Source organism: Hirundo rustica, chromosome 21 (genome assembly GCF_015227805.2).
Source record: "Hirundo rustica isolate bHirRus1 chromosome 21, bHirRus1.pri.v3, whole genome shotgun sequence".
NCBI classification, from domain to species: Eukaryota; Metazoa; Chordata; class Aves; order Passeriformes; family Hirundinidae; genus Hirundo; species Hirundo rustica.
The window spans coordinates 2,833,255-2,975,715 of NC_053470.1; the positions used below are offsets into that span (position 1 = coordinate 2,833,255).

Below are 142,461 nucleotides of genomic sequence, written 5' to 3' on the forward strand. Positions count from 1 at the left end.
GAAATTCAAAGAGCGCTTGATTTGTGGGGAAGAAACAGCAGCTCTTTGCAGGGAATATTCCAGTTCCAGCTCTTTCCCCTCTCCTTTTCCTCACTGCACATCCTGAGTGCTCAGTAACCTCTGGACTAGTTGTGCCGAAGGAAAGATCTGATAAGCTCAGAGCAGCACAGCAGAAACTCTCTCCCAAATTAAAAGCAGGTGTGTTCAGTGGGCACTAATCCTGACACGTGCCTGTTGGGACTATTCTCATGTCCACATCCAGTTTTACAGAGCGCTCCCCGCCACATCCGATGACCAGGGACGCCGCAGTCTCTCCCCAGGACGAGGCACACTGAGGTCTCACCATGCACCTGAGAGAAACCCGGTGGCTTCTTGGCCACAAAGCAGCCCAGAGAACGCTGTGTGTGAAGCCAGATGGTGCTCCCAGAGGAGAGGCTGCCTGCCACAGCACCCACAGCTCACATCAGTGCCTAACAAAGGTGAATAATATCCCCAGCCGGCAGCAAGGCACCTGGGCTTGGGAAGGACGAGAAGAATGGGGCTTTTACAGCAGTATTTGGGTCTAAAATTAAAGCCACCGACTTTCACTGCCGTGGTAGGCTGGCATGGGAGGGAGCACCAGAGGCAGGGTTGATTCACTCGTGGCAACACTGGTCAACCTGCCAAGATGACCTCCAGTCTGTAAAGGGACTTGGAGAGCTGAGAAGGGTTGAAAGCTGACTTGACAATGCTGGAACACCAGTTTGTGTGTGATGCTCCTTCACCAGAGCCCTCCTGGCTAATTTGAAGTGCCTCCTCAATAGGGAAGGCCTTGGCAAAACTCAGCAGGACCTTGCATTTTGCCCAGGCTCATCCCAGGGCAGGGACCTCTTTGGCATCAGCTCCCCGAGATGCTGGGGACTGAAAAAAAAGCATTAAAATCCAACATTCAGCTCTTCCCTGGCTGCAGGGAGCAGAACCTTCCAGGGCAGAGCAGCAGCTGCTCCTCCCACTGCTCAGAAGGGCCAGGTAATGTGAGCATTACAATTACCGAGCACAATTAATTCATCCTTGAGTCAGTCTTTCATTTCAGTGTTCTCCAAGGGGAATCTTTCTGAGACTCAAGACTCGAAAGCACAATGCAGGCAAAGGAGAACATGTTCGATATAACTAATGGTGCAGACGTCTCCCTCCCACAGAAGTGATATTGTGTATGGGAGATCATTCCATCTCTCACTCTGCATTTTTACATTCTGTTTACTAGAGCATCCTGAGACAAAACCCGTGTGTTTCCTAACGTGGAGGAACCCTCGCATTTTTCACAGCTCTGCTTCACCAGCTCACTTCCCTGTGTGTTTTTAGTAGTACCACAGTGAGAGTAAGGAGAGCAAGAAGTGCTGGACTCCAGAAAGACCCAATATAAACTTGCCTCAGTGGGGAAAAAAAAAAAAATTATCATCTCGCCTCATTTTATTTCCAATACAGAACTAAATGAATCATATAAGAGGAATCACAGGCTGAAGGAGGCAGTGATTTGCAGGAAGATTTGTTTCCACTCCTTTTGAGCAGCATGGAAAAAATGGATCAGATCAAAAACATGAGCCCAGAAAGGACCAGGATAGATCTGAGTCTTTAGGATTAATTTTTTTTAAGCTGCCCATTGTAGGAAACGTGATTGTGTAAAAGATGACACAGTTAGAGATTAGGAATGATGGGCTGAGGAAATAGCAGATAAAAGAAAAAAAGAATAAAAGCAAAAGCTGAAATGGGTCAATTAATGATCTTTAAAAATTTTTCTTTCTTTTTTTTTTTTTTGAGGAAATCATACTTTTCTGAAATGGTGCCAACCTTTGGTCACAGCTCCCTGGCTGTACTGAAAGCATCCTCTAATGCGTGCTAAGGAAGTTCAGGTGGGAGTGTGTCTGTGTGTCTCACTCCTCTCCCCAAATTCAGCTCCCACCCCTGCACTGGCTCAGCTGCTTCCGTGGAGAGAGTGACAAAAATCGTCCCTGCAAGTTACCTTTGACCTGGGCTGGGGGAAGCCTTGAAAAGACAGAAGGGTTTTGCTTTCTCTTGTTGTTCCAGGGGTGGCTGGTGGCTGACAGCACCGGAGCAAGCTCTGTGCTCAAAGGCTGAGCTCAGGCTGAGTGTGGCTCGTGGGTTAAAGTGAGAGCCCCTTCCCTGAAGCTCTCCCCTACAGCTCCCAGCATGGCTGGAAACACTTCCCAGGCAGCAGGATTGGTCCTGGTTCCCTGCAGGAGCTCCAGGGCCACCAAGCACTTCTGGTACTCTAGGACGGAGAAGGTTTGATGTGCCCAGGATGGTTAAAAGCTGTCTTTTCTTTCTCTTTTCCTTCTGCACCAACAATTTGCCCCAAAAAGCAATAAAACCAGCAAAACCATCCCAGTCAGGCACATGACTTTGTTTGCCACAGGGAAACTGGCTCAGTCTGAGGGTCTCTGGGATTGGTGGGAGCCCCGAGCATGTTCCCCACCTTTGGCAGGAATAAAGATCCAAGATTTCCCTGAGGGGGTCCTCAGGAGCTTATCCTCACTCGGCTTTTTTTGGGGACCATCCACTTGGATGCTACACTGAGTTTCTCTCTGGGCACAGAGTTGTCTGGAAGGTATTTAAAACACTGGCATTACAGAATCACTGCTTCTAATTGTATTTTCAGCTGAAATTAGTTTCCTACCACAGGAGGTGGGAGAGTCTGTGCTGGCAGGGAGAGCTGGTGCTGATCTGCAGGAAAGGGTCTCATCTCCACGCATTCCTCACGTTCATCTTTCAGACAAGTGGCTACGGGGTAAGACCCCACAGAGAACACATCTGCAGAGAAAAATGGTTACAGCAGCAGCTTCCTGAAAGCTCTCTGCACGGACCGAGGCAAACGGAGGCAAATAAATCACGGGGAGAAGGGAGATGGGGACGTGCGCTCTCTCCAGGGTTCACAAGCAGCAGGAATTCATCCAGCTTGTTTTTATAACATTATCTTCACTTGGGTTGACAGAACTGGTCGTGCTGCACACACGAGATGTGTTTGCTGCGGCAGGAGTCACTGCTGGTGCTCCACCAGAGTGTGTTTTGTGCTGACAGGTGCCATGGGACACTCTCCATCCTGAGGCCAGGCTGGGGCTGCAGAAGACAGACCTGAACTGCTCTGTGCCTGTAAACACTAAAAAATCTAAGCACACACTGATGGAGAGACATATCTGAGCTGGTGGAAAGGCTGGGATGAAAAAACAGGGTGTCTTCACAAGGTTTGCTCAGGTCTCATCCCACCCGTGCACTCCCAAAGTCCTTTAGATATGGGAAGGCACTGTAAGAATAGGAAAGAGTTGAAAATGCCTGTTAGGCACAGCATAGAGACGTTTTAGAAGATTTAAGGATTTGTGCTCCTCAGGAGCTCTCTGCAGACAGCCAGGGTCTCACCATCTCCTGGGTTATTAGAGCAGCTCTGTCAATACTGGCCAAACTAGGCTAAACTGTCTCCTTGTTTCCATAGTGACATTTCTGCCTGTGTGAGTAATTTTGGGCTCTTCCTCGTTGCACTCAAAAACACGAAGCAAAACAGAGGCTTAGCAGGCAGTGTGACTGTTGTGCACGCAGGGGATGTCCCCGTGGAGCTGCCTCCACAGGGACAGCACAGATGTGCCTTCCCAGGGCGGGGCAGCCAGACTGCTCTCCCCAATTTTTCTGGTGTATAAATACCCAAAAAAGCAGTTTGTCTTCAGCTTTGTCTCCCAGTTGGCGAGGGTGTCTGCCCGAGGACTGGCTGTGCCCTGTTTTGAGAGCATCACATATCCAGAATAACCTTAGAGTGCAGCGCCTGGTGGCTGGCACCAGCATGAGGACAGTGATGGTGCTCTCCTGTTCATTCAGATGTGATTCAGCCTCAATTCCCAAACCTTTAAATGGGAAAAGTCTACCCTCCAGAGAGAACCAACGACTCTTCTATCTCTGCTGGTTACGTAGGCCCTAACCCTGAACTAATTAACTAATAACCCTAATTTGGGGTTACCAGTGGGGGTGGTTCAGTCTCCAGCACCGGTCTTTGCGGTGTCCAGCATCCCCAGTGTGGTCAGTGCTGTGCTCCAACGCTCTTCCCAGCTCAGAGGGAGCCGAAGCCACGTCACTCTTCCAACCTTGTGCGAGCCAGTGGGAAAAAACCCACCCGTGTTTCCACGTGTTTTACCAAAATCACACTCCCTAATTGCAAAAGAGACGCCCCAGTCTGGAGAGCAAATGGCCAGGCTCTGGTGATCAACATGATGAATTTGGCCATGTGTGCTGTGTTTGTTCAGTGAAGTACAGTTGTCAAATAATATGCTTCCAGGCTCTGTGAAGCAAATTAATTTTGTATCCTTTAATCAAAAAACCCTTATATTTTTCAAAACAATACCCTCTTTGCCTCCCCTGAGGGCCCTGCGGAGCATAAAGCAATGCACAGAAAGGAGAGAAATAGATGGAGAAAATAAACGTAGTGACAACATGACAAATCTTTATAATCTGGGAGAAATTTCTGTCGTTTTTTATTGCTGCGTGGATCTGAGCCCGGAGTTCTGTTATCTGCTGTGGTAAATAAGGATGAATTAATGTGAAAAAAAAAAAAAAAGAAAAAAAAAAAGTATTTATAGCATGAATATACTGCTGAGTAATATAGTGGGGTTTTTGCTGCTTGGGAACACAGAGACCAAGCCTTATTCCAATGGAATTCTTCTGCAACCCTGGCAAGCACATCCTACTGACACATCCTAAGGCCAGGAGCATCCAGGGTCATGGGATTGCCTGTGGGGAGTCAATCAAGACTCCAGGAATGGAAGACAACAAGCAGAAAAATCAGTTAAAAAAACAAGAGTTTTTTAAGAGGATATGTGAATTAGTATTGGAACTGCTTGCCACAGGATGCTGTGGGCGCTGGAAGATTGCAAAGCTCAAAAACAAGCAGGGGAAAGTTATAGAGGAGAACATCACTGAGGGATCTCAAACACCAGGACAGAATCTCTGGGCTGGGAGGTGCCAGGGCTGCATGTGGGAGTCTGGGAGCATTTCCTAGGGAAGAGGTGCTGGCTGCTTCTCCCCTTTGCAGTCTCTCCTGGCTGCCTCCAGCACGACCCTGCCAACTTCTGAGTGAAGGGTTTGTCCCCAGCCCCTCTCACTGGTGCTGCACATAACCAGTATGGACATAAACCAGCAAGAAATTACGGGATTCACGGTCTCTAAGTGTTTGGGTCCTTCTGTTTTGGGGACAAAAAGCACAAGGGAATTTGGGTTAAGCTGATAAGACCCCTGATGGAGATAAGGCACTAATACCCTCAGTATGATGCCACAGAAGCCAGGTGTGAGCAGGATTTGACTACAAGCGCTGGGGCCTTGAAATGATACAAACCCAGCACCTCGGTGTTTCTTAACACAGATGAGTTCAGTTTTTAGCCAAAAAATCTTCCCCCATACCAGTTTTCCACACAAGCTGTACTGTGGGTGTATTTATGTTCATTGTCTGTGATGAAGATTTCCGAGGGCTCAGCCTGGTAAAATTTTGGGGTTTTATGGCCCTGCTGTCCCAGCAATCTCATCTGGATGAATTAGAAAACTGACCATATCCATTATTGTGGAGTGTCAGAAGAGAATGAAAACGGGCTGAATGGCCTCTCCACCTGTTCCAAACAAATTCCTGCTCTCTCATGTGAGCGTGGCTGAAAGAAGCTGCTCTTCAGACCAGTGCCTACCCCAAAGAACAAGCTAATAGGTAAGGTTAAGAGGGGGAAAATGGTTACATTTCCAAATCACCAGTTTTGTACATTGCAAATTCATCACTGAGGCAGGGGAATCTCCCCTTGCCCCAGTGGGAGCAGTGTCATCACTCCTGTCTGTGTCACGAGCCTTCCCAGACACTTTTATCTCATGGCACAAACAGAGTTCCCATCCTCAAGGGACAATCAGCAGCATTTTGGCTTCCCTGCTCCCTCAGACCCGATCCCTGCTGCAGATTAGGGGATGCACTTCAGCAAACACCTGGTTCTCAGCAAGTGCAGTAACTCCAGTGGGACTTTTCCTGTGCCAAGCCTCACCTGAGCACGTCAGCGACTGGAACTCCGCTACTCCGTGCAGCAACGTGCACCCAGGGATGTGCCGTCGCCGTGGTCCAGAATTTCCCACGCACCTGAACTGGCCACTGGCATTTTCCCAGGAATGATGCCATCCCTGCACGGTCCTGAAAGGGATGTATTTACCAACACAGCTTGTGAGCCCACATTTCAAGCATTCAGCAAACCTCATCTGCTGCCACTTAAGGAACAGGCAGTAAGGAGCAGCCGCAATAATCCTGGCAGAAGCAGCAGCCTTGGCTGTGGATGTTTGAGGATGCATCTCTCGGCCTTTGCCAAAGGAAAGGTCAGGCTCTGCTGGCTCAGATCCCTCTGCCCGGGCCATTGGGTCAGATCTGCCACCAACAAATGGGGTGGGGAGCAGGTCTGGGAGCACCAGCCCATTTCCTGCTGACAAAATCACCTCAGCACAGAGAGAGTCTCGTTTTGAGAGCAGCGAGGGAAGGACTTGCTACTAGAGAGCAAGGGAGATGTTGGAGCACCACGTTATCGCTCACTGCAGTTACACTTATGTTTAAAATTATGGATTAAAACCTAACCACGGAGTCTACAAAGAGTAACAGATAAATTCAGCCTATGCTCTGCTTTAATTTTTTTTCAGATGGATGTTTCTTTTTATACCAAGCATATGGTGCACTAGATTTCAAGTCTCATTGATAAAGGCTCTAATCTCTGTCCTGTCTTTATTATATTTTTCCGTTTTCTGCTGAGTAGGAAAATGGCATTGCGTACCATCTGTCAGCACGATCACAGTGCGATTTGCAAAGGTTTCAGGCCAGTATGCTGCTGGTGGCAGCTCCCTCCTCTCCTCTAGACTTGGGTCCTCATGGAACCAATACAGCCCCATTAAACAGTTCCTTCCCAAACATTAAACTCCTTTGTGCAGCATGCTAATGATAATAATGCAAACGAATCTGTCATGTTTTGTAGCTCCTATCCCTAACCACCCTATTCATGAATATATGGTAATTAAGCTATAGCTATTGCTGCAAGTGTAACTGTGTCAGCACTACTAAATTAAGGGCTGTACTGTAAATAAAAATGGGGTCATAAAAAGGAAAGAAGGCAGTAAAATATGATGGGTAGGAATACTAAGAGCAAAGTAGTAGAGGCTTTGCAGAAGCAAAGGAAATTACTTTAAAAGGCTCCTGCTAAAGGACCTGTTTTGATACCGTGCTTTGAAATTGCAGATAGATGCTGATTCCTAACAGAAATAGTTCCTCTTGTCCTCAAATGCAATTTTAAATCCCATGACACCTGCAGCTTTGCAATTAAATCAATAAAGGATCATTAGTCTATTACCTCTCTACTGTGTCTCCATCCCTGAGCTCATTAATAACTGAGCAGGGTGTGACAACACGACTGAATGGACTCCTTTTGGAAATGTTTGCCACAGGAAAATAAGTGGTTCCTATTCCCAAAGAGGAATTTGTAGCCTGGACTATGCAAAGTCATGAGGTTTTTTTACTTGGTAAACTCAGTCTCCAGTGCAGCCAGGTTTAAAAGCCAAGCAGAATTATTCCCACGTGAAGAACTGTATTTCCATTAAATTGCAGAGAAAATGGATATTTGTAGCAGAAACAATTTTGCTACACAAATGCAAATCGTGAGGAACACCACAGAAATCAATATTTTGCTTAGGTTCAATGCATAAATGATATCAGAGTCTGGCTGTAGGAGAGAACTGCAGGGGCACAACAGGTTTACTGCTGAGACCTGGACAACCATGATGCTGCTTCAGTGTGAGAGACTTGAGGGTCGAAGAGATGAAAAGACAAAATCCTGAATTAAAATAGATGTCCTTGCTGAGGGGGAGAGAGAAAAGATGGGAATGATTCAGTTTGGGGAGGTGAAACAGATTCACAGAAAGAAGGATGGACTCTCATGAGGCATTTATTGCATATTCTGCATTTGCAGACTTCTCCTGGGTCTCTGAATTTCGTGGCACAAAAAAACCAAGAGCACAATGCTCAAAACTGCAGGACACTGCACACAAAGAAAGCCACTGCCTGTAATTAGCCTGGGAGATGCGTAGAGGATAAACAGCTCTGAAGATGGCACACAGGGAGATTTATCTGTAAAGTGAGAGTTTTCTCCACCAAGTCAGATAGAAGAAGTTTATCTTTCTCTTAGGGGTCTAATCCCTTCTGCTCCAGCACAGAAGCTGATTGCCAGCAGAGACTGGAAGATTTTCTCCAGGATGTTTATTCACCTTGCATCCACAATCTGCTTTGCTGCCTATTTATTTATGTATTTATTTATTTATTTATTTATTTTCCTCTAGCTCACCAAAACAGAGCCCTGAGAAGGATAGGGCACAGGATTCGATATCCCCAATATGCAAACCCTAATTGAATACAGATGGGTGTAGGCTGCACCTCTTTGCAGCACAAATATATATATATAAATTATATTGGGGTGGGCACAGTATAGAGCTATGTGGTTCCACAGCATTTTCAGATATTGTCTGGGAAGTTCTGGCCAAACTCTCCAACGCACATCACCTGGCAGCCAGCCCCCCCAGCAGATCCCCTTCAAAAATACCTTTGCTTTGACAGTGCAGATACTTTGATAGATTATTTTGGTTCGATTCCGTTCTTTACTGCAAAATTGAGTGCAGTGACTGACACTCCCAGGACCTGTGACCTGCGCTAAAACATGAGGTGATGCCAGGACAGCTTATTTCCATGCCATGGTAGCTGCCAGTCATCCCAGAGAGCGGAGGTCACCTGTGCCCTCCTGGCTCCTGCAGGAGCCAGTGCCTGTGAGCTGGTGCAGCTCATCTGCCAGCAAACACCCTGCTTGGTGCGGGCAGCCCAAGAGCCCCGGGGTGTGACCGTCGGCAGGAGGGAGGCAGGGACGTGGACGCTCTGCTGGCAAAAGGGAAAAAGGACCTAACGAGGAAATGGAGACAAATCTCTTGGGCAGCAGGTCTGGAGCACCAGGAGAGGCTGAGGGAGCTCAGCCCGGAGAAGAGGAGGCTCGGGGGGGGATTGTGGCTCTGCACAACTCCCTGACAGGAGGGGACAGCTTGGGGGGCTTGGGCTCTGCTCCCAGTTAACAACTGACAGGACAAGAGGAAACGGCCTAAAGTTGCATCAGGAGAGGTTTAGATGGGGTATTCTGGAAAATTCCTTCATCAAAAGGGTGGTGAAGCACTCGAAGGGGCTGACCAGGGATGTGCTGGGATCACCGTCCCTGGAAGAGTTCACAGAGTGTGTGGATGTGGCACTTGGGGACGTGGTTTCGTGGTGAACATGGTGCTGGTTTAATGGCTGGACTCGATGGTCTTGGAGATCTTCTCCAACCTCGCTGATTCTATGACTCTGTGATCCATTGCAGGATGGAAGGAATGTTGTGACAGCAGGAATTACACTGATTTCCCCTGTTCAGTTCAGAGGGAGCAGCAGGTGTAAGTCCTGGAGCCTGATCTTCCCCTGACGTGAGCAGACGCTCTGCCACTGTCATGGGTCAAGCTGTCCCTCCTGCCACCAGCAGAGCCTGGGGTGTCTGCTCAGCGTGTGCTCAGTGGAGCAAAAACCACAGAATCTAAAATAATGCTAATAAAAGTAATCCGGAGAAAAATTGCAGCCACCGAAGAGGAGGTGTAGAATTCTCCTGCTCACGTCTGCACCGCCAGCTGTAGCTCCAAAGATCTTGTCAAGCTGTATTTCATCAAGCTGCACCACTTCTTGCAAACCCAAGGGGGATGGCAGCCCTGCAGGGATCACCCGCTGCCCAGCTAGCAGCAAAAAGGTTCTGAAAAGAAGCAGAAAGTTGAAAAGAAAAAGATTTCCAGTTTCTTGCTTTAATTTCCATGTTCGGGTGACCTGAAGTCATCCGAGGCAGCGATGATAAAAAAGAAAAAGAAAAAGAAAAAGAAATATCTATGGCATTTTCTTAAGGGATGGATTATTTTTAGCCATGGGCATTTAAAGTTCTCTCCAAGTTCCTGAACTTTCAGAACTTTTCTTCGCTAAGGAGCTTGACAGCAAAGCACGTTCTCTTTTCTCTCTTTTTTTTTTTCCCCCCAAGTTTCCAACTGATCTAATTAAAATATGCAAAAACTCCCTTTCTGCACAATGAAGGAAAACATTTTTTTCAGTGAGATAAAAGACATTTTTCCAGAGGTTTTATTTCTGAGGATAACTGCCTTCTCCCCTTTCCATTTTAGGGTTCAGCAACTGTCCACTTTCTGGAAAAGAAATGGGAAATAAACAACTTCCACCATTTTACTCGCGACTGTTCTTGAGATTACTGGCCCCAGACAGCTTTTGTGACACAAAATGGGCTGTCAGTGCCCCACTGGGTCCGATTCTGACTGACACCAGCGCCACCAGGCACTGCCAGGGCTTGGTGGACATGGAAATCTCGTCCTCGATGGTGAATTGGGCTCAGGTGGCTCCAGAGGAAGGAATTCCCAAATGGGATAGACATATACAGCCTTTTAAAATGGAGCTTGGGTTGGTATGGTGTTCCAAAAACGACACTGCTTTTTAATCACCTGCATTTGTGGGATTTTTTGGGGTCTTTTGCGTTGCTTTTTGAGTGCAGTTTCCCTGCTGCAGCTTTGCCCTGTTCCCCTGATAACATCTCTCAGAAAGGAAGGCTGCAGAAGCCCCTCCTATGTTTTCTCTACACAATAACCAAAGGCTTTTGCTTTAATTTTTTTGTCTCAGTAGAACTATTTTCTGTCTTGGCTGCTAGAGGGACTCTCTCCTTGGGCTCGAGGCTGTTCCCTGGCAGTAAATTCAGCTCATCCCACTGGAACAGGGACAAATGGATATCATTTACAAAGCCAAGTGCACCCACTCAGCACGTAGAGACAGTGCAGTGCAACCCCTGCAGCAGCCCCTCACGTGTCCCAGCCCTTGGAACTCAAACCCAAACCCTAAAACACAGGTTGAGTGGACCTGAACAGGGAGAACATAATTTTGTGTTCTGGGGTTGACACAAACCACAGGCAGAAGTTTTGAATAAATGATTCGCTGTGAATTATTTACTCAGCGCTGCTCAGAACCTCAGAGGACAGGGAGGGCAGCTCAACATTTGCGCCATAAAATATTGAGTTGACTCCAGCGCTGTTTGCAGGGGCAGAAGGGTTTGTCCCAATGCTGTGACAGATTTAGGTGGTGCCTCCCTGGCAGGGCTGCTGGGCTCTGGAACTTTGAGCCGTGGATCCTGGTGTTGTCTGTGCCGTGTTTTTGTGCCCCACTAAAGCTGTAGCTGCATTTCCCCCCACAGGTGGCTGCATCTCTGTCACACACAAAGTGGTCCCTGTGCACAGGCTGGAGCAAAAAAACTCTTCCCTCAAGGGAAGCACGAGCGAGGTACAGCAAATTCGGAGTGTGAGCACGTGTTATTCACCTTTTAACAATATCACAGCAAAATTTAAGGGAGTTTGGCAATGATTTTGGTCCTCAGAAGGGCAGGACATGGGGTTGATGTGTCTATAGGGCAAATTACAGCGTTAAGACCCAGAGCTTTAAGTGTGAGAAGGACTCATTGTAACAGTTACGGTGCTTACACCTGGAAAAGGATTTAATGCTGCGATGTTGTGCCCATGACAGAACCACAGGGGACAGAACTCGCACGTGGCTGTGTCCTGCCCATAATGGATCAGGCTGTGGGAGCGTCAGAGCGTGACAGTGGAGGCAGGATCAGTGTGACCTCTCTCCTGGCTAGCTCCTTTCAGAGGTCAGCTCCTCTCTCCTCATCTAAGCGAAGTCCTGCATGCAGCTTGAGGGGCAGAAAGGGGAGAAGGGAACCCCAGTATAACCTGGAGGGGTCACTGGGAAAGGGAAGGAGAAAAGGTTCCTTTGACCATGGGAAGCTATCCTGGCCAGGAGAAAGGTGAAAGCAGGAATTCACTGGATTCAGTCTCTTTAAAGGGGTTAGGAGCCTTGATCAGTTGTCTAACAGAGTTTGACATCCATGAGAGGAAGAGGCTGAGAAATGAGGAGGAGATGTGGACTCAGGGCCCTGAGATGGCTGCAGAGCTCAGGTCGAGAGCTGCTCCCTGGACAGGGTGTCACCCAGAGCTGTGCTGGGAGGCACTGGTGGCTCTGGGACACTCAGGTTCAACCTCCCTGTGAGAGGACCAGGCTCTGAGGGGTATGAGGGAACCCTGGGTGGGTGGGTGGGTGGATGTGTGTGGGTGTGCTGGTGCTGGGGTTTAAGCCCAGCCAGCCACAAAGCACAGCGCAGACCATTCGCTTCTACACACTCCACAAATGGGATGGGGTGGAAGATTGGAGAGAAGGCAAAACCCGCGGCTGAAATAAAAACAGCTTAATAACTGAAATAAAATACTATCATCATCATCATCATCCAACTGTACTGAAAGAGAGATAACCAAGGAGAGACAGGGATGAACTCTCAGAAGGACAAATGATGCACACACAATACAGACACAGACCACTTGCTGACAGATGTCCAGCCCATCCCCCTGCAGTGATCAATGACCCTGGCCAGCTCCACCAGTTCCCACACTGGGCAGGACCCTGTGTTATCCCTTTGGCCAGTTCAGGTTGGCTGTCCTGGCTGTGCTGTGTCCTGGCTGTGCTGTGCCCGAGCTCCCTGTGCAACTGCTCACTGGCAGAGCTTGGGACACTGTGCAGCCTTGGCCTGGGGTGAGCCCTGCAACAGCTCCAACATTGGGGTGTGAGCAACACCATCCTCACACTGACCCAGCAACAGCTCCAACAGTGGGGTGTGAGCAACACCATCCTCACACTGGCCACGGTAACAGTTCCAACACTGGGGTGTGAGCAACACCATCCTCACACTGACCAGGGTAACAGCTCCAACAGTGGGATGTGAGCAACACCATCCTCACACTGACCACGGTAACAGTTCCAACACTGGGGTGTGAGCAACACCATCCTTACACTGACCCCAACAACAGCTCCAACACTGGGGTGTGAACAACACCCTCCTCACACTGACCCCAGCCCACAACCCTACACCATATACAGGCAGAGAATTATCTCCATCCCCAGCCCAAACCAGCATGGGTGTGGCTGTGAGGGCGTGTTTGTGAACGGGAGAGTGTGTGTATGCGTGTGTGTGTATGCGAGGGGTGTCTGTACCCATGTGAGGCTGTGAATGGAGGAGGGATGTGGCTGAATGTGTGAGGTGTGGCTGTACCCACACTTGGGTGGGGGGTGTGTATTGGAGGGGTGTAAGTGTGTGCGGGGTGTCCTGGCTGTGTGCAGTGTGTGGTGCTGTGAGGGGTGTGTGTCAGTGTGTAGGGTGTGTGTTGGTGTGCGGGGTGTGTGTCAGTGTGTAGGGTGTGTGTTGGTGTGCAGGGTGTGTGTATCGGTGTGTGGGGTGTGTGTCTCTGTGTCCGGTGTGTGTGTGTCTCTGTGTAGTGTGTGTGTCGGTGTGTAGGGTGTGTATCTCTGTGCGGGGTGTGTGTGTCTCTGTGTAGGGTGTGTGTGTCTGTGTGCGGGGTGTGTGTGTCTCTGTGTAGGGTGTGTATCTCTGTGTAGGGTGTGTGTCTCTGTGTGCAGGATGTGTGTCTCTGTGTGCGGGGTGTGTGCCTCTGTGTGCGGGGTGTGTGTGTTGGTGTGTTGGGTGTGTGTCTCTGTGCGGGGTGTGTGTCCCTGTGTGCGGGGTGTGTGTGTCTCTGTGTGCGGGGTGTGTGTGTATCTCTGTGTAGGGTGTGTATCTCTGTGTGTAGGGTGTGTGTCTCTGTGTGCGGGGTGTGTGTGTATCTCTGTGTAGGGTGTGTGTCTCTGTGTGCGGGGTGTGTGTGTATCTCTGTGTAGGGTGTGTATCTCTGTGTGCGGGGTGTGTGTCTCTGTGTGCGGGGTGTGTGTGTATCTCTGTGTAGGGTGTGTATCTCTGTGTGTAGGGTGTGTGTCTCTGTGCGGGGTGTGTATCTCTGTGTGCGGGGTGTGTGTCTCTGTGTGCGGGGTGTGTGTGTATCTCTATGTAGGGTGTGTATCTCTGTGTGTAGGGTGTGTGCCTGTGTGTGCGGGGTGTGTGTGTCTCTGTGTGCGGGGTGTGTGTGTGTCTGTGTGCGGTGTGTGTGTCGCTGTGTGCGTGTGCGGGGCGGGTGTCTCCGTGCGAGGGGCGGCGTGCTCCCGAGAGCGGGTGCGGGGGGCGCGGCGTGTGCCCAGGCGCTCGTCTCCGCTCCTCTCCGCTCCTCTCCGCTCCGCTCTCCTGGGGCACGGCTGCCTCCAAGGGACGTGCGGAGGCGGCGGCAGCAGCTCCCGGCGGTGTTTTTGGGGAGGCGGCTCTCAGCCCTGCCCGCCGCGGGGCTCGGAGCGCGATGCGGCGGCCGCCCTGCCCTGCCCGCCGGCGGCGCGGAGCCGCGGGGCCGCGGGCAGCGGCGTAGGGACGGGCCGGGCAGCGGGCGGGCGGAATGGGGGAGCCCGGCGGATCGCGGATGAGCCCCGGGCCCGCGGGCACCCCGGCGGGTACCGCCTGACGGAGCGGAGCGGAGGTGAGCGGGGACGGGCCGGCAGCGGGCGGGGGAAAGGGGCCGAGAGCCCCGCGGTAGCTCTCGGAACTTGGAGCCCCGAGCCCTGGGGCGTCAGGAGCGGGTGGTCGGGGCCGCTCCGTGCCCGCATCCCCCGGGGCCACCGGCACCCGCCTGCCCCGGCGCGGAGCGCGGCTCCCGCTGAAGTTGCCGGCGGTGGGGCCGGGAGGGATGCGGGACCGGGAAGGATGCGGGACTGGACGGGATGCGGGACTGGACGGGATGCAGAACTGGGGGCGATGCGAGATCGGGAGGGATGCGGGACCAGGAGGGATGCGAGACCGGTCCGGAGGGATGCGGGACTGGACTGGATGCGTGGCCGCGCTCCCCCACGGGAGCTACCGACTCGCATCCCGAGGGACGGTGCTGGATTTTGGCTGCCCTTGCCCTAAATGACAGCACGCAGTCTGCACCCTCTCGGAGCAGGTTAAATGCCGGTTTAAATTGTTATTTATTCGGGCAGCTCTTGGCCTGGCTGTGAGTCGTCTGGGTGACCCACGTGCCCCCAGCATGGGAAAGGTGACAGTGATACCGGAGGGGTGTTCTCTGCTGTGGTGCTTGCAGGAGAAAAATGCCTTTTTTTTTTTATTTAATCGACCCCTCTTTGAACTACCAGGCATCTCGCAGTTCATAGTGCATCAAATTCCGCAGGGGAAAGAAAAAAAAAGAAAAAAAAAAAAAAAAAAAGCTGATTTTCAGGACTCTTCATAAGTTCATTTGTTTACTATGGAGCCGTGACTTCAGTGGTCTCTTTGGTATAAAAACATTCTGCTTGTGTGATATTTTTGGTGGCATTGACAACAGATTTGTTAGTCATGGTTATGAATATGGTAATGTGCGAGTCTCCCATTAAATTCTCCATGCTCTAAGGTAACATGGTTGAACAGGCGCGTACCAAGCCTTGCACTCTCGAGCGGCATCGCTTTGAATTCCCAGTCTGTCTCATCACTTCTTCTTAACTTTTCCACCGTATCTTGCACGATAAATGTTCGATCCTTCTGCCGGTCAGATGTAAACCCCAAGTTTCGGGGCCGGTGCCTCTCGGTGCAAGCGAGCTTACGTAATGCAGTGCCCTGTGCGGAATGCGAGAGGTGATCAAGGAACAAAGCACACCCCGAGCAGGAAAGGACCCACCGGGATTAAAGCTGGAAGGAGAGCTTTTTTGGGAAGGGGATTGTCTTTGTGGTCACGGCGTCTCTGTGTGTGTGTGCCTGTCCCCACGGCAGAGCTGAGCAGGTTTTTCTGCTCGGAGGACATCCTGCCTGCTCCTGGGCAAGGCTCTCAGTCTTCCTCGGTCTTGATTGCCTTCTCCTTAATGATGGCACATCCTGTGTCACTGCTTCCCAGGGCTCCGTGAAGCTGCTCAGAAGCCCTTGAGAACACTTTTCAGCCAGGCAGGTACTGTGTAAATGCAAATTGCTGTATTGCTGCTTTTAAAAAATGCTTTTCGGAAGTTAAAGAGCTATCTTTAGGCGGTTGTGGCCAAATGCCTGTTCAGGGAGCTCCAAAGCAGACTAAAGGAATTGGGATTTTAACTAATACTCCCTCGTAAGGAAATCTAGTGTCTCTAGTTTCTCGAGAAAAGGCAGAAAAGCACCCCCCACTTGGGTGTTATAGGATGTGTCACTCTTGTTCTGGCCATGAGCACTCGCTCTCAGTTTCCCTGCTGGTAACTCGTCAGTAATTACCAGCTGAAGAAATGCTTCATCCCCAGAGCCTTTCATGGATGAAGACATGAAGGCGCTTCCCTCGACCACGACACCCCTGGCTCGCTGTGAGCCCCCTGCTCTCTGTGGTGGGGCTTTGCTCTTCCACCTGGCTGTACTTTTATTCTCAGCAACAGCAGGGATCAATACGCTGTCAGCTAGGTGTAAGCCTTCCTAGGCAAGAACTGTACCTCAGACACTGCTGCGGATTACATTTCTGGAATTAAAAGTAAAGAAAGAGGTCGAGGTGCTGGTTTTGGTTTAGTTTTGTTTTTTTCTTGTAAGGAGGTGAGGAGAAACTGGGTGGAAAAGGACTTGAGCTTGAGACTAACCTCTGATCAGTCTTAATATAGCTTGCAAGTGCATAGAATATTAACAGAATCCCTTATTTTTATTACTGGGCTTCTGAAAGAATGATTTCTATTTTAATGTGCATCGCTTTCACTGTAGTGTATTGAAATCTCATTGGTTTTGTAATATGTTTTTTAAAAGGTGTTGTTACTTTTCATAACCTCTTTCTGCTTTAGTAGAATCTCTGAATAGCTCCTAGAATTGCATAAAAGGTAATGCAAAACTCAGAATTCTTTGATCAGCTTGTTTTCTGTAAAGATTTATTTCAGGCAGCCTTAAAAAAATCTTTAGAATGTCAATTCTGAGGTCTTTTCATGTTGTGGATTTAATAGACAAGGTACTGTCAGCTGAGCTATGAGTCTTGCTGAGAATATGATTACGTTGTTTTTTGAGAGATGTAGTTCTTGAAAACATACCTTGGAGAAGAAAATTCACAATAGCTATGCGCAAATAGTTTGGGTTTTTTTCCTGCAACAGATGGAAGAGCAGTCAAGGGTGGCTAAAATTAGTTTGAAACAGAATAGATTATTCCTACTAGTACAGTAGTATAATTTGCACTAAATGAGCCAAATCCTACTAATTGTTACACTGTAACTAGTGTAAATACAGAGTAATTTATTTGCCCGGATTCTCTCCTTCTTTATGAAGAAATGCGGAACACAGGGGCTTATGAGGCTGTTGGATTTTGACACGCTTGCAAAAGTCAGTTTCTCGCTGAAACCCAGTGGCAGAATATGGCCCCCCACTCTCATCCTGACAACAGCATAATATTCACTCCCTGAGACTCCAGTTCCAAATTTGCTGTAATGTGATTGTGGGTAGAGGGTTGCTGAATGACTCAGATGAATGTAGCTCAGAGTAAACAAACATGTAAATCATTTCTGGCTAGAGACAGAGAAAGGAAAACATGAGAAGAGCAGAAAAAGAGCCAACCTGCAGGATGAGACATTTATAAAGTCATGTTTAGCAAGGATCACCGAGTTCGGCACGGGGCACAACCATCAAAAACTGGGGTCTGGATTTGCCACGGGCTTTTATCTCTGGAATCGAGAGGCACCTGGATGGGGTGAGTGCCCAAGTGCAGGTATTGCACCCCAGCAGAGTTACCGAGACACACAAAGCAGTCACATGGAGAGAGAGGTTTTCCAGGGCAGAGGTTCCTCTGTTCTGACTCAGGGCTGAGTTCAGGCGGAGAGAGAGCCTCTTTGTTTATTTCTTACTTTTTATACATTTGTGGGTCTGGCCAAAGATTGGCTTTTTTTTGGGGTTTCCACCCCTCAGCCTCAGTGGCCAGGCTAGTTGTCAGTTACAATTGTTTTCAGGTTAGAAATATGCAAACAAAGGACAGAGAATGAAAAACAAAGGATTTGTTTATGTTACATATGTGGAAAAAAGGTAGAACTGCTTCTAATATTGTACAGTAACTAAAAGATCTGACTCCATTTTTATGAAAATTCAAAAGGCTTTAAAAAACTCAGAAAAACCAGGGTAACACAGCAGAGTTCTGCAGCTGCTTGGGCTGACAGCCTGGTACAAAAGTGGGCAGGTTCATCTCAGCACCTGCATTTGGCACATTTCAGAGGCTGGGAGCTGGAACCCGGTGTGCTGCCTGTCCCAGAGAGACATCATCCAGCCAGGGATGGATGTTAGTCTCTACAATGTCCCATTTGGGGGGGAAAAATAATAGCACAAGCTAGCAAATGATGCCTGAAAGTTTCTGAAGCTGAAATCCTGGGAGCAATGTGGAATTGGTACGAATAACTGCAGAAAGGTCCAGACCCAGTGTGTGGTTCAGATCGAGAAGTACCAGAGCAGGTCAGTGGCTTTTAGACAGCTCTGGGTTTCTTAGCTAGACAAGCACTAAATCAGAGCAAGGCAAAGGCTGCTCTCCGTTGATTTTCCTGCCAAGGGAGATGGCCAGTAAGCACAAATCACTGCAACACAGCACCTTGCCAGCCAGCTCCTCGTGGATGCCCAGGCCCAGAGCAGTGAGAACTCAGGGGAGGATGGAGCTGTGCCTGTGTGAGGGAGCTGCAGTGGCTCGAAGGCTGGGGCAGAGCTGTTATTCCTTTCAGCTCTCTGAGCGATTCCGCTTCAGTGTGTTTTCAGGGTAAGTTGGGTTAAGTTCCCTCTTGGGGAAGCAAGGAATGTGCTGGCATCCAGAGTTGAAATGAGGAGAGCTGGGGCTGCTCCCCTCACGCTGCTGCATGAGGATCAGTTCCCTGCAGCTCTGCCTCCCTGCTGGATAACCTTCCTCGTGTTCTGGCCGCTTCTATCATCACGGGAAAGAGGCTGCTGCCTTGTTGTGTGGAGCTCTCCAACGTAAAAAGTTGTGCCCCTCCTGAGATGTCTTGCCTTGGAAAGCAGTGAGCGGTCCCTGGTTGGAGCGTGGCTGTAGGCATGGCATCCCTGCAGTGTTTTCTGTGAGGTGATGGCTGGCAAGGGGAGCAACCAGAGACACAAGGAGTAATTCTCTCTGTGTCTGAGTAGCAGTGAGACTTGGGCCCTCATTTCCTCAGTTTTTTATTTTCTTTAGAGCACATCAGATTTTACATGGTGTTGGTCACGGTGGCCATGACAGGAGACTTGACTTGGGCAGCAGGATGGTCTCTGCTCATGGGAATGATGGGTGTTAGCTCATTAGACACATATTATTATTTATTCTCAGCTCAGCCTCTGGATTCAAGCCAGGAAAGCTGCTTTGTCCTTATTCCCTTCTCCATTCTCTCCCTCTCTCTCCCTCTTCACGTGCAGTGAACATGTTCCAGTGAGAACTGAAGCAATTTCCTGGCCCCTCTCACGTGTCCTGCATCCTTTTTTTCATCTTTAGAGAGAAATCTGATTCACTGTTTGGGCAAGACTGGCTTAAACACCTGAATAGAGTCAGATAGATTCCCTATCATGTCTGCTAATTAAATTGTAATGCTCATTACCACAGGATTCTGTGGAGGGCAAAAGCATAAGCAGGTCGAAAAACACGAGGCAAGTTCACAAGGCACGGAGAGAGGACAGGGAAGATGAAGGTCTGGGTGTAACCTCTGGCTCCCTGGAATTGCCAGATGCAGGGAGAGTGCAGAAGGGCACCAAGGCTGCTGCCCAAGACCAGAGATGACATCCTGGGATAGAAGGAGCATGGATTGAATCCACTCCTGTGTTCTCCCAGCTCTGACATGCACAGCTTGCTAAAACAGAGATTCACTTTCTGCTCAGTAAAATAGGGAGGGAAGGATAGAGCTTATGGAATAGTGTTTATTGGGCATTTTGGTTGCAGAATGATAACCAGGGTAGAGATTTCAGCCTGCTCTCACAGGTATTAATGGATTAACACAGGAAGCTGCAAGAATTTCATTGTGTGAAGCCTTGCTGACAAAAGCGGTGAGAGGATGAAGCCATTTGGGGCTCAGGGCTCTGGCTGGGACAACAAGATGAAATAATTCCTCTCTCTCCTTCAGTCTTTGTGTCCTGCTCATTCTGGTTTGTGCTGCGTTACGAAATGGAGGTGCTGATCTCTCCCTTGGCCTGGAGCTGCAGTTAATGGAAAACTCTGTATTATGTGCATTGGGGTATTCAAAAGTTTCCAGGTGGAAAGACCTCCAGGTTTATAAAATTGTCCTAATGCCCTAAAATTGTTCATAATAGGAATGAGAGGAATGGGGGTTGCTAGGATGTCAGTGCCTTGTGGCCCATTTCTGCTGAGAGGCCGGGTTGGAAGCAGGAATGTGGTCAGTGCCTGGATGGCCAGGGGGCTGTCCCCTGGGAAGGCTGATTCAAAGAGAGGTGTCTGCTGCAAGAGAGAGATTTTCTAACTGAAAAAAAAGAGGTTATGTGGACAAAGGAAGCAAAGATGTGATCTATGGAAGAGGGCAGGAGAGCACAGAGAATGTTTGAACAAAAAGATGCAAAGTCCCTGCAGGGGCTATAGTGAAAATCCTTTCCCCAGATCTTTCTGTCCTGCGTAATACCATCAGGGGATCCTCATCTGGGAAGAGCAGCCTGAGCCTCTGAAGAATCTTAAAACTTTGCTTCTGCTGCAATATCTCACTTATTCAGCAAGAAAACAAAGATTAACTTTCCTCTCAGGAGGGTCCCTGAGGGCCATACTGGAGCTGAAGGGGACAGGGCTGCCCAGACACAGCCCTGAGCTCCAGCAGCCTCCTGCTCCCTGGGCAGGGAGAGCAGCTCCTCGGAGGCCCTGGCTGATCCCCCGTGGCCAGCTGGATGCACAAGAGAGGTGCCACATCCCTGTTCCACACAGACCCTGAGTCCCTCCCCTGCGCCATGGATTTAAGGGGCACGAGCTGAACCCACACCAGAGCAGGGAGATGCTCTGTAGCTGGGAAAAGGGCCCCAGGCTTCTCGGATTTGAAGCCTAAACCGAGGTCTAAACTTCTGCCTTAAAATGCACATCTTTGTTGAAGCTCGGAGCTCTGTGTTTGTGCGGTGTTAGGGCAGATGTTCCCACATTTGTGTTTCTGTGGATGTTGGGCTGGGGCCAGGTTTGGATCCCAGCTCTCCTGACCTCTCCCCCAGCCGCAGGGTGCCCGGGAGCTCGGTGCTGGGATCGCCCTGGCGCTGGGAGAGGTTTGTTGTGGTCCTGCAAAGCCGCGCCTGCGCGCACCCGGAGCGTCTCCACTTCCACTTTATCTCCTGCAGCTTTCCCTGCACCCTGGCTGTAACCTAATCAAACAGGCTGAGCAGCTGGTGAGTGGGAGCCTTGCCTGTCAAAGACAGGAGTATGAATATCAGCAGTCAACAAGCCATCACTTCAGCTACAGGCACGGAGTGGAATCGGGGAGGGGTGGGCACCCCTCCCAAAAATAAACCCATTGCTGGCCACAGGAGCCACATGAACCCCTGGCTGACTGAAATAGTTTGGGAAAAGAAAAGGATGAAGAGTGGCTTGGCTGGAAAAGAAATGCAGGACGGCTGCAATGGCTGAAAGGAAGAGGTGTTTTAGAGGTGTTTTACGTACAAGGATTTCTGGACCATCTCCAGTCAAAAATGGTTCGTCTGCACTGGCCACACGCCTATGGAGTGGGTCAGGGAACACAGAGATGAGCAGATCTTTCTGGGTTGTCCTCTGATTTTGCCAAAGATTGGAATGTACCCATGAATGGAACAAAACTCAAAATAGGCGGTTTCGTCCTACTAAAATCTTACCGATTCCTGGTATGCGACTCCAGTCTTCAGGCATAACAGTCAGCAAGCTCCCAAAGTTTTTAATTATTTAGGCCAAGAGGGGCAGCTAGAGAATATCTGAGAGCCTGGCAGTTAAATCCCTCAGCAGAAAGCTGGGCAAAGGCAAGGAAAGGCTGGGATTCAGGCCACCAACTTTGGTCTTTCTGTAGGAAATAAAGATCAGATTTGTCAGAGTTCTTATCTCTGCCTGGTCCCTGCTCAGGGACGTTTCCAGTCCAAGGCTGAGGTAAATTCTCAGAATTTCCAGTTCTTGCCAGGGGTGAAGGTAATTGTGGTAATTAAATCAGTCTCTTCTCTCTCACCAGTCCTGGGGCTGGCTGTGGGTCGAATTGTTGGTGAAAACTGAAGGGCCTTTCTGTGAGCACAGGAGCAGCAGTGGGAAATGAAAAAATTCCCACTGACTTTAGCAAGATTTAGATCTGGGCATGGAGAACTATGTTTTATTTCAGATGTTCTCACTGTCCTCTGAAGAGCTTATCTTCATTCTTTCTTAGGGCACGCTGTGTGATAGCACCAAGATTCAGGGTGAAGCATTTGGGGTGTAACGAAAGAGTGATGTTGTTGCCATGACCTTCCTCTACATTTTGGGATCAATCTTTCTCTCCTACAAAAACCAGCTGGAAACAAGGCTTCCCCTCCTGTGTCAGTGTCCTGTGCAGAGCAGAGCAGACCAGTTCAGGGCTGTTCTGTGAGTTTGCTTTTTTAGCCATTTTTTGCTGCTTCTGCACACAGAGCTTCCCCTCGGTGACCAGAGGTGTGTGTGGAGCGGGGACCTCTGACTTGTGCCAGTGACCTCTTCCTTCTGTCCCTCCCAGAATGGGGGCTGAGTCAGCCCAGAAGTTTGGGCAGGAGTTGAGGCTCAGCCCCCAGAAGCAGGGAGTTACAGATGGGGGTAAAAGCCGTGTGTTGTTCTGCGCTGTGACAGGCTGAGCTGAAGGGGACCAAGAAGGTGCTCAGAGTCACAGAGGGGTGATTCCTGCAGTCCTGCTGCAGAGCCCCTCTCAGGGTCCTTTAATCTGGTTATTCTGCTTGGTTGAAGCCCTTGATCTGCCAAACTTGGAGCGCTGAGGCTGTGAGAGGATCCTGTGCCTGATTGTTCCAACGTTTAAATGGGATATGCCCACAAACACCTGTCCAATCTCTGCTGTCAGGTTATTCACAGCAACAGCACTGTTACACGGGGTGTTACCCTGGTTTTTCTGAGCCTTTTGATTTTCTTAAATGGAGTCAGATCTTTTTAGTTATTGTACAATATTAAGAGCAGTTTTCTACCTTTTCCCACAGATGTAGCATAAACAAATCCTTTGTTTTTCATTCTCTGTCCTTTGTTTGCATATTTCTAACCTGAAAACAATTGTAACTGACAACTGGCCTGGCCACTGAGGCTGAGGGGTGGAAGCCCCAAAAATCCAATCTTCTGCTAGACCCACAAATGTATAAAAAGTAAGAAATAAACAAAGGGGCTCTCTTCTCTCCGCTCTCTCAGCTGGGAGCTGGATCAGAAGAACCTCTGCGAAAATCTCTTGTCTGCGTGTGATTGCTTTGTGTGTCTCGGTGACACACGGGGTTTTTTTTTCCTTGCTAATGGCCATCTCAGACCAGGTTCTACAGATGCCTCTGATGTTCCTGGATGTTTGGCCAAACACGCTTTTGCCAGCTCGTAGGTTGGTCTCTCATTTTCCGTGATGCCTGTAGGAGATTTTGGGCAGCCCCAGGATGTGGTTCTGTTTGACCCAGACACTGATGCTTGAGCCTGAGAGCCTTTTCAAATGCCCTCTGGTCATGCTGGCAAGGTGAGAGCTGTTAAACACACGAAGGGTGGCTTTTCCTCCCTTCCCAAGGGACCGCCAGGCTTGGGTGGGAACAGCTGGGGCACGCAGAGAGTGCATCCACACAGCACTGAGTCCTGGTCCAGAGCACGTTCCTGTGCTTAAATATCGAAGCATTATGAAGAGAACGCAGAGCTCAAAAAAAAAGAAATCAAATTAGGCTTTCAGTTCTTGTTCACTTCCGGAAAATCTGAAGGATGTTAATGGCATTATTACTGTGCCCGTGCTGCAGCTTAAATCAGCTTTATGGATTGAGCCTCTTAGCATGGAGTTAGGATAGATTAGCAGCATTTTCCACCCATTCCACAGGCAAGGAAAGAGACACGCAGCAGCACACCCGTGATCAGGCAAGATTGAGAAGCCCCAGCCAGGTTTCTTCCTTCCTTGAGGCTGTGCCACACAGAGCTGTCACTGAGTTCAGTTTATTAGCTCAGAAGCAAATGAACAGCGTGCTGCTGAAAACGTGGATACATGAGGGGCACCGTCCTGCTGTGTGGATTTTGTGATGCATGGATTCCCATCTTATTCATCTTTGAAAATCTCAGCACACAGAATATGCCTTTGTGAGTACTAAATGGGGAATCGAGTCATAAAGAACTGAGGCTTCAGAAATGAAGAGTGAGGAGCATGGGCAGTTCTTCAGTGGAAGTGAAGTCTTTTTATAAAAAGATCATTTATCAGCATCGTGGGTAACTGATGCTGCTCAAAAGTACTGGTTTGTTTCCAAATGAACCAACACACAAGTAGACCTGCTCCTGCTTCATTTAAATTCTTTTTTTTATCTCGGTTTGGAACCAGAGGCCCAATCTAATGTTTTTCATCCAACATTCTTGTTTAATCCATGTGGATCAATTATCATGGTCAAGAGCTGTTGCTAAAGTGAACGTCCTGCACCTGAAAAATGAACTCTGCAAACGGCCTCCTCAGATGCAGGATTTTCCTGTCCCAGATGGATCTCCTCAGTGCAGTGGAGGTGCTGGAGACACGAGGGGTGTTCAAATACCAGAATTTTCAGTTGGGGCATTTCTGGTTTTGTAGCTGTTTGGAGCATGACTGCACTTTGCATGAGCGCTTGAATCCCTGAGAACTGATGGATGCTACAAAGTTCCTGGTGCTCCTGGTGGAACCCAGTCATCTGCTGGCATTAGACCAGCCAGGATGTGTTTGGGGCACTGCTGACACTGCCTTTCACGTCTGGGGAGACCTTTTGGGGCAGAAAAACACAGCTTTAGTTCAAAGGAAATATTAAAACCCAGCAGCATGTGGTTGTGGCAAGAGTGAATCCTGTTTGTGTTTGTTACAGCCCAGGAACGTTCCACGACCATTTTCCCTCTCCAGGGGGGGAAGAAATGGAAAAATTCCCACTGACTTTAGCAAGATTTAGATCTGGGCATGAAGAACAACGTTTCATTTGAGATGTTCTCTCTGTCCTCTGAAGAGGTTATTTTCATTCTTTCTTAGGGCATGGCTGTGTGATAGCACCAAAATTCAGAGTGAAGCATCCCTCCAGCATCTTCACTGTCAAAGCAGTCTTTGCAGAGCCCCCTCAATGTTTCCTGCTGCCCCACACCCTGTTTCTGCACAGAGGTGTGTAAGGCACCAGGAGTGGCCCTGTTTTGGTCCACATTTGTGCTGCACTGGGTTCTAAAACTCCCCCTAAAGCAGCACCAGTGATGCATGGATAGAGACATGCTCCTCATTGTTCTCTTTTCCTATTTTTTGGGGTGCTGAGGAGGGGGGATAGAGCACAAAAAGTGAGAGTGACGACAGGCTTAACTCAAAGCTCAGCAGGCTTTGGGGCTGAGAAGTGAAGCAGCTCAGTAGCAGCATGTGAGAGACCCACACTGGAGGGACATGGAATGGGCAGCAGCGCTCCGAGGTGCTTTGATGTGCTCCCAAAAGCTTTGCAACACCTTTCCTGCTGAGCTGGAGGAGAGTTTTAGCTTGGAGGGTCTAGTCAATGGCAGCACAAGTGCAACAAAGCAAGAAGGAGTCCAGGATGGTGAATTCTTTTCAGTTTTAGCCGTGCAGTTAGGAGTTCTGTCACTGGGGTCGGCAAGACAAGTGGATCTGCCTAAGCAGAGTGAAATTCAGAGTGCACAAAATGCATGTGAAACAATTTGGCTCTGTTCTGGCTGAAGCAAAGCGAAGGAAGAGCATAGTAAATTAATAACTAACATTAGAAAAGAAAACACAAATGGAAGTTAAAAGAATGGGTTGGTCTAAGTGCTCATGTGCTCCAGGATGACATATAAATATATACAGATTTAATTAGGAGAGGGTTATTTGAAATCTCAAAGCCAACTATCAGCCTCTCACTTTCTCACAATGTTTTGTTACAGCCTACTATTAAAAAAAAAAAAAAAAAGGCAGTTAATTAAAACAGATTTATTCATCCAATCATGCAGGTGTTACAATGAGACAGTGTTTCCAGAACATGGGTATTTTTGTTCAATTTAATGGAAAGTAATAATATCGTGTAGGAGGTGTCTCTAACAGGCAATATTCATCCCTCCTTCCTGGGGTGGGTTCAGTGCCTCTGCCCTGAGCCCAGCAGGCTGCAAACACTCCCCGGGATGTTGTCCTGCATCCCACGTGTGAGGAGGGAGGATTTTCCCTGTCATTTTCTTGGTTGCAGGGCTGCAGTTGCCGCTGTTGCTTGCCCAGGGTTCGCTCTCAGGATCTGCAGCCCGATGTTAATGCAACCCCTGGAGTGGAGTCACCTTGAGCTGGCATTTATCAGCTTATGCAAGTGCAGAGCTGCTGCTGCAGCGCAACGGAGATGGCACTGGTGCTCGGAGCCAGCCCCAGGGCCAGGGCCAGCTTTGGGAGCTGCGTGGCTCCGTGGTCAGCGCTGCGTCCAACGCTGCACAGAGCAGAGGGCACAACCTGGGTTTCCCCCAGGGAGGGCTGGGGGGTGTGCCTGTGTGCCTGTGTGCCTGTGTGTCTGTGTGTCTGTGTGTCTGTGTGTCTGTGTGTCTCTGTGTGTCTGTATGTGTCTGTGTCTGTGTGTCTGTGTGTGTCTGTGTGTCTGTCTGTCTGTGTGTCTGTGTGTGTGTGTCTGTCTGTGTGTGTGTGTCTGTCTGTCTGTCTGTGTGTCTGTGTGTGTGTGTCTGTCTGTGTGTGTCTGTGTCTGTGTGTGTGTGTGTCTGTGTCTGTCTGTCTGTCTGTGTGTCTGTGTCTGTCTGTCTGTGTCTGTATGTCTGTGTGTGTGTGTCTGTCTGTCTGTCTATGTGTGTCTATGTCTGTGTGTCTGTGTGTGTCTGTCTGTGTGTCTGTGTGTGTGTGTGTGTCTGTCTGTCTATGTGTGTCTATGTCTGTGTGTCTGTGTGTGTCTGTGTGTCTGTTTGTGTTTGTGTGTGTCTGTGTGCGTCTGTGTGTGTGTGTGTGTGTGTCTGTCTGTCTGTGTGTCTGTGTCTGTGTGTCTGTCTATGTGTCTGTGTGTGTGTGTCTGTCTGTCTGTCTATGTGTGTCTATGTCTGTGTGTCTGTGTGTGTCTGTGTGTCTGTGTGTCTCTGTGTCTATCTGTCTGTGTGTCTGTGTGTGTCTGTGTGCGTCTGTGTGTGTGTGTGTGTGTGTGTCTGTCTGTCTGTGTGTCTGTGTGTCTGTGTCTGTCTGTCTGTCTATGTGTGTCTATGTCTGTGTGTCTGTGTGTGTCTGTGTGTCTGTGTGTCTCTGTGTCTATCTGTCTGTGTGTCTGTCTGCCTGTTTAAGTGCTGTCACCTTTTCCAGGCTTTAAGGAGGGTGCTCTCGAGTAATGCTGAACACTTTGTGGCAGTTTTGCCCTCACTCTCGTGGCATTATCTGGCGCAGTGCTGGCGTGTGTTTGTGAGCAGATCCCGCTGTGGCACCTTTGGCACAAGCGCAGCATCCCCGGAGCTGTCGCTGCCCCTCGTTTCATTTCATAGAAAGCTGAAGTCCAGAAAGAAATGTGGGAAACATACAGATAGCATTTGATTGATTTTCCCACCTGAAATGTTAGCCAAGTGATATTTGTTGTCAGTCACAGTGTGACAGTCCAGACCGCCCTGCTCAGGGTTTGCAGGGCCCCTCGGGAGCTCTCCTGAAATACAGGGGAATTCTTGGAGGAGCCCAGCTTCCTTCACCCAGCCCCCTCACTCCTGCAGCTCCCCTGGAAGCTGATCCATGGTTTCTTGGCTAAGACAGCACAGGTTTGGGACTGGCAGGATGATTTGCTGAGCAGCTTTTTTTTTTTTTGGTTTCAGAGGGCATCTCACAAGTGGGGCACTGTTTGCTTCACCTGACCCAGCACATTCAGAGTGAGTTTGAGTGCCTGCTGTCATCAAAAGCACCATGGAAAACTCAAAGTACAGATAAAGGGAAACTGGCTAGTAACCCTCATATTGAAGAACAAACAAACAAACCCACCAAAACCTGTTTTGAGGCACAGAACATACCCTCAGCAAAACAGTTTGATTTTGCTAAGGAAAATAAATCATCCACCTCTGAGCGAGGGTGGACTGTTCTGAGACACCTCAGGGATGAAATAAAACCCAGAGTACCGGGAGGAAAAATAAAGACTTGAGGCAGAGAAGCATCTGCAACTTGGACTCCCTCCAAATTGCCCACTGTGGATAAATGGCCCTGGGAGCCTCCAGACCTGGCCTTGGGGATGAAATTCCCTCCAGACCTGGCCTTGGGGATGGGACAAGGACGGCAGTGCCATCCTCCCATGGCAGGAGCTGGAGACAGGCAGGACTGAGGGGACAAATCCTGCAGTGACAGCGCAGCGTGGGATGCACAGCACTTCCCAGGGCCGGGCAGGTCAGCAGCAAGCAGCACCTTTAATTTTTTTAATTTTTTAACTTTTTTAAGGCAGAGCTTGGAGCAAAGCAGGGGAGAGGGAAGAGCTCTAGTCACCGTGATCATATGGGTAGAGGCCACATGGCTTCTAGCCCTCCTCCTCCTCCTCCTCCTCCTCCTCCTCCTCGTCATGGAAATCCAGTGGGGGAAAAAAAACCCCAAACTGGTCCATTAAAGTAACAATTGACTAACAAACACAAAATGCTTGGATTCCTCCACGGGGGACCCTTGCTAAGCTGACATGGAAAGAGTTAATTGCAGGCGACTCTGAGGATGTCTTTTAGGAGAAATTCCTCAGTGCACAAGGGTTGAACTGAGACGTTTAAGAGCTGCACCAGTTCTCTCTCCAGCTGGAACACCCCCTCTTGTGAGGAGAAGGGCTGACAAAAGATGAGCTCCTTGCCCTGGGATCTGTGGGATGAGCAGTGGCAGCAGCACCCCTGGCTCACCGTGGGGAGAAAGAAAGGACTTGTGCTCACACAGACAGAGCCAGAGAGGTGAACAGCTGACTTAGCACTGCCTAAAATCCTGCAGTCCTGCAGAGCCGTGTTTGTGCCTGCCAGAGGTAAAATCCACTCCACCGCGTTTTGATCAGAAACCAGTAAAGGTGGAGCTGAGCTCTGGGAGGAAGGAGTCAGAGCTGGGCCAAAGGTGGGTGAGGAAAGCAAATAGAAAAATTGGCCTGATGAGTTTAAGACAGGATTGAAAAGAGTTCGTCACTGGCAGCGAGGTCTTGCTAAGAAAACAAAATGCAAGGGCTCCTCAGAGTGCTGGAGAGGACAGGAAAGGTGGTGCTGAATCTGGCTCCCCACTGGAGAGCTGTGCTGGCAAAGGTAATTAAAGAGCAGGGGATGGAAATCTCAGAGAAACAGGCTGAAGAAGCTGAGGAAATTCAGACAGGCTGCAAGTACTGCAACGCTAAACAAAAAACCAGGTCCCTGGTGGCACCTCAAAGCACAGGAGCCAGGGAATATAACCTCAGTGCACTGAGAAGAATTCAGCCTTAGTTCCTCAGAGTAAAACATTAGCACTGGTTTGGTTTTTTTCATGCATATAGAGGTAATTACCTACTAAATACAAACCCATTCCTTCAGTAAAGTTACAGAAAGAGACCTGAAAAACTAGGTTTTTGAGGAAATGGTGAACCTGAATGCTTTTGGTGAATCCAAATTAAGTCCTGTATGTAATTAAGCTAGCAGGGATGCAGGGTAATCCTAAAGAGTCAAAGAATTCATTTTAGATTTGTGACAGAAGCAAGATCAGACTCAGTATTTTAATCAATCACGCAGTCTGTCTAGGAACAGCTCAGAATTCCAGGAAAGTCCCAGTTTTCCCTCGTGGTGATCCATGTAACATGTCTTCCACGGATATTATTTCTGCAGTAATTTTTGCTGTTCTTCTATGAAAACTAGATTGCGGGTAATAGAATTTAATGGCCAACGTTCAAGAATGCTAACAGCTAATTACATGAACAAGGAAATGTGTAAAACCAACCGTAGAGCTTGAAATGATGGAGCTGTACGTGGTCATTTTGCCAATGCCCATTGAAAGAGTGAGGGGGAAAAAATCCCCAGGTCTGCATTTAATATCTCCGCCAGCTGCTCCTTATACAAGCTGGGTTTAGCCCTTTGTATCTGCTTTTTAATCAGACACTCCATCTGATTTTCTGTATCTGGAAAGAGGAGTGCTGACATCGAAGAAGAGAGCTGTGCAGTGAAATGCATTGAGAACAGGAGGAAGCAAAAAATGAATTCCAGGGACGGAATGGGTTCCTGTCACAGCAGCCAAGAGCAGGTTGTGCTTGCTCGCAGGCACCAGTGGTGCCACACAGCCTAAACCCAGACGAGAGCAGCAAACAGAAGTGCAGGCAGGAAAAGCTGCTTGCCCAGAAAGGCAGAGGAACAATCCCCAGTTTGCCGGGTCGCTGGGATGGGGCCGTGGGATGGATCAAATGGATCTCAGCTGCTGCTCAGAGTCCCACTGAGAGTCCTGAGTACTTTTCAACCCCAGAGAAGCTCTCAGGCGCCTCAGGGATGTCACCCAAGTTCATTTTGCCACACGTGATGGGGTGTGCTCCCTAACAGACCCCGTTCTGTGCAGGGGGGTGCGAAGGGCCCGGGGTTCACATCACTGGCATCAGAAACCAAAGTCAGGGCAGAGCTGGGCTCTAATCTCATTTCCTGCACATTAATTCTGCTTGTTTTGCCATGGGCCTAATGATCTGTGAGGAGCTGGGCTGATGTGGTTCTGGCTGCTTTCCCCAGCCCTCCTGGGAGCTGTGCAGGAGCGCAGAAAGCCTCAGGTGGCCGTGCAGGGGCATCTCAGCCTGGCACCCCTCCTCAGTCAGTGCCCAGAGCTGCAGACAGCCCTGGGAAGGGAGGATGACCATTTGAACACACTGCTCACAGTAGGACACGGCTCAGGGTCCAGTGGGGTCAGCCTGAGCCAGCAAAAGCTGAAAAAGTGACACATGCCAGGTGAAGCCACGTCCAAGTGATGTCTGACATTCCCTCCAGCAGAGTTCCTTGAAGCCTCTGCCTGTTTCCTGTGTTTCAGTGAGCCCCTGCATCACAGCTCACTTCTTGCACAAGTTTTATTTATGCAGCTCCTTTTAGGTGGGGCAAAACAGGTGGGGGTGTCTTCAAACAGCGCCCAGGCGCGGAAGTAAAAACGGTAATGAGGATGCTAAAAGGGGAAATAATGCAAACTGGTGACTTTCCATCTCCTCTCCTGTGTAAGGATTGGAATTGTCACTGGCACTGCTCGTGGCCCAGGATTAAACCCCTCACTGAGATGGATGGGACTGATCAAACCTCTGTAAGCCCTTTGTTCCTTTCCAGGCTCTCTGCTAACTCCTGTAGCTGTCTAAGCATCAGATGCCTGAATTTTCAGACATCAGATACCTGAATTTTCTAAGCCACAGAGGATGGAAGCTTTGAGGTGAAGAAGCAAGAGGAAACCAAAAGAAAACAAGGATTTGAAGGAACAGTGCTTGTCAGAAGAGACCAGCAGTGCATCATCACTGCACATCTGCTGCTCCAGTGCCTTGTTGGAGGGAAAACACCAGCAGGGAGGTCTCACTCTACACTGCAGTCTTCCACATGGGGGTTCAGCTGTCAGTCAGTGGTTAAAGTGTAGAACGGAGGTTCTTTACTGCCCTGGATATTCTCTCAAAAGTTCAAGTGTCACCTGCTTTGCTTTCCTTAGAAAATGAGGGTGATGGTGCTCACTGTGTCTCAGGGCTCCCTGACCAGGTGTGTCAGCAGGTGGGGATTTGCAGGAGGAGGGCCCTTCGAAAGTAGTGCCTGTCTGGTGATATCCACTGCTTTTTGCATTTCTGTCTGTAGCCACAGCATATTTTCTCAGCTGATTTGAAGCTCAGCGTGGCAGTAACAGAGGTGTCTTGCAGCAGAGCAGCTTCAGGAGGCCCTGGCTGTTAAGCAGGCCTGTGCAGAATTGCATTTCTCCTCTGCCAAAAGTGGTGTTAAATTGGTGGCTGCTTTATTGGATTGAGTCAGAGGGATCCTCTGTGGCTCCATGGGAACAAGGGGGGATGATGATATCTAGCTGGAATGATTTAATGGACTCACTAAACTGCCTTCGTGGAGAGCACCAGTGATGCCTCTGCACTGTGCTGGCTGAGTGATAACACCCTTTGAGCTTTATAAATAGCAGAGCAGGCAATCCCTGAAGTGTGTGGGCTTGAGTCAGTGCACAAAATGCCACTGTGGCCCTGACCTGCTACCGGAGCAGAGCACAGACACATCCCTCGCTGCGAGGATCACCATGGGGTTTTTTTCCAGGCAGGAAAAAGGAGGTGCAGTGGCCTGCAGAGGAGATCTGGCATCCCCAAATAAAGCAGCTCCCAGAAAATGGTCATGGCCCCAAGCCTGAGAGAGCCCCGGGGTGGGATTTTAGGGGTGTCTGTGCAGGGCCAGGGGTTGGACTGGTTGATCCTCGTGGATCCCTTCCAGCTCAGGATGTTCTATGACGGTGTTTCTGTGATTCCAGTGCTGCCAAGCCCGTGGGCTCCAAGGCCCGTTTCTCCCCTCTCTGTCCTGCACCTCAAACCTGCAAACTTTGTCATAAAGTTAGGAGATTTTTAAACCCAGAGAATTTGGGACACTTTCTGTCTGGTTTCTGCATCAATGAAGTTCACTCCGTGACTCACACTCTTTACTTCACACCCCAGAGGCTAGAAACTTTATATATATATATTTTTTTTTTCTCCCCCAGATGAACACATTCCCATGTAATTATTGAACTCCCAAAGCTGAGGGCTGAAAATAAACCCCAGCAAGTGTGGCTAGACTCCCGGGGAAGTGACAAGCATGGCATGACTGCAATCTCGTCTAGTCGTGCAGGATGTGAGCAGCTAGGGGAGCACACAGCCCTGGGGAAAGCTGCTCTCCTGGGGTGAAACAGCTCCTTGATGCTGCTGAGAGTGATGCTGCTTCCACGGCCCGCTCCTTGGTGGGGTTTATCCTCAAGCTCAGATTGAGGCTCCTTTCGGAGTCGCTTTAGAGCCACTTTGCAGACAGCGCAGCGCCGCTCCCTTGGCGGAGATCAGCATCTTGTGAGCCATCTGTCCTGCGAGAAACAACGCCGCCTTGTCGGGCCGATGGTGAGAACAATATCCTACACCGTGTAACCCGCGATGCAGCGGCTCCGCAGCGGCCTTCAGGAGAGGCTGGCAGCACAAAAAGCGCAGCTTTTTATCAGGAGAGCGCGGCTAAGGAAGGAACCCAGAGCAGCAGGGGCGTTCTGCAGGTAGTTTGGGGAAATGAAGCCATTAGCCGGCTTCCCTCTTTGCGGGTTCAGCGCTCACCCGTCCCTTTTTACCCGCAGTAAATCACAGTTCTGGTGCGGGGCTGCCGCGGTCTGAGCTGTGGTTCAGGAGGAAGCCAGGAAAGCGGGAACCAGGTGTGCAAACAACGCTCAGGGAGAGCAAAGGAGGCTTTGGTGAAGTTGTGCAAACAACGCTCAGGGAGAGCAAAGGAGGCTTTGGTGAAGTTGTGCAAACAACGTTCAGGGAGAGCAAAGGAGGCTTTGGTGAAGTTGTGCAAACAACGTTCAGGGAGAGCAAAGGAGGCTTTGGTGAAGTTGTGCAAACAACACTCAGGGAGAGCAAAGGAGGCTTTGGTGAAGTTGTGGGCGCACGAGGAGCAGAGCTCAGCCCCTGCCTTGCACACACCGTCTCCTGCCTCGTTCCTTTGCCAGAAGTGTGACTCTCCTGCCTGGCAGAGGGACACAGGAGGGGACAGAGCTCCATGGCACACCTGGAACCCCCAGCAGGTCCCAGACACTGCTTGTGAGGATGGCTGGAAGGGAGCAGGGCAAGGAGCATTTGCAGAGCCTTGGAAGGGAGAGATCAGCACCAAGAGAGGAAAAGAAAACTGGTGGGGACATCTGAGGTGATGACCACCTTGGGGGTGATTTTCGTTTATCTGCGAGATCTTCCTCCCAACAGAGGTCAGACAGGAAAGGAGAAAGTGAGGCTGGATCAGAAGAGACCTGAGAGGGAGGAGAAAGGAGAAAGGGAGGACAGGACATCTCCTCGAGAGAAAAAGTAATGCCTTGGACTGGTCTGTGAATCCAACAGTGAAGACAGACCCCGGGGCAAGGTATTTGTTAACTGTTTTCTTTTCAAGGTTTGCAAAACATTAATTTTTTAAGTAGTTTATTCTTCATTAGCATAATTAAGAATACATAAGCCTAAACTCGGTGAAAACAGAATTAACAAATTAGCAGGTGCAGGGATTTGGAAGCAAGAGGTTTGGGAAAACAGAGCTTGCAAATGTCGGCATTAAGCAGAGCAGGGAAGTCGTGCCAAGCCTTATTTATGGATTTGTGCATTTCCTCTGCCTGGGCCCACTCCTGCAGCCAAAGGAATGCAGCTCAATTTAAATATGAACCCCCTGCAGTTATACTGTAGCTGAGCCTGAACCCCAGAGCATATAAAATAAAATCCTCCTGAAGAGAAACTGATGAGCCTCACCTCAGATGTCTCTTGAAAGCTGAGGTGTCTTGAATCAACACTAAACAGGGAAGCAAACTGCAAAATTAAATCTACGAGAAAATGGGAGAAAACTTTAGAATAGTGTCTTGATGAAGGGAAATATAGAAAGAAAAACAGTTGTGACATTAAGGTATACTGCAGGCAAAGGCTTGGGAGGGGAATAAAAAGGCATCCTGTGCCCATGTGAGATGGAAGACCCTTAGGAAGGCCAAGAACTGATTTCCAAGATGATGTCCTGCAGACTTTTCAGTGTGTGACAGGGTAGCCCTGTGGGATATTTAAAATAAGGTTTTTCCCTGGTAATGTGGGACATTTTTAGTTTTTATCATCCCTTTCATGGGACAAAACTACTGCACTCCAGATGGCTCTGGTACTGGGCTTGTCTCAACAGGCACCAGAGAACTGTTACACCTATTAAGCTATTTAATATATATAGAGTAATATATAAAAATATAATAAATATAATCTATCTTAATACACATAATATAATATATATAATATTTAATATATACATATATATTTATATAAAGGTACTTAATATAACTGTGTCTGTATTTATGGGGTATCCTGCCCAGTTAGCACTTGCTGTCGCTAGGATGAAATGAATAACTTCTGTTTTGCTGCCGATTTCCAGCCCATAACAACAGGAGGATGAAGGCTGTCTGCCCTTTTAAAAGGACTTTCGGGTCTGTGGCTCAAAAGATCGGGGCGTTATTAGTGTTGGTAGCCAAAGGGCACAATGTAAGCACGGCAAAGATGAAGGAATAACGTGGTCACTCCTACAAATCTCTGACCCGAATCTCTGACTTTATTGGAATGATCTGGAGGTTGAATAAACAAGTTTTATACTTCAGTTGTTACTCAGGAACCTTTTAGGGCATCAGTGGAAGCAAAAAGCTCGTTCTTTGCACTCCTTCACTTAGAAATATAGCAGTGTTACTCCTCTCCCAAGCTGCTTTATGTCTGTGCAGCATTTTTTGGTGTCTTTTGGATTTGCCTGCTCAGTACTCCTGAGAACAACATTTTTCCACCTAAAATGAGTGTGTTTTCACTGCCTGCAGCCTTTCTGTGGGTCTTCAGAAACTGTCCAGTCTGCAGTTCTAGGCTCTTTCCTGAGCTATCCTAATGAACCAGGATTTGGCTTTGCTCCTTTATTTTATCTGCAGACTGTTCTGTTTATTCTCATTGTCAGGAGGAGCTCGCTCACACGTTCCTTCTGTGAAGATTTCTCTTTTCTGGATGGCATTTCCAGCTGCCCATAAAGCACCCTGCTTTACTGCCCAGCTGAGGCAGTTGTTTTGTCCTGGGGCTGTGAGGGGTGTGATGACCAGAGCTGACCTGTGACCAATCCTGGCTGCCCTGCAATCTGCGATGCTCGGTCTCCACCCTTCTAAAACCCATCCAGAGAGACCTTTGGCTTGTGGGAATGTTTCCCTTTCTCAGCTCTACAACCATCTGGGTGGCTCAGATTTGGGGGTGAGGTGTGCCTGAACTAGGCAGGGTCCAAGGTGATGAGGAAGCTGCAGGGAAAGGGGACTGCGAGCTGTTTTGTCTGCAGCTGCTGAAGGAGATGTAATGTCCCCACACCAAGCTGCGCCGTATTTAAATCAGTCACCTGCTCTTAACTACTTCAGAGACTTGGATTGTTCAGCTTTTTCTTCCTCTGTCTGGAAGCCCTTAAAAAAACAAAAAAACCCAAAAAACAACAACAAAAAAACACCAACTTTTTTTTCTCCCGTGAAGGTTTTAGAGCAGGGAAATGTCTGGAAGTTTGTTCCCTTTCCACAGAGTGCAGGCACACAGTGACTGCCAGGCACCAGCACCCTCATGGGAGCAGGGTGGCTGCTCCTCGCCCACCCAGTGCTCTCTGCTTGGCCCCATTTGTTCAGACAGCTGTGAAATGCCAGTGTGTGCTTGCAGGGGCACAGAGTCCTTGTTTTTGTGCTCTGCAGATGCAATGAATTTTGCTGTTAATCCCTCTGTATTTACTATGGTTTAGAATTTAACTCGGGGAAACAGAATTAATAGGTTTTGCACTTTTCCATACCCAAAAGGTGCTGCAGGTGAACACAGCATTGTCTGAATAAGCCCTGGGAAATATACATTTGAGAATTGAGCGCAGAAATTTACCTCTTCCTTCCAAGAACCTCCAGTCAGGTTTGAATGACAGAACTGGGAATGAACAAACCCAGAATGGAGCCAGAGGCAGAGTTCCTGCAGCACAGTATCCCTGGAGGCTCGGAGCTGGGGCTGCAGGTGATGGATGCTCCCCGTGCTGGGTCTGACTCTGTTTTTACTCAGGTGCCAATGAAAACAGCCCAGCAGAGCTGGCTCAGACATGGGAACTGATAGGCACTGATAAATCCACCCATTGCTGGATGAGGAAAAGCGCCCAAACTGTCGCTGCTGCTAGTTCAGAGCTTGTTTCCATTGCCTTTCCCTCTCCCTGTGCCATCATCTGGACTTTCCCTTCCCACCCAGGTGCTTCACTTGCACTTCCAGCTGGGCTGAGGCAGGTCTGACAGTCCATACAGCTCTCCCCGAGACGATGCTCCCACATTATCTTGCTGAGTGGAGAAATGATGAGCCAGAGCGGGAACAAGCAAAAAAAAAAAAATAATAATAAAAAAATTCTCTTGTTCAGTAGCTGCAGCAGCCAGAGATTACAAGCAGCAGGCACAGCAGCAGTGGACACAGAGCTGGAGATGATAATGATGCCATGCTACATTAGTGCTGCATTAGCAGATAAGACAACAGGGCAGCGTGCTTGACAGTATTTCTCAGTTCAGTTGACATCTCTTTTTTTGTGGGAAATGAATACACAGCCCGTCTCAAACAAGTAGGGGACAGAACAATGACGTCAGACAGACAAAATGAGCTTTCTGTTCTGCCTGCATTTGTAAAGATATGTACCATGAATATATTCCAGGGCTTTATTTATTGGGGTTTTTTTTTTTAATCTCCTCACAATGGTACATTTTTATTTATTACCACCTGCGTGATGGCTGTGTGGAAAGAAGTGGGAGAACTGCAGACTGTAAATACTTCATTATAGTAGTGGCCAAAAGCATGTTCTGCAGCCATTCCATCACTAAAAAGTAATTTTCACCATTTTAGTAGCCCAGACTGATTTCTGTTGAGGTAATACTGAAATATTCCATGGCTGGGTCAGCACTTCCCCCTCCTGCTGTCTCCCAAAGAGGAGTTTTGTGTTTGGCTCCTCACCAGAGGCTTTTGCTGTCATTCTTCCCAAAGCTGTGTCTTGCTTTACAGGTCCTGCACCTCTGCTCCATTCTCCCAGGTGTGGGGATAACTCCTCCGGCTGTGCCGCAGGGAAATCCGGCGTGCAGCTGGTTTTTATTGCAGAGCTGCTCTCCCCACTCCCAGCCCAGCGTGGCTGAGGAGCTCGGATGAAATTTTGGCCTCGTTAACACCCCACCAGTGCCGTGTGAAACTCGCCCTGGGCGAGCGTCCGTCTGCAGCCCATCCCTGGGGTGCATCAAAAGCACGCAGAACCCATCCCTGGACATGCAGGAGGCTTGAGGGAGCCCTAAGCATCTGAGACTTCTGCTCAGGCCTGGCTGTCTGCAGCCGAAATTCTCCATCCATGAATTATGCTCCGCCTGGCAGAGGAGACATAGAGGAGAACATCCCATTGCAAAGGGAGCTTGCTCGCCTTTGAACAGGATGAGCCAGGTGAACCCTCAGTGCTTTGCAAGAGGACACAAAGCTGAAGCCTCCAGCAAGGAGCTTTTACGTATATTTATTTTATATATATGTGTGTGTGTGTGTGTGCATATATAAAGCACACACACAGATATAAAAACACGTATATATGTCCCCATATGCGGTTGGTCGTGAGTCATCGATTGATTATGCAGCGGAAGAGACTTCTTCTACCCAGGAGCTGTCCTTTCCAAATCAAACATAGATATCTTTGATAATTGTCAGCCTCCCCAGGAAGTGAAGATTTGCGCTTGGGACTTGAGTCAAATTGTGACATTTCGCGTTGCCGGCAAAGAATTTTCTTCTGGCGTCTGTAGACTCTGTAATCTGAAGTTTTGAGGTGGTCTTTCTTTACAAACCCTTCTGGGTTAGAAGGTTCTGTGCCATAGCCCAGGGAATTTATGTGTTCTTAACCGGGCCTGGAGTGATGATGAGTGAGAAACGTTTCATAAGGAATTTTCCTCTGCACCTTCTAAGGACGTATCTCCGCCGTGAATCACGGACCACTGCAGCCTTGCATTTTTATCACATACGCTATTAGTGCTCCTCCTTTCTCTCATGTTGGGCAGTGAAAGGGGATTACTCATCCCCAGTTTTATTAGCTGTGGGTTTCTCATTTTTGTGTTGTGCTGCTGCCCTGCAAGTTTGGAACAGCACTTACTCTGGTCAGTGATATATTTTTAATAACTTAAGAGCTGGATATAAACTTTCTGAGATCACGGGGCTTCAGCTAAAAGGAATTTACACAGCCACAGAACCAGAAGGCCACTGCAATTTTAGAATTTTAGAACACATCCGAGGTCATACATTTATTCAGCCGCGGCTCTCTTTGCATTTAAAGGCAGCAGGAAAAATTCCTGCTTCTGGTGGTGAGAGACATCATGAGGAGCAGTGAGACTTCGGGCTGTAATCTGGTTCCCACGTCACTCCGTGGAAAAAGCAATTTTCTGGAACGAGAGGGTATCTTTGCGGAAGGAAGGGAATTGCAGAATGTTACGGAGTCGGTTTTATTTCCTCATGCTGCGCTCAGCCAGGCATTGTTAGTAAATAAGATCTAGAGCACTTAAAAGAAGGATCCAATCACAAATTCAATTGGTCCATTAACTACACGTAATATTATTTACCTAAGTGGCCCTTCTGGGCTATTTCATAGCTCAGGTTTATAACCTTTTTTAAAAAGATCAATAGTCCCGAGCAGGCAGTGTGTGAGCACCATGAAAGCCAGGCCATTTGCGCAGCTACGGGCCGTGATTTCCAGACCTGGAGTCCAGATTAGAACCGCAAAACGAGGAAAACGCTCTCCCTGAAACACTAAAAAGAAGAAACAGCCTTGGCAAGAAGGACGGGGGGAAGCAGTGAAGTGAGGTGTGTTGTAAGGGATCAGTTCTTTGACGGGGTTGATACAACTGGAAAATGCAGGTGGCTTTTCCAGCACACAAACCCTTCTCAGGGTTGGTGAGAGAGAAGGTGGAGCGGCATTTAAAGCCACACACGGAGTTTTGCTGGGACTGTTGGTGTGAGGGAACACCCAGCTGTGCTCTGGCACGTGGGGGCTGCTCTCAGGTGTGACACAGAGTCCCAGCAAGTGTTGGAACCCTGGGCACTGAGGATTCCAGGCTTTCTGTGCCAACAGGCACTGACCCCAAGAAAACGCTGCATCTGACCTGAGGCCGTGGGACAGCTCCCAAAATTGAATTACAGCACTGGGATGGTGGGTGTGGAGTTTGAATAGAAGTATGTGATATCACAGGGTGCAAAACTTAGAGTTTAAGGGTTTAGAATATAGTAAAATATATATAAAGCAGGATGGAGGATTTAGGGTGTAGTCCAGTCCTTTTTTTTCACCTTCTTCTCCATGGGTCTGGGTGGGATTTTGTAATTGGGTAGAAAAATTCACATTGTGGGCCACAGGTGGTTGGTTATTGGGTTAAAAGTAAAAATAATTTAGGTGTCATTTCTTAATTGGACAGTTTATACTTAAAAGGCCTTGCAGAGAAAGAGATAGGGGCCATTTTTTACTTTGTTAGCTTGAAGTGCTGTAGAACTCTCAGCTTGTGAGACTGTGATACAGATAAGAATTAATAAACACCTGAGTCTGAACACAAAATACTGTCTCGAGCATTTAATCCCGACCCTGGCAGAAAAGAAGATAAAAAGCACCAGGAAAGGTAACTCTCTGCTCTTGGTCTCATGTCCAAGATCCGTGTTTGATCTGTCCCTCAGGCTGTCAGATGCTCTCATCAGCTGGCAGCTAAATTCAGAGCCCCAGAGCCTCTGCTGCCTCCGTTACTGAGGGAGCCCAGCCACCAGGAGCAGCGCTGCTTCTCCACCTCTGAATCAGCTTCACGGGCATGATCAAAGCAAATAAAATCCAGGAAGGTCCTGTCTTGTGAGGGGCCCAGTGGTACACGGCTGTGAACTGGCTCTGGCTGCCTCCCCTTCAGTTCTGCTCATCCCATTCCACCCAGGTCACTCGGACTCCCCCAAGACAGGGGTGTGTGGGGGTGTGTGGCGTGTATAAAGTGACAACTCAGGGATGGCTCGACTCCTAACAGACCCTGAAAACATTTTGTAGCGACAACTCATGGAACTTTCAGTGGCAGAAGGCCAGAAACTTTCTTTCCCCAAACCAGGCTAGCTGTTCCTGTCAGGTATGGCTGCTTTTCAGGGGCTAAAATTCTGATTTCTTGTGCCAGGCACCACAGAAACGGTGTCAGGCTGAAAAAGCTTGGAGGTATGGATTAATAATTCAGGGAGAAGGGCATCTCTGCTGGAGGGAGGTGACAGAATCCAAACTGAGTGCTAACTCCTCCGCCTGTATCTTGAGCAGTTTGTTTCATTTCTCTTGTGGTTCTCCTGTTTCTCTCCACCTGTTTGTGGTGCAGGTATCACCACTGCATTAGCCAGTCACTGGATATTGTCTGAGGCATCTGCAGTCAGGCATAGGCTGGGAAGAATTTTCCTTGCCCCAAATAGTAACCCAAGGAGCAGAAAAGACCTCTCTGTGAAGAGAATTCATACGGAAAACACGTGTTTTCAGGCTCTCCGCACCGATTCCAAAATTTTAGCATGACTGTGTTTCTATTTTTGCTACCTTTCAGGAAAGTCACTGCTGCTTCTCTCTAGCACCTCTGCATTGCCTTTCCCCTTCTCTTAGCTGGATTTCATCAATATTTTTGTAATTTTTAAGTGGGAAACACAAGTAGCAGAACTGTCTGCTTCACCTAGGGATGCTGCCCCTGGGAGAGTTGTGGTGGTGCAGAGAGGTGACAGCTAAAGCAGGGATCTTGTGCTCATTCATTCCATCCACACGTTTGGCTGATGTTTTGTTAAATGATTTTGATTGACAAGGACATCAGCTTTGGAGGGTCTGTCCATAAATTGTGCTGGATCTCTGGCTGAGATCAACAGGTAAACGTTTTGCTGAAATCCCCCATGCACTCCAGGCAGACATTTTTATTATTTTCTTTTAATCCTGCCTGCTACTGTTTCCAAACCCAGACAGCAGCGTGTGTTTGTCAGGCTGTGCAGGTGTTGGCATGAGAGGAAAATCATTGATTTTGTGAGTCTTTCCTGTTTGGTTTTCTTGCAGCTTCCTATATGCTGGAGGGATTAACATTATTATAGCTTCCTTAGGACTGGGGTTGTACTGGGAGATGGGATCTCACTGAGGAGTTAAGATATTGGAAGCTTTCTTTCCTTTCTACAAAACTGTTGGGACAGAAAGGGATCCAACGCTGGCATGATGTTTCATAAGGTGACATTTGTTATAACTCATTGCAAATGTTACTCACCATCTACAAAACGTCCAATTAAGCTAAAGAGCAGTGAAAAATATCCAATTCCACTTTAGCAGCTGCACTGGTTGCCAGAATCCCTCATGTTTTTTGGAGCCAACAGATTTCCCCAGGAGACCTTTACACGGTGACTACTGTCCCCTGGCACCAGTCCCACTGGTTGGTGTTCCCTGCTCCCATCAGCCAGACTGTCACACAAGGACATTTCCCTTCCCATTTTGGGTTCATCCTTACTTTCCCAAAGATCTCTTTGGTCCTTGGTTGTTACCAGACCTGTGCTGCATCCTTCTGTCTCCTGTCAGTGTTCCAGTAGGGATTAGCTGGATACCAGAGGAATAGCGTTTTCAAAAACAAAATTTGAGGATTGCCTGTGATCCTCAGTGCTTTTGAAAACTAGAGTGGTTGGTCATACATGCAGTTTATTGAAACCTGAAGCTTCTGAGTCACTGAGATTCTCCCTTAGCTCTAAAATCTTGAGTGGCATAATAATGCTCCTGTAGAAAATAAACCAATATACTTCGGGTTTCTATTCAGATTATGGATCCTTTTGCCTCCGGTGCCTTTGTGTGTGCCTTGGGGTTGAACCACTGGGTTCTGTGGTTCTGTGCAGAGAGACACACGCGAGCAGTGTGACAGCATCTCTGGCTGTGTAACAAACACAAACTTCCCTGGCACCTGGAGGAGAGCGGGATCCTGAGCGAGGTGCCAAAGCGGCTGGTGCAGATCCCTGGCTCCCCACGAAGTTCACAGATGCAGCTTTGCTGTCTGCTACAGCCACCCACTGTTCTGCAGCGTCAGCTGGGCTGGAGCTCAGATCCACCCCCTCTGGAGAGGCAGAAGTGCCTGGGCCCCTGCAGAACCCCGGCTCCGCTCTGCAGCCACCACAGCCTCCTCCTCGCCTTCTTGTATCAGCACCTCCTTTCCCCCCAGGACAGGGCACTAATATGGGCCAAAATGCGCTAATTTGCTGCAGGAAGCTGTGGAGCTTTGGGCAAGGAGGTGGAGGAAGTCACACAATTAGTCACAGCTGCTGGTGGCCCCTGGTGCTGACCTGGCGTCCTTTGTCAGTGCCAAGCAGAGGCAGACAAGCCTGGTTCCTTTTTTCCTTACTTGTGAATACCCAGCCCACGTTTCCTATGATTCCAGTCACCTGCTGGGATCTTTGAGGTGTGGGAAGGAACCTCAATTCATTCAGTCTGCTGCACTTGTTCCAGGGCAGGATTTACTTCTCATTTTCCTAGACCACAAAACAACATCGCTGCCTTTGGAGAGCAAGGGTGGGAGCTTTTACATCAGCCTGTCTTTAGGTCCTATTTATAAATGAGGAGAGTGAGCAAAAATGTTTAAAAACATGCAGGCTTTAAAAATAAAACCGTGACCTAGTCAAAGAGTAAACACTGAGGAAAAATAAAATACTGTTTTAAGAGATGGAAGCAGAGGAGCAGCAGCAAAAATGTTCAAAATAAATCTATTACTGCAAAGAGGAGGGTGTAAATCAGCAGCTCCCATCACTGACAGTTCAGAGATGCTGAGGACCTGGCTTAGCAGTGGAAAAGGAGGAAATAAAAAGAACTTTGAGTGGGAAATAAAGCAACGATGAGAAATCCACCTATTTGCATGTGATAAATCACCCATAAATGTCAAGATCACGCTTCTGGCCAGACAAAAGGCATCAATGGCACAGTGTTCAAGCAAGATAAAAAATTACACTGAGTTTCTGTCATTGTGAGTGGTGGTGCCACCTTTATGCTTTCAGGTAGCCCTTCAGGGTGGGGTTGCACAGGGGGTGTTAAGAATACAACGTCCTAAAAAGGGATGGGGAGCTTTTCCCGTGATGGCCCTTTGGAAGCTTGTCCCTGTGCTGGCGTTTTGCACAAATGGGACAGGACCACTGGGAGACGTTCCTTGAGCTTTATTGCAGCGTCTGCCTCGTAACAGGGTGAGACTATTGAGAGATGGCTCGCATCTTGCTAACAACAGCCAAAGATCTCTTTGTTACAGGGCATTTTAAAGGTTTTTCTTCCAATGGCGTATTGCTAAAACTCACAGACAATTGTTCTAGCCAGTCACTGAAAGCACACCTACACCTGCTTGCTTGTGTGCTTTCTACTAACAATACACAATATCCCATTATTAAGCTCAAAACCTCCGTGCTAAGCATATTTTCCTGCAGTCTTAAGATCTATTCTAGCCAGGCCTCAAAACTCAAACTGTTGTTTCATGTCTTTGCTTGCTGTACCGTTGCATCTTCTCTTCTTCCAGGCTTTGCAGCTGCAGCTGGCTCTAAGTTATCCGTTCTTCCCGTTTCCGAGGCGTGCTTTTTACGGTTCCTGAAAATCTTCTCACCTTTAGCATTTCCCGCGCGTCCCCCGCGAGGCCGTGCTGTCACTGACGCGTGGTTCTCCTCCCTCCCAGGTCGCCTGGTCACTATGAGCCATGGCCCAGCTATACTACAAAAAGGTCAACTTCTCCCCGTACCGAGACCGGATCCCGCTGCAGATCGTGCGCGCGGAGGCAGAGCTCTCGTCGGAAGAGAAAGCCTACCTCAGCGCTGTGGAGAAGGGCGACTACGCCAGCGTGAAACATGCCCTGCAGGAGGCGGAGATCTACTACAACATCAACATCAACTGCATGGATCCCCTGGGCCGCAGCGCCCTCCTGATAGCCATAGAGAATGAGAACCTGGAGATCATGGAGCTGCTGCTCAGCCACAGCGTCTACGTGGGGGATGCTCTGCTCTACGCCATACGGAAGGAGGTGGTGGGAGCTGTGGAGCTGCTGCTCAACTACAGGAAGCCCAGTGGCGAAAAACAGGTTGGTTGAGTGTTCCCGTTCAGTTCTGAGCCGTTGTCCTGCCTTAGGGAAAGCGCTGCTGCTCAGAGCAATGTCCTTGAGGTTGGTCCGTGGCTTCAAATTCCCACTGCAGGCTCGGGCAGCCCAGCTTGGATGGAAATTCTCCAGCCAGAGCAAACATGTTCTGCCTGGCTTAAACACTCGTTTTTTTTCTCTTTCACTCAGTGTTCTTTCCAGCCCCACAGTGTTTGTGGACATGCTGATTTATAGGTTGATTTATAGACGAGCACTTTCTAAAGGAATCTGCGGCTCTCTGAAATTATATTACAATCTGTAAATATGAACTATTGCCACGCTGTCGTGCTGATATTAAGTGGAATTGCTTTTCATAAGTAAATCCTGAAAGCACACAAGCTTATTTACAGCTGCAAGCAAGCAAACAATCTGCTGGGTTTCAGTCCTTCACCGTGGTGCAGACAGATCATCTTGGTCTCCCTCTCCAGGGAGCTCCAGGGCAGCAGTGCTGAGGCAGGACATAACTCACAGCAGTGACTTGCAGGAAGGATCCTTAGCTGCAAAGCCATCCCTAAGTTACACAAGGTTCTTCGTGGAAAAGCCACGGTTTCCAAATCCTGTCACAAAACTGGTTTTTTTTTTTTCTGTTTTTTTTTCTCATTTGTAAGCACCACTAAGCTCTACTGCCAATAGCTAGAACGATTTATGCACGTTGCTGACCAATGGTGATTTTTGCGTGTTCACTGCTTAGAGAGGAACATCCAAAACCTGGGTGATCCTTATATATCAAGCCTCCTTTTGAAGGGAACACGTCCCTCTGGGTGTGAAAGATTAATACCAGTCAATCGTGGAAGAAAATGTTTTCAATGCATAGGCCCCTTAGCACATTGTTTTTCAACAGTAATTTTATGTAGCCAAAGCAAAGAATAAGGATCAATCCTGACAGGATTCAAGAGTGCTCAGCTTATTATTTAGAAATGTGCAAGCATTGTGCGTGCTTGTAGCAATGTGTTTCCAACGTGTGATTTAAAAACTAGAGAGATAATGAAACTCCTCTATCTGACCTAAAATTGGAAATGTTAGTACTGAGTTTTAGTCTGACAAAATGTAAGTAGTATGAGGAATGAGCCATTTTTTCCCCTTGGTGTTCTATTTGAGCATCCTGCAGCTCAGCAGGGCAGAAAGCAGAATAGAAAAGCTTTTTTTTCAGTGGCATGAGGAATTGCCAATGATTATAGCAGGCTAATGACAGCTTTCTCCTGAAATGTCGTGGAAAGCAAGTGATGGGATTCGTGTGGATTTCTGTGACATCCCTTGAACACCAAGACTTGTGTCCACTCAAATCCAGAGCCCTGCTGGCTTAACTGGGCAGAGACAGAGGTCCGTGAAATGAGGTTGTTGTATTAGAGCTGAAGTTCAGCTCTCTAGTTCAGTGATCCATTTCAGAGTAGGCCTGCTCCATTTTTCGTTATCTCTGTGCCAGCTCTCCTCCTGCAGCTAGAACTGCACCTGCTGCAGGGTTTACAAGCTGGAGGAGAGCACATGTGGGGGAGAAGAGATGCGGTGCCAGTTCCAGCTTTATTTACAAGGTTTGTTACAAGACCAGATTTCATCAGTGTATTTTGCACTGGCACTGGCTTGGAGCAAGATTCTATGAACAAACTTGGATTAACTTCCCTGGCTGGGGTTCAGGCTCTTCTGGGGACTGCAGGAAGTGTTTGCTGGTGGAGGGCTGCAGGACTGGACTTCCCTCTCAGCTCTTTCACTGACTGCCCATGCAGTGAAGGTGGTGAACATTTATTTCATGTGTAGTGACAGGACAAGCTGGGCCAAAGCTGGTTACTTTGTCAAATCTCAAAGCTGTTACAGGAGGGGTTTCTGAACACAAGCTCCTGATGCTAATTCCACAGCAGTACCAGTGTACAGTCATTATTTGGCCTTGCTAGACCCTTTCTCAGAAGGTCCTTTGGGAGCCCCACACCTAATTGCTTCCACAAAAAGCACCTGATAAAGCAGATTAGCACAGCTTTGTCCTCATCAGCTACTCAGATATTCTAAAACACGTAGAAACCCTGCTTTTTTGTTCCAGTAGTAACAAAAAAAAATAAAATAAAAAAAAATTCGCACCTCTTAGAAAGGTTTCTGTTCTGGCTGTGAAATTTGTAAGATGGTATCAGAGCGCTTCTCGTAAATTTTGTTAATTATAATCTCTTAATTAAATGTACAGAGGGTTCAGCTCCTTGGCTGGCATGTGGCAGCCTGTTTGCCATCAGGCACTGCCCGTCTCTGCTGCACCCTGGGCAGAGGTGCAGGAGCAGCAGCATCCTCTGATTGCTGCGTATCAAATGTTCACCCACCTGGACCTGGGCTCTGGGAGAACCTGTTGGTTCCATTTTCCTGCTGCCTGCCTCTGAGCAGGTTTTATTTGCCTCTCTCCCAGAGCCTGGTCTCTCTCCCTGGCTGCCGGGCTCCAAGAACTGTTCCCATTTGCGTCAGCTCGGTTAATTGTTGTCTTTGCATCTCAAAAGCAGCTGAGCAGCATCGTTCAGCACAATCCATTTCACGGGTGGGTATCTTCAGCCTTATCACCGTGCCACAATCCCGACAGCAGCTCTCACAGCCTGCCTCATTCCAGCCTCTCGTGGAGTGGCTGGATCTGGTTAGTGTCATAAATACGTATCAATTATAATATTGGCTTTTCGCAAATATCGAAATGGATGCTGTAGGTACAATGTTAAAGCAACTTTGCTATAGAGTTTTTATTTCTGCTGTTAACTAAACTTAGGGTAGTGAGATAGCTGATATAGTTGTGCTCGTGGTAATTGAACTGCCTGCTTGGTTGGGATAACATGCTGTGAACAATCTATGATGAAGACCCCTGCTACTGAAGTGCCAGCTATCAGCACCTGCTGTCTGTAGAAAGCATGGGCCAAAACCCAAGCTGGAGGTGATAATAAGAACAGACTAAAATCACAGCCGAGAAATGTGCATGCTCTAAAAAGGCAGACCCAAGGAGGAGCCATGCTAAATAGCTCTTGGAACAAACTAGTTCGGGGAAAAGTTTAAATCTCCATAATTGTTTATGAATATGCAATAGGCTGATGCAATAGAAAAGGTATATAAAGGGTGTCTGAAATAGCAGGTGTGCTCTCAGCCGAATGCCAAGCACCCGGCCGTTAAAATTTGCTTTATTATGTTTGTCTCCTATGGTCCTTTATTAAACTTTTAAATTTTACCAGGAGAGTGAACCTCGTTTTTCTTAGTTAGGAAAAGAGACACCCAAACCCAGGTAGAAAACCGTGGCCCCTTGCAGACTGGACCTGCCAAGGCAGATCTCCAAGAGGACAGCTCCAGACCCGGCTCTGAGAGCTGCCCGAGGGGAAGAGCTCTGCTTTCCACCTGGACCGCGACCCTTTCAGGGAACAGAAGGTCCCAACCTTCCAAATACACGTGGTGACCTTTGCTGCGCTCCTCGTGTAAGAGGATCAGGATCTCACTGATGATGTAAGGGCCGGGGGGGATGGATGAAGGGGTTGGGCAGTGCAGAGGCTCGGATCCTGTCATTAAGTGAATTTTTATGAGTCATTATCCTGCAAACCTTTGCTAGACTGCTGTTTAAGCGCCACTTGCTGCGAATGCCGTGACAATGGCAGGGGCAAGTCACAGGCAGTAACTATAACAACCCGCACTCGGCACAGGAGCAAATTGCTCTGTTTACATGCGGAGCCGGCGACAGCATGAGGCACCTCGCTCCAGAGGCTGCTGCAGAGCACTGGAGAGATCAGCAGTGATGTGCTCGAGTGGTTGTGTTTCTTTTTAGGTTTGGCTCTAAGCGAGGTCTGTGAGCTATTTTAAGATCTTAGCGTTCCTCCTCAAATCCGTGCTGCCCGGTCCAGACAGCTTAGAGCCGTGGTTTTGGGTGCTGAGCTGTGAGTCTGCTGGTGGAGCTGGGGAGGAGGCTTCACCAGTCACAGGCAGGATAATGCTCATAATCTGACGGTTTTGGCCATGGGAGGTTTTGGGGTCAGCGAGGAAGTCGTCATGGTGCAGCCATGGGGAGAGCATAGAGATGTTCTGATGTGCTTCACGCCCAGCAGAGAGTAAAGCCCAGGCTTGGAGGACCCATCCTCCTCTTCAGTACCCAAAGAGCTCCCCTGATTTTGTGATTTTTACAGGTTAACTTGTGATTTCCACGTGTTACATCTTTTACTCCAATTACTCCTCGAAGCTTTTTATAAACCATAGCTCTCTTTGACCAGTCACACAGCTGGTCACCTGAACCACAGCACAGCTTGTTTTTCTCCCAAAATCCTGACAGGCCTTTGGAAATCAAGCAACCTATTCGTGAATATTAAGAGGAACAAAACAAACTCATATTCGTGGAACCTGGAGGGTTGTCCTGCAGAGGTTTGTAGTCAGCATTTTCCAGGAAATAAAAGTGAGCCTAATCTGGTGCTGTGATAGTTATTGTTTGATTTTCTGGGCAGTGCAGAGGCTGATGTACTGCACAGTGGCAGAGCAGTAATATAGGTGTACTTGGCATGGCAATCCATCCTCAGTGATGAGTGTCATCTTATTCAACAAACCACTGAATAACCATCAGAAAGAGCCGGGATGGGTTTGAAATAGCAAAGAATTAGCACCTGCAGATGCAGTATGGACTTTGGCCCAGGCTTTTCTCTTTGAGGGTGGAAATGTTGAAATGCAAACTTGTCTGTGCATGGGACAGGTCCAGTACATGCAAAACAAGGCAGAAGGCACGCAGCAAAACCAGATCTGGCTGGGGTCCTGTGGGGCTGAAATTAACAGGGAACTCTAAATTATTGTTTATTCCTTAACTCAGAACTACTGTACAAGTGAGGGAATGCATATATGAAACCTGTTGAATGAATTCTCCTTCCCTGTAAAATCTTCTGTCTCTCAACCTATTTGTTCTCTGAGTTTTGCTGGTCTTTTTCCCTAAAAGTGCCATCAGATGGATTTTTTTCACTATACAAACATCAATCCAGCGGGTTTTGTTTCCAGCCGAGCTGGAGACTTCACCTAACCTTCTCCGGCGAAGAGCAGGAAATTCACGTCTGAAAACTCCCATTTCCCCCCCGTGTTTGATTCACCCTCAATTTACCATAACAGCCGCATTTCCTCACACTTCAAAACCTGCTGAAATGAGTAGAGATTTCCCAGCTGAGGCGTCCGGGGGCCCGTTGTTCGGAGCTGTGAGCGGTGGCAGCAGCCTCCTGAAGGTTTGTCACCACTCTCGCATCTCGCCTGCTCCCCTGCATCCTGCCGGGGCTGTGCCTGCAGCTCTGCCTGCCTGCTGAGCCCTGCTGCCTCCTTTGAGGAGCTGTAATCAGCCATCTGAATTACTCCACGTCCCTGAGCACCTCCACGGAGGGCTGTTTTCTTCACAACAATCGGAGCTGACGTCGGCTGTTTACACAGGGAGGGTTCGAGCATCTCTCTGCCCCTCTCTGGGATCTGGCAAACTTCGCGATTCGCCCTCGTGGCACGTGGCTCCAAATAAAGCTGCTCAGCAGATGGGACTACGGATGCAATTCCTCAGTCGTGAGAATAAAAAGAAAAAAGGGATTTTAGTGTTTATGGCTGCGGTTCCCATGGTCCAAAGGCCTTCTGAGTCCATGGGATCCGTATGGATTCCAAAAGAAGGAGTTTACTGGCACAGCCTCTGGAAGAGTATGGCTGTGAAGAGGAAACTACAGAGAATAAAAGGCAAGTTTCCAGTCTTTGTAGCTAATCATCAGATTGGTAGAGGATTGCTGTACTGGATAGTGTTAGTGAACCTAAAATTTGACCTCAAAAATCCTCTTTTAGGTGAGCTGATGAGTGAAAATCCACCTTAATCTTGTTCAGATCCCGCAGATCCACAGCGCAGAGACAGCCTTTTGTGAAACAGAAAATAAAGGTTGCATTAAACCATTTTATTCTCGCCCAAATCCAGTAACTTTCTTCAGACAATGTGATTTAGCCTAATTTCCCTACTCACACAGGGTTTCTCGTTCTGTGTGCAGAAACCAGTGTTAAGTTTAGCCCTCACCACTGACAGCCCTTGACTTTAGAGTTGGTACAAGCTCAATGCCAGCCTTGTGCTACCACTGACAGGACAGTTTGAGTCAAAAGAAACAGTTCAGTTCTCGAAAACCTCACAGCATAAAATCTGGGTTTTGCAGGCAGCCGGAAAGAGGAGAGGTTTAGGAGCAGGCATCTGTATCAAGGAGTTCTGTGGCAGCTCCGAATTGTGGCTGTGGAGCACCAGAGGGGAGCAGGCTGATGGGTGTGACTCAAGCCGGTAATTTCCATGTTAATAGGAGGGGTCCAAAGCAGAAAGGAAAGGCTGAACCTGGTTGGAAACACTCCTGAGCAAGAGGAGGTTCTGAAGAGTAGAACCAGTTAAGAAAAAATATGGCCACAAGCTCTCAGTGGGGAAATATCTGAGAGGCACAAAAAGGAAGAAGGATCACGTCTGAAAACAGAGAAGCAGCTTCAAAGCCTAATGGCTCCATTAGCACCCAAGCTTTTCATTATTTTTATTGATGCAGTAATAATTCACAGTTATAGTTAACATGCCTTTGACACTGGCGGCTGCCTTCAAAATGAATTCCATCTAATTAAACTAAACAACAGAGAAATCAAAGATCACTTCAGCTAATGATTACATTTAACTGTGAAAATCTTTCCTCCCTCCCCATTGCCTCAGTCCCCAAATAATCTTAAATCCAGGTGGAAAAGAACTGGGCTGAAACATCCCCTGGACTCAGTAAGCAGCATCAAGATGAAGGCAGTGACAGAAACCAGATTCCTGACAGTGGCAATAAGGCACTGGCTCCTTCTTTCTCCAGGGTCAATGTAAAGTCTGTTATTATTTCCTAGGATGCTGGTGGGGGTCAAGCCAAGAACTGCATCACAGCGAGCAGAAACGTGCCATGCTTGTAATTGAACACATAGACGGGTGAGAAGTCAGGAATTATCCCAGATGCTTCCCAGAGAATTGTCTTTACTGATCTCTAGGAGTGTTCTTTGCCTGCTCTGGGCACACTGTACAGTGAATTTTCAGTCAGATGTGATGGGTTCTCAGGATTCAGCTAGGTGGATGAACTGTTGTAGGGGAAAAGAATCCTGTTTGTGCTGCTGCACAAATAAACTTCTGGGCTCTCTGTAGATCTGGTCATTAAGGATTTTAGTGTCAAAAAACCAGTGTCCATGAATGTGCCTACTGTACCCCCCTCCCTTTGCTCCTAAGCCCCAATTACAGCATCCCCAGGCATCACCCAGCACGTGTTTGCCTCTGGTCCGTCTGAAACCCCAAACCCAGAAGTCTGATGTGGCTGTTTAGATCCACTGATACAGATTTGTGGGAGACTCTTCCCGGTGCAATAGTAATAGCACGTTTTTTTTTTTTTTTTTTTTCCCAAGGGAAGCTTCTCTTCGTGGGAAAAGCGAATGTAACAAATTACAGGCTCCTCCTAAACAAAGCTCTGGGATCTCTAAAGATCCGTGAAGAACTGCAGGGCAGCTTAGCAGGAGTCCCTCAGCCCTTACCTGGCTGTTGAACAGAGCCATGCTGGGTTGGCAAAGTCACATTTTACGGCTTGTTTACCCCTGTGTGAGCAGTATTTTGCTGTCCCATGGCAAAGCAGTGCCTGGTGGGGCAGCACTTTGCTGGCACTGGTGGTGGAGTATCGAAGAGGCATTGACTGGGAGCAGTATTTCTTGTCTGCGAATTGCTGCAGCGAGGGAACGCTGTGATCCAAGGTCTTTGCTCTGTCATTGCCTCGGGAAGATGCTGGAAAACTGCTCGGGAGGCTCAGGGCCATGAGAATTGTTGGTACTTAATTCAGGGCACTGAGAGAGGGCTGCTGTGCTCCAAGTGCTCCTCAGGCAGGAGGTGATGAGGCAGTGCCAGGCTCTGCAGCAGCATCAGGGACACAGCATTACCTAGGGGCTTTCAACTTCCTAGCACTGGGAATATCAGAGGAAGTCACTGCCTGAGTGGGAACAAAGGAAGATCACAGCCACACAGCTTTATTTTGTTTTTCTCCCCGCCACCTGTCTAGGTTGTCGTTTCTTTGCTGTTGCAAACTCTGGGGTCTTTTCAGAAGCCGCAGCATCTTCCTGGCTGGTAAAACAACAGTGCCAAAAGCACAGCTTAGCTGGAAAAACCGGGGGATAATGAACCTGCTGGTTTGTGAGCATCAGGATGCGTTTTGTGCACCATCAGGCAGCGCTGGGCTGGCGCCAGATGCAGCAACTCACTCCTCTCCTTGACACTGTCTCATGATCCAGTCTGATCTGATTTATTTTTTTTTTTTTCCTAAAGGAATGTGACTGGATATGAACACAACCCAAGGAAAAAGGCTTCCCTCTTCAAGCCCTGTTAGCAACACATTACCTCACCTAAACTTAATGAAACATCTCTCGTCCTCACAAGGTGATAAATTACAGGGAGGAGGGATGTTTGGTGTACAAAGATGATATAAAAGGCTGTAGATAGCATGATTATTAACCTGTGTTAGCACATCTCGTCCTCGTTACCACTAAGAATAGATAATACAGAGACCAAGAAAAATGAATCAGAAAGCTGGACAGCTCTCCCAGAATAAAGCCTGAAAAATGTTAGAAAAAATAGTAACCGTAATAAAATAAAGATTATCTTGAAGACAGAGCCTGAATATTTCCAGATAACCACGGGCAATCTTTATTTCAGTTGTGTTTGGGGCGAGGGGAAAGCTTATCCATAAAATGAAAAAAAAAAAATCTCAGATGCAGCAACATTCCAAGGTTCTTGGAGTAGCTAAGAAATTTATAGGGCCGGATTAAGCAAGCTCTTTAATCAAATTGGTTTCAAAGCTTAAAATCAGCATTAAAAATTAAGAATAAACCCTAATAATTTTTACTCAGAACAGCTGCTCCTATCACAGAGTGACTCTTAAAATGGTAATGAAGAAAGGCAAAAAACCCCCAAACAAACAGCATTTAGTATCTCCAGATGTGGAGAAAAAAAACCCAAAACCAACTATCAGGAATATGCCAACCAGTCTGCCTGTCCAGTCTTGAGGAGATAATTCAGTTCACTCCCACATCAGTAATTCTGGACCTGTGTCGGTGTCACAGTCTCAGGAAAAAGCTCCAGCAAGCAGCCAGGGAATCTCTGCATTTTGGGAAGGTCAATAAAATTGCATTTTTGGTGGACCAAAATGGACAGGTCCTCATGTCACTTAGGCCACTTCAGCAGCTTCATCGTTGTCTGGATTTGTGACTCTGCTGAGTTTGTGAGTTCTAGCTAACAAAGTGAAAATGGCTCTGTTTCTTTCTTAGGTCTTATAAGCACAAATTGTCTCATCATGAAAAAACACTTAAATAACTTTTACTTTTAACTTAATGACTAACTACTCATGGTCTGCAATGCGGATTTTTCTACTTAATTACAATAAACTACCTAAAACTACAAAGAAGAAGGTGAAAAGGAAAGACTTAGCTTACACCTTAAATCTTCTATGTTGCTTTATGTATATTACTATATTTTAAAGCCTTAAACTTTAAGTTTTCTACTCTGTGATATTACACACTTCTATTCAAACCACGCACTTATAACCATAGTGCTATCACTCAGCTTAGGAAGCCTATTCTACGGCCTCAGGTTAAATGTGGTGTTTTCCTGAGGGTCAGTGCTTGTTAGAACAGAAAGCCTGAAATTCTCAGTGCCCAGGGTTCCAGCATTTGTTCTACCTGCAGAAGTGTCCCTACATTCAGTGAGCCCCAGACTATCTATGGTGCAGCCAAGGTTCCCTGCAGATATGATCACACAATATCTGCTAAATCAGGACCACAACAGGCTTGTAAAACATTCCTATACAGAGGAGAAGCCATAGCCAGGAGAGGCTGTGATGCCTGAAGTTTCAGGTTTCCTGTATTTCACATTCTGTGCTGCCCAGGGTGCAGCTCTGAGCTCACACTCAGCTCAGCTCTCTGCACACAGCAGCAACACAAAACAAATCCTTTTCATGATGGACACCAAGGACAACTTTCAGCCCCAAAAGCACAAACAAGGGTGGCTGGAGGGAGGAACAAGAAGGATGGGACCTCACAGCCTGGAGCTGGAATTGGACAATTCAACCCCAATGTGCAAATAGACCAAAACTTATAAAAGTGTCAGACCTCGTGACCCTTTGTCCATTTTGTGCCCATTTTGTGTCCACCTTGGGTGTGTCCCTGGCCAGGCTCTTGTCCTGCCCAAGGTGTGTCCTAAAGACGTTTCAATAAATATCTACTTTATTCTCCAGCTCTGTCCAGCCTCTGTTCCAGGTCAGCCTTCCCAAGGCATCAGCTGCAGCTCCTTGAGCAGGGGTGGGCACTCACCAGCCCATCTCCTGCTGGACCCAGTGGCTCTGGGTGCATCAAGGCACAGGAATTCCGGGCAGAGTGAGCTCAGGCTGTACTCCAGCTCAGTGCAAGAGGTTCAAACACGAGGTAACTCTTTGGCAGTGACTCTTCCTCTGTGACTCGCAGGATCAGCCACAGTGACTGCGCTCACTCTTTATTTCATCATCAAGAGCCTCATCTCATCTGCTCCACAGGCAGGGAAAGGAGAGGGCTCAGGAGAGAGAGGCACGGAGAGAGACGCACAGACAGAGGGCTCTGACTGCAGGAACTTGCCACAGGCCATTAAAATGCATTTTGCAAAATCCTTTCCTCCCAAAGGCTCCTCTCTGAATCCCTCTTATTTTTTTTTTTTTTAAATCCCCAGCAGAAGTTATTATGTAGCATCAGCCACAAATGGGGACATCTTTTGACAGTCTTTCTGGCTGTGCTGCGTTTCCTCAACACATGGCTGAGCACAAGCTCTGATGCAGTTCTGCCACTGTCAAGTGCACTAGGCTTCAGCTCAGCTCTGAGAACTAATCCCTTGGGCCTGCCCCCTTCTTTAAACACATGAGTAAAAAGCCAAATTAAAACTGGAAGACTCTAGAGCAGGTCTATCCATATTTTCCTTTACTGGTTATACAGGATATTTGGTTATACGGATATCACAGATCTACTTTCCCACATTCTTTCAGTAGCAATGCACTGCATGAATTAACAATTATTAGCAGTTCTGTGATTCTGTAGCGTGCCTTTTTTTTTAACGCAAATATACCTATTTTAGTGTTAATGTGCACCATCTGGTAACCTTGGCTCGCTACAAGGCACTAAAAGGTACTAATATTCACTGTTCTGTGGCGTCAGTCAGAGGAGCAGAGATTTTATTTGGTTTTATAGGCACATTTCTAAGTCACTGAGGAGGTTTTAGGCCAGAAGGAGCCTTTTCTTCAGCTGGATATTCTGGGACAGCTGTACTGGAATCAGTGGAACGCTTCAGTAACAGCAGAGTTTGCCCTGAAGTACAACAATGTGTGCCTTATGCCAAAGATCGTGGATAACCAGCCCTTCAACTACACGACTTTTTTAGACAGCAGTGTGTGTTGTTCATTATATTCCATTAACCAAATTACATCATTTCAGTCAATGAATTGCTCTTGAGAGGAATAAAACCACAAACTCCCCGTTAATATAAATGCTGGCATCACTCTGATAGCAGACGTCTCTCGAGGCATCTCTGGTGAAGATGCTGAGTTAGTGAAGCCCACACCACTGCATCACCCAAAATAAATGCTGAAATTTACACAGCCATCCACCATTTCCCCACAAAAGGTCGCTTCCAGTGCCTAAAAGGAGCTTACAAGAAAGCTGTATTGCATTTGTGGCTTTCCAGTGAGGCTTGCACGAGTTTGTGTTGGCAGCCAGAAAATCTTCTATAACGCACAGCTGAGTCAAAAAGTTACACACGCTGAAAATAATGCAGATTAATAATGTATTTTCTGCTTATCATGGTTATGCTTGCGATTTATTGCACTGATCTGGGGGAGATGATGGCTTATGAAATGCGGATGGCTTGAAAACAGGGCGATTCCAAGTGTTACAGGTGAAGGCACTACGAGTTATTTACAGACAAAATATTATTATCCATAAAAGGCGAAAGGCGCATTCCCACTTGTCTGTTAGTTTGGTTGAGGAGGACGGTTTTGAGCTGACTCTCCTCAGTTTTCCCATTTATTGCAGTGTGGTTCTCATTGCTGAGCAGTCCTGGAGCAGCTGGGCTGCTTTAACACAGCACTAAACCAGAGGAGCTGCTCCAGGGACAGACACCAAACTAGATCAAATTCAAAGTAAAACTCCTAAAAGACTTACAACAAAGCCACCAGATCTTCAGTGCCAGCTTTTTTGTTTTTTTTTTCCCCCTTCTGTAGTTTAATTCCTCTTTCACTGTACTCATGACTAACAGCAGAGATTCCTGCTCTCTTTCCATCCAGAGCTCCTTTCCAGCCGTGCACTATTTTGCTGGAAAACTTATTTTTCCATTCAGAGGAGAGCTTAGCTGTGCTGAACAGCATTTTTATGTGAGCTAATCCTTCTCCTTTAATGAATCAAGCTTGTTTCTTCACCCTCCTTTTCAAATAAAGGGGATTTTTCACGTGCTGCAGCATCTTTCAGAGCAGCAGTGGTACAGGGGTAAGCAGGCCACCTTATGAGGATTAAATCTAGGCAGATGGTGACAAGCATTCAGTCACTTGTTGTTAATGGCAGCATTAATTTCTCAGCTGAAAAGAGCCAGGATGAAATGCAGACAAGGTGTTTGCTCCTGTGCAGGTAGTGGCAGTAAGGTTCTGGAGGACTCGGGTTAACAGCTGGTGTCAGGTGAGGAGGTTAATGGAAAAGAATTTTGTTTTTCAGGTCACTTAACCAAAGTAACCTTGGAAGAGCTTAGCAGAGCCCTTGGGGTAGAATAAATTATTCTTCTTCTGCTTCCATCACTGCAAGTTAATCCAAGATACGGGAGAAGCTGATCTAAACACGAACTCAACGGGGCAGAGCATCACAGGAGGCACATCAGTGCTGCTGTAATTTCTGCTGTCCCTCCAGGGAGAGAACACAGCCCTGGGACAAAGGCTTTGCAGAGCCACAGCTTGAAAATTGACACTTTGGGGTGCAGGTTATAAAAACCAACAACAACAACAACAAAAAAACACTGTGTGAGAATACAACAGAAATATTTATCACAAGACAGGCAATTTTGGGCCAATTCATGGCCCTTGGGTGAGGCAGACACAGAAAAGAGGCCGTGGCAGCCCCTGGTCACGCTGTCCCTGTTCTGTGTTGTGCTGGTTTGCTTTGCTGCTCAGAAATAACTCCAGCTCCTGTCAGTGGGGGCCTTGCACTCACCTGCTCCTCGGGAGCCTCTGTGCCTCTCTGCACCACCATTTCTTTCTTTATCCCTTAATTGAAAGCGCTGTGAGCTGCCCAGGAAAACACCTTCCCTGCCGCTGCTGGAGTCCTCACGGGGCAGCGCTGTTTTGGAGGTGAGGGTTTGTCACAGGAGCCAGAATAAAGGATGAGAGATCGCTTCACTCGATCCCAAACCTTGAGAAAGCCATTTTGAGTGCCCCAGATCCATATTTAGAAAGCCTCTGGAGCAGACAGGATTAGCACTATCCCCACCTGTAACATCACTGCCTTCTCCTCGAGTGCCCATTTCACATTCCAAGCAACATGAATTCCTCATCTGTGTAAAGCTGAAAATCCTTTTTGCAGCCCTGGGTACAATAACTTCCCTACAGAAAAACAAGATTAAACTTGACAGTAATAGAAGTGATAGAGGAGGAAAAGTGTTCTTCCTTTGAGGCACGGGCTCTGAATACAGCAGCCAGTCACTGATTGAAAAAGGGCAGGAAGAAAGATAAATGCAGTTATAGTCAAGCATCAGGTCTTAAAAAAAAGGGAAAAAAAAAAAAAAAAAAGCTTCTAAGAAAGAGAAAAAAAGCCCACACCTTTCTCTTGACATTTAACAAACTACCTAAACGAGCTAAGCAAAGGGAAAGGCAGAGAGTGCAAGACCTTACACAGAGAGCAGCTTCCAGCCATTTGTTACTGGATAGCTTGAAGTACATTTATCCAACCTTGCTAAGGGACACCGAGCCCTCCACGACCCACAGCAAAGCCTCAGGACTGTTTTCTCTCCCTCCTGCCTCTGTGGGGACCAGCTGTGCTTAGCAAAGCCTCTCCACGCTTTAGTGTCTGCGAGCTGCCAGGGATTTAACTCCTCATGTGCCACATCCAGGTGGGACGGGGAGCAGGTTTGTTCCCCAAAATGCCTGCAGCCACGCAGTGAGCCCTGCTCCCGTGGCTGACCCTGCACCTCAGTGTGGTGGGCAGCTTTGGCAGTGTGCTGGCCGGCACGAACAGCTCCTGTCACGCTGATACCTGTAAGGATTTATTCATCAGCTTTGGCTCTTTAGTGCTTTACAGGCTCTCAACTCCCAGGAAACTGAGGCTGGAGGTCTCATCACCGGCCTCAGAGCAGCATTTCTTACCTCATGTCCTCATCACCATCCTCAGGTGTGTCCTACAGTGGCATTTCTTACCTCATGTCCTCATCACCAGCCTCAGGTGAATCCTACAGCAGCATTTCTTACCTCATGCCCCCTTCACCAGCCTCAGGTGTATCCTACAGCGGCATTTCTTACCTCATGTCCTTGTCACCAGCCTCAGGTGTGTCCTACAGTGACATTTCTGACCTCATGTCCTCATCACCAGCCTCAGGTGAATCCTACAGCAGCATTTCTTACCTCATGCCCCCTTCACCAGCCTCAGGTGTATCCTACAGCGGCATTTCTTACCTCATGTCCTTGTCACCAGCCTCAGGTGTGTCCTACAGTGGCATTTCTTACCTCATGTCCTCATCACCAGCCTCAGGTGTATCCTACAGCAGCATTTCTTTCCTCACGTCCTCATCACCAGCCTCAGGCGTGTCCTACAATGGCATTTCTGACCTCATGACCTTGTCACCATCCTCAGGTGTATCCTACAGCGGCATTTCTTACCTCATGCTCCTCCACCACTGCTTTGCTCTTGGATTTAGGCAGGCTGAGGGATGTTTCCTGCCATGAGGACTCTTTGGCAGCAGTCTCTCTGAGAAATCTTTGATATTTGCAAAAGGGAAGCAGACCCACTGTTGCTCCCAAGCCGGCCGTGCCCCCTGGAGCAGCAGGATGTGCCAGGGCAGGAGAGCTGGGCACGGGGAGAAGAGAGTGTTTGAGTAGTGATTAACACACAACAAAGGGAGCTGCCTGCCTGCAAATGGAAACGCACCGGGTGCTGGCCGTGTACGAGCATTCCCATCTAATTTTGCACTCTGCATATAGTAATAAGACACAACAGGGTGTGCATTAAGCTCATCTTTTGAGAAGTGCAGCAGTAGCTGGATAATGCATACCCTGGAGTGGCTTATTTGTAGAGGGCTACGGCTCATTAATTTTACATTTAATTTTTTTCAAATCTGTTTTAAAAAAAAAACCAACAAAACCCACAAGTCTATTCTGAGGGCAGTTATGTAATGTATCCTTAGACTGAAAAACATTTTCAAATAAAAAGTGTAGGCAAAAGTGAAGAAGAGTTTTGCCCAACTGCATACCAGGGTTTGGAGAGTGCAGGAACGGCTACGAGCAGGTTCTTGGCCTGCTGATGCAGATATATAGTACAAATAATGGTAGTTATGGAAATCTATTCAGTGTTCACTCTTTTCTAGACTTTTCTTCTTTTTGTGCAATTACCTGGGCCTTTTTCCTTCCTTTTCTTTCCCCCTCCTGTTTTTTTTTTCCCTTTGGTGTATGAGGCAATACCCATTTCAGACCAGACTCATGTAAAGCATTTGGATGGGGATGGGACTGACTTTTACACCAGACTGGGAACAAGGCAGATTTGCAGGATTTGGGGGAAAATGGTTTGGCCAGAATAGCAGTGTGTGGATCAGCCTGCCTACAACAGCCTTTAAATCACAGAGGGCGTCATAAAACCCCTCTTTGGTTATCACATCACTCCAGGAGTACGAAGGAGGGACTTCTGAACTCTGCCGCTCCACGTGAGGTGTGACTTTTCCCCCTGTGGTTTATCCCTCCCTGCAGGTCCCAACGCTGATGATGGACACCCAGTTCTCGGAGTTCACCCCGGACATCACCCCCATCATGCTGGCGGCTCACACCAACAACTACGAGATCATCAAACTGCTGGTCCAAAGGCGGGTGACGATCCCGCGCCCGCACCAGATCAGGTGCAACTGCGTGGAATGTGTCTCCAGCTCCGAGGTGGACAGCCTGAGGCACTCCAGGTCGAGGCTGAACATCTACAAAGCCTTAGCCAGCCCTTCGTTGATTGCCTTATCCAGCGAGGATCCCATCCTGACCGCCTTCCGGCTGGGCTGGGAGCTGAAGGAGCTGAGCAAGGTGGAGAACGAGTTCAAGGCTGAATACGAGGAGCTCTCACAGCAGTGCAAACGTTTTGCTAAGGACCTTTTGGATCAGGCACGGAGTTCCCGGGAGCTGGAGATCATTCTCAACCACAGGGACGATCAAAGCGAGGAGCTGGATCCCCAGAAATGTCACGACTTGGCGAAGCTGAAGGTAGCAATAAAGTATCACCAGAAAGAGGTAAGAGTCGCCTGAACGTGAAAGGCGTCGGGTAAAAGAATTAATTTCCGGAGTTGCTGTGGGTTTGTTCAGTGCTGGCTCTCAGGTGGGGTTTTTTGATGTGCACATGGATTGCTCACAAACCAGGGGGCTCAGGTACCTTGGTGACAGCGTGAATGTGACAACAGTTGAGGGCTGGGGCTTCTACAGCACCAATAATTCCTGTCTCAAAGCTACCTAAATCCCATCTCATTGCAACCCATGCAAAGAACAGACATTTCCAGGTCTGAAAGCTTTTCCCAGTGGCTGCTTTTGTACTTTTGCGCAGGAGCCCAAAGCTAGAAGGGGTTGCCGGGCTCCTGAAGAAGACTGGCTCCCTCATGGAGTGCAGGAAATAACAGAGCACACAGTTCAGCTCCTGCAGCCACCGAGCACTTCCAAGAACCCATTCAGCACCAGCTCAAAAGGGCCAGAGATGTGACAGCAGCTACAGAGAGCAGGAGAGGCTGGGAGCACTCCCAGAGTCCCAGCTCTCCGAGTTGCCAGCAGCCTTCTAAAAACACTCACAGGGTGCAAATACTTCTTCACACCTGTGAGGCCTCTTGATCCTGGGTCCTCAGCTCATCTCTGTTTTAGGAACTGAGAAGCAATTCCCAGAAATTCAAACTCCTGCCCGTAGCTCCAGAGAGGGAAGCCATACTTCAGCTGAAGGGCGCAGTGCCTTTCAGAAGCCCTGCAAACCCACAGATTTATAAGTTGATTCAATAAAGGCCATGAACCCCAGGAGAATGCTGACAGCAGTTTCATTAGTTGGCTCTGGTTTTCCTTTCTCTTTCCAAATCCAGGCAGAATTTAGGAGGTGATATATTGCTATTGGCCAGAGATGTTCCAGGTTATCTGAAGGAGGAATTTAGTTGCTTGGTTGAGGAGCTGAATTTCAATGTGCATTACATTCTTCTCTGTCTGGAGGGTCACCTGAGCAGCAGAAGAACCTGCCACATTCCTCTTCTCACTGTTTTCCCCACACCCAACACTGACCCAGCACGGTGTGATCCATTTCACCTCCCTGCAGGGCTGCACGCGTCACCTGAGGTACAAACAGCCGGGAGATGAAAAATGCAGATTTCCTTTCACCCCTTTGGGCTGCTGTGCCTCATCAGTGCCAGCCCCTCGATGCAAAAAGCCTCAAACTTCCTGGGATCCAGCACTTGGCAACTGCCTGCTCCTCCTGGGCTGCTCCAGGGGAATGGGAGCTCGCTGGTGTCGTGTCAGGTCATGCTTCATGCTCTGTGACGGGGTTGGGTAGCACCACAAGTGCTTTAGGGACACGGACGAGCAGTGAGGAGTTGCTCTGGAGAAGGGCAAGCCAGGTAATCAGGCCAATGTTCCCTGAATCTAAGAAGGAGCAGAGGTTCTCCCGTTTTTCCAGAGGCCCAGACTCTGCAGGCACGAGCTGCAGAGTCTGTGTGCGGGTCACTGCTGGTGCCACTGGCTCACTGGTGACATCCAGGTGTGACTCTGTGGCTGCCCTTACCTTGTGCTCACACTCAGAACCTGCAAAGCTGAAGCAGCTCTCTGTGTTTGAAACCTGGCGCTGAACAGTCCCGAAGCTTTTTTATTTCAATTTTTTTTTAATCGTTGCCTGCTGTCTTGACAGTTTTTATCTTCTCTTTTTTTTTTTTTTTTTTTTCTTAGGCGTGTTTGACTGAATTCCAAGCATATGGACAAATTCCATGTTTTGTGACATATTCATGACAGTTCCAGCCTAAAAATGATAGCAAATATGCTCTGTGTTGCCAGCTGAAGTCAGTGCTGTTTTCAGGTGGAATACTGGTGGGCAGGGGCAGAGTGAATGAGGCTGGGAAAGCAGCTACTGAACCCTATCATCCCACCTGGTTATTCACAAAAACCCTGAAGCATCCTGCAGGGTGGCTGGGGTTTTCTTATCATAATAATTAGGCCGTCTTATCGTGGTAATTAGCACAACACAAAACATCAAGCAAGATACAAACATCCTTGCCAGCTTCTGAAAAAAAAAAATGAGAAGGAACCTTTGCCAGGGAGACGCTGAGAAATGTTTTTTAATCCTGACTGAAGAGTATCAGACTGAGAGGAATTTTTGTGGGGACAGGAAGGAAAATAGAAGGGAGTTTGGTTTTCATGAAAGACAGCTCTGCAGAGAAAAACAGCAGACTTTAGAAAGTAGATCATCTTGTTCTGCTGAAGCTTTTTATGTCTTAACGTTAAATGGGATTGGATTGGATGGAGAAGCTTGTTACACCTCAACATTGACAAAGATAAAAGTCACATCTCTGGTAGCCTAAGAGAAGAATCCAACGTGGACGTTGGTTATTTCCTGGGGCGTCAATTCTCACTGCAGCTGTTAGTTCTTTATATTCAGCACAAAGAATGTGTAATTTCGTATTGATTTCTGCAAATTTCCTGCAGCTTTTTTTTTTTTTTTTTTTTTTTTTTTTTTTTTTTTTTTGAGTGAAATAAACCTGAAAATTTCTCACCAAAATATGAAATGATTCCATTTCAGCCTTATCAGGCAGATAAGGTCAACTTCAAGATTCTTTTCAGAGAAGCTGTTAAGAGGAGATGGGTGAAGAGGTCGTGGGGTTTGTCTTCACAAAAACTAGAAAAATCTCTCATTATGGTGGGTTTTTTTTTTTTGGTTTGTTGGTTTGGGTTTTTTTGTTTGTTTGTTTGTTTTCCCCAAAAAAACCATTGGGAGGTACAAGTTTTGATTACTCCCAAACACAACACGTGCTAAATATTTTATAAACTGAGGAACTTATTGCTCTTGAGGAAGAAGACCATTCTTCTTTGTAGGAAGACCAAAACAATTGAGAATAAATTTGTTGCTTTTCCTGTTTGTTTTTAATAAGCCCGTAAATCCTAGAAGGTAAATTACTGTTTACACAGAAGGGGAAGGAAAAAAAAAAATCAATTAAACAGGAAAGATTAAAATGTGCCCTAAGGTAGCTTTGTAGTATATTTTATTGCAGTAAATGGTAAAAACAGTGTTCTCAAGCTCCCTCTCCCTTCTCATGTGAAGTGTGGAATGGTTGCGTCCTCAGTTTCAACTTGCTGTGATCATTTCTCTAGAAGACGGGAAGGACTTAATAGCTGTGGTATCTGTTTGCACGGCAGTCAAAAATCCGAGGGAAAAATGAGGACAGCTCTAAACACAGTGGAACACGACGAGTTAGACACATCAGTTCTCTCAGTCCACCGCTAAAGAAATTATTTTCCAAGGATCACAGTAATTAAGGTCTAAGAGACCAGCAGGCTTTTCAAAAGTGCTCTGTAGTGTGTAGCATTTGTCTCCATATCATTACTTTCCTAGTTCTTTTATTCATGACTAATTTTGGAAGGACAAAAGGTACTGAGGGCCTAATAGGAAAAGGCACAGCTCAGCTGTTGAGGATCGCTCTTTGCTGTGTTCTCCTGGCATCAAATTAACTCTGCATTTGTTAATTTGTTTGCATTTCCAAGAAAAGATGGGGAAAAGTCATCTCTTAGGCTCCTGCCAGTCTCGTAAAGCACAGTTGTGTACCCAGGGTATGTGGCTGGGTTAGGGAATCAGAGCAGAGGCAGCACGCAGAGAGAATTTTTATGTCCTTTAAGATTTTTTTTAACTTGGCCAATAATGTAAAACCATAGGGTAGCAGTGAGTCAGGTCTAAAAGGGCAGATTCATGCTCGTATTTAACATTCTGCTGAGCCACAAGAACAGCAATAGAAATTCAGCTTATTCCTGCTTTCCTCCTCTCCACAACAGGTCATTCGCATCTCCAAAATGAAGCGAAACATCACAGTAGTGGGGGTTTTAATGGATTTTTCTGGTTCTGGCAAATAGCTGGGCAGGTTTAGTTTATGTATCTGTAAGAAGTCTACACAGTGCAAGGCACTCAGAAAAAAAACATTATTTTATCTATCGCTCTATTGCTTAGCACTTCCACAGAGTTAGATCAAAGGAGCGCACAGAGAAATTCCTTCTCAGAAACCCTTAATCTCCATATCTCTTCCTCACTGTGCTCTAATCAAATGGCAGGAAAGGACAGAAGTAGAATTGTTTGCTTTCCTAATTTACAAACACTGTTCTTTGCCGTTTTTCTCTTCAGGATGAAGCTTCAACAGCTTCAGTCCTGTTTTTATTTTTTTTTTTTAATTTTTTTTCCAGGACATTTACATAGAGAAGCACCTCCTGAGACGCAGCTCTGAAGTGAATGAATAATCATTCCTGCCATGCCGGATATTTCTCCTCTGTGTCTTGACTCTTGTCAGCTGTGTGGCTGCAGTCAGAAGCACAGCATCCCTCTCCAGGGAGCATGCATAAACCTGGGAAATTTCTGAGGGCACTTTCACTTAGTGTACGAAAAGAGCTTATAAAAATATCAGAGACGCATGAGGAATGAAGCGCGAGGTCTGTGAAAATCAAAGCTCCTTGTTTACCTGTTTTGAAAGCCATTCAGGTGTCTTGATGGATGGCCACAGATCTTTCTTTGCTCGCAGGCAAAGCTCAGCTATTCTCCTGTGGGTTGGTTTGTTTTCTTGCCATACTGCCTAGAGGAATAACGATACAGGGCTGAATATTTGTATTGTGCTCTTTAAAAGGCACAATGAAAAGTCTTGCTTGAGCCTGCACAGTTCGGAAGAGTAATAAAGAGGCTTTTGCTTCCAGATTTCTAGAAGGAAATCAGTTTGTGAAAACGTCTTTATTAGGACTAGGTGAGGGAAGCAGAGCTGCTCCTTGTGGAAGCTTTTCTTGGTTTCTGGTGATCTGGAACACCCACATTTCTTGGTGTGTTCCACGGTGAGGATGGCGTGGCCTGTCCTGTGCCACAAACCTGAACGTAAGTTTAGGGATTCCAAAAACACTGACTGTCCAGATGTGACCTTCCCTCTTCCCACAGCCATCCTTTCCTTTGTTCATTGTTGTCTGCAGCGCTGTTCCCATCTGGTGTGTGAGCAGTGGCCTGTGCTAGATGAAGCTGTTTTCTCTCAAACTCCATCCCAGCAGCACTTGGCCACCTTGGAAAATCTTCTGTGAGCGTGGCAACAACTGAGCTGTTACCAGCAGCCTCTGAGGCAGAATTTGGGGTGGCAGGTGGGGAGATCTGTCTGTATTTGCACCCTTAAAAGAGCCATCCCTGCTGATCACTGGTGGTGCATGTCTCCGAGCCCCTCCTCTGCGGGCTTCCGCGGTTGCCAGATCTCTTTGTTCAGTCTGGGAAATTGTCACAGGAATTTAACCTGTACGGCTGCATCATCGCGTTGCAAAAATTAGGACAAGTGGCACTTAAATCTTAACTCCTCTCCGAACTTGGGGGAAGAAATAATATCCAGAGGGAGCTGACGGCTGACTGCTTTGACAAAGTGGACTGGAATGTTTATTCGAGGGAACAGCGTTATTTGGTACGTCGTTCACGTAACGCCGAAATGTTCTCACTTGATGAAGGTTAGCCACATATTGCAGCTGTCACGGAGCAGAGCTGCAGAACGCTGTCTGCTGACAGCAGAATCATCTCTGGCTAATCTTGTCATGCATCAGTTTGAAAAAGCACCCTAAGACTGGTATGTAGGTCAAGGACAAGGACATGGATTGTGTTATGGTGATGTGCAGCGGGCAGAAAATGCCAGGATCATTCTTTAAGTCATTTTTGGTGTCTTGGGCCTCTTACTTAATGATCCCCTGGACAGGAAATATGTTGAAAGCTAAGGAGGTTGCCACTGTTTTAACGGCGTTCAAGAGTGATTTAGCGAGTTTGACAGTTCCCTTAACTTCATGTTTCCCATCAGTCTTCTTTCCAGCCAGAGAGGAGGCTTGGGAAACCAAAGCCAAAGGAGAGGACATGATTGATGGGCTTTCTGTGGACAACAGGAGCTGGAGAGGAGTGATGCCTTGTGTGTTGTAACAGCCAAGTGTTCAGTGTTCCCACATCTGAAGGGCTGAAGTGTATTTAGAGTCAGCTTTATGTCAGCGGAGGAGAGTAAATCATGTTATTTCATACTTTGAATGACACTCCGAAGTAATAAACTCTGGGGAAAAACTGTGGGCATGGATTCCCTCATTTGCATGTAGAAGGGATCATTGCTATTCACCTGATTTCTGGGAATTTCAACTTCACTCCTGGGGCTTAGAAAAGCGAGTTATGAGCCTCCATTCGAAGGAGAACTGAGACTGCACACTGCTCTCACCTCGTGTACAAATTGGGTCCATCACCACCTCACGGGTGGCTCCAGGGGAAGTGAGATGAATAGATGGGTTCGTCACGGCACCCCCCAGACTGAGCTCTTGCGCAGACTGACATTTAAAAGCTGTGAGTGCCGTTTTTGTTCTTATTCTCTCCAAACCCCATCTGGCTGAGTAAACCTCCCTCAGCAAAGCTTTTGTTCTGCCAGGGTGATACAAGGCAGGAGCAGGAGTAGCCTTTGGAGGTTCCCAGGGAGGTGAGAAGTGTTTGTAGTGTGCTAGTCTGCTCTTTCGTGGGTATTGGAGTAAATTTACTCATTCAGGAGAAGGTAAGGCAGAAAGGGAGCGGAATCCAAAATTACACAGTTTCAGCGTAAATGTGTCTCAGGTCAGAGAGGAAGCAAAGGAAAACTAATTTTGGGACTTTTTATTAACACTAACCGGGTAAAGTAGGTATGTATTTAAAAATACTCATGAATGGCTTTTAAAAATGTTCATGTTTGCTTTACTTATCACTCATTTAATGTAAATGTTAGTAATTCACTAGAGAGAATGAGCCCAGCCTTTTACTTAAAAGCCAATACCTTCCCCACTTCTGCTAAAGCCCCTGAGAGCTCCCAGTATTCACTCCCAAAGTCTGTAACTCCTGAAGTGCTGCCTGAAAGAGCACTCAGGAAATGCTGATAGATTTGTCTCTAAACAGTTCTTAGCGTTTTTCCAGTGTTTCTGTGTCCGATATGCCCTGATCAGCCCTTGGGACCCAGGGTGTTGGGAATTCACTCCCTGTGGGGTGTACTGCTCATACTCAGCCCTTCAGCACGCTGCCTTTGGAAAGCCAGCATCTTTGTGAGAGAGCTGTATCCTGGGCTGTTTGCTGGGATACATCCCTCAGGGATTTATTTATCAGCTGCCTGCTGTTTGCTTGAATAAATGCTGCAAATGCTCTTGGGCTCTTGCTCGGGGTCTGGAACCTGTTCTGCTGGGTGTCTGCTCCAGGAGCAGCGTTCAGCACCTTGCCTTGATTCAGTGCGGGATTTAATGCACCTAAATCCTGCTGACACAGGCCATAAATAAAAACCTTACAGCTGAACGCACATTTAAGCACTCTGGGTAGAGATGGATTTAATTTCAAGCTTAAAGACTTTATAATTGCTCCTTCCACGGGTAGGTATCCAGGATTTGCAAGCATCTGTCTTTGTCCCAGGATATGTGGGACCCTTTAATTTAAATATTTAAGCCAATCCAACTTGAAGGTGTTAAACCCATTAATTTTGATGGAACAGTGGCAGGATTTTGGAGGTTATTCGCTCTTTTCTTTTGTCAGCATTCACCTCACTGCTGAATTTCCAGTTGCTACCACTTAAGCTGAGTTCGTGTCTGCTACCACCAGAGAGATCTATTATGGATAGGAGACCTTTAGTTAAGATTCATGTGTCATCATAATTTAAAATATTTTAAGGACAGATTAAACTAAATTCCTGTCTAATTTGAGGCCATATGTTCATCTGTGGAGGATCTGGAGTTTGCTTTATTCACCAGCTGAGGGTTTGGAGCAGTTTGGGTAGCACCTGGTTTTCTCCAAGGGCTGGTCCAGCTCAGCCATGTGATCTCCTTCGTGGCAGGAATGATTTGGATTTTCATCCGTGCTCCACTGCTGCTACTCACAGCTGTGTTTTTGATAGGATATTCATCCTGAAAAAAAACCACCTATTATGTTTTGGAAGTGTCTGATGAGGAATGTTGAGTTGTGTACTTCCTTAGTTCCTTTCCCCCCACGTTACACAGCCCCGCCTCCAACTACTTTGTCTCATTTATCTTTTTTTTCTTTTTTTTTTTAAATTTATTTTTTTTCCCCTCTTGCAGAAAGTACTTAATTAACAGCATGAACAGCCATTAGGTGTTTACCCTCTGCAGCTCACACTTCGGCTGCAGAATGTAAATAACTTTGCAGTCATTAACAAGGTTGAACTTTAAAAAGAAACGTGCTAAAAAAAAAAAAAAAAAAAAAAAAAAGGGTTTTCTTATTCATCTCACTGCTCACAACACTACAAACTTGAGGAGGCTGGCATTTCTTCTCTAGAACATGTGGTCTCACAGGGCTCACTGGCTCTCTGCTGTAGGCATCAAATTAGGCCACACAGAGTTTCTCTCTCCTGTCTTGGGCTAATTTAGAATTGAGGCTCTTTGACTATTGCCCACTGGAGTTTCCCTTAAGAGCAATCAGCCTGATGCAACCCCCACGTTCCAATTCCTCCTCAGAAGATCTTGTTCTTGGTGAAAACGGCGGCAGAGGGGTTGGTGTGGCCCTGGAAATGCGTGGTGCTGCTTGAGCGGAGAAGGAAATGGCATTTCTCCTTTCCACGGGAGACAGGGATTCACAGGAAATCTGCATTCTTCACAGACCTCTCTAAATACGCTGCTGCATCAGACACGGCACACAGGCTGCAGAACTTAGCTCTGTTCCTGGGAAAATCTGCCTTTCCAAAGCCTAAACAGCTTTAATTAATGGTGGAGGGCAGCAGGGCACAGTACGACCCAGTGGCCTGGCAGGTTTGAGGTGCTCAGTGACGGGGCTGAGGTCTGACCCACTGCAAGGTGGGAGCCAAAGGTAATTTCATGGCTCCCATGCCCTGTGTGGCTCTCCCTGGGAGCTGCTGGAGCTGACTGATACAGGAACTGGGTCCTGCTCATTAACACAGAGCTCTGCAGTCCCAAATTAGTGGTTATTCATCTCTGAAGAGCGTCCGCCCTCAGCAAGAGTACAGGCAAGAACTCCAACAAACCCCAGAGCAGAGGCTGCTGGCAGCAGTCACCACCGTCAGGATAAAGGCAGAGGGATGCTGTGCTCAGCCCCTCTGATGTCTATCAGGCAGCTATTTCAGCTGCTCCCCGAGGCATCCACATCTCAACCCATCTGTGTCTGATCCTGAGTCACTGATGGCTGCCAGAGATCAGGGATTTCCCCACAGATGAGGGGAGGGAGGTGGAACGGGATTCCTGCGTTTGGCAGCGTGCAGAAAGCATTTAATTCCCGAGAAGTGGAATTTAGGTGACTTAAAAATATCAGCAAAGATTAGTTATTAAGGAAAAGGCACTCCATTCAGCAGCTGCTTCTTTTCCCCTTAAAAACATCCCCCTTGGTATGGGATTAGGTGGCAATGAGCATGATGAACACGGAAAATGAAATTCTCTAATAGCACAATCCACCTGCAAGCCAAATGTTACACAAAGACCCTGGCAGGGCTGAGAGAAGAAAAAGAGGACATAAAAGACTTTGCACCGCAGTAATCTCTAGAGTGCTTCCCAACCGTGACTGGAGTTGCTGATCTCATTTCTTGGAAAGGCAAAGATATTTATCCCCGTTTCCAAAAGCCAGGAGACGGAGCACCTCGCTCACAGGTATCACAGGGGTGCTGTGCTCATGGGTTGCATCTCAGCTCCCTGTGAACTCTATCTTCAGCCAGGGACAGGTTCTGCTCAACAGGCAAGGAGATTGTTTTTTGGGATTAGCTCCTCCAGAAACGCATCTGCAGGTGGGGACCACCCTGGACAGGGTTTTGTACAACCACAGGCATCAGTGCTTCTGTGGTGGTTTAACCCCAGCCAGCAGCTCCGCCCCGGGAGCCGCTCGCCCACTCCTGCTGGTGGGATGAGGGAGAGAACCGCGAGAGAAGAGCGAGGAAACCCGTGGGCTGGGATAAAGACAGTTCGGGCAGGTGCAGCAAAAGCCATGTGTGCAAGCACAGCAAAACAAGGAACTCATTCACCGCTTCCCATGGGCTGGCAGGAGCTCAGCCACCCCCAGGGCTCCATCAGGAGTCACAGTGACTTGGGAAGGCAAACATCCCCCCCCCTCCTCCTTCTCCCCCAGCTTTCTGTGCTGAGGGTGCTGCTGTGTGCTCTGGGGTGTCCCTGTGCTCAGCTGGGGTCAGCTCTCCTGGCTGTGTCCCCCCAGCTCCTCAGTGGCGAGGGTGAGGAGCAGGAAAGGCCCTGGCTGTGTAATCCCTGCTCGGTGAGAGCTCCAACATCCCTGTGTTATCAGCCCTGTTTCCTGCACAGAGCCAAAACCCAGCTGCTGCGAGGAAAATGAACTCTACCCCAGCCAAACCCCACACAGCATCAGATGTTTTGCTCCTGCATTCACTGAACTGAGCATAAATGCCACCTCTTGGTGACATTTCCTTTCACTGAAGCTGTCAGAACATTCTCCATCCTGTCTTGGGGTGATGCCTTGTGCTGCTGTTTGTGGTAGAGACTGGAGGCTCCTGTAATGCAGCAGCCCTGGGATAAAATGCTTGTCAAGTGTTGGAGAAACAGCATTTGATAGCGGTATGTTCTCTTAGCAGAGCTTCTGGAGCAGTGCATCTGCCCCTGACTCTGGACCATCCACAAAACTGGGACAAAATGCAGCTTTTTTCCGCGCTTTTCGCTGTGCAGAAACTTTAACTGATGCCAGCTCCTGTCACGCACGGTACATTCATGTGAAATGATAAAAGGCTGTGATATACACAGGAACTATTTCGGTCTGTGGCACATGAAAGGCTTTGCAAAAATGAGAAAAAAAACACATTTGGGGTTACTTAAGTGGAAAATTAACTTTCACTCAGGAAAAGCCTTGGTAGAAGTAGTGTTGAAGATTTCAAGTTGCTTTTAGAGTTCTCTGCTCTGCTGTTTGCAAAGTAGAAATTTCCTTAACTTTATGGAAATACTTGAAATTATGCAGGATAAAAAAAGTTCCCCAATATTATCAGAGTTTCAGGGTGCTTTGCACCTAAAAGAATACATTTTTGTACTTTGTGTGCATTGATTTAGCACTGTGACTCCGGGGCAATCTTTAATAAGTTGAGCATTCAGTGGTTTAGTCTGGTCAATGAATTTGGGGGTTTGGTTTAGTTAACAGCACCTAGAAGCAAACTCACCAAAAACCAATAAATTCTTTAGGCAGCACACCAGTGGCTTGGCTTGCTTCTTCATTACAATTCAGAATTCCAATGTTTCTGCACACTGGAAGTCTTGGGTTTTAGCCAACTGCACTACTGGAGGTGAAAGCATCAGTGCTTACTGATTTTAAATCTGTGATTAATAAGTTGGACTGATACAAGTTAGTAAAAGTCTGCTTTGGTAAGTGCTTGGCCTTACCTTTAATAAACACAGCATTTGGTGGTTTATGACATTAGGGAGTCTCTTTGTGTGGTGTGCTTAAATTTCCCTTGGGCAATTTGCATTGAGGTTGGGACCAGCTTGATTGGAAAATTTAATGGCTTTTTCCATTTCCATTCCCTTTTGCCAATCTGCTCTTTAAAGCTGCTCTTTCATGATGTGTGAATTTGTCTCCATTTGAAGAACTAACATCAGATACAACTGAGGAAGCAGATTTTAGAAATGAGCTATTAGGCAGAGAAGAGGCACTTTTAAGATGCTTGCAAGTTGCACAGCAACCAGAAGAACATATAGTCATTTGATTTCTCAAATGACTTTGACTTTGACTCAAGGGAAAAACAGTTTTATTCTCCCCTCAGAGCTTTCTATCATATGCGATAAAGAGAAAACGTGTTTATAACATTTTCTCCCTCGAAAAAAAGAAGTTGTGCCTCATCTCAGAGAAGCAGCAGCATCTCTTGAACTGTGAGTCACTGCAGAACACATCCAGTAGCAGCTCCTGATCGGGATTTTGAGAAAACAGAGCAGTGTAACCTTCTGTTTCCTCCAGGTTTGAAACACAGGGCGCTGTCCCTTCTGAAATCAGAGTTAAAACACAGCCAAACACCAGTCGATGCTTGGTGGTTTTCCAGTTTCTGTAGAATTGTTCCTCTTACCTGCCCAGAGCAGCTGTGGCTGCCCCTGGATCCCTGGCAGTGTCCGAGGCCAGGGTGGACAGGGCTTGGAGCACCCTGGGACATGGGAACTGTCCCTGCCATGGCAGGAGTGGCACTGGATGAGATTTGAGGTCCCTCCCAACCCAAACCCTTCTGTGATTTTTATCATCACTGTCCCCATATATGGAATTTTACAAAAATATTTTCTCATCACTACAAGCAGCATGTCCTGGCTTTTTCTGGAGACGACCACCCCATGAGCTACTGCCCATTTCCAGCTGCCTACATGTGCTGGTTGATTCCAAATCACACACTCTTCTGATATTGTTTTCCCAAGCCCTCTGGAGCAGAGTGTCATCAGTTATGTGCCAATGCAGAAGCCATCAGAAGCTTATTGTTGTAATAACACATCGAAATCCAGCATCATAAATGCTAGGATACCTCCCTTGGAGAGCTTATTTTCAGTGCTAGTTTGGGTCATTCCATATATTTGAACTACCCAGTCCAGAAATGGTCTGATTCTGATATAAACACCCTGTTGAAGACATATAAAATATATTACCAAAATCTAAATATACTTACAGAAGTGAATGACTTCATCAGAATGAGCAACTAATTTTTTCTTTTGTTTGACCTCGGTTTAGTCATTTTGAACACGGCAATGACAGCACTCTGCTGCTTTAGAGCACCCCGAGAACTGTGCTTAAAAATCCTCCCAATACCGGGCAGATTTGTGGGGAATGGGTATTTAAAAGATTTGGGCGTGGGCTAAAGATTTTTGAAGAAAAACAAGAGTTGTCTTGGTCTTGCAGTCATCTCTGGTTAGCTCTAGAGAGCCTTGAAAACCATGGGTGTGTCCAGGTATAATCAGGAAGTCTTCTGGCACTGAGCAGGAGTATCGTGGCTTGGTTTGAAATCCCAAAGGCTCTTTGGTGTGGCCAGGGTGAGATGCCCTAAATCACCATCACAACGCTGTTTTGTCAAGGAGTGGAAGGGAACTCTGGAATGCCGCCTCTGTGATCAAAGATTCCCTTGCGTTCTGCAGCTGCTCTCCCCCTGAGCAGCGAGGCAGGGCTCCAGATGTGCTGTCCTGCCAGGCAGGGCTCCAGATGTGCTGTCCTGCCAGGCAGGGCTCCAGATGTGCTGTCCTGCTTCCCAGCAGACCTCACCTGGCCGCACCTGGCGCTGCTGTCTGCTGCCAGCCCCCACACACACACTCACAGGCACACTGCAGAGGTTCTCCCTCTCACACATGCTCTGAGCTTTGCACCTTCTCCCTCCTGCCGCATCTTTCAGTCACTTTTTTCAAGATGCTGACAGTGACTCGTTCGAGGCGGCCGAAACCCGCAACGTTGTGAAAAGGAACGTGCTCCAACACATGGGGAGAGAGAGGAACAGCTTGTAGTAATTCTCGTGGTGCTGCTTCTGCACGAGGCTGCGTGTGTGGCGAGTGGCTGCAGAAAAAAACCTCCTCCATGAGAAGGAATCCTAAATCCTGCAGGGAAAAACAGGAGTGAAACTTCCTTCCTTTTCCCCCTTTATCTCCAGAATACGCTTTTCCAGCCCGTAGCCGGCCCCAAACGTAATCTGAGGGTCTGTGTGGGCTCTAACACGTAACCGAGGGGGAGTGCACGTGGAGCAGCAGCCAGCAGTAACCTTTCTTTCTTTTCTCCCTCCCCAGTTCGTTGCTCAGCCAAACTGCCAGCAGCTGCTAGCAACGCTGTGGTACGACGGCTTTCCAGGATGGAGGCGGAAACACTGGGCGGTGAAACTCCTGACCTGTGTCACCATTGGACTGCTTTTCCCCGTGCTATCCGTGGCGTACCTGATTGCACCCAAGAGCAGGCTGGGACTGTTCATTAAAAAGCCATTTATCAAGTTTATCTGCCACACTGGCTCTTACCTGACCTTCCTGTTCATGCTCCTGCTGGCGTCGCAGCACATCGTCAGGACCGACCTCCACATGCAGGGGCCGCCTCCCACCATCGTGGAGTGGATGATCCTGCCCTGGGTCCTAGGTAAACCCAACACCCCAATCCTGCCCTGGGGTATACATAAATCCCACACCTCAGTTCTGCCCTGGGTTCACCCCGATCCTGCCCTGGGTTCCAGGTAAATCCCACACTGCGATCCTGCCCTGGGTTCCAGGCAAATCTCATACCCTGATCCTGCCCTTGGTCTTAGGTAAAACCATGCCCCGATCCTGCTATGGGTTCAACCCCATCCTGCCCTGGGTTCTAGGTAAACCCAACACCCCAATCCTGCCCTGGGGTATACATAAATCCCACACCTCAGTTCTGCCCTGGGTTCACCCCGATCCTGCCCTGGGTTCCAGGTAAATCTCATACCCTGATCCTGCCCCCAGTCTTAGGTAAAACCACACCCCAATCCTGCCCTGGGTTCTAGGTAAATCCCACACTCCATCCTGCCCTGGGTTCACCCCAGTTCTGCCCTGGGTTCCAGGTAAATCCCACACCCAATCCTGCCCCAAGTTCCAGGTAAATCCCACACCCCAGTTCTGCCCCGGGTTCCAGGTAAATCCCACACCCCAGTTCTGCCCCGAGTTCCAGGTAAATCCCACACCCCAATCCTGCCCTGAGTTCCAGGTAAATCCCACACCCCAGTTCTGCCCCGGGTTCCAGGTAAATCCCACACCCAATCCTGTCCCGAGTTCCAGGTAAATCCCACACCCCAATCCTGCCCTGAGTTCCAGGTAAATCCCACACCCCAGTTCTGCCCTGGGTTCCAGGTAAATCCCACACCCCAGTTCTGCCCCGAGTTCCAGGTAAATCCCACACCTCAGTTCTGCCCCGGGTTCCAGGTAAATCCCATCAATCCCACACCCAGGAACGCTGAGCCTGACTCGCACCCATGGCGGCCGTGTGGGGACTCATCCCCGAGCCCAGCCTGTGAAGAGATCTGGCAGCCAGCTCCAGAAAGCGCAGAGAACAGCTGGGCTCCTTCTGGAACAGCAGATCCCGTTGGCCCAGGGCAGCTCTGCTGTTCTGTGCCATCTGATGTGCCTGCAGACACGACCCCAGCAATCCGCGGCTCCTCGCTGCTTCCCCCGGGCTGGCTGAGGGCAGCGGGTTGGGAAGGAGCTCCCGGGTCACACACGGAGTCACTGCTGGCTGGCACAGGGACAGGCAGTGCCCAGAGCCCGCCTCTGCCCTCGCTGCTCCCTGACCTGCTCCTGGAGGCAGCGCAGGGACCAGCCTGGCCTGTGGCTCCTGGATAAGCTACAGGAATGCAGGGGAGGGAAGATGAGCCTCAGTCTCTGCTGATGGTCACTGGCCACATCGACACCGAGCGCTCTGGTAGCAGCAGGAGAAGGAGGGAGTGCTGATTGTCTGGAAGTTAAGTGCGAGGCTCTTACTCCAGCCTGGCTTGGGCAGCCAGAGCTGGGGAGGGAAGGAGGTGTGTGTGTGCTGAGGGCAGGATGCTCAGCTGAGGCGGGAGAAGAACAGAGAAGCCAGATGGATGTGTTTTTTATGAGAGAGGACTATTTACCCTTCCAAACTGAGCTCCATCAGGATCCTGATCCCTCCTCTGGCTCAGCTCCCGTGTCCCTTGCTGCGCCACCAGCGTGTGGCACCCCTGGGAGCTGGGAACGTCACCAGGCGCTTTGCTGATGGGCAGCGCTCTCCACGCCGTTCTGGCTCTCCTGCTTCCCCACGCTCTCCTGGTGACACCAGGACACTGCTCCTTGCTCCTGTGGTGGCTCTGGATCAGGCTGGCTCTGTGCTGAGCAAACCCAGCTCTTCCTGTGCCCAACCTAAAACTGCTGATGGAAAACCAGGAAGGGAAGTAAGAGCTGCAAACACGTTCACAAATCACTTTGGACGGTGACCCAGGGCGCTGTGCTCCTTGCACAGCTCCACCAGCAGCCTCATTATCTGATTTATGCACTGAAATTCAGCTGTTGGTAGAAACTTCAGAGTAAGCTCAGGAGGTTAAATATCTTTTCTGAGCTTAGGCAATATCTTCACTTTATCTTTAAATTCGTGGTTAAAATTGAGGGAAATGGTAGGCATTTCAGTAAAATTTTCTTTAATCTGAAAGAAGGATAATGCATTTAAAAAAAAAAAAACCTTTCCAAAGCACCTCTTACAGCTGTCTGTTCTCGAGCTCCTTTGTTTCGGATAAATAGAGATATTGCCTGACTGTTTATTAAATGAAGAAATTAGAACAGTTTCACCAGATTAAAGGTTATTACTTACGAAATATTTTCCACTATAAAAGGAGAGGGAGCAGGCACACACAGCATTGCTGTAGCTATAGTAACCACCAACGACAACTCACTATAAATACAGCGCACGGGTTCTTCAGCAGGCTCCTCTCCATTGATTTATTTTATTTTACGGCTTTGCGTGCGTGCAAAGACGTGCAGGCAGCTGTAATAAGATTACCTGACGTTATGCCTGTGTGGCCATTGACCTGCTGGCTGGCAGCTGGGCAGCTCAGATGGATATTTGGGGGCGTGCAGCAGCCCATTGCAACTTTGCCCGCTCTTCGCATTGAACGCCCAGGTCCTTAAAGCTGAGTTGCAAGCGGCACGTCAGTGACCACTGCAATATCCTGTGCTTAGGCAGGGGCAGCAGTTTGGGTAATTGTATTGGTGATATTGGGTATGGATAATCGGGTAATTGGTGTATTGGAGGTGTGTTTTGCTTTGCTTCGTTTTCTTTTGTTTCCTCTTCATTCAAGGATAATGTCAAGTGGGTAATTCAAAATACCTGGGGCTCTAAAGACATTTTCAGACGCATCTAGGGCGTGAAGGAGCTGCCACTTGCTTTTCAATGGGACTCAGGCTTTCAAAAATACTTAAAACAGTTCTCCAAGGAAGGACACAGAAGTTACACTCAGAACCGTGTCAGGAGGGTTTAGCAGCCTGGTGGTGAATTTCAGCAGCTGCCCTTCACCCTTTCAGCTGCAAGGAGGTGTAGTGAGCATTAGCAAGTGCCAGAAATGATCACCAGAAGGCGTTTCAGGGTTGGCATGATGGGCTCTGGCCGTACCCTTGGGAACAGACCCCACAGCCATACCTGACACGAGGTGAGTCACTGCCAGGCTGCAGTGCCCTGGCTCATGCTGAGTCCTACCTCTCCTCACAAATAATCCCCCTGGGCTTTTTGAACACCAAGATGCATAAATACAGCGGCAGAGCACAGATATATCCGATAGAACATCTTTGGTGTGATATTTCCAGGTCAGGGAGGAGCCGTGCTGGCATGCAGAAGCTGGTCCTGGTGTTGCTAGAGAAAAGTCAGGGAAAATCAGCGCTGTCCAACAGAGCAATGAATTGCTCACAGTGTCTGTGAGAGCAGACAATCTATTAGAAACTATACCAAATACAGCTGCTTGAAGAGTTTATTCACGTAGAACAGATTTCAGCTGAGCCAATCCACTCGTACTGGTTATAAATAACGTGTTTCAGGCAGTCTCCTCATGTGCATATCTGGAGCCCTGGGTGGGAAACCGAGGTCTTTTTCAGCTCTCTCCAGACTGCATTCCCCACAGACTCATAAAATGCCTCATCAGCAGCAGCACTGTACTTCGTAGAAGGCAGGAGGGATGAGGCATTCTTCCCAACCTGTTAATTTCGAGTTGTCTGCTGTTACATCACAGGTACATACACGGAGCGTTCATGGCAAAGAGCGTCTTGTTGTGGCAATGAACTCCCTTTCTTTCTACAGGTTTCATCTGGGGAGAAATCAAGGAAATGTGGGATGGTGGATTCAATGAGTACGTACATGACTGGTGGAATCTGATGGATTTTGCAATGAACTCCCTCTATCTTGCAACTATCTCCCTTAAAATTGTTGCCTATGTCAAGGTACAGTAACTTGGGAGGGGGAATTTGTAATGTGCTGGTGAGAGCTGTGGTACACAGGGTACAAACTGTTCTAATCAAAATCACAGAGCAAAGAAAATAGCAGATTTTCAAGCAGTCCAATTTTGAAAATTCACCTGGAAAGCTGAATTATTTTGTTTGGAGAATGAACATCCTGCTCATTCCTACCCTTTGATTAAAAGTTAAATAGATTGTTTGGGCACCGGGGAGAAATTTCTCCACCTTCTGTGCCTTTTGTAGCTATTCAGTTGCCAAGGCACTTTGTTTTCTGTGCTGGCACTGGACCTCCTTCAAAAATGCACAGTGAAAATGTGGCTTTTAAATAAAATGGTAAACAAGAATAGGGTTACCCGAAAATTTCTAGAGCCAAGTCTTATCATCTGCAGTCCTACAGATCTGGAGATTAGTAATCAGAAGTTTGTGACAGATCTACTGAGAAGAGCAAGACTGTTATTAGGAGGCTTCTATCTGATAATCTGATATAAAGGGGTCAGCTTCCTCTTCAATGTGTAACCCATGGGCAGGGAAATGACAGAGGAGCTGAGCTTTACCACCCTGCAGGTTCTTCCCTGCCACGTTCCATTTGTGGTGGGAGCGCACATCAGATCTCATCCTCAAAAGCTCCTTCCACATCTATAAACTTCTCATGCTCCGAATTAGCGTATGCACGGGGTTTGAAGCCAGGGGATGGCCCGAAGCACTTTTCCTTCCGTCTCCCTTTTTCAAAGACAAGACACAAAAGGCATCCTGTAAAATTCCTTACGCAACAGCTCTCCTTGGCTTCAGCTGGAGCTTCGTGCTTGGCCCACTTCTTCCCTCGGTATGAATCAGCAGCAGCCTCCCTGCAGTCGCTGGAATTACTCAGGTGTAAATCAAGGATCTGCTCCTTGGCAGCTCCTGCTCTCCCCAGTTTTGCAAGGTCTCCGCTTGTGGCAGCTCCCAATAAGCAGGATGAGCACTTCCCCAGAGCAACCTTGTTTGGTCCTGCCCAGCAGGCAGAGGGGGAAAGAGGAGAAAATTCCACCGAGCCCATTGACTCCAGAACGCAAACAGCCCTGCTATGGGGCCTTTGTTAAATCCTGAAGGCTGCAGTCCTGGTGAGTCAGATTTTCAAAGGGAAAAGCTTTTAAGCTGGTTGCTGCTCCCTGAAGAGGCAGCTCTGTAACAGCATCAAAGCAGGAAGAGATTATGTCTTTTATTCTCCCAACATTCAGAACCAGGGAGGAAATTACAGACTTGAAAGGTTGGTCTTTAAACCACAAGCAATACAAAAAAAGAAAAAAAAAGGAAAAAAAAAAATGCACGGACAAATCTTAAAATGTTAACAACCTGGTTCTTTCTCGCACACAAATTGCTAGAGGAGCTGTGCATCCGTCACACGCCAGGATTTAAACTCGCAGCCAAAGCACGGGTACAAAGGAGGTACAGCTCTGTTTGTGTTCCCTCTGAGAGCCACAGGAACGTGCAGGTTAACCACAAACCCCCACGTGCCAGCGCACGAAGCAGGGTTTGCAGGAATGGATCTGCTCCAGCCCAGATCAAACCCTCTTGGATTAAACCTGGCCGATCTCAGGTCAGCTCCTGATGAGGGACAGATCTGAGAGGGGCAGAAAATCTTCTGTGGGAGCAGTTCTGAAACACGTGGCCACAGAAGTTCCCTCTGCCCCTGTGGCAGTCAGGGCTTGTAAGGTGCTCCGAAATCCTGAGGGTTTAAAACCTTGATAACGGCTTCAAAACATTTTGCAACAAGATTTGTTATTTATAGAGCAGCCCTCAGCTGGAAGGAGTTGGGATATATGCCAATATACCATATTCTAACGCTCCTTAGAACTTCAAAGCATTACATGGACATTTAACTTTCTGCCAAATATCAGAAAAAAAATAAATTGCATGCTGACACTAAATGTTTTCCACCCTTATTTTTGCGTGAAGACATTTTTTTTTTCCCCCCTTGATTTGACTGGTTCCAAGACCTGGCTCTAATACTGTCTGATACCAATGGAATCTCCAGGCTAATTATAGGGTAGAAATACTTTCTTAATCAGTTTTCATTTGCTGCATTGAATTATCACGTAATGAGGAAGGGTGGATGTGACAGCATGGTGTAATTTATTTGTGTTATTCTGTGTACATCTCTGCTGTGTTTCATCTTTTGAATAGACACCAAACCAGCCCAGCCTTCCCACATACCCAGCCTCATTAGATAACTCTGAAAAAACTCTGGAATCTGCTGTTTCTCTGTTACCTGTGATGCCAGGCTGCTCTGAAGATTCTATCTGCCAAGCGAAGAGATACCATCAGTTCATAAAGGGCCAAAATAGGACCTTAATGACCTAAATATTGCTTTAAAAAGAGGAGGGGGACACAGAAGACCTTTTCCCATACCTTTATGTGCAATCTGTGCTAAACCTTAGCAGAAAGCCCTGGGCTGCTGCGTCCAGCCAGCCTGCAGAAGAGAATTGGGAATAACTCTGCAAATCTGCTGTCCAGGCTTCCCAGTCCCACCCACCCACCCCCACTGCTGCATATCCACAAGAAGTTAACCTCTCTGCCCATTTGTAGGCATTTAAAGGCCCATCTTCAAACCAAGTGAACAGGCTCAGGCCATGATGTTCGTGTAATAAAGAACAGTTTGGAAACGTCAGAAGCAACCCGAGGTCATGCTGAGACGCTTTTGTATCACGTCTCATCTCCTTCATACAGAGGGAGAGTTTGGAACATCAACCTGCTTTTTGCTGAGCCCTTGAAAAAATTGGGAGCTTGTGTGTCGGACCTTCAGATTTAAATAGGAAGTCTCTGCAATCTCGTCTGTCAGTGTGATATTGGTGCCATTTCCTTTTCAAAGGTACCAGAATTATTTTGGGAGCCCTAAACACGCTGGTTATGGTGTTAGCTGAGTTATTCTGAGCGCAGTTTTGCCTTTTTACGCATGCTAAACGAGCGGAGACAAATGTTAAAAGGACAATTACTCCTCGACGTTAAATGTCTTTGACTCCATTCTCCGTGCCACTGTCGTTAAGCCAGAGCAGTCACATATTACAGAACCAGAGCAATTACCTTTTGCAGAACCAGAACAGTCCCATTTTACAGAACCATTGCAGTCCCATTTTACAGAACCACTGCAGTCACATTTTACAGAACAATTGCAGTCACAATTTACAGAACCAGAGCAGTCACAATTTACAGAACCAGAGCAGTCACATTTTACAGAACCAGAGCAGTCACATTTTACAGAACCAGAGCAGTCACATTTTACAGAACAATTGCAGTTCCATTTCACAGAACCATTGCAGTCACAATTTACAGAACCAGAGCAGTCCCATTTTACAGAACTGTTGCAGTCACATTTTACAGAACCATTGCAGTCCCATTTTACAGAACCAGAGCATTTCCATTTTACAGAACCATTGCAGTCCCATTTTACAGAACCATTGCAGTCACATTTTACAGAACCAGAGCATTTCCATTTTACAGAACCATTGCAGTTCCATTTCACAGAACCAGAGCAGTCCCATTTTACAGAACCATTGCAGTCCCATTTTACAGAACCACTGCAGTCCCATTTTACAGAACCATTGCAGTTCCATTTCACAGAACCAGAGCAGTCCCATTTTACAGAACCATTGCAGTCCCATTTTACAGAACCAGAGCATTTCCATTTCACAGAACCATTGCAGTCCCATTTTACAGAACCAGAGCAGTCCCATTTTACAGAACCAGAGCATTTCCATTTTACAGAACCATTGCAGTCCCATTTTACAGAACCATTGCAGTCCCATTTTACAGAACCATTGCAGTCCCATTTTACAGAACCAGAGCAGTCCCATTTTACAGAACCACTGCAGTCACATTTTACAGAACCAGAGCAGTCCCATTTTACAGAACCAGAGCATTTCCATTTTACAGAACCATTGCAGTCCCATTTTACAGAACCAGAGCAGTCCCATTTTACAGAACCACTGCAGTCACATTTTACAGAACCAGAGCATTTCCATTTCACAGAACCATTGCAGTCCCATTTTACAGAACCAGAGCAGTCCCATTTTACAGAACCAGCTCTTTTGTGTTACCTGCTCGCATCTGGCTGCACTTTGCTCAGCAAATGCTTCTGCTTTTACAGTTACATTACAGACCCAGTTAATGTTGTAATTGATGCACTCAACTGTACCCAGTGTTTCAGCTGTAATTAAGACCTCTGCTTTAGCAGCTCTCCTAAAATTGCCATGACAAATTAACTAATAAGAAAATTAATACGAAGAAAGCCTTTTGGTTCTGGGCTTCTGGCACTTTTTTTTTTTTTTTTTTTTTTTGATTACATGGGAAGGAAAGCATCCAATGGTTCACTGCTTTTCTTCTTCCCTTCCTTCTCCCTCCCTCCCATTGTTCCTGGAATGTGCAGTGTGTTTTTAATGTCATATTTAGGAGGAAAAAGAGCAAAAGTAATTGGAAATTTACATCTGGAGCCTGCTAAAATCTGAACCCCTTTAAATGTTGAAAGAGAAGGAGGTTGTGTGTGAACTCATGGACACAAGGAACCCGCAGACTGTGAACTCAAAAGTAAAACAAATTTTTGAAAAATCCTAATTTTTCTGTTCAGGCTAAGAACAGCCAAAGCCTCTAAAGAAAACCTGGTCCCACATCTCTCACCATGGCGGGGGGGGGGGGGGTGGTGGTCATAATGTAGTAGGCAGAATTCATAAAAAACCATCATTAAACCTTCATCTCTGCCCTAATCAAGTCAGCTTCGGTCCCGCATCCCGACTGTGAGTGTGACCGCAGCTGAGAGGTTAAAAGTCCTTTTTTGCTGGAATTCTGGAAACTTAGGATTTGGGGTTTTAGTAAATAGTAGTATATGTGAAGCAATATGGATTGCTTTGGGCGTTGTCTGAGTCCTTCTTCACCTTCTTCTTCATGGGTTTGGGTGGTTTTCTGTAACTGGTTGATGGAGTACTCACTGGAGTCCTTCAAGAAGCTAGTTATTGGGTTTAAAATAAAAACAATTTAGGTGGCATTTCATAAGTGGACGGATTGTCCTTGAAAAGACCTGGTAGAGCTAGAGAAGTTCTCCATTTTACCTCGTTTCTCTAACGTGCTCGTGGGAGCTCACGGCTCGTGAGTCTGTAAACAGATAAGAAACGATAAACATCCAGGTCTGAACACAAAACCTTCATTTCCCACGTATTAACCCCGACCTTGGCAAGGAAAAAAGGAAGCAAGAACCTCCACACTTTTTGTGGCACGGCACCTGGTTAGGATTTAGATTTACCTGTGAAGGGTTAGATTCAGTAAAAATGACTTTTGGAATTATCCGAGCCGTTACAGCACAACTGACTTGTAACCCCTTGTTCCTTCTTCCCTGCAGTACAACGGCTCCCGCCCGAGGGAGGAGTGGGAGATGTGGCACCCCACCCTCATCGCAGAAGCCCTCTTTGCAATATCCAACATCCTGAGCTCCCTGCGACTCATATCCCTGTTTACAGCCAACTCCCACCTGGGACCCCTGCAGATCTCTCTGGGACGCATGCTGCTCGACATCCTCAAATTCCTTTTTATCTACTGTCTGGTGCTTCTGGCTTTTGCCAATGGACTGAACCAGCTTTATTTTTATTATGAGACCAGTGCCTCGGAGGAACCCAACAACTGCAAGGGGATCCGATGTGAGAAACAGAACAATGCCTTCTCCACGTAAGACAGCGCTCTCCTTTCTGCTGCTCAGGCTGCTTCCCCTGTCCCCTGTGTCCCCTGCCTTTGCCTGCTGCCTCTCCCTGCACTGATAGAGCCTTTATTTATTCATTTGCCAACACCAGGTGGGATGGCTGGCTCTGCAGGAAAGGTGGGAGTTAAGTGGGGCGTTAAGTTAATTCTGCTGAGCTCTGCTGTCACAAAGACCCTTACTTAGGTCTGGCAGTGGGAGGCCTTTCAGTTCGGGACCAGGGAGTTTCCCTACACGATCCTGCAGCTTAAATCTTATTATGACTATGCACCATTTCAGTATATCTGAGAAAGGAAGCGTCCTTTTGCCCCAGTAATTGTTTTGCCTAATTACTGAAGAAAGGAAGGGAACCTGAATAAAATGGAAGAAAATAAGGGATAAACCTATTAAAAACAGGTATTAATAAATAATGCGATGCAGCAACAACAACAATCTCACCTAGAGAATTTTTATGCATACATCGTGTTGCAGGCTTCTCTGATTTCCTTGCAGACTGAAATCCCAGCAGAACCTTTTTTTGCTGGGAATGCTGGTACTTTACTGAGATGCTGGCATGGAAATTGCTGTGAGGACAGCTGGCAGAGCTGAAAGAGAGAGCACATGCTGAAAAATGACATGAATTGTCTTGCTGATGTATTTGTTTTAATTACTAATAGTGGAAATAATTATAATAATCAGCCCCCACCCGATTGTTCTTGCTGCTTGCACAGTACTTAACTCACAATGGCAGGAGAAATAAATAAAGCACGGTCTAGAAAAAGGCCCACGCCCTGCAAACAAGCAAAACAAAACTGTTGTCCACCACTTTATGCTAAATTAAATAAAACTTGTCATGATGCCCAATAATTCTCCACCCTCTGTCAGCTGAAGGTTCGGGGTTAAGAAAGGATTTGGGACGCATTTGCAGCGTTATCAAAAACAGATGATGGCTGAGGCCACATGACTTGGTTGGGAGAGGAAAGCTTCCAGCATTATCCTGTGGGCTCTCTCCTAAAAGAAAGATGGAATTTTCATGGGATGGAGCCCGTCCTTCAAGAGCAGCATGAGCTGTGTGCCATTTCCCACTGCAGAGCAGGAACACCACAGGCTTGATTCATTTTCTCCTGAGACCCATCTCTGTCTGGGGGAAGTGAATGGACCTGCACTGTGCTAATGAGAAACAGAATTAAAGATTTCAGACTCTTTTTCTGCTTCAGTTGCCTCACATGCCCCTGAAATGTGTCGTGCTGCCCTTGCAAAGGAATTAAATAACAAATGCTACCCCATGATCTGTGTCCATATTGATGCAGCAGCCAGAGCGAGGAAGGTTTGGCAAGCACGGTGTGTGTTAAGGGGTAAATTCTACCTCAGGAAGGGTCAAACCTACAAAATCCAGTACAAAATCCTGCCTTTCTCTTGGGCTGTGGTGAAATTCTGGTTTGGGCCAGCCACCACTGCAAACAGGTTTTTTTACAGATTTCATTGTGTCAGGTTAATGGAGACGGCAACAGCAGGATTTGACTGAAGAAAAAGAGCATTGGGCCAGCAGGGAGGAAAAAAAACAAACAAAACCCAAAGCAACAAACCAACCATCCTGAAGTCTGCAAGAAGGTGTCATGTCTTGGGAGCTAAAAATTATACAAGCAGCACTTAGCAGAAAGTGTGTAGATCAGCTTAAATGCAAACCACAATTTCTGCCACCCCAACATTCATTTAAGCCCCCTGCCAAGGGAACGTAGCGCAGAAAGGAAATTGAGGGGGCTCAGCCTTTGTGGCAGAGGTTTGTGTAAAACAAAATCACAGTGGGAGGGGATCCATTAGGAGCGAGGTCTCCTGGCAGGGGACAGAACACTCTGCAGGTACTTTTTGTTTGAGGCTCGCTTAAGAAATTTATTTAACGCGTTCTTGAAAGTTTAAATGGTCGTTATTAACACCCCCAGCACAAGCTGACATTTGGCTGGGGAGCAGATGCACGGCATGGGGCAGTGGCAGATCCAAATATTGGATTGATTGGGGGGAAGCAAACGAGGCAGGAGCCAGCCCAGCCAGAGCTGGGTACCCTGATTTCGCTCGTGGTTCGTTCCTCAGGAAGGAATAAATCTGAAAAGCTTTGAATCGCTGCACTTGGATTCCCACCAGCATTCCTGGGCTCACACAATGAGCTCTGATTCTGCAAGGGAAGCAAAGAGGACACCCCTCAAGTGTGACACTTATTTACTGGCACATTATTCCCTCAAGTGTGACACTTATTTACTGGCACATTATTCCCCGTCCCTCTCAAACGGCGGGTTTAACGTTTTCTGGGTGAGGAGAATTTCTGCATTGCACACACACACACACACAGATCATGGAAAAGTAATATTCCTTTGTGACAGCAATGAGGGGAAGTCATGAATAATTTAAGGTTTTCTGCTTTGGCCTTGCCATCCCTCAGAAAGCAGAGTGCCTGCTGCTTAGGCAGATGATTGGAAAATACGTTTGTAGCTGTGAGGCTGGCAGCTGAAGGGGGGAGATGACAGTGAGGAAGAGGAGGAAGGGGTGGAGGAAGTCACACCTCCTTGCCTGCTGTGTCTTTCTCTCTGGAGGGTCACGCTGCCATTCCCCTGGGCACAGGTCCCTTGCTCCCTCTAAGCTGCCGTGGAGAGTGGTGGAGCTTTGAGAATTCTCCTCTTTGATTAGGATTCAAAGTGCTCTCAGCAGGACATGAGAGCGTCTCAAGCACAATTTCCAAAACTCTGTTTCTTTATAGCTGCTTCTCCGAAGACAGGGGCTGTGGGAAGAGGCTGTGGAGCTGTCCTGTCATTAAACACTGAGCACCTGAGCCTCACTGCTCTGCAGAGCTGCAGGAACCACCTGGAGTCTTTGTCAAGGGCGCTACATGCCCACACGTGAAGGTGCTGGCCTCAGTCTGGGCCCAAATGACACACCTGTCATACTGTGTGTCCAGAACAAGGCACTGATCACTTCTAGAGCTGATTGCAGCTTAATGATGAGAACCTCTGTCTCTCTTGTGCCTACGGCCCAAGCGCTGTTTCTACTGTTAATAGTAAAAATGTTATAAATATTTTAAAAGACAGCTAGCATTCCACCACTTCTAGTAAAGAAATGTTTGGCATTCTTTGGTTAATCCTTATTTTACTGCCTCTGTTCTTTAACATGCCTAACAAACAGCCTGAGCTTTGGGAGAAAGGTTCTTTTTTTGCTTTAAAGCTTCTTTATGATTTTGGCCAGTGAAAAACATAAGATACATCCATAAATATAAACCAAATCCTCATATAAGGCATGGGGAAATGTGTGAACAAATGCCTGGAGATGATGGGAGAGCAGATTCCTGGTATCTCAAGAAAAGCATCTGAATTATTCATATTGAATTGTCTCGTAGAAAACATCTGCTGACCTCGGGCCAAAATGGAAACTCTTAAACAGGCATATAAATGTCACTTTTGGATGATATAAATGCCGTATTTTGGGAAGCCAAAACAAAGATGCCCAAATAGAGCAATTATTTAGATTGCTGATTACGCAGCTGACGAGACTGCGAAAGGTCACTCGTCTGTGGCTGAAGCAAAGAGAGACCTGGGATGATCTCATCAGCTCCGTGGGGTCGGGTCCAGTTCATCTCTGGAAGGGAGCCTCCAAAAGAGGAGAAACTCTTGAGCTGAATTAATGTGATGACTCTCTTCCATCTGAGTCACTGCTGAGCAGTGGTTGCAGGGTTCTGCCAGGGACTCTGCTCGTGGTGGGTGGGAGCTGCTGCACCAAACGCTCAGGGCCACCAGAGTTTTGGGCAGGTGGACTGTAAACAGAGCAGGATTTTGGGCAGGTGCATTGCAAATGGAGCAGGATTTTGGGCAGGTGCTTTGCAAATGGAGCAGGATTTTGGGCAGGTGCACTGCAAACACAGCAGAATTTTGGGCAGGTGCTTTGCAAATGGAGCAGGATTTTGGGCAGGTGCACTGCAAACACAGCAGGATTTTGGGCAGATACATTGTAAACAGAGCAGGATTTTGGGCAGGTACAATGCTAACACAGCAGGATTTTGGGCAGGTGAACTGCAAACAGAATTTTGGGTGGGTGCACTGCAAACAGAGCAGGGTTTTGGGCAGGTACAATGCTAACACAGCAGGATTTTGGGCAGGTGCATTGCAAGTACTGCAGAGTTTTGGGCAGATGCGTGGTAAACAGAGCAGGATTCTGGGCAGGTGCACTGCAAATGGAGCAGAGTTTTGGGCAGGTGTATTCCAAACAGAGCAGCATTTTGGGGATGCGTATTCCAAACAGCATCACAGCAGCTGAAGCAACTGCAAGCTCTGAGCCTGCATTAGAGCAAAAGGTGAGAGTGGCTGTCATTTCTGCCACCTCCCACCTCGTGGTGCCTCGTTGTGCAGTTCAACTGCTGCAGTCACGCTGTACTCGGGGCTGGGTTCCCTGAGCATCCATCCTGCAGACACGTTAATGATGCAGGCCCTGATTAAAGAGGAGAGTTTATAGGCAGCAGCAGTATCGCGGCGTGGCAGTTTTAATTAAGCAGAATATATTGTGGCTGTTCTTTGCATGTGTGCGGCGTGGGAAAGGGAGCCTTGGGATCCTCAGGGCCCTTGTGCTCACTGCAGCTCACAGGGATGTGGGCTGGGCTCTAGGGCAGACAGCAAATGCTCCCACATGCACTGGTCACTGTGGCTGAGCACAGGGTGTCCCCAGGGAGGGACAATTGGCTGTGCTGAGTGGCTGCTCTGTGGTGTCTCACAAAATCTGTGTGCTCCCTACCTGAAGATCATTTCTCACCCTCCCAGCCATCAGGCAGCCAGCTGAAAATCTGCCTTTCTTTGCAGACTTTTCGAGACCCTCCAGTCACTCTTCTGGTCTGTGTTCGGGCTGCTGAACCTCTACGTCACCAACGTGAAAGCCAGGCACGAGTTCACAGAATTTGTTGGGGCCACGATGTTTGGGACCTACAACGTCATCTCCCTCGTTGTGCTGCTGAACATGCTCATAGCCATGATGAACAACTCCTACCAGCTCATTGCCGTGAGTTACCTCCTTCTCCTTCTCTTTTTGCCGTCGTTTCTCCCCGTGTGCCTCATTTGTCTGCCTTGCAGCAAGCGGGTCCCTTCTGGGCTGCTGGAGACTGCTGCCCCCAGTTTCTGCCTGCAGGTAGCTGGGGTTTCTGCTCACCAGCCTGAATCACGCCTGCAGAGGAGGTTTTGCTCTGTTTGTAACGCTGCTTTAGCTGGAAAAGGCTCATGGGCTGTGGTCTGCCCCTGTCTCCTCCTGTGGAGGAACCTTGCTGACCACCTTGGGTGTAAAAAGGGAAACATTCCCACTGCTTCCTGATGTGTGGTTTTAACCTGGGGAGGTGGGTGTTGTGGTGTATTTTTTTTTATCCTGTTTCTGTTTTCTCATGTGAAACTGTGTGTGTCAGGAGCCCAGCCCTGCAATTTCATTTTCCACACTCTTCCCACTTGAAATTAGATCATGTCCATCTGTAGTACCAGAGTCTCCTGGCTGTAAAACCATAATCTGAGATTCCTGAGTAATCCCAGTGCAGGATGGATCTGAGCTGAGGCAGCTCGAGGCTGTAGAGCCCTCATCAAACTGAACTTTGATTTGAATGTTCAAAACTGGTTTCTCCACTGTAATCTCATTCTGTGTACCCAAAAGCCAATCTGCACCTTGATGATTAAATTTGTCAACAGACTGAAAGCTAAAGCAGCATGGCTCTGCATTTTAAGGCTCTTAAGGTCAGAAACAGTATGGAAGGAAGCAAAATCTTGTGTGCACAGTACTTCAGATAAACCAGTGGGCACTTACTCGTCATTTCTGACCACGAACATGACAGGTTTGGAGACAGCGAGGTGATGAACTGCTGCATCACCGGGGAACAAACCAGGAGTGGGGGCAGTTGTTTGTGTCCTTGGCTGCTCACTCTGTTCAGAGTAGAGGCTCCCTCCTCTGCTTTGAGTGACTCTTGGTTTATTCTAGAAGATAAACCAGAGCGAAAACAGAACCAGCAGCAATTCTCCTGCCACTCCCATTTCCAAATTCCTGGACGAGTGTCCGGGGAAACGTCTGGGTGAGCTCCTTTCCTGGCTAAAGCACAAAGGACAGTATTGAGTTATTTTCTTGAACAGGTTCCACAGCTGTTGTTGATTATCTGCTGATTCAAGCGGCTCCTAAATTCACTTGGTCAAACTGAGCACAGACCCCTCAAACTGCTGATTCTCTTGGACATCTGATCTTTATCATGGTAAAAAGTATGAGAAAAACTGGACCACTGACCTTCCAGACGAGCAGGAAAGCAGTTTATCACAAAGGCATCGCTGCTTTATCAGTCTGCTTCAATGCTTCAAGTGCTTTCTCTTTGTTCACTGCTACTCCTCACATTCCAGGGAGACTGGAATGAGGGACAGAAAACAAAGGTTCTCTCCTTGGCCATTTTCTCCAATTCCCTCTTCTTTAATGTCATCGAATAGGCTTGTCATGAAGACAGAGCCCAAGCCTAAGACTGGCAAGTAGGAACAGCAGTATTTTCTATTCCCTGGGCCACAAACCACTCATGATTGTGTCCCCTGAATAATTCGAGTGATGCAATGACACATTGCACACGATCCCACGTGAATTAGAGGGATACATCACAACAATTAAGTGAAGGGAAGGGTCCAGAGAGGGCTGTTGTGTTGATGGTTTTGTGTCTGGAGCAGCTGGCAGCGGGGACTGGCCGCATCACAAAGTCCAGGGGTAGAGGACTGAACTCTCCAGATAACCCGGGAGTTCAGCCAGCAGCAAGAGCCCCTGCTCGGGAAAAAATGACCCTGGAAATGCGACAGGAGACTTGGCTGTCAGTGAAACTGGCTCGCTGCAGCTGGTAGCGGCAGCAGGGACATTTCCTGGGAAGGCAAGAGGCAGTCACTTCCCATCTCTTCCCGTGCAGTGCATGCAGTTTGGCTTTGGGAGCTGCTTCTCTGCATGCCTCCTTCTCGGGGACAAATTCCCTGCCTGTGTCCTCTAAGGGCAAACATCAATTAATCTCTGCCCCCGAAGAAGACAAGGCGTTGAGCTTTTCAAATGAGGGCAGTTAATTAACCTCCTGTAATCAGGTTCACCCCCTGCTGAATCGCAGCAGGCTGGGCGCTAGACTGGGCATTTCTTCCTCCTGGTGTTTATATTACATTGGACAGACGTGGAAGGACAGCATTCCATGGGGAAAGGAGGGAAAAGGAGTCCTTGGGGTGGGGTGGAGGTCCTTTTTCTCCCGTGGATCAGCAGGAAATCCTGTGCCACCAGCATTGCCGCAGAGCACTAAAGCAGAGGGGGGGATGAGATGAGAGCGCATCCCTGCGTGCTGACTCCCCTGCAGTGGAGTGCTGAGGGCATCTTCATTAATCCCGTCTGTTAATGAGCCCCAGGCGCTGCCGCAATGCAAACAGGCTTCCTCCCCTCCTCCCTTGCAGGGACAAATACACTGAACGCATTTGTAGCAGTTGCTCTTCGGGTCGGCTTTTCTCCCGTACTCACACGTGAGTTTCTGCTGTGAGGATTTGTTCTGGCTTCTTTCTCTGCCAAGGTCGGGATTAATAAACGGGAGTCGCAGTTTTTGTGTTCCGACTCGGTGTTTATTAATTCGTGTCTATTTACAGCCTCACAAGCTGTGAGCTCTAACTAGCAAGGTAGAGAAATGGTAAAATGGAGTGCCTCTAACTCTTTCCAAGGTTATTTAAGTGCTAATCACCCAATAACGAGGTGACACCTTTATTATTCATATTTCTGACCCAATAATGACCACCCAAGGCCCACAATGCAGACCTTTTTCACCCAAATTACAGAAAACCACCCAAACCTATGGAGAAGAAGGAAGAAGAAGGTGAAGGAGAAGGACTCAGACAATGCCCAAAATCCTCCACCTTGACTCACACACATTACTATACACTAAAATCTCAAATACAAGTTTTTCACCCTGTGATATCACACAATTCCATTCAAACCACACACCCACAACCCCAGTGCCGTCACTCAATTTTGGAAGCCTGTCCCACGGCCTCAAGTCAAATGCAGTGCTTGCTTGAGGGCCAGAGTCTTTTAGAACAGAAAGCCTGAAATTTTCAGCCTCCAGGGTTCTAACAAGGTTTGAGAAAGGAGACTGTGAGCTGCTCTTCCCTGGGCTTTCCTTGTGTCCCACCCCACTGGTGTGGGGATCAGGGCTTGGGGCTTAATTAGGCACAGCATGAAAGCACCGGTGTCTGTGGAAGGCAGAGCAAGGCAAGCAAAGAGTAAAACCGCTTCTTCAAGTGGTTCTCAACTCAAGAGAAGGAAGAACTTTTCTGCCATAACGTTGTTGGGGTTTTTTTTTTCCCTCAGCTGTTTCAGACTTCAATAAATACATACTTCCAGGAGTTGCCCTGGAGCAGTTTCAACATCGATTATTTTCCGACAGCCCATTTTTCTCCTTTGCCAAACCACGGTTCGGTTGTGGCAGACGCCATCTTTCACCAGGAAAGCAAACATGATCCAAATGCAATCCCCCAAATTTCCATGCATTTCGTGCCGTTCCAATATGGGCAGATCAGAATGTTTCATCCAAGCAGCACGGGATGCGACGGGATGCGCTGCACCGCCCGCTCCCTCATCTCAATACCTTCCCAGACGAGACAGAAACACCATTACCCGAGGCTGGGAAGAGGAATTTGTCACAATCACAAGAGGAAGGACGAGGGAATGATGTGAGAGTAGCCAGGTGGCTCCATCATTTGTAAGTGGCAGAAAGTAACTGAGTGGGTGGTGAGGACGCTTTATGTGACGGGCTGTTTCTCATCAGAGCCACTCGGGCTGCGCCTGAAGCCGCACAATCCTCCTGCCAGTCGCTAATATTTTCAAAATAAGTGGGATAGTTGGTGTTTCCCGAGGGTGCAGGTGCATTCTGGCCCCGGGGGTGCCCTCGGGGGCAGGGAATTAACGTGTATTTTCTGAAAGCCCGATTGTTATAAATACATCGTTGGCTTTTCGCAAATATTGAGATAAATACTATGTGTATAACGTTAAAATAGCTTTGCTTTTATTTCTGCTGTTGACAAAAATTTAGACATGGTGGTAGTGGTAGCTGATATAGTTGTGAGTGAGCTGTCTATTTAGTCAGGATAACATCCTGTAAACATGTGATGAAGACCCTGCTACTGATGTGCCAACTATCAGCTTGTGCCATCTAAAGAAAGTAAAAACCAAGGTCCAAACTAGAAATGATAAAGAAAACAAACCAAAACTACAGCCAAGAAACATGCATGCTCTAAAAAAGTTCATATAAAATAGTTCCTAAAATGTGTAAACTACTTTATGGAGAAATATGAATGTGCAACAAGCTAATGTAATACAAAAAGTGTTTAGGAGGTATCTCCAAAGATAACAGTATGCTCTTGGCTAAATGCCAACCACCCAGCCCTTTTTAACCCTTTACTTTATTTCTGTCTCCTATTCTCTTTTATTAAACTTTTTAAATTTTACCAAGAAAGCAAACCTATTTTTTTTTTTTTTTCACATGTTCCTTGTGGCCAAACCCGTGATATTCTGAGGAGTCAGGCAAGAATTAATCATTGGAGCTGCACCAACAGCTCTGACTCTGCAGCAGCAGGAGCAGTGGGAGAACAGCAAGCCAGGGGCTGTGCAGGATGAGCTGTGAGCTGGTGGTCAGAGCTGCAGGTGAATTGGGGTGATAAACACTGCACAGCAGCTCTGCAGCACATTAGAGAGAGATGTGAGCCCTCACAGCTTTCAGATGTTCTAGGATAAAAGTACAAAGATGCTTAATACCCCAGGGATTACTAAAATCGGAGTGAGCCTGAGAAAAATTCCCTCTGACTCCCATGTGTGAAGGTGTTGTAGCCTCGAGTGTGTAATGCAGCGTCCGTGTGTGATGCTGGGATAATGACTTCACTCCAGCAGGGAGCATAAAGTTACAAAATTGTTCTGTGTATTGTATTTTGTATCCTCCTGTTGGCTGGTTTGTCTGTTGTTTCAAGCTAGCTCATCTCAGACAGCTGTTCCTGCAAAAGACTGCAGCATTTAAAATAAAAATAAAACAAAATAAAAAGTTTTAAGTGTGTCTCTGAGAGTAGTTATGTCTAAATTGGAACTTAGTTGTTTGGGTCGGAAGGATCAGGGCACTGGGCACCAAACATCACAAATTGATGAAATTAAATGTAGTGGATTAACACAGGTAGTTAAGGAGGAGAATGAAGAAAAGAAATATTTTGCATAGTAAAACAAAAGCTGTACACTAAACAGAAATGGCACGTGCAGCTAAAAAACAAATAAAACTTTGACTACGAGAATAGGGATATCAGACATAGAATTTTCTCAATTTTTGCAGACTAGAGAGCTTAAAAATTAAGGCACGGAGAAACATAAACCTATAACATCGTTTCCAAGATAACTTTGGATTTCCCCCGGGTGGCAGTTTCAAACTTCCCTTCGTCTGCAAAGCAGACAGATTCCTCCACTTTTCTGCACCAGCTGAACTCCCTCAGCGCCATGGCAGTAATTGCTGCCCAGTTTAATTCACAACACCAGCAGAAATTCTCTTCCCCGCTGTGACTTGCGACCCTTAGGACTGTCAGAAAATGCTCCTCTGCTCGCACGACCTGCACAGTTATTCCCTGGTGGTTTTGCTAAGGAGGAATTTTATGAATCAATAAACTTCGTTTGAAATGCAACAGCTGCCCAGTCCCTGCAGTGTGGCAGATTTTGGGGTGGTGGCTGTTTCCCCTATAGAGGTAAAGCCAGCTCCTAAATCTGGACTCAGAACTAAGCCCCTGTAAAGCATCAGGAAACGTTCATCTCACCAGGCCACTTTCAGTACCATTAATTTGAATTTCTTAGAAATTAAGCCGTCGGTGGCTTTTAACTCTGTCATACAGCAGGAAATGAAATTATGCTCTTGTTGTGCTGCCAACACAGCTCGGGATTAATATTTCTTGAAGCTTTTTATGGCGCAGCAAAACAAGGAGGCTCTGGGAAGAGGATGAAGCAGCTCTTGGTTTGCCAGCCGAGTGAAAAACCCCTTTGTCCCTAGGTTTTGTGGCCCTCAGAGCCTCCTGCTGACCAACACACACATCTGCTGGTCACTGCCCACACGCAGAAGCCGTGTTTGAGGTGCAGGTGACTCTCTCTCACCTCCTCTTTATTCTACAGCACAGCTCTAATTACCCAATGTCAATTACTGCGCGCCCTGAAACTCCTCCGTGGCATCAGCAATGATTGATTGAAATGGGGAATTCTGCTCTTAGTGCCCTCAGTGACACTTGGACAGGCAGACAGGACACGGGGGAATGGCCTTGAGCTGAAGGAGGGGGGATTTCGGTCAGACATAAGGAAGAAATCCTTTCCTGTGAGGGAGGTGAAGCCCTGGCAGAGGTTTCCCAGAGAAGCTGTGGCTGCTCCTGGATCCCTGGAAGTGTCCAAGGCCAGGATGGATTTGGAGCAGCCTGGGACAGTGGAAGGCGTCCCTGCCATGGCAGGGGGTGGAATGCAAAGAGCTTTAAGGTCCCTCCCCACCCAAACCATTCCATGATTTCTGTTCCATTCCCCATGGAGTGCAATCCCTGTGAAGAAATGCTGGGACCCCCCATCCCTGTTCCCTCCTGAGGAGCTGTAGCACCTCTGGAGCCATGGGATTGATTCCCAAGGCTGTGCCCTCTCTGGACCTAGTGACTGGATGTGGGGCACTCCAGCAGATTTTTATTGCACATTGAAGGGAAATAGGTTGCAGCAGTGAGAGACCTGTGCGTGAAACCAGCCCTGGAGCCTCGCTCCAGACTGGCAGGCAGCTTAATTGCTTTTTGTTAACAAGCTAAAGGATTCATTTGAAGGTGTGGAACTGCTTGTCTTTTTGCTGGCTTTGGCCTAATTACATGCAACCCTTGGACTTGAATCTGGCTGTTAATATTCATCAGGTGTTTGCAGAGCCTCCAAATGGAGGCACTCGATGTGCTCCAGCTTCACACGCTGCATCTTCTGTTCTTAGGGCAGCCAAAGCTCATTCTCCATCCTAGGATCCAATCCTGCCGCTCCTGTGGGTGCTGTCAGCAGAATCAGGAGGTTCAGCCTTTCTTTTGATTGAATCTTTGAAACCACAGGTGTTTACGTGTCCCTGGGAACCACCATGGCCAAACCATCTTGGGGCTTGTTCAAGGCAGAAACATTACACTTGAGTAAAAAAACCAAGGAGTTTGCAGTCTGTAGATGAGCCCTGGCTGATTTAAGATATTCCTGGGACTTTGCTGGCATTTATTTCTGGAATTTTCAGGGCTGAGCTCTGGGTTTTTTTCTTTTTTTTTGTGTAGTTGACCCCCCAGTGCCCTGCCTGACAGGTCAATAACTCTCTGCCCATTACGTGTGAGCAGCACAGCAAGGTTTGCTCTTGCTACATGATAGAAGTTGAAATATCCAGATGGAACCACATAGGTTGCAGCCCTCTGCATTATCCCATCTTTTATTTAGGCCTGACAAGCTCAATTAGCATTATCTTGTGCTTCTGCATCGAGGGGACTCGTGTTAGAAAGGCAGGAGAAAAGAGGAGAAGTGAAAGATAAAAGAAGAATATTACTGAGGAAAAAGCAGTGAAATACTAGAAGGGGTTTATCTGGGAAGAGCTTTCCCCTGGTACTGAACAATTGTAACAGCTATATTACCAAGAATTCTCTGAAATATGACTTTTTAGACGCCAGTGCTTCACAGATTTCCTGTTGCAACACCCTGCAACCTTGCAAAGAAGTTGATGCTGATCGTGAAAGAGGACACACACAACAACTCCTAATTAAATGGGGATTTGATTAATAACCTGGATGCTTTAGCTCCTTGTCTCTCTCTGTTTGCTGGTCCTGTTCCCTGTAGCCACTCAGCTACAGCCCCTGCTTTTTGGAGGGATAAAACAGAGATTTCTTTCCTGAGCCGGTGCTATCTGCACAGCTCAAGGTTCACTTACAGACAAGCAGTTTCATACATTTATAATCTGTCCCTTCCCCTTAGTTCAAGGATGTATTTAAATGGTCAGGACATAGGGGGTTTTTTTTGTGGTTTTTTTTTTAATTTTTGAGCAATTACTCAATTCTTGGCAGCTAAGCTCAGGCACTGCGTTTAAGTGGCTGTGCACTTGCAGAGGTGTTGGGCACCTGCTGCTCCCTCTGGTGCCGTGACCTTTCCAGGCTCAGTAAAACACATAATCCAGCTCCACTCCTCTGCTGAGGAAAGGCACTTCATGGCCACTCATAAAAGAGCAAAACACTGAAGCATTTGGTGCCTGAGTGCATGCACAGAGCCGTGTTCCTGCGAGGAGCAGGGAGTGGGGCATGGGGTACAGCAGCCGTGCTCCCAGCTGATTTTGGTTCTGAGGAGATAAGGGGATGCTGAGATTTGGGGAGGTGAAGCCTGGTACCCCCTGCAACCCCCCCAGGCTGTTCCAGCCCAGTTTCACGGTGTTCTGCTCCAGTCCTCAGCAGGACACTGTGACTCACTCACAGCCCGGGTTTTGGGCTGCCCCCGTGGCTCCAGGCACACGGAACCTCTCCTGGTTTGTCCTTCCCCTTTGAAATCCTCCTGCAGCAGCTCAGCTGGAGAAGGCAAGGTCAGACCAAGGGCTTTGCACGTGGAGTGGCAAAGTGGTGGATTCTGCAGTGCTGCTTCCTTGCAGGGCAGGTTTGTGCCAGAGAACCATCCGGGCGGTGTCCTGCGGAGAATCCAAGCTTCCCATCCACCAGCAGCAGGTGGCCCGGACTGACAGACTGAGCACCTCAAAGCCAAAAAAGAGAGAACTGAGTTAGATTCCTAAGGAATGGTTGCTGAGAGAGGAACAGGCACTTTCTTGAGGCCAGCAGTGTCTCCAAGTGTGTCACCGAGACACACAAAGCAGTCACACACAGACAAGAGATTTTCGCAGAGGTCCTTCCGATCCAGCTCACAGCTGAGAGAGCGGAGAGAAGAAACCCCTTTGTTTATTTTTTACTTTTTATACATTTTTTGGTCTAGCAGAAGATTGGCTTTTTGGGGTTTCCACCCCTCAGCCTCAGTGGCCAGACGAATTGTCAGTTACAATTGTTTTCAGGTTAGAAATATGCAAACAAAGGACAGAGAATGAAAAACAAAGGATTTGTTTATGTTACATCTGTGAGAAAAGGTAGGAAAACTGCTCTAATATTCTACAGTAACTAAAAGATCTGACTCCATTTATGAAATTCAAAAAGCCTTAAAAAAAAACCTCAGAAAAACTAAGGTAACGCAAGTGTAATGCAGATATGATCCCTTTAGCAGCGATAACTTCACGGACTCTAAGAATGGCTCGGGTTGGCTTTGAAGATCAAATCCCAGCCTGACTGGCTATGCAGAAAAAAAAATTAAAAATCAAAGACAATATTCTGGAAATAGGGCAAGTAGAAATGAGTTTGTTTGTTTGTTTGTTGCCTTAGTTCTAACAGAGCCATCAGCACTCTGAGTTAGCCATGCCTGCTCAGCACTCCGGTCCTCCAGGACTTGTGTGAGTTACTTGATTTTGACCTGGCCCCTTATCAGCACAGATGCCCCTTATCTCTCTGACCTTCAGCATGAAGAGAGGCTCTTATTAGGCAGAGATGGAGGAGAGAATGGATGGCAGGAAGAACAAAGCCTCGGTGATATCTTCCTCATTGTTTCTTCCTGCTGAGGCTTCTAGAGAGCTGTTTCTCTGCATGACCTTCCCCCCCGCTCCGATTTATTTGACTATTAAAAGAAAAACTGAACTCGAATATGACTGCAGAAACAAAAAGGTGTCAGTTCCCATAATTTAATAGCACTAAAACCAGTACAATCTCCAGTTCTCCGTGTTTTCTCCAATATAATATTCCCTGGCCTTCTCATTAGCTATTGCTGTTTCCACCCAAGATGCTGGTGGGAGATGAAAACTATTTGATTTATATCTATATATGCACATAAAACCTAAATACATCGTGGAAGGCAGCGCGTTGCAAGCCATAATACAGATTTTAATTATGAATATCTTCCGCACATGGAAGTTATAAATAGCAGAGATGCTAAAGCTTGCATTTTCCGAGTACAAACACACTGATTCCCCAGGGCTGGGAGAAGCAGCCAGGGTTCTGGGCAGGGCTGGCCAGTGCCACAGCTGCTGTGACAGGTCTGCTGTGCTGTCACCCAGGAGGGAATGTCCCTGCTCTCTGCCCGACCTGGCACGTTCAGAAACCGCTTGTGGTTTTGTTTTTCATTTCAACCAACCCCATTTCCATAATTCCACTCCAAAGGTGGAGTCCTTTATCCAGCTTACAACAAAATGCAGCTCCTGTGCTGGGTCTTGTTGATGTTGCACTGGCCATTCCCTAGTGGGACACTTGGACACTGGAAATTAAGGAAATTTTTCCTAATTCCCTCCTTTACAGTTTGTTCTCTCATGGGCTCTGCCATGGGGGATCTTCCCCCAGCTTTCAGGTTTTTGAGGCTCACAGTCCCAATGATGGCTTGTCTGCTATATAAAACTTTGGATTTGAGGTTTTTTCTCCTTTGTGCTCCATTTGCTTTCCTCCCCTAAGAGCCTTGCTGCCTTTTGCCAGACAAGGACACCTCTTCCCTGAAGTCAGTTATCTGCATCCCGGTCCAAGAATTCACTTTCCTTGTTTCCCAGTGCTAGCATTTATTTAGGAGTATTTCCTCAGGACCTGCCTCTGCTCCTTTTCTGTGCTGGAGCCAGAATCCGCCTGTGTCCCTCTTGGAGCTGCTCTCCCTTCGCACCCACCTGTCCTGCCTGCTGCTGCAGGGGCTGCTCCAGGTGTGTTTTCCCTTATTTTCCTCTGCCAGGGGCTGGCTGTCCCAGGCCACTGCCACAGCTTCTCTGAGCCACTGCAGCTGCTGTTGCCCAGGACTTTGCCTTGTGCTCGTCTTTACTCTCATCTCTTCTCTGGCTCTCTCATCCCCTAACTGTTCTAATTGCTTTTCCTAATGCCCGACTGTCCTCCTTTAGTAATTTTTCTTCTGTTATTTTTGAGATTGATCCTATTAAGTTCTTACCCTGCAGTATGTCATCCCCAGCTTTGAAAGCGAAGTCATTTGTTGCCAGCTGCAGCTGAAATTACCTATGCGTTAATTGCCTTTGTAGCTTCCCGATTTTCTCACCGACTTTTTCTCTCTATGACATCTTTTTCTTTGAAAAATGTTAAGCGCCATTTACGTCAAACAGCCTGCTTGGATCTCTTTTTTGCTGCTTGCTTCTCTGAGCTTGTCACCAGAGCCCCGAGCTCTGCTGATGTTATTTCCAGTTTGCCTGACACATATTACAAAATTAACAGCTTTCAAGCAGCACAAGAGTTGCCTGTGTGGAGTTCAGTAAAGATTAAGTTTCTCCCGACCCTCTTTCTGCAGTGCTTTCTCTTCAGGACACACAAGGGCGTCTTTCCAGCCCTGATGTTATTTTCTGTGCTGTTTCCTGCTCTGGGTTTAGCGCAGAGCAATAAAGAGGCACGTGGAGAGAGAAATACATTAAACAGAGCCTAATGACTTCTCCTACGCTTTGCGGCGCCGCTAATTACTCAGCAAAAAAAAAAAAAAAAAAAAAAAAAGGCAAGCAAAAAAGCACCTTTGAAGTCGCTGTGCCTGGCAGGCAAAGCAGCCTCCCTTACCCTGCGAGGTAAATGTTACATCTCCTCCTTTCCTAGAGGGAAGTGCAGCTTGGGCGCATCCCAGTCCTGCAGAGAGCTGTTCCCCCTGCAGGAATCACTCCAGCTCCTGCCAGCACTCCTGGCACAACCAGGAAGCTTCCCATCCCTCCTCGAGAGGCACTCAGCCACAGCCAGCCAGCCTGGTCCCCAGGGCACCGTCACAGGCGCCTCTGTCCGCACCTGGCAGGCAGCAGCCCGATTTCCAGCCCAGCCCCCTGCCTGGTGTGTAAGGAATCACGAGAAAGGCACACGCAGCCCTCTCCGCGCCAGCCACAGTGACGCTGGAGACCTTTACACCTTGCTCCTTCCAGGCGGGTGTGGGGAGGGTTTGCATCCCAGGACATTCCCAGAGGAAAGGGCAGGAGCCCCAGGCAGCTCTGAGTGGTGCAGAGGAGCTGGGATTATCCTGGGAATTTGGTTTTTTTTTGAAAGTGGAGAAGTTTGAGGATCTCGGTGCTCCTGGCTGCTGAGCATTGCCATCACCTCGGCATTAGGATTTACAGACTCACGGGATGGTTTGGGTTGGAAGGGAATTTAAACATCTTTTTCCACCCCCTGCCACGGCAGGGACACCTTCCACTATCCCAGGCTGCTCCAAACCCCATCCAACCCTTGGGCACTGCCAGGGGTCCAGGGGCAGCCACAGCTGTCTGGGCACCCTGTGCCAGGGCCTCACCTCCCTCACAATAAAGGATTTTGTCATAATATCTACCCCTGCCCCTGGGAGCTGAGGGTTTGAACCACGGTTCTGCACCTCAGCAAACCTCAGAGTGCCTGCAAAATCCCCAGCATGGCCAGAATCCATCTCAGCCCTGGGCCAACCCAAACTGGGGGCTAGCCCAGGGCTGTTAGGAGCCAGGAGATGGGAGTGCCCTGCCCTGATCTGGGCTTTCCAAGGGATGTGCTTCAGCTCCTGTGTGCTACGAGAAATCCTCAGTGATTCCCTCCTTCCCAGCCACGAGGGAGCTGGAATACTGCACTCATGGAGAGGTTCAGGAAGCTGGAGGCTGCGGCAGTGGCATCCAGGTCCTGCAGGAAACTGGCAGCATCTTCCCCTGCTGGGTCTGTGCTGGGTCAGGACTGGCTGTTTGGCAAAGTGTGATCCAGCCTGCATGGCCCAAGTGATGGAAATCTTTACAGAAAACATCTCAGGAACTGTAAACAACGCGTTTTCTGCACGGAGATAAGGACAGAGATTAATGCCTGAATTATCCTGGGTAATTAGTGCAGCAGGTAATCATTTAAAATCTGGCACATCTGTGAATACATCACTTTGTGACTGAATTAGAAAATATTTGCGACTGCTCCAGTGAAATGGCTTCAGCCATCCCACAGGGAAATCTTGGTGGGAGATTAATTCTCACTTCAAATGGCAGAGATTTGCAAGAGGATTATGTGGCCAGGATGACACATTCACATTGTGATAGGAAGTGAGACAGGTTTGTTTTTTTCCTCACAGCAAAGCCGAGTGCTGGTTTCTTTGAGCTCACATATTCTTTGAGCTGGAGGGCTCGGCCCTCTCAAGTGTAGAGCGTTTGATAGCTGAAACGCTGAACAGTGCTTGAAAGAAAACGGTGACAAGAACAAGGGCGAGAGAGACAGAAGCTCTCAAAGGGAGGACGGTGAAATCCCAACTTCGATTAAAACTCCTAAAGCAGCGAGGTCACGCTGGCAGAGCTAGTGAGCGTGGGGTTCCAGCTTATTATAAATGTTACCGAAGAGCTGGCATCTAAGAGCACAGCACAGGTCTGGGAGGATCCTGTACTCACTGCTCACACTCAGGCAGCTCCCAAAAATGTGTCTCCTGCCCAGGGGCCAGCAGTCACTGGGGAAGCATCCCAAACCTGGTGGGGCTGCATTCCCAGCCAGTGCAAGGATTGATGTCCTGGCTGGGAGTCCCAGGTGCTCCAGGTTTGAGCTGGGTACAGAACAGATGCTGAAGAGGTTTTTTGGTACTCAGCACAAGGAGGAGAGTTTGGGGAGCTGTAGCTTTGTGTGGGGATTTTATTACTTCCAGCACTAAGGAGGGCTCTAAGCAAGAAAATGGTTTCCTGGCACACGAAGACATTGTCAGTAAAGCTGAAGTGTGTCTTTGCTATATATTTCCAACACAAAACTGCTGCCAGGAGCTCTCATCTGATTTGCTCAGGTTTGCAGAACGTCAGGGTGAATAATTGAGACAGGCTGAGTTTGTAAACCCTGGGGAATTTGCAGCAGCAGAACAGAGAAGGGAAGCAAAGACACGTTGAGGTTTTTGGGAAAGGGTCTGGTCTGTCTTTTAAGAGAGGTTATAGTGCACTTGTTGGCTGAGATGGCACAAGAGGAAATACAGGTGGGGTGAATCCAGCATCCCTAAACCTCACCCACAGACACACTCAGACCAACAGGGATTTGTTCAGAGCAGCCTCCAAACTTCCTAAGGGAAAAGTCTTGCTAAGCCTCACGGCACTCAGCTCCTAGGAAAGCCCACACAGTCACAGAATCCAGAACGCTTTGGGTTGGGATCACCTTTTCCAACCCTCTGCCATGGGCAGGGACACCTTCCACGAGAGCAGGTTGCTCCAAGCCCTGCCCAGCCTGGCCTGGGACACTTCCAGGGATGAAGTGTTCCATCCAGCTATTTTAAAATGAAAGAACAAAAAGTAAAAACAAAAAAAACAAGACCCACTTTGTGCAGAAAAGCTTTTTAAGCCTTTTCCTTCCTTTCCCAGAAACAAATTTGCAATCCCCAGGGTAGAGAATTGCTTTACCTTGCTCTTCAAAGAGCATCCAGCATCCACTGCCGAAGTGCACCTGCCCAGGACGTGCCCTTTTACGATGTGCCGAAGGAAGCTGCTGCCAAGTCACCACTCCTGGTCCCACCCTGACACTTCGGTGGACTTTCCTGCAGGAGAGGGGGGGATTTCTCACAGGACATCACGGAATGTGCCGGGTTGGAAGGTGCCACATTCACACCTACTCCTGTTGACAAAGAACTTCAAAGATAACGTCTCTATCCAAAATAAGTCTCCGCACTCTGCTTCAGTTCCTGCCTTGCCCGGAGCTCCCCTGCTGCCCCAGGCAGTGCTGCCAGGTGTTTGCAGCTCCTGCTCAGCCCCAGCAGGGCTCTGCAATCCAACCCTGGGCTCATGCAGCTCCTCCCCTGCAAAAATGCTCAAACCAGCAGCACGAAGCTGCCACTGGGCTTTTCCTGGTAGTGACCTGGGGAGGTTTAGCTTGGATATCAGGAAAAAAAAATTGCTTTTCCTAAAGAATTGTCCAGCCCTGGCGCAGCTGCCCAGGGCAGTGGTGCTGTCCCCATCCCTGGAGGGGTTTAAAAGGTGTGTGGATGTGGCACTTGGGGACAGGGGTGGCCTTGGGGAATGGTTGGAGTTGATCTTAGAGGGCTTTTCCACGACAAATGATTCCATATGCAAAGTGCAGCTCAGGCCCCTTCTCTGGGGAGGGGTTTGCTCTCCCCTGGTCCCTCTGGGCTCACCTGGCCTGCAGTGCCCATCGTTCCTCTTGTTTCAGCTCAAGCTGCACAGACCTGGAAAGGCTCAGGTGGAAAGATGGGCACGAGGGAGCTTTCAGGTGTGGGCAGGGAGCAGCCAGCCCTGCTTCTGGAGGGGCTGAGGCAGCTCTGCCTGTAACTGCGAGCAGCTGACACAAAGGAGTTGTCCTGTGGGCTGGCAGGTAGAGACAAATGAACTAAAAACGAGCAGAAGTTGTTATCATTATTTTTTTTTTTTTATGGTGGCAGTTATTCCTGCTGCTCCAAACTGCTTTTTTTTTACTCCCCAGGGCTTCATTCCCAGCAGCATCAACTCGTGATCCTTCGCAGCAATGCTGCAGTTTGCCCATTTGCGGGGTCTGATGGCATGTGAGGAAAAAGGGGCAGGACAGGCAGCACCTCTGAGCCCCCCTGTGGTAAACTGGCAGGGGACAAGGATGTTCTGCGCTGTTGCAGACCATCTGCAGAGATTAATGTGCTCCTGGGCCACTGAGACAGTCGCTCTAAATCCAGGGCTGCACATAATTTGAATACATTACCGAAATGGAGTTCAGCTGCACCTCACTGTCAAAATGTGAGCATATTTTACCCGTGTCAGGGCGCTGGAGCATGGCCAGAGAGCCAGTGTAGTAATTTTTTTGGGCATTGATGTTCAGCCATATTTTATTAAAGTCCCTGTCCTACACTTCAGTGCCTGCCTGCGAGAGCTGCAGCCCAGCGCCCCTCGCTCAATAAGCTCCTTGTTCCAACCTCGCCAGAATCTCCTTGGAAAATTAAAGTCCCACGTTGTCCTTCTCCCCCACCTTGGGCTGTTCCTCAGCCTGAATCATCGTGGCTTTGGTTTAATCTCGTGTCAGGCACCGCTCACACAAATGCTGAAATGTCACAGCCACCAGCTTGGCGCTGTCCTCTGCAGTGGTGACCACACAAATACACGGTTCCAGCTCAGCGTACTGCTGCAAGCTGTGTCCAGCACAAATTATTTCCCTCCATCTCCTGCTTAATGTCAGAATTTCTGCAGAAATTCTGCACAAAACAGTGGCCTTCGTTCAGCTTTAAAACTAGATCTCTGTTTTGGGTCTCTGCAGTGCCTCGGCCCCGATGTTGGAGGGAATATGCACCGTGTTTCTGGGTTGCCTCCATCATCATTAAAAATTGATTAAATTGCAGGGAGTGCTCCCCAAACCCAGCTGTTCTGAAGTCTGTAGGGTCAGTCTCTTCCATAACTCAGCGTTCCTGTCCTGGGGACTGTATGGGCCCTGTGTCTATCCGTGCAGCTGTAAAACAATGGTGTTAGTGTCCCACCTCCGCTTTGTTTGGCATGACAAACACTAGGGCACAGCAAGCCATCATGGGGATAATATAAATGCAAAAAACCCCCACCAACCTAAGCGTAAAATGTCTCCTGGCTTCTGTAAGGATAATGCAGAGGCAAGATGTAAAATACGGCGCATATAAAATGTGTCATTTCCTTATAAGAGCAGAATTAATGGAGGCTATAAAAAACAAATCAAAAGCCACTATTGGAAGACCTTTTTTTTTTTTTTTTTTTTTTTTTTTTTTTTTTTTTTTTTTTTTTTTCCCAGGGAAGAATATGAGAATTCATTGTATTTAGACATCAGGAACAGTGGTTTGTGATAATAAAAGCACTGGCAAAAAGCAAAATAAGAAATGTGTTCTCTTGCTTGTTGCGTCGGTGAACCAATAAGCGCAACCTCTTAAGGACAAAGCTGGCCTCCAGCACACGGAATTCTCCTTGCTGGGTATTGCTCTCCTCTCATTTCTCGGCGCTTGGTACTTTTTCACTCCAGCTCCGTTTCACACCAATTTTTCTTGCGCCCACCCCCAGCGAGGGAGATGTGAGGAGTGACACTGCTCTGCCTGCAGCTGGAGAAATCCCTCCCTGCTCACACCTCCCCTGCTCGGCCTGGCTCCAGCTGCTGACGGTCTCTGCCCTTCCCACAGGACCACGCGGACATCGAGTGGAAGTTTGCGCGGACGAAGCTCTGGATGAGTTACTTCGACGAAGGCGCCACTCTGCCCCCTCCTTTCAACATCGTGCCCAGTCCCAAGTCGGTCTGGTACCTCTGCAAGTGGATCCACAACCAGCTGTGCCCAGGTGACGACTCTGACGATGAACAGAAGAGGCACGAGAACCTCAAAACGTTCACGGTGAGGAGCTCACGGGCTTGCGCTTCGTTTCTGGAGGGCGCTGGGGATTTTCAGGGGCACGAGGGATCAGCAGGGGGTTGCTGGATCATAACTTGCTCGGAGCCATCAGGAGCTCTAAAGGCAGGACCAGACAGGTGACACCCCTGTGCCTTTCTCTTTCCAGGAGCGACACGCTGACAACCTGATTCAGAATCAACATTACCAGGTAAACTCTTGGGCACGTGAAGTTTTTACTCGCTGTTTCTTTCTCCTCCTCATTTTCCAATACTGCAACTCTTGCTCGCTTCCAGAATATATTTTGATAAGTGTAGGTCCTCTAAGAGGATTTGGCTTATCATGGATTAAAGCATTTCCTCATTGGAGGTGGATGGTTCAGTAAATCTGTCCTTGCCTTTCAGTCCCTCTGGAATAGTGGAAAACTTGCAGGTATCAGTGTGGCTGCTGAAGTCAAGGTCACATCCCCATTGCCATCAGGCTGTCAGGACATCCTGATTAAAACCATTTCTGCAGCATTTTTACACTCCTGAATTGTTCCTCTCTTGCTCTTTTTTGCAAAGCACCCCTAACTCAGACTGTGGTGGGGATATTCTTTTGTTTGGGACAGCTCAGGAAGGAGGAATGATTCCTTTGTTGAATCTTGCTGGTTTGTTTATTCTCAGCCTGCCTGTCATCAAGTACTTATTAAACTCAACCTACAAAAGGGTGAAACTCCATTAAAAACACCAGCTTCAGCCCTTGAATTCAGTGGGATGTATTATGCCAGCATGATGGAAGGAAAAAAATCTCCAGAATGTTAGGTGGCATGTTAGGCTCCACTGCCAAAAGCCATTAGTAATTTGTCTTACTTAAGACATCTCCTGCTTTCTGAAGAGCACTTTTATCAGGAGTTGGTGGTTAACATAATTAGTCACCTTTGACAGCTGACATATGGCGCTTTCTGACTTCACAGCACAGCTCACGGCTACGACACTGGGATCTCTTAAAAACCTCCCAGCAAAGCCTCGGTGCCGACACCATCTTCAGCTTGGTGTTGCTCAGGCTCGTTTATGAAGGGGAGGAGATGCAGGGCAGGTTTGGAGCAGTCTCTCCCCTGCATACAGCAGGCACAAACAGCCTGGGTGTGTTTTGGCTGGCACAGATTAATGTGCAAGCCCAAAGCACCAGTTTGCTTCTGTGAAGCCATCAGGGAGGGACATGAGCAGAGCGAAATGGAGCTCATCCAGCCAAAACCAGGGAGTGTAGCAGACAGGTAGCACAGAGGAGTGAGAGTCCCTGGAGAAGTCACTGAGAGTGTGATTTGGCCCTTCCAGTGCTGCCCACGGATGGTGCAGCCACCCTTAAAGGAGTTTCTGCCCTTAGGGAACACCCAGGCAGCTGCAGATGTGGTTTGGGGTGAGTGTCCATTGACCCACGGGGTCCTGGCTGTCCTTCACATTAGTTATTGCTAACATAGCCACCTTGGCTTCAAATACTTGACAAACCACCTTCAAGTGCCAAATTTAGCCCATCAGGGTACGCAGTGTGTGAGACTGGTGATTGTAAAACCTTTCAGCAGCTGAGATTAAAGAGCACATCTAGGAACTGCTTGGAGAGAGCCCTCCGAGAATTTTTTTTCTCTCCATGACTTGTACATCTACAAACCCCAGTACAAAAATAACTGCTTTGCTTTTAGTTAAAAGCTGAGCATCCATGAGATGGAAGCTGTGTCACCCCTTCCCAAGGTTTGCTCTGCTTAAAAGGAAGCTTTTTGTTTCTAGTGGTGAGTGGTTTTTAGCCAGCAGAGTCAGGACAGCTGCTGTTGGCAAGAGCTCAGGGAAGCACAGCAAGAGCAGAGTTTGGGCTGAGCTAGCAATTGAATCACTTGGATTGTTTCCTATTCCAGGAAGTGATAAGAAATCTCGTGAAAAGATATGTCGCTGCAATGATAAGAACTTCCAAAACCAACGAAGGTTTAACCGAAGAAAACTTCAAGGTAATTTATTATTCCTCAATGATAATTTGTTCTATTAATTCAAACAGCCACTTGCAGAGTTCGCACTAACTTGTTAAGGTGATTTGTGATGTGTGGAAATAGGATTGTGATTGGAGCTGGGAATGCATCTGATGGGCCTGTGGGGTTTTGTGGGCAGAGTGAGTTATTGTTGAGGGTCTTCCTATACGACCACCTCCCATATTTAAACACACAATGTGCTCTGCAGACAAAAGCATTGGAAAAGAGTAGGAATGAAATATGTGATCTGAGTCAACATCACATTCCCAATCCTACTGCAGAGAGAGTCAAGGAATGGGTTGGGGTTGATGGATATTAAGAACGCTCACCAACACATTTAGAGTTGGGCCTATCAGCCAGACAGGATTCCTGCCATATTTCAGCAGTTTTCCCTTTTCTGTAACTCTTTTATCTGAGTTTTTGGAGTGTGCAGGGGGTGGGCAGAGGGGGTCCGTCACCAGGGCCAGTCCCCAGCCTCTGGAGACAAAAGCATTGTGAGGTCCCCACTTCTCAGCACTACCAGCACGTCATTTTTGGGTGACACTGGACATGGATGCGATGTCCTTGTGTGATTTGGTGTCAGCCAAACTGGACAGCTCTCCCGAGGGGATGCAATCATTCCTTCGTGTCAGATACGGCTGCTGGGAGTAACTCCTGTCTCCTCTCGCTCCAGGAATTAAAACAGGACATCTCGAGTTTCCGCTACGAAGTTCTTGACCTCTTAGGCAACAGGAAGCCCCAGAGGAGAAGTTACTCCACCAGCAGCACAGAGGTGTCCCAAAAGGACGAAACAACCGAGGAGGGTGCTGGAGAAAAACCCAGAGCCAAGAGCGTGTCTTTCAATGTAGCCAACAAAAAAAAGGACTTCAACGTATCTGCTCTGATTAAAACCATGTCTGGGATCAACATGGTGGAGGAGAAGCCAAAAAGCAACGGGATCAGCAAGCGCTCCTTCGTCCGGAATGGGAACAGAGTTCAGAGACTCTCCAGCTCCAAGAAGGAATCCTTCAAGAGGCTGGGCCTGCTCTTCTCCAAGATGAACGGCCACGTCCCCGAGCCCAGCTCAGAGCCCATGTACACCATCTCAGACGGGATCATTCAGCCACACTACATGTGGAAAGACATTAAATATTCTCCCATGGACCGACAGAGAGAAGAGAATTGTTCCAAAAGTGAAATTAACCTCAATGAGGTGGCCTACAGTGGGAACACGAGACTTACGGGACAGAGCAAGGAGTGCCCTGTGGTTTGTACCAGCTCCCTTCACTGTGCTTCCAGTATTTGTTCCTCTAACTCCAAACTTATAGACTCGTCAGAGGATGTGTTTGATTCATGGGGAGAGGCCTGTGACTTGTTTATAAACCAGTGGAAAGACGGGCAGGAGGATCACGTTACCACTCGGCTCTGAGCAAAGCTCTCTTAACTCTCACTGGAAAACTCAGCCAAGCATTGGTAATTGTTTGCTCTCATCTGGTTCAGCATCACTGTTTCCTTTCTGTCCACAAGTGAAAAAAAAAAAGTGTAAGCCTACTTATGTCATAGCCTATTTTATAGCCATCTGCACCTTTTTTAATTTACTTTTTTTTACGGTCACTAATACTAAACTAATGGTTTCACCATTTATAAGGTTGCCATAAACCACAGGAATCCCTCTGGATGCAGTCTTAGTCTCCAAACCCCACCGACTTCAGGCATGCAGGTGGCTGAGGAAAGGATTTCTCCAGTGCTCCCATCATCATCCCACCCCAGCTGGGTTTCAGTGCTGCTGTCCAGCACCACTGGCTCTGCATCCTGCTCCGTTTTCCTCATCAACACAGACAGCTGTTGAGCAGAAGGCTGAGAATCACTCCGAAAATATTCTTTAAAAGGGTTTCGACCTATAACTGGGGTTTTTTTGTTGTTGTTTCCTTTAAGCAATATGACTTCTGATTCTTTTGGTTGTGCTTGTTTTTATCAGGCCACTATATTAATATTGTAAATTATTACCGAATATGAGACCCCTTTGATCATCTACCTGGAACACGTTTTTGTTGCTATCATGTTTGTTTATTTACCTAATTTCCCTTTTGGGGAGCAGAAGGACCTTCCAATTAGGCTGACGGTGGGAGCCAGCACCTGGCCTTGCCTCCAACTCCTGTGTAGATGAAACGAAAAGAAAACCCAAAACAACCCTGGCTGCTTGAAATACAAACCTCAGAGTGGTTTCTAACAGGCTGAGCCAAAACCCAGCTCGGAGCCTTGAACGTATTTTGCAATTCCTAATTTTACTTCCAGCACTGCATTCACTTTTTGCTGCCTCTCTGATGGGTGTCAGGCTTTAGGGGGAAATCCATCTCCTGAGGGAGAGCATCTTCCCTGGGCCCCTGAGCTGCAGGTCTGAAAAGCAGCATGGAACAGCTCTGCAGGTCCTTCTCTGAGGTGCAACAAAAAGGAGTGTGGCACCAGGTGGTTTCTTTTATTTGCTTTTATTTATTTTCTTCTATTTTCTTTTTTATTTTCTTTTATTTTCTTTTTTATTTTCTTTTATTTTCTTTTATTTTCTTTTTTATTTTCTTTTATTTTCTTTTATGTTCTTTTATTTTCTTTTATTTTCTTTTCTTTCCCAGCTGTGGGAGTGTCTGGACAGGGCTTAGCACTGTCACTGCTGTTGTCCCAAGGAGAAACAGAGCAGGGAAAAACACAGTCCTAACAAGGGCAAGATGGTTGAATTCTTATCAAGGATTTTTAGGGGGGTTTATTTTATTTTATTTATTTTTATTTTAAACAATGGGACAGTTGATCTTTCTTTGGCAGTGCTGCTAAGAAACACAGACGATTGGCACTCAGCACCACCTCAGAGCTGTTCCTGGTCCTGCCCAGGAGCTGGGGAATGGCTTCATTCCTGCCCTCCTGCAGGGCTCTGCTCCCAGGTGGGTTACGTGAGCTCCAGCAATCACCTCACCTGGGAACTGGCTTGTGAATTGCCTCCGGAGAAGCAAAATGCTGGAAAAATCCACGGAGCTGCCCCTGGAGCGGGTGAGGTTTCGCCAGCTGGCAGCACGGAGGGTCAGGGGCAGAGGGATGAGAGATGCTGGAACACCTGCAGCTGGATGCTCTGCCCGAGTTTTAAACCTCCTCTTGTGAGGGAAAACTCTCCTCTTGTGGGGCTTTTCCTTCGGGCACTTGTGCAGCTTCACCCAGAAAATGGAGAGAAAAGCGAGTGCTGCTGGGGCAGAGCTGAGGTGCCAACACCCCGAACTCGTGGGAATGTTCAGTGCAGACCTCTGAGGCTCCAGGGCAGCCCTGGTGTTGAGATAAATCAGCAGCAAGGAGCAGAGACTCAAAACCATTTCTGTATTCCTTGCTTGTAACGACAGCAGGCAGTGTAAAAACCCAAATATTTAAGCCTCTGGGTGTGTTAGTTAAGGCAGAGTGAAAAAGGCATTTTTGTATCAACAGGCTTCAGGCTTTCACGCTAATTGCAGGGTTAGAGTTGTCTTTGGAAACTGCATTTCCTCCTCCCTCATGGAAGGCTGAGCAAACTGACATTGGTGGCACACGAGGAGATTGGCAAAACCCGAGGGTGGGGAGCGACTTGCTGATCATTCCGTGGGGAAATTGGGCTGGAGGAGCAAATCCACGGGCAGGGGAGAGCCCCAGTCAGAACCCACCGAGGAAACGCTCACAAGAAAAGCCCCACAGGTCAGGAAACCAAACCTGAGCGGGTTTCTGCAAAGACAAACCTTAGCAGGAGCTGCTGCAGGGGGGTGCCCTGGGATCCTTTGATGCTCACCTAACCCACGCCGCGGTCTGTGAACTCCGCTTGATGCGGGGCCAGAGAATCTTTGTGGCGTTTCCCGGGTAGAATTAGGAAGAATGAAAACAATTTAAGTACAGTTATGCAGATTACATCAGCTGGGCTTGAAATTGAGCCAGGAGCTGGGTTTCTGTCCTTGGCCAGCGGAAGGGCTTTGAGGCGTTGAGTGAGAAGGAGCGCAGAGCCGCCGGTGACGCTCGCATGGTGTCACCCAGCGCAGTCCCAGGTACAAACAGCACAAAGAAACGGAATTGACACTGCAGCGCTGCCCCCCAGAAATGCAGAGATCCCTTCCCTGCAGACTGTGTGAGTCACATTCCCCTGCTGCACCCCGAAAGGGCAGGGCTGGGAGCTGCCACATGGCAGGGGCTGTCAGATCTGCAGTGCCCCAGTGCTGTGCTAAAGGGGAGATGCTTCACGCCCTGGCCGAGGCTCCCCTGGGACTTGTCTCGTGGCTGAGATCCTTCCTTGCTCCCAGCTACGAGAGTCTGAGCTGACTTGGGGATTCAACACAAATATTGGATTTGGCTCTGATTAATACACATGTCCAGGAGTTTGCAAAACTCAAATTGGTCCCCCAAAAGGCAAAATTCTCTTTGATTGCATCTATGCATCCCTGTTGATAGCAATAGACTTTGGAGCAGCTGGTGAATTATTATTATGCTAAATCAGGAGCTTCAGGGGAGCGAAATTGAAGCAGCTTCTGAAAAATACATTTGATTAAAAAAAAAACCCCAAACCAACAAAACCCCAGGTTTTGCTTAATTCACTTGCAGCACAGTATTTGGGACTTCACCAGTATTTTTCTGCTTTCAGTTGCTCAAAAAAGAAAACATGTTTTAGTGAGAGTTCTTTCCTTCAGAGAAGCCAGTGAATGACCCCTGTGCTGTCTCTGCAAGGGCCGGGGTAGGAGCTGATGGAACACTCGAGTTTCTCCTGTGAGGAGCTGAACTTTTCCTTGGCTCAGCTGCTTCACAGGTCCTGCCCTTTGTTCTGTGGGCTCCAAGGAGGATCTTTGGATATATGCAAGGAGTTTGGAGTGAGGAATAACAGAGGTCTCAACCTTTCGCCCTTTCTTAGGTTTCTTGCTCTTGAAGTTGCATTTTTTTTTCCTCACCTCCCATCCCAGCGTCATTTTCACCTGGCTTTTTAAAGCAGCACACCTGCAGATGGTCATGGAAATTATGGAATGGTTTGGGCTGGAAGGGATCTTAAAGTTCTTGTTCCAACCCCCCGGGCATGGGCACCTTCCACCCGGCCAGGCTGCTCCAAGCCCTGTCCTTGGACACTTCCAGGGACGGGGCATCATCACCCATTAAAAAAAAAACAAATAACACCCAGGGTTAAGAATTTAATAGAGCTGGGAGGTGTTTGTACTCAGGTCAGAGATTACCTAAATTGCTTCAGAAACAAGAAATTACCTGAATTCTCTGTGCAGGTTCTTTGGGTAACCGCATTTGTACGTGGCTCACTTGCTGGTAAATATGTAAATATTCCCGTGTTTGTACCTGTGTCCCCTCGGAGGAAGCGTGGGCAGCGTCAGAGCCAGGAGGGAGCTCAGCTCCACCCCTGCTCTCCTCTGCCTCCCCCGTGACCTTGGGCAAGTCACTCAGCCCCTCGAATGCCTCAGTTTCCCCATCTGTAAAATAGGGATTAATAATACTCACCTACCTCGCAGGGGGGGTTAGTTCATTATTTATAAGCACTTTCAAATTTAAAGGCGCTATATACAGGACGTAGTTAACACTGGTAGCAGCGGTATGTACTTTTATTTTCTTACAACTGATTCAGGTTAGGATTTAACTGTATGTCTGTTAACGATAATTTTCCATGTAGGAAACTCGCATGGTTTCCCCATGAAGGGAATTTCGGGGACTTAGAGCAGGAGCAGCATGCCCTGGAAGCCTAAATTCTGACACCTTTGCTTTTTTGTGATTTATGCCTCACCCGAAATGTCACCTTCCCGTAGTTGTGTTCCATCCCTTCCCCGACAGCCCATGTAACGTGATTTTTAGCAGGAACCGCCGCTGTAAATATGAAGAATATTAAAATAAATATATTAATGTACGAATATAAACCCTTACCTTTTAAAGAGGTTAAAACTGGTCGGTACAACAGGATTCTAAGCATGGTGGGGTCGGGGCTCCTCAGGCAGCTCGGCACACCGGGGTAGGGCTGTAGGAAAATTTCACATCATCACCTCTGCAAGGATCACCCTTCACCCCATCACTGGCAGGGACAGCTCGCCTGGGTGTCACAGGAGGGCAAAGGGAGGCTGTGGCTGGAGCAGTGTCCTGCTGCCCGTTGTGCCCCAGGAGAGGAGGGGAAGGCAGCTCCAGACAGCCCCCAGGAGCACAGCGTGGCCACCACTGTGGCTGCTGGAGGAGCCTGGAGAGCTGGAGACTGTCCCCTGTGTCCCTGGGAGAGGGCTCCTCACCCAGACATCTTCGTACAGTATTCTCCAGTGTTTGCTCTGGATAAAGGATAAAGGATAAAGGATAAAGATCTTTGGTTTGTAGACAGCTGGGGTTGGTCTCTTTCTCCAGGCAGCACTGACAGAACGAGAGGACACAGTCTGAGGCTGTGCCAAGGGAAATAAAAGTTGGATGTCAGGAAAAAGTTTTTCACAGAAAGGGTGATAAAGTACTGGAATGATCTGCCCGGGGAGGTGGTGGAGTCACCATCCCTGGATGTGTTTATCAAAGCCTGGATGTGGCACTGGGTGCCGTGGTTTACTTGAGCTGTTGGGGCTGGGTTGGACTCGATGATCTTGGAGGTCTCTTCCAACCCGGTCATTCTGTGATCCTGTGATTCTGTGATTCTGTGAAGAGGAGCTCGAAGAGGGCACTGGCAGGGTCAGGGCACTCTGAGCACTCTGAGCTCCCTGCCAGGGACAGAGCACCTGCAGGTCCCTGCACTGGGGACCTGGATGTCGTTGACAGGGAGATCTGGACAGTTCAAGAGTGTAAGCAAGGATCTGAATCACCTCTGGGCTTTCTAGCAGCTGGAAACCACCCAGGCACTCACCGCTCTCCCAGCATTACGGGTTTGTCCCACTTCCTTCCCAGCTTCGCTTTGGTGTTGCTGCTTTCCTTTTCAAAGCACCAGAATCCCAAAGAAAAGCCTATTCCAGTTAACCAGGAGGAGGTTCAGTGCTGGTGGAACTCCTGGCTCTCCTTTCAGCAGTTATCTCCTCCTGCAGCGTCCAGTCCTGTCCCACTCACACACACAGCTCTGTGCAGCCTCAGAGGCCGATTCCCAAAGGGTCAGGAGCCCCCTCCCACCTCTGCTGCAATTCCACGCACAGAATGGCACAAAATAACCCAAAATAGCCCAGCCACCAGGGCTGCCTCGAGTTAATGAGAGTTGTCCTTTACCTGAGAACTCCTGGAGGTGTTTTTGGGATGGGTGCACCGCAGGGACCTCTTCCTCCCCAGAGGGACTTCCAGCCCCAGCTGAGCGAGGGGTCAGGGCTGGTCACACCTTCCCAGGTGTGCTGGAAGCGTCAGGCACTCTAATTAATGTCATGGTAAAATTAATTGGAATCAGCGAGCCTGTGGTGGGTAATGAATCCACTCTCTGGAGAAGCATGTAAAATAAACTGTCCCCCAGCAGAATCTGCAGTTTTCAGTGAATGAAACAGCCATAAAGTCACTCCCTTATTGGATTTTTTTGAGGAGATAGAGAACACTCTGGGCTAGCCACGTCAGCATATTTCCTAAACATTTATCATTTGATTAAATTTCATTTTCACGCTTCTTTCCCCTTTTTAGAAAAGAGTAATTTCTATACCATTCATGTAGCTGCCTCCACCCAGCCCAACAACTGCTCTGGAGGCAATTCATGACCATTGTTCTAAAGAGAAAACACGCTTCATCTAAAGACGTACACTTAAAAAGCAAAAGCGTTTGATCCTTATCAGCTAAACCTTTGATAGCATTTTGTGCTTCAGGGAAACACTTCGACCTGCTCTGGCTTTTTTTTTTTTTTTTTTTTTTTTTAATGGTGTGCAAAGCAAAATGAAAAAACCCCCAACCAGAACAGCCAATAGAGCTCAAACCACCCAACAATTTCAGACCTAGCTCATCCCTTAATACAGAATCCTGCTTTGGCTTGGAAGAGACCTCTGGAGATCCAGCCCAACCCTCTGCCAAGGGTGGGGGGCTCCTGACAGACCCTTCTCCATCAAATCCCCCCCAGGGCAGCCTGTCCCCATCCCTGCTCAGCATGGCCCAGCTGGGGGATTTTTTAGGGGGTGGATTTTAATTTTTTTTTAATTTTTCCTTCCCTTTGAAAGCATTCCCACATCAGCAGCACCTCCTGAGGCAGCAGGGATGCTGTGCCCAGGGCTCGGCCGTGCCCCGTGCAGGAGCTGACAGAACACTGTGATACCTTTAGCCAACAGAGCGAGAGGCCTTTTTGACTATAAGTTGTTGTTTTTCAGCCAGGGGGGCACTTTTGGGTCGCAGCTGTTTTTCTGGCTGTTGTACAGTTATTTAAAAACTACTGAAGGTGTTTGTGAGGCAGGTCAGGGGGGGCTTACAGGGCTAAGGATTTTGAGAAGCAAAAGACAGTAGCAGATGTTTAAGTATTCTATTTTCTATATTGGAGCCCTGGACTGACTCTGAAAACAGGTTTTTTTTTTTACCAATCAAGTTTTATTGTTAAATTAAATCTTCATTAATTAAAAAAAGCAACCCCAGAAAGAGCCTTCACACCCGAGCATATTTTAAGATGCCATTTTATTTAGTGGAATAAAAGAGGTGAGGCTTTTTTCCACCCTCTCACTCCTTTCTTCTTTATTTTAGTTTTGCTCAAAAAGAAGAAAAAAAAAAAATAAAACCAAACTCAAGGGCCTTTTCCAGGCAAAAAGAGCTTTTAGATGTTGTAAGAATTTTGTGTATGCAAAGACCGAATGGGGACCTCAGAATCTGCCAGTTGAGTGGTTAATAGCCACCCCTGGAGAAAAGGGGGAGAAAAGGGCACGAGCAAAAAGCAAAAACAGATGCTTAGTTTTATGTACTTTTCTACTTGCATCCCTTCCATCCGTAGTGCAGACTCCATGTCAGACCCTCATGTAACCTGTACAAAATGAAACTATGTACATAACAAATAAAATTATTTATTTTATGTGTATTTTTAGCTTAACTGTAAACTGAAAAAAAAAAAAATAAAAAAGCATTTAATTTTTTTCCCAAAAAAAAAAAAAAAAAAAGTAAGCCTATTAAAAAATCAAGGTGTTTCTATCTTTTCAGATGTAACATTTCCAGCTGCCTATTGATAATAAACATTTATGAACAGCCAACAGATCTGACAATTTAGAGTTTTTAAAAGACAAGTTCAGCACAGACTTGTCAAGGGCTGCCAGTGGTCAGAGGAGCACACAGTGGCTCTGATTCTATGGAGAATTTACTGGTATTTTAATAATAAAAAGACATCCCACAGTCCTGCTTACCTCCAGTGAAGCTGGTCACCCAAATTTGAGCAAGAGCTGAACAACATCTGGGTGGGGAAAAAAAAAAACCAAAACAAACAAAAAAACCAAACAACCCCAAAATATTCTTTATATCTTGGCTGCAACAGAAAACAGCAACCCACTAGAAGTGTTGGTAAATAAAATTCACCACATGAATGCAATTACTCCTGCACAGAAAAGTCTAAGTAAGTGTAATTTCATTTTAATTTACTCCCCAAAGATATCCTCAGACCAGCAGCACTGCATTGGCCACACAATTAGCAATATAGCTAATAGTGTAAGAGAGTCATTAAACAACAACTTACAACTATATCAACATAATTTGCTTATGGAAAGCTGTCCTCCAGAAAATCTCATTAAAGTCCTGGAGATGCATTTCAAAAGGTTTCCATCTCAGACCAGAGACTTTTGGTAAAATTCCAGTAAAACAAGAGTTTTGACCAAGTTAAACCACAGCAATATCCCTTCCCTTGGAACGCAGAAGATTCCTGCACAAAGAGGGGCAACGTGGACACACAAATTAACACCGACCATGGCAAAGGCTGTACAAAATCCACAGGGATCCACAGTCGCAGAAATTTAAATATTCACATAAAAAAAAAAGGCTGCACCTTTTATTTTTAATAGATAAGGAGCTTTTGCAGTTGGATGTGCACATTCCCACTCACATCAGACAGCTGAAAGTTCAAAGTTGAGGCACTGTGAGTCTCCAGTTGTGATCCTTGTTCCAGAGGCAGGGACTGAACTTCACCTGGCAGGGATTTCCACCCCCTCCGTTGGGAGGGTTTTATCTTCTTGTCTTTGTTAGAGCTGGGATTAAAGCCCGGGAGACACAGTTCATGTTCGGACTCAGATGTTTATTAAAGTACAGCCTCATGAGCTGTGAGCTCTAGCTAAGGAAGTGAAAATGGCTCTGCCTCTACCTCCTTCAAAGGTCTTTTAAGCATAATTTGTCCAATTACGAGATGGCACCTAAATTATTTTTACTTTTAGTCCAATAACCAACCACCTGTGGTCTGCAATGCAGACTTTTTCACCCAGTTATAATCCACCACCTAGACCCATGAAGAAGGTGAAAGAAGAAGAACTCAGCCTATGCCCTAAATCCTCCATCTTGCTTTATATATATATTACTATATTCTAAACCCTTAAACTCTCAGTTTTCCACCCTGTGATGTCACACACTTCTATTCAAACTCCACACCCACAATCCCAGTGCTGTCACTCAATTTTGGAAGCTGTTCCACAGCCTCAGGTCAGATGCAGCGTTTGCTTGGGGGTCAGAGTCTTTTAGAACAGAACCCTGAAATCCTCAGTGCCCAGGGTTCCAACAGCCCATGTCCCTGCAAAGCCAGGAGCAGATCGCCCAGAGTCCCTCACTGGAGATATTCCAGAACCACCTGGACACAATCCTGTGCCCTGGGATGACCCTGCCTGAGCCAGATCCCTCCCAACCTGACCCATTCTGTGCAGAAGCTTTGCAGTTAAATTTTATCTCCTCTTACTTGCACTTCCTGAAAAGTTGTACAAATCACACATCCACCAAAACACCACAAACATAAAAATAATAATTTTTTTTCTCTCAGCTGTGACACATTTATAAAGGACTGGTTTAAACAAGAGTTAGAAACCACATGTCTGCAATTGATTGGAAAAACGAAAATAGGGGGGGTAGGGAATAGAAGAAAAACTTCATAAAGGAAAGGGTAGAAGGAGTTGGATGGTCCATCAATTTTATCATTAGGGGATATTCCACTTTCTCTTAAAGTCCATTTTCCCATACCCAACAAAGTTAAGCCCTCATCACAGCTCTGAGCACAGACTGACCCTTATCTTGGGTCACAAGCAGCCCAAAGCTTGTGGCAAAACTCTCAGCTGCTCCAGGGAGGGCAAGATTTAGCATCTGGAATAAACGTATTGCCATAAACAGAGCCTAAGAGACAAAAACACCCTGCCAGGCCCCAGACACTTCTTGTGGGGCTGCAGATCACCCCACCTGAGGGAGGGCTGGGCTGCAGTCAGTGCCTGGAACGGGCTCTCAGCCTGTGGCTATTCCCTACCTGCTGCAGCCCAGCTGACGGTGAAATCTGGAAAGCAGCAGTGACTAGGAGCTTCTGGACACAGGCCTGGCCTGCAAAATTTAATCTCTGATCTTATTTCAAAGCTATAAAGTCCTGGTTCCACGGTTTTATCTTCGTCCCTTATGAAAGAAGCAGTTACTTGGAATTCTGGGTCTGGATTTATATGTTGAGTATCTTCCATATATAATGCAGCCTTTGATGGCGTAATTTTATAAAAGAATAAAGGTATCCCAGCAGCACCGCTGAGAGAAATGGAACCTAAGAGTGAAATAAAAAAGAAAAAAAAAAAAAAAGCCAATGGAGCTAGAAAAACAAATTTTCTGTAGGAATTGGTTTGGTTACGTGACCAGGGGGAAAACAGCACAGGAGCATTAGCAGGAGACAGCCCAGTGGGCCAACGCTGCTGGCAGGCAGAACCAGCATGGAGGCTCCCGACAGAATTTATAATTATCTGCAATAACAGCTGGATTTGACACTTCCATGGGAGAGCTGCCATCAGCAGGGAGGCAGTGGCTGTCAGTGCAGGACTGGCACCGCCTTGCTGACATGGGCACGGGCTGGGCACGGCCCTGGGGGTGACACTGCACCTGTGCCATAGGCTCAGGGGGTGACACTGCACCTGTGCCACACCCAGGGGCTCAGGGGGGGTGACACTGCACCTGTGCCACAGCCAGGGGCTTGGGGGTGACACTGCACCTGTGCCACACCCAGGGGCTCAGGGGAGGTGACACTGCACCTCTGCCACACCCAGGGGCTCAGGGGGTGACACTGCACCTGTGCCACACCCAGGGGCTTGGGGGTGACACTGCACCTGTGCCACACCCAGGGACTCAGGGGGTGACACTGCACCTGTGCCACACCCAGGGGCTCAGGGGGTGACACTGCACCTGTGCCACACCCAGGGGCTCAGGGGGTGACACTGCACCTGTGCCACACCCAGGGGCTTGGGGGTGACACTGCACCTGTGCCACACCCAGGGGCTCAGGGGGTGACACTGCACCTGTGCCACACCCAGGGACTCAGGGGGTGACACTGCACCTCTGCCACACCCAGGGGCTCAGGGGGTGACACTGCACCTGTGCCACACCCCCAGGGGCTCAGGGGGTGACACTGCACCTGTGCCACAGCCAGGGGCTCGGGAGAGGTGACACTGCACCTGTGCCACACCCGGGGACCTTACAGGTGACACTGCACCTGTGCCACACCCAGGGGCTCAGGGGGGGGGTGACACTGCAGCTGTGCCACACACCCAGGGGCTCAGGGGGGGACATTGCAGCTGTGCCACACACCCAGGGGCTTGGGGGTGACACTGCACCTGTGCCACACCCCCAGGGGCTCAGGGGGTGACACTGCACCTGTGCCACAGCCAGGGTCTGTCTGTGCAGCGAGGGGTGCTGAGATAACAGAGCCACTCTGCGGACTGGCACCACACAGCAAAGCAAACACAGCCTGCAGCCTGCTCCTGCAGGGTTTGCAGCACTCTTTAATCACATCCCATCACATGAGAAGCCACAGCCCAGAGCACAAAACCTGGGCTTGGTCACTGCTTTGTTCATCCTGCAGGTCCAGAAGAACCATGGAACCGTTCAGGATGGAAAAGACCTCACTGTGGCACCCAGCCCAGAGCACCGAGTGCCACATCCAGGTGTTCCTTGGGCACCTGCAGGGATGGGGGCTCCTGAGCAGCCCACTGCAATGTTTAACCACCTTTTCCATGAAGAAATGCTCCCTGGCACAGCCTGAGCCACATCCTCTGGCATTAAGGAGAGGCTTGGCTCTGGGGCTCACATGGAAGGAGAGCACTCCATGGTGCTGCCAGTTCACAAAGCCTTCAGGTGTTCATTCAATTTGAGCCTCTGCCTTTCATCTGTAAAACACACTGAAGGAAAGGAGGTGGCAAATGTGACTAGTGAAAACTTGGATGAACTCTTCTCCTTTTTCACAGCTGAAAAGCCATCCACAAAAACAAAAAACAAAAAAACCCACACCACAAAACAAACAAAAAAAGCCCCAGGATCAAATCGTCCAGGAGCAAATCTTGGCTTGAAAAATTTATTAGGCAACATAATTTAAGAAGTTCAATAAACCCCAGAAAAATTAAAAAGATCTGCAGAAAAAAATAAATAATTGCAAGTAGAAATCAATACTCATGGATTTTTCCATTCTTCTAACTAAAGATAAGTTATGGTTGTGGCTCCAAACTATATCCCAGTATCCCCATTCACAGCAATTCTGCTGGGCATGAAAAACCCACAGCATTGGTCTGGTACCAAACTGTAACAGCAATCATCAAACGAAAATAATCACACTAAAACATGTGCCAAAGAGGTCTGGAAAAACACCAGGCTGACACTGGGTTCCTCACCAATAATAAAAATTCCCCAAGCCCACATCTTGGAACAGGCATAAACCCAAAAAAAAAAAAAAAAAAACAACACACACACACAAAAACAAAAAACCAAACAACTCTCAAACCAAGCCCTAGAACTCGGTGTAATTTTGATGTGAATTATCCTACAGGCCCTGGAAAAGGCTGAAAAACCCAGGAATGTCGTTAGTACAGGGATGCTGCAGCCAGACTGGCATTCTCCAGCTGAGGAAAGGACTGAAGCACAAAGCTTGGTTTAGGCAGAGCTGTGGCTTTCTTGGCAGCTGTTTCAGAAAAGGGCTGCAGAGCTGTTCCAACACAACTCTGGGAAGCAGAATTGAAATAAAAGACTCCAGCAATCACTTAAATTTCTGAACCATTCTGAGCTCTTTTGCTGTTAATAAAGAGGTGGCATTTCCTATCCCTGGAGAGCATTCATCATCTCCAGGATACATTGCTACCTGCTCCCCCACAGCCCCTACTTGCTATTTCAAAAAAGCTGATTTTGAGGCTTAAAAGCCCTAGCAAAAAAAAAATACGTAAAAGGAGTCACAAAATATAGCAAATCTGTAAATAAGTGGCCATGTATGACATGTTATTATATCAATTAAAGTAATTTTCATGTATATCAAAATGATAGCCATGGCTAATGGTGAATAATCCAGATCCTAGATGGGGTAAGCAAAACAAACAAAAAACCAAAACCCCAGGACTCTAAAGCTACCAGAATTGTTATCTTTCCCAACAACAACAAAAAATTACTTCCAGGGACAGACTAATACCAGAAGACAAAACAGCAACACTGTGCTGTGATAACCATAAGTGTAGAAAAAAAAGCAAGCCTGTCTCAGTGGCAGAGGAAGAAAGGAGGCAGAATTCAGAGCTAAAGCCTGAAATGGGGAAGATATTCCATTCCCTCCAGTGCTTGATAGAAACTGCTTGGGATATGGCAGCATGAACACTGTACTTTGGTAAGTGTCACTTAAAAGTTTTTATTTTTTCCTTAAAATAAATCACAGGCTTTACTAGTTCCTTTAAGAGGTTAGGCTAGTGAACGCTATTTCAGAGCGGAAGAAAACCCTCATGGTATTTTCTCAGAAAAAATGTCCCTGCAAGTCAAGTGCTCCTCCAGAGGCAGAAACACAAAGGCCACCCATTATTTCATAAACAGTTTTGTGTAAATGTTTTGTTTTAAAAACAGCACAGCAGCTCAAAAATCAAATTAGCTATTCAGGGGTCATCTTCATCTCACTACCTGGCTGCTCCATCTTGAAAAGCCATTATTAAATTGCCAAATTAAATGTACAGCAATTAGAAATTGCAGCAGACAAACTAAACGCTGAGCTTGCAGCCCTCTCCCTACAGAGTTACATTATCAACACAAACAGTGCTGCATAAATTTAAGACAAAAATGTAAGTCCCTTTTCCCTAAGATGGTTTTGCTTCCAGGGTTACTTAAAAGGGATACCAAAGGAAATGCAATTTTTTTCCCCTCCCAGTTCTGCACTTAATCCCCTTTCCACCACCACTTAGGTATACACAAAGCAGAAATTACTTTTAAAATAATCACTAAACAATAGAATGGGGCAGCAGAGCTCATTTAAATTTTGTGTGGAATGCTATTTGAAGGCCAGGCATGTTGTGCCTGAGTTTATAGGGGAAAAGGTGCAATTACCAGGAATTATCCTCCTTCCATTTCCCTGCTGAAAGGTTTCGCTGCTGTCTCACAGAAGGCTGGAACAGCCTTGTCCCACACAAGTGCATTTCTTCAGTCCAGGCTGTGGGATAGCTAATTGTCAGGAACATTACCAGCCAGTGATAAATGACCACTCGTTTTCGTGTGTTTAATGCCTTTATTTCGTGCTGTCAGTGTAAATTAATCACCACAGCCACCACCATATGTGCAACAGCTTTCACAAAACAAGTATTACAAATATACAACAGATCAAAACATCTTACGCTTTCCACAGCCGTGAAACCTATGCACTATGAAGTCAGACAGAAGTAATACAGCCATGACAAACGTGACCACTAGAGGCAAAGCAGCTTTGTTCTGCAAAATCTGAAAAAGTCAACTTATTTTAAACATTATTGTCCCCCTGCAGTGACCCTGTGCCCAGTGTTTACCCGAGTTGTGATGGCAGCCTGATTCAGTGCTCCAGCAAGAACCAGGTGCTCCAGTGTTCAGTGCAAGCCCTCAGACACACACAACACGCCCTAAGTCACAGAATGTTTTCTCACATGCTTCCTGTGCTCACATCCAAGCTGCTCTCTGCACTACAATACTGTTCTCTTACGCTTTCCTAATCTACCAAAGCAATGCCTTGTCATCTATCAGCAGCATAAACCTAAAGAGAAACGTGAAATTTGAACACAACTGACTCAACTCTCTGAGAGACGGTAACATTTACAAAACAGTATTAACAAGAGCTGGCAAACAAGAACCCAAGGAGTCTCTGGCTCCCAGATTTACATTCCCTGAGGTGCATCAGGAGGTGCAGGGTTGGGGGAGGCCATGTAGCCGACCTGGGGTGGTGCTCCTGAGCTCCCAGCCTTGGCCACTGGTGGGGAATTTCCGTGGGGAGGATTGACTGGATGCCAGGTCCCAATGTAGCGGTAGGCAGGAACCAGAGAGTCAAAGCCAGGCAGAGGCTGCTGGCTGTAGGGGTCTGACACCACTGGGTAATACACTGGCCCATAGGGCAGGGGTGGAGGCTCCGTGTTTTGGAAGTTACCTTAAAAAAAAAAAAACAAAAACAGAACAAAAAAGCACATTCCCACACTCCAGCCACATTGATGGCCTTTTTACGCAGGCTTTCACAAGCACAGCATCACTCAAATACAAACCATTTGCTGATGCCTCCAAGGGAACCTGGTGGACTTCAGCTTGCCCAGCATCAGGGAAGAGCTGAGGCAGTGACTGATCCAGGACAGGAGCTGGCTCAGCATACGCTGGGTAAACTTCCACTGGAGATGGAGGCAGCACTGGCTGCATGTACATCATGGAAGGCCAACAGCTCTGATGGCAATACTGGCAGGAAAAGGGAAAACATGGTCATGCACACAGCCACACAGTCTCCAGCCCTCCTCCAAATCACTGCTACTTTCACATCTAAAGGTAGGAAAAAGTGAAGTTTTTTTCCTCCTGAGCCATTTAAGACATTATAAACAAACAAAAAATCCCATCAAACCAACACAGCCTACCAGGAAAGATTCTGTGATACCTGCAGCAAGAGCCACACTGCTGTTGTGTCAAAAGCCTTTACAGAGGAAGAAGATTCCCACTTATTAACTTTGTCATATTCAGAGATTTTTTCCATTTCTTCAGCTGAAGGAGCTCATGCTGCTCTTTTTACTTCCCTGAGCAGCAGCACTGACACTGCACATGAGTACTGCTGCAGAGAATGCTTCAGCAGAGCAAATAGAACACAGAAATGCTGCTATCCAGTCTGAGCTCAGCTGCACGAATCCTAGGAGACTCCATCCGTGCATCTCTAAGTGGTCTTTGATGTCTTATTTAAATGCACAAATTCTCTTAAGATTGGTGCAGGTTCTTTCCTTATCTTCATAGAAAGAATATTTATCCACCATCAAAAACACACACAAAAAAACCCCAAACAAAAGTAAACCTAAAAATCCACTACCACAACCCACAGTAAAACAATTAATATGGTGTACTTCACATTTTGAAGTAAAACTTTCCTTCCTGAGCCCGGCTTTAATCTCCACCAAGGAATATTAATAGTCCAGTGCACAGAACACACATTTAGGACACTTTAAGGTTTCAAATACATCAGTACATTTGTCAGAAACCCAGCAGTTTTTACAGGCAATTTGCTATACTCATTTTAAAAGCACTTACTTGCAATCCCATATTAAAATAATACCGCAAGATCTTTGTATCTGAAATTAAAGGATAGAACATTAAAGAGCAGAGGAATAGAAACCAAGAAGCAAAAGCAACTTAAATATTAAGAACATTTTATTTGAAGTTATTCTTACTTAATGAATAACAGTATTTCAGCACTACCTTTTCTTTAAAATTTCAAGGGTAAAGAATGTATCTTGACTATAAACAGTTGTTAAACTAGTTTTATCTTTTTAACGAAATACAGTTAGATGTTTGTGCAATGGCAGAGCATTTGTCTGACCAACAGTTATTTAATTCAATGACTACATTAGCTTTAAGTTTATTCATCTTGATTACTCAAGTGATAACTCAGTTTTTTTACAAGTCACCACTGTCTGAGCAACTAGGACTTAACACAGAGCAATCCTAAGACCTTCTCATCAAATTTTGGGCCCCCCCAGCTGTTATATTAAGCTCAGTAGAGGCAGGAATAAGGAATATATTCCTTCCTCACAAGGGTACCAAGTTCTCTGCTTTCTTGCAGAGTCTTTTACTTCTCTCTTCCCTGTACTGAACCATCTGTCCCCAGCCAAGCAAGTGTTTCTCAGAAACAGTCCCAGGTGTGTGAAGGGACTTTAAAAACCTCTCTCCAAAAGCAACAGGGTTTTGAACTTGGGAACACATTTCCAACTGTCCAAAAACAGTGAAGCAGCCTTTAAACCTTTAAAGTTGACCCAATGAAAGGACAAAAAAAAGAAGAGTGTGTGTTTAATCCCATGATGGGAGTTCTAGAACTACACATGAGAAAAAAAAAAAAAATCTATTTCTTAGATTCCAATACAGATTTGCTTTGAAGGCTGAGGAAGAGCAAGTGACCTATTCCACAGCACAGGCTTTGAGCTCCCAGCTGTACTAAAGCCAAGTGAAAGCAGGGAGACAACTCAAAAGAAGCCACAGAGGGATTCAACTCAACAACACCTCCAGAGTGGCTATATTCCATCTTCACAAATACCCACCCTCCCCCAGAGCAGCCTTGGCTCCACACTGCTTCCCTGTCCCATCTCCCACAGCCCTGCACTCTCTGGCGCTTCGTGTTGTGTTTTGCTGCAGGAAGGCAAAAGCATCAGCAAAGCAAACCACAATTTTAAAATGCACGAGGATTTGTTCCTCTCACTGCTGCCAATTCTCAATTCTTTCACTGTTCAGCCTGTCTATCAGGGCAACAATCCATGCAGCTGTTTTAGGAAATGCACACAGATCCTTCACCCTGGAAGTGTTGGTGGTCTGGCTGTAACACTGACCACAATCAGTAAAACAGTAAAAATACCCCAAAGACTTATTCAAACTTTTCAGAATATAGCTGAAATTCCATCTACATCTGGAAAAAGTTGGTGTTTTTTAAAAAAAATCCTAATTTTGTTCTTCAATTGTTTATGCAAATCTATGCAAAGCAAGCATAAGAGCTGAATGAAACAGCTGCTTCCAAAGCAGCAGTAACAGTACAAAGGAATTGCTGGGAGACTGAAGTGACAAACTGACACTGGAAATACTGACATCTGTGGAACAATGGAACAGAAGTCAGTACAGGAGGAGAGCAGTTTTTGTTTATATTCCTCTTTTAGATGTCTGGAAATCAAGTCCATCTTCAGTAAAATGTGATAACCTTACAAAGCAACAGCTAAGCCAAAAAAAGTTGCCCATCCTGACATGAAAATATAAATACCACACTGATGCCTGATAAAAATCTCCTCTCCTGACAGTTTTTATTGTGCTGATGGGAAGCTCTGCCCAGGACTGAACACAGAGTGTTTCAGGAACACAGGCTTTTAGCAACAGCTCCTTCAAATACAAGGCACCAGGCAAGGGCAGGGCACCTGAGGTCACTGTGTTAACAAACACACTTGACAAGTCCTAAATGCCATTAAAAAAAGACACAGGGCACTATGAAAACTGGATTAAATGCAGATTTAAGTAATGCTTGAGCCCACAGCAGGATTTCTTCCCAGGTCCAGGACTTCAGTCTGTTGCCAAGTCCTGCTCCCCATCTGTACCAAGCCTGGTGTCTTTAGCAAAGCACTCACAACTCCAGGTCGAGCACAGCCACATACTTCACCCTGTCCTACTCCAGACCTGCTGGGTTTTTTAACTTATAGGCCATATAGATTATACTCCAGCAGTGTAACATAAATGCTACATGCAATATTATTAACCAGCAATCTTTAAAATTCCTACAGTCTGCCAAGGAGGACAGGCCAATATGATGTGGACTGACTCAGCTGAAGGGCTCCAGGCAGGGTCTGGAGAGGTTATTAATCCACATCCACTCGAGATTCTTGTCAGCACACTTCACAGCCCATTCTCCCAAGTGGGGAAAGCCTCAGTTAAAGGGACTCAACCAAAGCTGGAAAGCAGGAGCTCTGCTGTGTGCATGGGATCACTGATGATCCACAGCAGGGAAGGGGAACCAGAACAGCCAAGATTAACAAACCTTAGATTTGAGGGCACAGGTGAGACAGCAGAGTAACTGCTGAGCATGGCAGCAGCACCGTGAAAGCAGCAGGCTCGGTCTCCGCACTCTCACTGCTGAACAGCTGCCATGGAGCTTACGCACTGTCCCAGCTGATGGCAGTGTGTGTGACAAAGCTACACACCACCCAAGGAACAAGCTGACCCCACACTTCAGCCCTGGTTTGTAATACCACAGAACTACAGCTTTGAGCTATAAAGGATAACAACCAAAATACCCCACTGAACCGTGCCAACAGCACAGCTTATAAATACACTGTTCTTATTTTAATCAGTTATAGAAAAGCAATTATTCTGCAACATACAAGTATGATACAGGCCAAGCACACTCTCCCTGGGCTTTATTTAAGGTGATGTCTAGAGCTGCAATAATCACATATTTGAATCAGATACAAACTTTCTGTTCAACTCTGGGAATGAAAGTGTTTTAGCATAAGTATCTGTAATATTATTTCTCACTCCCTTCAAGTTGTAGAGAGCCATTTCTTCTCACTTGGTGTTCTGTTAAGCTTCCAAGGAGAACACAAGTCAGAAGTGTGCTGGAGAGCAGCAGGAGTAAAAAATACAAAACACCATCATTACCTCGAGGCAAATCACTGCCACTGGGATCACAAGAGTAAGCTGGAAGAACAGCACTGGCTTCTCCCACCTCACTCACTGGGGGAAGAGGAGCTGAATAAATTGGGAACGGCACCGAAGAAACTGCTACAATTGGAAGGAAACAAATGTCACCCAAAAAGTCAACTTTGCCATGGTGTATGTCAAATGAGTAAGGTGTTAAATTACACAATTCAGTATGTACTCTGACACCTTGGTGCCCCTAAATACAGGCTCTAACAAAATTCTGTTCAGCAATCACTCTGAAAGCTGTCCAGAAGAAATTGTAAAACTAGATGGGAAGGTTTCAATCTCTCAAGGCTTAACTGCACTTCTAGCCACAAGCTGGATATCCTAGTTAAAGGAAAAAAGTATTTTTCAATAATTTCTTCATATTAGAAGGTAGGCCAGACTTCTAACACAGTTATCTAAGAACATACTAATCACTTCCAGTCCTCTAAAGTGTGACAGTAAACCCACAAAAACAAGGAAAGGTTTGAGACATCCCAGGACAAAAATCTTCCGGACAGACAACTGTTAAATACTCGTTTAGGTGGCCCACAGCTCTAACACAGCAGCAGGTTGGCACCAGTGAGCAGACAGCTTTGAGAACCATACTGACTAAACTCTCATGCAGAGTAGGGAAAAAAAAAAAAAAAAAAAGTGAGACAGAACTGAGCAGAATGGAAGGTGGATTTTTTTAGATGCTACATGAAAAGTTAAAGACAGGAGAAGTGCTCTTTGCAAGAAGGAAAAGAGAATTTTTATGTAACTCCCATTTTCCGAGAGCAAAGCAGGTACAGCACTGTGGAGAGTGCACCCTGTGACTACCCACAAACCTGATCTCCTTGCACAGAGGAAACTGAGGGTCACAAAAATGAACTGGACCCAGAAACACCCCAGCCAGTGCCTCTTCTGGAAGTGATAGTCTTCTAGAGGCTTGCTACCCCAACTCAAGAGGAAAATTAGCTGTAGGAAAGGGGAGGTGAAAGGAGCTGCACTTAACTTCTGCATTCTGAAAGAATTTTCTAGCAAACATTTGGCATAAATGGTTAAAGGTGGCAAGGAGGGGGAACCCAAAGCAGAGACCTCCAATTCCCATAAAAATTCAGGGGCAAAAGCCCTGTCAAAAGGAGAAGTCAGCAGCCAAGTTACAACTACATCATTTTTAACCAAAGCAAATGACACTTTTTTTAGTCTTTTAGCACTTGCTTTGGGTGGCGGGGGGGAAGAAGGGAGGGGAAAATGTAACTGAAAACTTGGAAATCCAAGTCCACAGCTGCAGTCTGTACACTCTACCTGGCCTCCCCAAAGAAAAGGGAGATACTATGACAGGCTGAACTGCTGTTTGTGGGGGAGCTGCTGTTATGACACTGGCTGGAGTGGAGGCAGCAGAATTTGAAGAGAGACCTGTAGCTGGAGCAGTATAAACATCTGTGGAGGTGGAAACTGTTGCAGAGTTCACCAATACCTGGAAAAGAGTCAAGAGTATTCGACAGTCTGCCTCTGCAGCTGGCTTTGAAAAAGACTATGAGAAAATACCACATACTTCAAAAATTCTCACTTCACACAAATCCATCTTTTCAATCCTAGCTGTAAAGGCACTAACTATCCAAACTCCCTAAGAATTGGCTTGAAAATACCAGTTTAGAGTTGCAGACACCTGCAAGGCATCTCCTGCTTTGCTTGTATTTGCAGGGAATTGCATCCTCTGCTGCCAGAGGCTGTGAGGGGTCCCCACAGAGTGCCCCAGTCCAAGCAGAGTGGTTATGTCTCCGCAGGGCCACCACAATGAAGTGTGAGATACAGCTCAGAGTACCAGACACTACCTTCTGGGGATAGCTGTAGGAAGCCACTTCATCTTGAGGTGACACGGAGACTGGCCCTTCTTCCTGAAGGGATTCCAAAGCAAAGCAGGGTTCACTTCAGTGGCAAAGGAGCCACAAAGAACACACACCACACCCCTATTTTTTATGTTTAAATGTATGGCTATACACCCAGAGTGTCTTTTGTAGCTCAACTAAACAGTTTTATTCTGACATGCTCAGGGCTGCTTTCACATCCACTGTGGAGCAGCAGGTGACTAGAGATGTAATTTCAAATTTAAAAAAAAAAAAAAATTTAAATTCCAAGATAAATTCTACCACAGATGAGATCTCTCCAGTCCCACAGAGGAGGACTAGGATTAACTGGAATACAACCTGAAGGGGGGCCTCATAAAAGCAAGGGCTGTCTGGAGCAGAGAAAAGCAAACAGCACTCAAATACACACTCTCTCTTTGCAGAGGAAAAGGTGGAAAATCATTAATGGATCCAGTGCAACGCAGACTGTACTTACAGACTCAGATAAACCTCACCAATCAGGGAGGAAAAGAATGGTGAATATATAAAGGAACGCTGATTTAATTTCTTTCATTAAGTCTCTGGCCTACTATGCATCCAAGGACAGTTTCCATGAATGCCACACACCTCAAAGATCTCAAATCTGAACAGTCTGTGAGTAAAACTTACCAAGTTTGCTGTAGGTTCTGCTGAAGTAAACACCGTTGGATTCTCACAGTTGGGATCTGGATGACACAGGCAAAATTAATTGAAAAGAGCCACATTAAATCTAATCATTCACAAACTTATAAAAAGCCCTTAATTGATATTACATTCATCAAATATTCTATCAGCAAAGCTTACACTTTTACTCACCTGGAGGTGCATAAATATATTCCTCATGAAATTTCCCTACAAGGGAGAGAGAAGAGGAAGTTTTGATTCAGACGGGAAAAAAAAAAAAGAAAAAAAGAGGGGGGAGCAAAAAAGCTTAAAGCTGGAGTTACTGCAATTACATTTTAGTGCATCCATTAATAATCTGCTTTCACTATCCTCTCACACAGAGCTAATTAACTCCTTTAGGAGCTGTAAGGAACCTACTTTTGACAATGAAAAGTACATCGATAATCTCTTTTTTTTTTGCCTATCAATCCTTTTAGAACTCACCATTTTCACTTTCTTCCTCCTCCTCTAAGGCACTCAGGGTCTGCTTGTTAGATGGGACAGGGTTTGGACTTCTCCTTGCTACCCAAAATGGCCCTGGACCACGGACGATGGGAGTAGGGCTACTGTGGCTCTGAAAAGCAAAGTCGGAAGCACACATTTAGAAATAATTTAGATCCATGCTCTACAGACAGACATACAGAAACAGGCTGGCAGACCCAGCTTGCTGCAACCAAAGCTTACTAGAAGTGTCCTCTGTGTGTCCATTCCAATGCAACAAACATTTCTTTCCTTTTCCTTCTGTTCTGCCTTAATTAAGGCAATTCAGAAGCTTTACCATTGTCCTATGCCATGCAGCCAAGCTGCTCCCTCCCAGAAGTCATCCAGCTTTTATCCCGAGCTCTAACAAAGCCGCAAAGGAGGGAAGAAGATCCCAGACAAGGCTGCTACCCCCAGTATGTATTACTGCATTCCTCATTCCAGGGCATTCCTCCCACACCAGCAGCAGATCACTTCTTCCAAACACCGCTCATCATGGAAAAAGATCATCTTTAGTCACAACTAGTGGAACCAAGAGGTGGCTGCACTTGGCTGACTCCACACATTCAACCCTGACTGTTTCAGAGTTAAGCACGCCCCAAGGTCGCCCACAGCACCCCCTCAATGTTTTACGTGGCCTTTGTTGCTGCACTGAAATCAGTTTTTAGCTGCACCCCAATTTAAGAGATCAGTTCTCTGAAGGAGGAATACAGAATTAAGATGCTCAAGTAGAAGAAGTTGATTCAGTCTTTTGTGATGGCTAAGGTGACACCCAAAACGCTCCTCAGAAGACACTGGTGACTATGAGATGGATAAAGTGCTCAGAGAGGCTTGAAAGACTTCCAAGGTTGAAGCAGAGGTGTTAAGTCAGAAGATTCTCCCACCAGGCCTCTGGCAGCATGGCAGAGTCCTCTGTGAGATGCATCTTTCCCCAGGAAATGTCACATTCCTTTACTAAACAAGACAAGGAAGAGACAGAGAAAAAGCTTTGGCATTGACAATAAAGTCACTGAATGAACATGAAAACCTATTCATTAGGAGCTGCAGGCAAGTCTAGCAAAGGGGGAGAAAAAGCCACTGAGCTGTATTGATTTCATGCTGGAAAAAAACCTGCAGGATAATGTGTCCTTATTCCTTGGCACTTGTGGAGGAAAAATCAGAGCAAAGATTACAAATCTAGTATATCAGAGCAAAGAAAAAATGACTGGTGCTGAAACAGCCCTAAGCATATTCTCTCTCCCACACTTAAATACAAGTCTAAGCCTAGTTAAGTTCACTGCTTCAACACAGCAAAAAAATTCAAACATACCAAGTTGTTTTTGTTTGTTGGTTTTTTTAGTCCATTTTCCTATTCAAATACCTACGTATAAATTGATTTTTTAAGCGCACGTCCATCCAGCTTTGGACTAGGTTTAGACAACAAATAATGAAAAAAAAAAAAAAAGGCATTTTAAACTTTAAGAATACACTTTGCCACTTTATCTACAACTCAACAAAGAGACTGCTTTAAGAAAAATCTAGGTTTGTATTTCTTTCCTGTTTCTATAGCAGAAGAAACTGTCAGGAACAACAAGTTAATCAAAAATATCACAGCTCTAAATTCATAGGAAAAAAAATCCAGGCTATCACTATCCAGTTTCTGAATCTTACTACACAAACAATAAATTATAGTGTGGCAAACAAGTGAAAAGCTTTCTCCCACAATATTTAGAGCTAGACAGACACGCACAGGAGGAAAAGATTTTGTTTTCAAACTGCAATAGAAAGGAGAAGCATGATTGTGTTTATGAAAATAAGCTTAAAAGCAAACAAGTGTTGCTACTGAGGATACAAAGAAGGGGAATATCTAGAAAAACTGAGGTTTCAAGCAGGTTTTACAGGAACTAGACTAATTTCAGTCTTCCACTGTCAACAATGCATTCACTGCTAAACCTGACTCCAAGAAAACAAAAAAAAGCTGCTGTATATTCAGGTAAAGTATCACTATGCATTTTGTTTCCCCCTCCTCCTCTCTCTGAGAGGCTTCAGCTTACCCTTTGTTCATAACTCACAGGCAGAGTAGGAAAAGCAGTGTCATCATCTCCTTTGATTTCACAGAAAATGACAGTTTCTTCTGGCCCTTGGGGCTCCTCTGCAGCCCCTGGCACGAAGCCGTACTGGCACTCCTTGCTCACACAGGGCAGCGGGCGGCGGCTGTACGAGCTTGGGGAATGAGAGAGGAGGTGAGGAGTCACCACCACCTGCACTTTCACCTGCCTCTGGCTGCTCAATTTTATCTCAGTTCTTTCTGCAGAGCCACAAGGAACCTGCTCTTTCACACTCTGCTGCAAATTCGTGCCCCACCATCCTCCCCAGTGCCTGGTAGAGCAATCTTTAGTGGAAGAGGTTTGTCGTCACTCAGCAGGACCTGCAGGAGAAGCTGTCATAGCTCTGACAGCCTCTCCTCCCTGGGCTGGGGTAGAATGCTGTTTGAGGGCCAAGCATGTCGTGTCTCTCTATAAATCAGGCACACCCCCCGAGTTTAAAAGGGGAAAAGGTGCAAGTACCAGAAGTGCCTCTCAGCTGTAGCTCTACCTGAAGAGCACAAACTCTCTCCTAACCAGTCTGCACACCAAGAGTGAATAGAAAACAAGCAGCCACCTCCGCTTTTCAAAGCTTCCTACCTCGGCATGCCAGGCTCACGGTGGTGTCTGGGAGGATTCTGCTGGTGATAGGGTTTGTAGGGTGCCATGGCCGCCCCTCCCTGGGAGCAGTGGATGGGAGGGAAGCGCCCTGAGGGAGCACCATGCTGCAGCCGGGGTGGCAGCACTGGCTGTCCCCTGCTGTAAGCTACAGCCATGAACACCTCCTTCCCACGTACTTTCTTCAGCATCCTCTTCCGTGTTTTCACGTCCATTTCTGCAGCTTCCATTGTGGACAGAAAAGAGATTTACACCTTAAACTTGAGCTATGGTCTCAAATGATAAAGAGAAGAATTAATATTTGAACCCATAGAAAAGAAAGCCAGCGGCTTATTCTAGAAAAAGTGCATTGCAAATATGGAAACTACAGACCCTTCTTTAGAGGGACTAAGCAGGATACAAGCATCTGACATGGGAGTGCCTTCCCAGCTTCAGCTGATCCAACCAGTACTCAGAATTAAAAATTTCTCTATGCAGGCTGCATTTACTTATGGAAGTAAAAAAACCTCACAACTCCTCCTCCAAATTTAAACTGAACCCATATTTAAGCAGCTGGGGTAGCTCTGGTCCCTCCAGGCACTTCTGCTAATGCCAGATCAGACAAGCTCTCTGGTTCACTGACACATCTTTTAGATAGTTCTCAAGTGGCAAATTTGTTCTGGGCAATTTCGAGCAATACTAAATTTGCTTTGTATTTCAATGGATTCACTCTTCTGCAAAGGCAAATTCATCATTATCTGAAAGATAACTTTCCATCAAACCCCTCAGTGGACAAGTTTTACAGGACAGGGTAAATTAAGTCGCTTCCAATATCCCAAGACTGCTATAATTACTACTGTCAGGAGCACCTCCCCTACTCCCCCAGGGCAGCAATGGTCCTGGAAGCCTTCTACAAACCTATTCCTGAGAAGTGTCCACCTGTTGCTTTCTGATAAACTCCTCCTCTTCTATTGTGAGCCATGTTCCAAGCAAGGACAGGAGCCACTTGTGTCACTGGCTTTAAGTTTGCCAAAGGAACTGTGTGCCTGCAGGAAGGACGCCCACGTTAGCAGCGCCCCAGGGATACAAAAACATAAGCTGAAGCAACACTGAGACAGAGGAAAATAGTTTGTGAAAATGAATAATCTGTTTCTCTGGTATCAAGCACCTGTTACTGCTACTTGTTTAATTAGAAAAGACAAGCCAGTCTTTAGTTTAAACATTATTTACTTCCTGGGTCAAGTCTCTCTCCTCTGCCTGCATTTGTGTGTCTCCAGAGGTATACCTAAAAGCAGGAGAACACAGAATTTTTGCAGGATGTTGTCAATCCTAGCTTCGGAGGAGGGTGAATGATTGAACAGCAAGGGGGGAAGTGATTAGATTCACCAGAAGTGCCAATTATTTCGTTGCTTGGGTACAACATAAAAACTCCAGAGAAACCCAGCAGCAGAGGGCAATTTGCTCTCTGTGAATTAAGCCCAAGCTGCAAAGATCACTTTTACATTCCAGTGAAGGAAGATTTCCACAGAAAGCATTACAACAATCATCTTGGCCATTAGAAACCCAGGAGGAAAAACAAACCCCTCAACTAGAAAAAGTTCAAGTTTGAAGTCATCACCAGACTGCTTACTTTTCTGCCAGCTCCTCTACAAATACGGTCAGTGTGTTGCTATCCTGTCCAACTTCCTGGATATGAGCATTGTAATACTTTTCTCCTGGTTCCAGACACACCTGGAGAGAGAACAAGGGAAGCTATTCAAAAACCCAAACTGCATCAGAATATTGTCCACAAACCACTAACAGCAAAGGCTGCTCCTACCCAGTCCCATGTTACTGAGTTGGCCCAGGAGTCTCAAATACTTCTTCAAAACTGCAACCAAAATAAAGAGCACTGTACTAACTTTAGGAAGGATAAAAAGAAATAAAATCAGTCTTGTGAGCAACTGAGAGACAAGATACTTGCTCCCTAATTCCTTGTTATCCCCTGTGCCCAGCAGATAAGTACCAAGGAATACTGCTGCTTAAGAACTTGAAGAGAACAGAAGATAAAGTGGGAAAAGGAAAGCGCTGCACAGTGAGAAACAAGTCACTGTGAATCATTAGCACTTCCTTAAAGATGATAAAAAAAATACGCCCTCACTACATACAACATCAGAATACAAAGAAAACTCACCTTCCTTTCAGCATCTCCTGTCCAGATCATTCTACTCCTCCTTTTTTAGCTTTTCCCTTTTTATTTTATAAAAATATTTTGCTACTTCACTGGTGAGAAAGATAAGACTATCCAGAATTGTTGCTTAGCCCAAGTGAAAAATCTAAAGACAACTACATCAAAAGCACCCCCAGGGCATTTTGAGCTCTGCCTGGAACTTCTACACTCAGAATGTGGACGATGGTTTACATTGAATCCCCCAAACTGCTTTTGTATCACACTACCAAAGTTTAAAGGTAGATTTTAGAAGGAAACTACATTTACAAGAACATTTACAGGGAAGAGAATGAGAAAAGCATTAGAAAAATCTATGTAATCAAATTATTTCAAGGTTTATCACAGTCCATTTAAAGTAGCTTTAACAGTTTATCATAACTGGGTCTCCTTTGAGTACTAACCTGACACTTGTCTCCTAAATAGTACTGTCTCCCAGCAAACACCATGTAGTCAGTTTTTTGAAGCTCTAAAAATAAATGGACAAATAAATAAAAGGGGGGGGGAAAAAAGCCTTTAAGCTACTGTTTTTTCTTCACATATCCTGCAAGTACTTCATGACAGCATCCAACTATAACTTATAGGCCAGTTGAGTTAAATACTTCCTGTGCATACCCAAACATTCCCCACAGTAACAGCAGAGTAACTCTAGATGTTCTTACAATAGACCATAACCAGGCTAAGTCACATGAGACCAGGAACAGCCAGATAATGCAGCAAGCAGCACTACTACAACACTGCACCTTCTGTGGTGGCACGGAGCTAATCCTGCATTTAATACAAATCCTGGAATTAAGAATGTTGGACATCTCTTATCTTGCCAGAGTCCTGGTGGTACTTGGCTAATGTGGAAATGTCACCCAGGAAAAGCTAACATTGCCTAAAGTCTCCTTGCTGTTAAGATTTCAGCTTTTTTTACCTCTGTTCCTTGCCTGGCTTCTCTGCACGTCAGTATTCTACACAGATAATTGGTTAGCGCACTCTGTTCCAAGAATTTTAATGATCCTCATTACTGATTACGCCGTGGTGAAATGCTGGAGTTCTTCAGCATGCAAAGCACTTTGGGTCAGACATCAAGTATCACTTAAAAACTTATCTTTCTTGGTAACTTCTTGCTTTACAGACCAGCCACAGTGAATATCAAAAAGCAGCCAACCTTCCCCTAGGCCAGGAGAACCATGACATCTCTGCAGAATGTTCAGGCCCAGGAGGGCTGGGAGGCAGGAGAACAACTCATCTGACAGATCTCAATGCTAAATTCGAGATCTTCATTATTATACAATTCTGGGGCCAAAATCGTGCTCTAAAAAGAAGTCTTTGCACACATGCTGTAACAAAAACCTCACATTTGAATGCCTTCCAATACAACAGAATGGCAAAATGGAGTTCTGTGCTTTGCTTTGAATCCTCCAATCTCCTGTGTACAGTCCATAAGTAGCAGAGATCAGATCTTTAGCAACCTTGTACCATTATATAGTATCAGAATCTGGGTATTTTGTACTTTGAATGCCAGACTGGAAACAAAGAACATGTCCTACCTACAGCTGTCTGCTGGGTTCACTTGTGTCCTTCACATTTGAGCTGAAGAAACAGGTGACTCAGATTCATAAATTTAATACTAACCCTACTACAGGAAGAGTTCTTTGGCTTTCCCCTTTCCAAAGATACCTTTTCTGCTGTCCAGCCAAACATCAAACTCCACATTTCGATAGATGGTAGAGTCCAGTGCTTTTAGCACTTTATAAGGAACAGGCATCTTTGGAGGATTTTCTGGAGGCTAAAAACAGAATTGGAATAGAGCATTAACAAGTGCAGTTCACGTGTTCAGCACAGCCTCTATCCTGCCAGCATCTGTGCACCATTTAAAAAAGTACAGATGCTGTTTTCCAAAATTTTCACTTCCACTGTATTTCCCTAAAAACTAAAACTCAAGACTATGAAAACATATCCAGGCAGTCAGGTGCTGAGCAAACTGATTCTGGAAGACAGAACAGGCTCAAGACTAACACTTGTCCTGTACTCTAAAACAATCAAAGGAAGTCAACCAGACCAGTGAAGCCACAGCTTCAAAAGTTGGTGAATGCTGTTATTTGGAGAATTTCTGTTGTTTTATCTCAAAATTCTACTTCTGTAGAGCTTCTAGAAGGACTCTGAAGCAACTTATATTACGGTCAAGACAAAAGTGAACTAATTTAAACCACATTCTGGGAAAAACAAACAAAAAAAATCAGGAAACATCTGCTAAGCTCCATCTTTTGGGGGAAATAAAAATCAGCTAGAGAAGAATGAGAGAATTTCAGAAAGGAAAAGAGCATTTCCAATTTAAGAGAAACTCAAGGGAAAAACCAAAAGACAAGCAGATCGAAGAAATAAGCCAGCCACTTGCCAAAAATACATTTTTAGAAAGTGGTAAAGAGGATTTAGCCCTATCAAGGGTAACATCATGCAGCAGGAAAAAAGAAAAACCCAAAAGCAAACCATAAGGATTTTTCCCCGAACTGCCAAACCTTTTGCTCTTCAATGCCTTGTTTGAACTTGGTTTCCTGTAGATTGTCAGTATCGTGGCCTTCCCAGTCGTGCAGTCTAAAAAAATTGAAAATAAGACTACAAAAGCTACAACACACGATTTCTAGCCAGGATTAATTCACCAACTGTTCATACAACCTAGAAAAGCACCATGGTGCCATCAAGTGGCACATTTTGCCTTAAACACCAGCAAGGTGAAATGCAGTGCAGGACAAGCCTTTTCCAAGCTTTAAGAACTTGACCTTTGCTTGTTCCAAAACCCAACCCTAATGGGGGCTACTGCTTCCATTAGGAAAGGATGAAGGGGATCCCATGGATTGAATTCTTGCACTGTCAAGTACAAGACACACTGTGCCAGGTACCACCAAACCAATGCTGTCTGCAAGCATTTGCAAGCATTCAGAGGCAGCTCTCAAGCCTTTCAGAGTTATGGAGGCTTAGAAAACTAACAGGTGTCTCATTAAAAAAATAATGATAAAGCTCTAATGAATAAGGAGCAATTTTACTTACAAATAAGCTGTCATTTTACAGAGTAACACACAACTATAACACAGCCTGCAGCAGAGGATATTCAATTACATGGCACTTCCCAGCTCCAAGGAAAGCACACTCTCTTCCACGATATACTTGAGCTTTGTTTGTGTCATAACATAGGAAAAGAAGAGTTAATATTCCGTAAGAACTTATAGAAACTTGGAAAAGTTGTTCTCTGCAAGGTTTTTAAGTTTGGTGTGGTTTTTTTTCTTCCCTCTTACCAGATACCTTTCCCAGCATACTACCTCTTTTCTGATGGATTTCTGGGCTCTTTTTCATGGAGAACATCAAAGTTTGCATCCTCACTTCCTACAGGACCACTGTTTCTGTTCTTCTTGGATCTACTTCGAAACACCTCAACTGCAGACCTTAATTCTTCCTCATCCATGCCAAACACATCTTTGTAGAGGATCTCATATAATACAGCTGAACAAACCAACACAAAGCTTGATAATGTGAGATCCATAAGAACTCCTGCAGTTTCCAAGGCAGGCAGATCCTCAGATGTTATCTACTGTTACATGGCAGTAGTGACACCAGTTAAGGACAGGATCATAAACTAACTCAGTTGGGAATAAGGGACTTCTGGAAGTCATTTGGTCCAACACCCACTTAACAGGTAAAAAAGATGTCTATGCATAAAAATATACCATAAGTGAGTTTTCATATCTCTTCTCCCCACCCCTGAAAATTGAAACAAACCCTGCCTCTAAACATATGAAAACATACAATTCTCTTCCATAGAAAAATGATTTCAAGTTTACCCTGGCAAATGGAAGCATTTTCCTGAAATTGTTTTGTATACACAGAGTCATAATGGCCGTTACCGGAACAACACAGTAAAATCTGGGAAAATAGAATAAAAATAAGTTTTAAGGCTGGAATGAATAACCCCAAATCCTTTCATTCTACAGTTGACATCAACTCATCAAGAAAATAAACATTCTCAACGTAAACATGAAAGAGCTGTAGCATCATCTCAAAACTGAAATCTAGGTGAAGTCTCTAAGTAACTTTGTATCATACAAAAAAAATACCCATCTGTATACCCTGCTGTATGGACCATGAAATAGGAGTTTGTTTCCAAGACCACCATTTGCTCAGGAAGTAAAATAAATACAATTCATTGAACGTAGCACCCTGAGACACACTGTCCTAAATGTCAATGCCTGAAAGGCCAGAAGAGCATTTACTTCTCTAGCCCTTAAAACCTTTATTTCAAGAAGCAGAAGAGATGCTTTCTGCAACACATGCATTGACACCCCATGTTAAGTCCTACCAAACTTCTTGGCACACAACCACAGCCGACTGCAACAGGCAGAAGCCCTGAGGCAGCTGTCAGCACACTGCCAGGAAGGATGCTTCCCAGAAAAGCAGCTCCCAGAGGGAGCCAAGATGCCAGGACTCATAATTCTGTGTGCTCTGTGGATTCGGCCAACACAAGCTCTCCTCTCGTAGCGAGGAGGAGCAACACCAGAAGGAGCTGCTGCCTGAGCTCACAGTGTAATGACAGACAGCTGCCAACACTTAATGAGAGCTCTGGTGGGAAAGCCTTGGAGGGCAAACATGCA

At 47.0% G+C, this 142,461-nt stretch overlaps 2 protein-coding genes across 2 annotated transcripts in view; one reads left to right on the forward strand and one right to left on the reverse strand.

Moving 5' to 3' along the window:
• The first annotated feature begins 14,435 nt into the window (after positions 1-14,435).
• TRPC5 (transient receptor potential cation channel subfamily C member 5) lies at positions 14,436-110,836 on the forward strand. Its single transcript, XM_040083993.2, has 11 exons — positions 14,436-14,538; positions 44,441-44,839; positions 60,847-61,368; positions 75,046-75,382; positions 79,061-79,200; positions 84,581-84,903; positions 89,743-89,938; positions 107,051-107,257; positions 107,421-107,462; positions 109,140-109,229; positions 109,921-110,836. The coding sequence occupies exons 2-11, from the start codon at positions 44,462-44,464 to the stop codon at positions 110,653-110,655; spliced, it is 2,970 nt and encodes a 989-aa protein (XP_039939927.1). The 5' UTR covers positions 14,436-14,538; positions 44,441-44,461; the 3' UTR covers positions 110,656-110,836.
• A 13,977-nt stretch (positions 110,837-124,813) lies between these two features.
• Positions 124,814-142,461, reverse strand: part of ALG13 (ALG13 UDP-N-acetylglucosaminyltransferase subunit) — a 25,185-nt gene continuing 7,537 nt past the window's right edge. Inside the window, exons 10-27 of the mRNA XM_040083732.2 lie at positions 141,655-141,736; positions 141,136-141,316; positions 140,338-140,413; positions 139,499-139,607; positions 138,235-138,299; positions 137,255-137,355; positions 136,543-136,670; positions 135,628-135,868; positions 134,998-135,166; positions 132,929-133,058; positions 132,638-132,673; positions 132,452-132,507; positions 131,771-131,833; positions 131,241-131,412; positions 129,927-130,049; positions 126,831-126,871; positions 125,816-125,999; positions 124,814-125,703 (exon numbers count right to left, since the gene is read on the reverse strand). Of these exons, the coding sequence (XP_039939666.1) occupies positions 125,438-125,703; positions 125,816-125,999; positions 126,831-126,871; positions 129,927-130,049; positions 131,241-131,412; positions 131,771-131,833; positions 132,452-132,507; positions 132,638-132,673; positions 132,929-133,058; positions 134,998-135,166; positions 135,628-135,868; positions 136,543-136,670; positions 137,255-137,355; positions 138,235-138,299; positions 139,499-139,607; positions 140,338-140,413; positions 141,136-141,316; positions 141,655-141,736 (2,223 nt within the window). The 3' untranslated portion in view covers positions 124,814-125,437. The remainder of the gene's footprint in view (positions 125,704-125,815; positions 126,000-126,830; positions 126,872-129,926; positions 130,050-131,240; positions 131,413-131,770; positions 131,834-132,451; positions 132,508-132,637; positions 132,674-132,928; positions 133,059-134,997; positions 135,167-135,627; positions 135,869-136,542; positions 136,671-137,254; positions 137,356-138,234; positions 138,300-139,498; positions 139,608-140,337; positions 140,414-141,135; positions 141,317-141,654; positions 141,737-142,461) is intronic.

Excerpts from the sequence above, each read along its gene's own strand:
- TRPC5 (XM_040083993.2), top strand. The coding sequence starts at position 44,462 with ATGGCCCAGCTATACTACAAAAAGGTCAACTTCTCCCCGTACCGAGAC. Across the intron at positions 89,939-107,050 it reads ACTCCTACCAGCTCATTGCC|GACCACGCGGACATCGAGTG; the intron begins GTGAGTTACCTC and ends CCCTTCCCACAG. Across the intron at positions 107,258-107,420 it reads AGAACCTCAAAACGTTCACG|GAGCGACACGCTGACAACCT; the intron begins GTGAGGAGCTCA and ends TTCTCTTTCCAG.